The sequence below is a fragment of the Balaenoptera ricei genome, chromosome 8 (assembly GCF_028023285.1).
Source record: "Balaenoptera ricei isolate mBalRic1 chromosome 8, mBalRic1.hap2, whole genome shotgun sequence".
NCBI lineage: Eukaryota > Metazoa > Chordata > Mammalia > Artiodactyla > Balaenopteridae > Balaenoptera > Balaenoptera ricei.
In genome coordinates this window covers 42794077-42938255 of record NC_082646.1, presented here as the reverse complement: position 1 = coordinate 42938255, position 144179 = coordinate 42794077, and the positions used below count along the sequence as shown (strand labels likewise).

General features: G+C 39.0%; 3 protein-coding genes and 11 non-coding genes across 25 annotated transcripts; 5 read left to right on the top strand and 9 right to left on the bottom strand.

Annotated features, from left to right (window-relative positions):
• The first annotated feature begins 49265 nt into the window (after positions 1-49265).
• CEP295 (centrosomal protein 295) lies at positions 49266-97693 on the top strand. Of its 8 annotated transcripts, none has more exons than XM_059930577.1 (30): positions 49266-49401; positions 53648-53787; positions 54868-55068; positions 56205-56329; positions 57041-57134; positions 59422-59517; positions 68180-68320; positions 70751-70934; positions 71150-71317; positions 72830-73051; positions 75322-75414; positions 75568-75671; positions 77796-77933; positions 78350-78447; positions 78706-82177; positions 83248-83416; positions 83553-83696; positions 87885-88037; positions 91219-91322; positions 91822-91918; positions 92295-92543; positions 93311-93450; positions 94101-94275; positions 94857-95464; positions 96329-96469; positions 96739-96835; positions 96973-97137; positions 97211-97310; positions 97391-97490; positions 97572-97693. In XM_059930577.1, the coding sequence occupies exons 1-30, from the start codon at positions 49266-49268 to the stop codon at positions 97608-97610; spliced, it is 7893 nt and encodes a 2630-aa protein (XP_059786560.1). In that variant the 3' UTR covers positions 97611-97693. The 8 variants fall into 8 exon arrangements, with proteins under 8 accessions (XP_059786560.1, XP_059786564.1, XP_059786563.1 ...); XM_059930581.1 differs by having other exon boundaries at positions 49317-49401; positions 93329-93450; positions 94125-94275; XM_059930580.1 differs by lacking the exon at positions 97572-97693 and having other exon boundaries at positions 49317-49401; positions 93329-93450; positions 94125-94275; positions 97391-97565.
• Positions 86954-87035, top strand: TRNAS-AGA (transfer RNA serine (anticodon AGA)). Its single transcript has one exon. It is a non-coding gene; the product is annotated as a tRNA-Ser (tRNA).
• Positions 91446-91525, top strand: LOC132371165 (small nucleolar RNA U2-19). The gene has a single exon (XR_009504788.1). It is a non-coding gene; the product is annotated as a small nucleolar RNA U2-19 (small nucleolar RNA).
• Positions 91665-91734, top strand: LOC132371164 (small nucleolar RNA U2-30). The gene has a single exon (XR_009504787.1). It is a non-coding gene; the product is annotated as a small nucleolar RNA U2-30 (small nucleolar RNA).
• Positions 97352-108648, bottom strand: TAF1D (TATA-box binding protein associated factor, RNA polymerase I subunit D). The gene is given in 9 exon segments (XM_059930590.1): positions 97352-97764; positions 98009-98040; positions 103724-103781; positions 103784-103900; positions 104290-104347; positions 104697-104872; positions 105705-106083; positions 106847-107010; positions 108504-108648. Coding segments are annotated over 7 exon segments (876 nt in total). The 5' UTR covers positions 106906-107010; positions 108504-108648; the 3' UTR covers positions 97352-97764; positions 98009-98011.
• On the bottom strand, positions 97852-97978 carry LOC132371155 (small nucleolar RNA SNORA25). The gene has a single exon (XR_009504779.1). It is a non-coding gene; the product is annotated as a small nucleolar RNA SNORA25 (small nucleolar RNA).
• On the bottom strand, positions 98320-98440 carry LOC132371159 (small nucleolar RNA SNORA32). Its single transcript, XR_009504783.1, has one exon. It is a non-coding gene; the product is annotated as a small nucleolar RNA SNORA32 (small nucleolar RNA).
• LOC132371147 (small nucleolar RNA Z40) lies at positions 98706-98778 on the bottom strand. Its single transcript, XR_009504772.1, has one exon. It is a non-coding gene; the product is annotated as a small nucleolar RNA Z40 (small nucleolar RNA).
• Positions 99036-99170, bottom strand: LOC132371156 (small nucleolar RNA SNORA1). Its single transcript, XR_009504780.1, has one exon. It is a non-coding gene; the product is annotated as a small nucleolar RNA SNORA1 (small nucleolar RNA).
• LOC132371148 (small nucleolar RNA SNORA8) lies at positions 99405-99542 on the bottom strand. Its single transcript, XR_009504773.1, has one exon. It is a non-coding gene; the product is annotated as a small nucleolar RNA SNORA8 (small nucleolar RNA).
• Positions 100132-100203, bottom strand: LOC132371173 (small nucleolar RNA SNORD5). The gene has a single exon (XR_009504796.1). It is a non-coding gene; the product is annotated as a small nucleolar RNA SNORD5 (small nucleolar RNA).
• LOC132371160 (small nucleolar RNA SNORA18) lies at positions 100362-100492 on the bottom strand. The gene has a single exon (XR_009504784.1). It is a non-coding gene; the product is annotated as a small nucleolar RNA SNORA18 (small nucleolar RNA).
• Positions 103038-103164, bottom strand: LOC132371167 (small nucleolar RNA SNORA40). The gene has a single exon (XR_009504790.1). It is a non-coding gene; the product is annotated as a small nucleolar RNA SNORA40 (small nucleolar RNA).
• A 182-nt stretch (positions 108649-108830) lies between the features above and the next one.
• C8H11orf54 (chromosome 8 C11orf54 homolog) lies at positions 108831-139065 on the top strand. 5 transcript variants are annotated; one of them, XM_059930586.1, is made up of 10 exons: positions 108855-108909; positions 114603-114746; positions 115072-115133; positions 125325-125423; positions 129705-129778; positions 129959-130060; positions 131179-131355; positions 133429-133578; positions 136883-136999; positions 137947-139065. In XM_059930586.1, the coding sequence occupies exons 3-10, from the start codon at positions 115079-115081 to the stop codon at positions 138118-138120; spliced, it is 948 nt and encodes a 315-aa protein (XP_059786569.1). In that variant the 5' UTR covers positions 108855-108909; positions 114603-114746; positions 115072-115078; the 3' UTR covers positions 138121-139065. The 5 variants fall into 5 exon arrangements, with proteins under 5 accessions (XP_059786572.1, XP_059786569.1, XP_059786570.1 ...); XM_059930587.1 differs by lacking the exon at positions 114603-114746 and having other exon boundaries at positions 108857-108909; positions 115044-115133; XM_059930589.1 differs by lacking the exons at positions 114603-114746; positions 133429-133578 and having other exon boundaries at positions 108831-108909.
• The last annotated feature ends 5114 nt before the right edge of the window (positions 139066-144179 follow it).

The following is a 144179-nucleotide window of genomic DNA, read 5'->3' as shown; positions in this document are numbered from 1 at the left end:
ACCTCCTGTCACCTCGACATCCACTGAAGAGTTTTCCATGTGACGTGGTATTTGTAGCCTCCCCTTACCTCACCTTCATCCTGGAGCGAGGGAAGGAAGCTAGGAAGGACAGGTAGGGAAGGTTAGAAGGCCACTCCAGGTGGGGGCAGGGAGGCAGAATTTAAACCACCGGGGAAAAAATAAGCATCAGGAAAATCCTCCCCCCAACACACACACACACACACACACACACACACACACACACTCATAAACACAGACACTAATGCTCTGACAGCTATAGATCCCACTGTTGAGAAGTTTGCTTCTTTTCTTCCTAGGGCCTGAGGTTTCAGCTTTTTATTTCATCTTTTTTTTTTTTTAATTTAATTTATTTATTTTTGGCTTTGTTGGGTCTTCGTTGCTGTGCGTGGGCTTTCTCTAGTTGCGGCGAGTGGGGGCTACTCTTTGTTGCGGTGAGCAGGCTTCTCATTGTGGTGGCTTCTCTTGTTGCAGAGCACGGGCTCTAGGCACGCGGGCTTCAGTAGCTGTGGCTTGCAGGCTTAATAGTTGTGGCTCACGGGCTCTAGAGCGCAGGCTCAGTAGTTGTGGCACACGGGCTTCGTTGCTCCGCGGCATGTGGGATCTTCCCGGACCAGGGCTCGAACCCCTGTCCCCTGCATTGGCAGGCAGATTCTTAACCACCGCGCCACCAGGGAAGGCCTTATTTCATCTTTTGTCAGGAGTATCACTAAAAGACTCCCTGAAAAGGATGTTAGAAAGACCTGCCTGGTGGTGCCCGCTGAGTCGACAGAAAAGACGGCTTCGTCCTGGGGGGAGGCACAATTCCTAGTGGAACAGGGCATGGACTTGGGACACAAAGGCCAGCCACCCATAGGCAGAAAGCAGAAAAAGGAGAAGAGCGGGATCCCGGGAGTTCAGGAGGATAGAGAGGACAAAGGACAATGTTTTTTCTTTCTTCAAAATTCCAAAGCAATCAGAGAAATAAGAAAGTGAATCATCTCCCTTCCCTCGCCCCCTGGCTGATCAATGGCCTGAAAATAAATAGCTGAATTACTGTCCTCTGTACCATCCACTAAGCCATCACAGTGAAAAAACAAACTACAAGCAGAGCCCGTGTTTCGGGAAAAGAAGAGAGAATTCATCGTTTTGGTTTTCAAACACAGAAGTGGTTGCCATAGCCCTACTAAGGGACAGACAGACAGACAGACAGATAGACACACACACCCTAAATAGGAAAAGAATCTAGGTAGGTGTCTTTGTGTCTTTTCAGTTTCCTACAGCTTGTATCCCAGGCAGAAGAGATGTTGTTTCAAGTTCTGACAGGGGACTAGCTTGAAAGAGAAACTCTGAAGGATTTAAACTGCTTTCTGAATCAGGCAAAACTCAAACTGTCAACAAGATTTATATTATTTTTTTTCTTATTTTCCCTCACCCTTCTATTTTTTTCTTTTGCTTTTCTCCCTTGATGCACCCCTGATCTTTCCCTTTTTTCTACCCTCCCTCCCTTTTTTCCCTTCTTCACAAAAACTATAAAGACAGAACAGCCAATAAGAGTGCTTTCATGGTATCACAGTGTTTGGGGAATTAGGAAGAATAAATGTCATGTCTCTTTAGAAGATTGACAGCCCAGAAAAAAAACTCAAATAAGAGAACCGGAGTAGAATGCCGGGAGCTACCAGAGAACAGTTCATAACCAGTGGGAGGAGAAGAGATGCATCTTTGGGGCTGGTTTTACAAAATCAGCTGCACTGATGGTAACTTTGACTAAGGTTAGCACCATAAGCACAAGGCCAAGGCTGACGCAGTTCTCAATAAATGTTACTTCATTAGGATATTTTGATGGAACATTATGCCACTGTTTTGCAAGCCAGTATGACCCTTGTGTCAGAGACACGGTGGCAAAAAGGACCTGGGTAATTGCAGAGATGTCATTTCTATATGTTTGAGCATCCACGTGGAAACCTCAGGGGGTCAGTAAAGAACCTTGCATTAGGAATCAGGTAAAGCCAATAACACCTACTGTGTGCCAAACCTATGTAAGCAAGTTTGCAGCCCCTGCCCTGGAAGCCTCAAAGTCTGCTGGGGAAGTAACATTTATATATATAAATACATATATATACATACACACATAAATCCAACAATAAGGCTAAGAATATATGTGGAAGGATTAATTCTGCTTTAATGAATAGAAACAGCTTCCTAAGAACCTATAGCCTCTCCTTTCCTCTGCCCGAACCAGCTACCTTCCTTTCTCACCTCTCAGCTCCCATCTGTGCACATATACCCACCCAAACGTTGACCTTACTCCTGCCAAGATTCCTCACCTCTCAGAACTCCTAGTCTGACCTTGACCTTGACAGCTAGGAGTGCCTTGGCCCTTAGTGATTCCCTAGCCCTCTCGCTTTTAGCCTATTTCTGACCAGAAAATTCACCCATTCACTCCTTGGTTCTTGCCTAGACTTTTGAGTCACCTGACTTCCGTCTGTTCCTGTCCACTGATATCCCACTCTCATGGGTCTTTGGCTCACCCCCAACTAGTGATCTGGTTAATGCCCAGACCCCAAATGTTTCCTACTTTACCCTCCCTTTGGCCTGAGAGAGTCCTACTCTGTGTCTCGTTGAGTGGAAGGTCAAGACCCAGCATTCTAGCCCCAGTTAAGTGAGTTACATTATAATGAAGGAAAAAAGGGAAAGTGGTAGATTTCCTCTTGCTATAATCTACTGTCCTCATCTAGGTGAAATGACCCAACCAGTGCCTGTAAGGCTTAGGATCCATAAAAAGGTCTCTGTGGCTTTAAGAGACCAAATAAGGGGTCCTTATATCAGAGTGAGCCTCTTCTCCTTCCTCGTTAAGAAGTGAAATAAGTCAGAAAGAGAAAAACAAATATCATATATTAACACATATCTGTGGAATCTGAAAAAATATACAAAGCAGAAAGAGAGACACAGACGTAGAGAACAAACCTATGGATACCAAGGGGGAAAGGGGAGGGGGGGTGAATTGGGAGATTGGGATTGACATATAAACACTATTGATACTATGTATAAAAGAGATAACTAAGAGATAACTACTGTATAGCACAGGGAACTCTACTCAATGCTCTGTGGTGACCTAAATGGGAAGAAAATCCAAAAAAGAGGGGATATATGTATACATATAGCTGATTCACTTTGCTGTACAGCAGAAACTAACACAACATTGTAAAGCAACTACACGCCAACAAAAATTAAAAAAAAAAAAAAAGTGAACTGCAGAACTCCACAGAAGAAGTCGGCAAGTATTATCACTACCTTCAAGAGCTCCAAACAGGGCTGTGGCTAAACCCTCTCATTGTCAGGAGGTACCCATATGCTGGGTTTATTACAGTCTGCTTCCTTGTGTGTCTTGGGTCTGCAGGAAGAGGGAGCAGTGGAGAGCTAACAAAGGGGACAGCCCATGCCAGTTGCCTTTCTTCTTTTTCTCTTGATCTGTACGCCGGTTGTGGAAATACTGCTACTACTTTTCTGGCGAAGCTGAGGAAATATTGTGGGCCTCTTGGATGGAGGCAGCAGCTTACTTATCTTCATACCCCGATGTTTAGGCCAGAACCGGGCACATATTAACAGCTTGATTAATGTTTGATGAACACATGGTGAGGACTCTGCTTTACTACACTTGGAATCTTCTAGTTCAATATTCCTTCAATTAACACTTCTTGGATTCAATTCAAACATCATTAACAGAGGTTACGGGACCTTCCTGAAATGTTGGCTTAGGAGACTCAAAATGTTTAACTGAAGCAATGATTCACCTTCTGCTTAAGCAGCATATAATCTTTGGCCCAAAACAAATTCATCTGGACCCAGTCTAATCTGGATCTTAAGGTTTCCTTTCTCCAGGTTGGCGTCACTCAGCTGCGACCCTCAGTCTGTTATTGAAAGGCTGGAGTCTCAGGTTCAAGGAAGGTTGAGATCAACCAGTTGAAGGCAATTGACTAAGAATTTTGCCTTTGGGGACTTCCCTGGTGGCGCAGTGGTTAAGAATCCGCCTGTCAATGCAGGGGACACAGTTTCGATCCCTGGTCTGGGAAGATCCCACGTGCCGCGGAGCAGCTAAGCCCGTGCGCCACAACTGCTAAGCCTGCGCTCTAGAACCCGCGAGCCACAACTACTGAGCCCGTGTGCCACAACTACTGAAGCCCACGTGCCTAGAGCCTGTGCTCCGCAACAAGAGAAGCCACTGCAATGAGAAGCCCGCGCACCGCAAAGAAGAGTAGCCCCCGCTTGCCGCAACTAGAGAAAGCCTGCGCGCAGCAACGAAGACCCAACGCAACCAAAAACAAAATAAATAAAAAGAATTTTGCCTTTGGACAAATTTCAAACATTGATGTAGAAACTTATACTGTGTTTTCTTCTAACATGGTCGGAATACTAGCGGAGAGATGCAAGTCTCTCCCACCCCACCCCGCACTGGGGTAATTCTGAAGCACTTAATTGTAAGCTTAAATAACAATGATGACTTGGCTATGGCTTTTGGAAGCAGTGGCAGCGCCTGAGAATCACTCTCCCTGAGACTGAAACCCATGCAGTGTTGCTTGTGCACGTGGGGCTCACTGAGGGTTAGTGGAGCCAGCACCCAATCCAAGGGGAAAATCTGCTATATTTCCCTCAATATCCAAATCCATTCTCCCAGAGATCATGCCAGGATTCAGGGAGTTAATAAGGTGTTTCCTAAACCCCTTAATGATCTCCCAGTCACAGGGCTATTCCTTATACAGTTTGGTCTAAATTATCACATCTGCTTGGCAAGACTTGGCTGCTTCCTAGTGTAGGCTGACTCCAGGTAAAACTGTAAAGATGTCCAAGTTTGTCTTTGTGACCCCCAGCTTAATTTTCTGCACTTTCCCCTACCCCCTCTGTGCCACCTCCCTCTGCCCAGCCACCCTTGAGATACCCAGGCCCTCGGGCACAAATTCTCAAGAAAGGCTTGACAATTAATGTGACTAGATTTCCTATTCTATTTCCTATTCTAAAAAGTGTTCTCGGGCTTCCCTGGTGGCGCAGTGGTTGAGAATCTGCCTGCCAATGCAGGGGACACGGGTTCGAGCCCTGGTCTGGGAAGATCCCACATGCCGTGGAGCAACTAGGCCCGTGAGCCACAACTACTGAGCCTGCACGTCTGGAGCCTGTGCTCCACAACAAGAGAGGCCGCGATAGTGAGAGGCCCGCGCACCGCGATGAAGAGTGGCCCCCGCTTGCCGCAACTAGAGAAAGCCCTCGCACAGAAACGAAGACCCAACACAGCCAAGGATAAATAAATAAATAAATAAATAAATAAATAAATAAATAAATAAATAAATAAATAAAAAGTGTTCTCTGTGGAATGAAAGTCTTTATCCCTCCTAACTTGGGGTGGAGGGATGGGGATTGACGTAGCCCTTCCGCAATACCTTTCAAGTTCAACAAATGTATTCTAAGCACTTTGCAAAGGCCGAATAGTGTGGGGCAGTGATTCTCAGCCTTGACTACCCATTAGGGTCGCCTGGGAGGCTTTTGAAATATACCAATATCTTGCCCTTACTCCAGTCCAGGTAATCAGACTCTCAGCAGGGGTTTTTTTGTTTGTGTGTTTGTTTCATATTCTTTTCCTTTATGGTTTATTACAGGATATTGAATATAGTTCCCTATGCCATACAGTAGGACCTTGTTGCTTATCTATTTTGTAGACAGTAGTTTGTTTTTGCTAATCTCAAACTCCTAATTTATCCCTCCCTCCCCCTTTCCCATTTGGAAACCATAAGTTTGTTTTCTATGTCTGTAAGTCTGTTTCTGTTTCATAAATAAGTTCATTTGTGTCGTATTTTAGATTCCACGTATAAGTGATATCATGTGATATTTGTCTTTCTTTGTCTGACTTGCTTCACATAGTATGATAATCGCTGAGTCCATCCATGTTGCTGCAAATGTCAGCCAGGGTTTAGAACTGCTGGCATGGTGGGACACACTTAGGCTTTGGCATTGACAGATGTAGGTTAAATCCCAACCCTGATACTTACAAGTGGCATGATTTTGAAAGAATTACTTAACTTTGGTATGTCTCAGTGCCCCCCCTCTGTCAAATGAGGTAGTAATACCAATCTCACTGAGGTGTAGGGCAGTGAAATGACCAACAGAGCACCTGACCCATAATAGGGATGCTGGAACTTTGGTTTCTTTCCCCCACTCTGCCAGACCTTGAGAGAGGTGCCAGAAATCACACATACAAAGAACCAAGTACTATGTAACAATCTAGCCCTATGTAAACAGATACCTCCTTTTTGACCAAAAAAAAAAAAAAAAATTTCCTCTAGCAGTTCCCACAACGTCTTCCTGAGAAGTGATTTCTCACTTTTGGAGGCACATTAGAATCACTCTCAGAATTTTTTTTTAATGCAGATGAATTTTGTCTCCATCCCAAAGATTCTGATTTAATTGATCTGGGATAGGACCTGGGCATCAGTATTTTTTAAAAGCTTCTAATGTGAGCCCAGGATTGAAAAGATACCTTTCTAGAACAAGGTCAGTTATATTTTTGTGGAAAGAGCAATAAATAACTGGTCAAAAGATGGTTTTGCCTTCGAGCTCTACCGCTTTCAGTATGACCCTGGACACATCACATAAATTCTCCAAAACTGATAATGGAGATAATATTATCTGGCTTAAAGGAGAGTCATAAGGATCAAATAAGATAATATAAGTGGAAGTGCCTTTTAAGCCATAAAGCACTGTGCAATTTTAGCTTATCATTCTGAAGATGACAAAGTCTGGGGTTGGCAGCATTCTTGGTCTACAGCCCTTCCCAAGATCGTCCAGTGCCTGGGGGTGGGATGGAGAATTTGGACATGGCAATACAAAGGAATATGGTGTTGACTATAGCAAGATTTTGCCCACTTTCTCCAAATGAGAAAAGAGAAAGTTTTTCTCTAGGTCAAAAATCCGTCAAACTTTAAGGCAAATTGAAACAGCAAATTTCTCACCATCCCAAACAACAATTTATCTGATATGTAAACAGTTGGTAGGACTTATTTTTGAAATACAGTTTCTGCTTCCCAAATTTGTCTTCTTCCCGCTCCTAAAATACTCCCCCCACTGACAGGTCTTCGAGGTAGATCGAAATAGTTCATTATTCTTATCACACAGGTCTTGGGTATTGAGTTTAATTTAGCTGTTTGTGCAGTAGGATGCTGGGATATTATCAAACCTTTGGCCCCTGGCACTGTAAATCAGTGTGAATGTCAGCCAAGGAAAGTGTTAGGATGTGAGTTAGCCTTTTTTCCACAAATACCACTCATTATTTCTGTAATAAGAAAATATAAAAAATAAATGTTGCATTTAAACACTACTTTGCAGCAGGTCTTAAATATGAATTGGGGAAGTTTTTCAAATGCTGCTCTGATTCCCTCTCCCTTCAGTGTTCAGACACTCGTGGGTGGCTGTGGCCACGTGCTGTTCCAACATTTCTTTAGACGGTGGTTCTCAACCTTGGTCCCATCATTGGAGAGTTTGGTAGAAATCAGATTCTCAGGCCCCACTTCAGACTTAATGATTCAGAATCTGCACTTTAATCTGTATTTCCCACAGGTGATTCCTATGCACATTAAAGTCTGAGAAGCCCCATCTGACAAATCATCTCATCGAATCCTCCCAAATCAAAGCAGCCGTTATTATGTCCCCGTCTCAGGGATGAAGCAGCTGAGACTCAGATGGGAGCAATTATGTGACTAGATCAGGATCACACAGCTAATTATCGTCAGAGACCCATCCACGCTCTGCTGATTCCAAGAGAAGAGCACTACCCGCCCCCCTCAAGACATTGGCCTTGCTGTAGAGGTTCTTGGGTTTCTTTTAACTGTCACTGAGGACACAGGGTCTGTTAATTTATTCTACAACCTCTTCTGCACCAAGCAGCTTCTCAAGGATTATTCTTTTTTTATATTTATTCAAACAGAAAGTCACAAAAATTATAATCATCCTCATCAGTTCTCAAGGATTATTCTTAACAAATTAACTGCAAGAAGAAATAAAACAGAAAAGTTGTGAGAGACACAGCATCCAGAAAACAAAGGTGGAGGAAAGTAAGATTTCCACTGATAAGGACTTTGACAAGAAAGCCAGAGAAAGGCTTCAATCTATGGATTTCTGGTAACCCTGGAAACCTGCACCTCTACGGAACAGGGATAAAAATCCTCAAAGGGCTGGGATGAAGATTAGTGACATAATTAGATAAAAGGCAGATGGAACCCTTTGAGAAGGAAATCAATACCTGCACAGATGCAGAATACCAATATAGAAAACAAGGCCCTGACCCTGTTCCCCCCATCCCTCTCCCCCTGCCCCCATTGCTGAGGTGATGCCCAGCTGCAAAGCACTGGCCTGACGGGGGTGGGGCTGAATATCCAGGGCTTTGACTGATGACATTGCCCCCTACCAACTTGTACTTTTGCCCTGCCTGATCCAAACCCCAAGTGCCCACTGTCCAGGCAGTTCCAGAGGATGAAGCAGCAGCACTACGTGAAGGAAATGTACTGGAATAGGTATGGGGAGACTAACTAGCTGTGTGACTTAGATAAGTCACTTAACGTCTCTGAATCTCAGTTCCCGCATCCATAAAATGGGGGTAACAAACCTGGCCTGCCCCCATCATGGACTTTTTAAGGATTAACTCTGTTAATCCATATGAAAGTGCTTAGGAGCTCATGATTTTCTCGTCGTGAAGCCTGATGATATGTATGGTGTTATAATTACTAGCTTCTTCCTGGCCATGCTGGCATAGGCACTTGAAATTCACACTATCTGGCTGAAAGTAGCCCAGTACTATGCAGAAGCCATCAGCTTCCCAGCTGCTTGAATTGTGTGTCAAGCTGGGTGCCAGCAAATACTGGAGGGTATGATAAATACAGGTTGTTTAGAAGGGACTGGGAATAATCCAGAAAAGTCCCCCTAACAAAAGAGCTCCCCCACTGGCAAGCCACACTGCCTCATATTCCACTATTATGGCAGTATGTGCTTAGTCGAAGCATTGTCCTGGGAAAGCTTCTTTGAAATGCAAATATTCCTAGAAAAGGTTAACATATTGACTGGTTACCAGTCTCTTACACTTTTGTCTGAATTAGTCTATCTACAGATTCCTCGGGTGTTGCTGTTAAGCTAAGTCCCCAACCAAGGGAATTGAATGGAAATTTTGATAGTGGAGAAGAGAGAATTTTGAAGACTGAGACTCTAACTTGAGTGGCAGAGCTGGGTAGGGTGCTGCAGGAAGATGCAAGAGGACACTGCCGGGGGCGGGGGTGGGGGGGACGGTGTGTTGTGGGGAGAGGTAAAAGTCCCAAACTAGTGAGATGAACACTAAATAAAGGAATGGTAGAAAGTGCTGACTGTAGAGCACAGGGAACTCTGCTCAATATTATGTAACAACCTAAATGGGAAAAGAATTTGAAAAAGAATAAATACATGTATAAAAGAAATAATGAATTAATTAATTAATTTTTAAAAAAAGAAAGAAAGTGCTGAACCAAATTCACTTTCTACTTTTTCTCAAGGTCTAAAAGGACAAGAATTGGATTCCTTTGCCTGATCTGACTATCTTTTCACCTTTTCTTCTTTGTAGCAGAGTATACCTTGCTATTGCTCCAGGTAATGGGAAAACAAACCAAGCTAACTTAACAATACTGACTATTGCTCATTGTAAATCATTATTTATCCCAGACAAGTTGTTATCTGCAAGGCTCTCCTAACTTCACCAACTTGTTATCAAAAGTCCTTTAAAGTGAGTTGGAAGAGTTTTGTACAATATAAGTTACGTCATTTAAGAAAAAAGCATTCGGGCTTCCCTGGTGGCGCAGTGGTTGAGAATCTGCCTGCTAATGCAGGGGACACGGGTTCGAGCCCTGGTCTGGGAGGAGCCCACATGCCGCGGAGCGGCTAGACCCGTGAGCCACAACTACTGAGCCTGCGCGTCTGGAGCCTGTGCTCCGCCACAGGAGAGGCCGCAATAGTGAGAGGTCCGCGCACGGCGATGAAGAGTGGCCCCCGCTCGCCACAACTGGAGAAAGCCCTCGCACAGAAACGAAGACCCAACACAGCCAAAAATAAATAAATAAATAAATAAATAAATAAATAAATAAATAAATAAATAAAAGAAAAAAGCATTCAAGGGTCCTAAAAAGGATCTTCTAAGGCTGTAAACATGGGAAGTGTTCTAGAACCCATCACTGGTGTAGCAGCCTGCTGCCTCAGTTTCTCCAGGGTGATCAGGCTCTACTGAGCTGAAGACAAGATACTGTGAAGGCAACTTGGATCCAGTCAAACAAAATGGATAACTCACACCACTCTGATGGACCCTAATGAGTTCTGTTCCCCAAGCCTGCACATTCATGAACCTTTAAACCATCCAATTCATCCATGTCCCAGCCAGTCACAGGTCAGTGGATGAAAACCACCCAGGGTGTCCACCCTTGAGCCCACCCTTGCTCTGAATCCCTGCATTCCTTCAGTTCTGGTAGATTCTAGCCTCACTGATCTTCCCTTCCAATTCAGCCTCCGCTTTCATCCATTGTACTTGACTTCTGAATTTAGATCCCAAATTCATTCCTCAGAACCCTTGACTCATCGTAGTAGATTGATTTACTCATCACCAAATGTTCTGATCCTCCGCCCTGTGAGAGGATTATAAAAACCTGCACTGGGGCTTCCCTGGTGGCGCAGTGGTTGAGAATCTGCCTGCCAATGCAGGGGACACAGGTTCGAGTCCTGGTCTGGGAAGATCCCACATGACGCGGAGCAAATAGGCCCGTGAGCCACAACTACTGAGCCTGCGCGTCTGGAGCCTGTGCTCCGCAACAAGAGAGGCCGCGACAGTGAGAGGCCCGCGCACCGCAATGAAGAGTGGCCCCCGCTCACCGCAACTAGAGAAAGCCCTCGCACAGAAACGAAGACCCAACACAGCCAAAAATAAATAAATTAATTAATTAATTAATTTAAAAAAAAAAAAAAAAGATGGGATAACAACTCTTATTTCTAAAAAAAAAAAAAGCCTGCACTGCTGAACTCCAGAGTAGCTATGGGCTCACTTGGCCAATGAAAAGTGGGCAGAAGTGACACTAAGAACATGGTTTCCCATCTTTCTTTCCCTCTGTTTCAATGACAGGAAATGTTCCCAGGAGAGGCTACTCCATCAGCTTGGTTTCAGTATGGAGATATGGAACAGAGTAGCAGCTGAGCCTTTGTGGGACATACGAGTGAGAAATATACCCTTATTATCATAAACATCGAGATTTGGGAGTCTTATTTGTTACTGTAGCATAACTGATTCACACATCCTTGGATTCCTACCACTTCTAGCAACTTCAGACAGACAGACAGACAGACTGTTAAACTTAACTCCAGCCCCAACTTACCATGATGTTCAGAGTGGGAGGATAGACGTACCAGCCAGGGAAAAGCCACATACTCAGTTTTCTACGACAACTCAGCACCTGGATAGAAGTGTGGAATCTTCTGAGTCCCTTGATTACATCTGTGTTTCTGGGTTTAAGGCTCTTAACAAAATCTCATACCAAAATCTAGCATCCTACATGATACCAGGGTCCCCTTTGGGTAAACTAAGCATTAGCATCTGAGAAGGCTGGGGTGGAATCTCATTACAGGGTCTCTTTCAGGCCTTGTAAGAGGAAATCACCCATCTGGCCTTGACCAGGCCATCTACTCATCCTGAAAATCACTAAACTCTATCCGATACCACAGAATTGAATTTCTAAAACCCCAGCAGTAATCATTAGAGGTGTTACTTTCTAAGTTAAATTTTCTTCACATGTGGATTTTCCTTTCTTCTCTTTATCACATTCTCAACTATGGAAATAAGGTGGTAAGTTCAAAAAAGCTCTGCTCTGGGGTCTGACAAACACAGGTCCTGATTATGCCATGTTCCCCCAGTGTAACCTGGGGAATATTCTTACCATCCTGGAGCTTCCCCTCCTTGTCTGTACATCGGAGATAACTATGCAGAGATGGCACTGCTGAGAGGAGTGTCTGACATGAGTAAGTAGCCCTTCCCCAAATCACGGCTTACTCTCTGTTATCACATTTCCCAAGGCCTGGATTTCTTCCTTATTGATAACAGATATATTCCAGGGAGATATATTTGGGGGGAGGCATTTCCTTCATTAAGTTAATGTGATAAAATTGTGTATTTCTGTTTTTCCTCTTATTCTCCCCCCACTCCTCCAGGAGACTGTAGTACCTTGAGGGTGGAAGCCATGATAGAATCAAGTATCTACCAAATGGCCCGGTGTGTGATAAATGTTCAGTACAGGCTGCTAAATAAAATAATGAATGAACGGATTCAAAATGGGGAGTCAGACAAAGACAAATATCATATGACATCACTTATATGTGGAATCTAAAAAAATGATACAAATGAACTTATTTACAAAACAGACACAGATTTCGAAAACAAACTTATGGTTACCAAAGGGGAACGGTGTGGGGGAGGGATAAATTAGGAGTTTGGGATTAATATATACACACTACTGTATATAAAAAAGATAACCAACAAGGACCTACTGGGAAGCACAGGGAACTCTACTCAATATCCTGTAATAACCTATATGGGAAAAGAATCTGAAAAAGCATGGATACATGAATATGTATAACTGAATCACTTTGCTATACACCTGAAACTAACACAACATTTTAAATCAACTACACTCCAATATAAAATAAAAATTAAATTAAAAAAGATTTTTAAATGAGTGTTACAAATAATTCACTACTATTTATTCTTTCCAGTTCCTTCCCCTTAGTTCCCCTTCTGTTCATACATCAATCCTAGGTTCACTTGTAGCAATCATCAAATAAAAGGAATGTGAGTATGCTTGTGTGTATGTGTTACACCCTGAGCTCTTTGGAAGAAGAGTGTATGTCAAAAGCATACATATATTCAAAAATGAACTCTGTTGAAATAAAACGGGAGAGGAGGGCTCCTGCACCTTTGTGGCTAGCTATTGTTCATCGTTCTTTAACTCTGGCATGCCCCAAGGGGTTCAACAATGAACAGACCGATTCTACTGTGCTGGTTGATTTTTATTGTGTTCAGGGTGTACACAATTTATTAGCAGGAGTTACAGCCATCCAGTGATCTAAATTATACATGAAATCATAATAAAAATTTAAAAAGGTAACCAACATCTCTGCCTGCATTCAATTTTGTAGACTGTGAAAAATAACAAGCTTTTGGTTTTGTTCTTAAATGGATCCTGGATCTTTCCTTTACCTGGCCGCAGTGTCTGTCTGGTACTCAATCAACCCTTATTCAGCTGTGGTGGAACTCCTCCACGCTCTCTCTCAAAGCTTGGAATGGTTTCCAGAGGCTGCCAGGGGATCTGGGTCCATCAAGGTGGGGAAAGTCTTTATTACTATCAACCAAGACCTCATTTGGAGGTGCTTTGGAAATGTAGGGTAATTTTCTCCCCCAACAGTACATTCAGAAAGTATAGTAAAGTGCTAGTGCTTTGCAAATTGTAACCACTTGCCTCGAAATCCCCAGGATGGCTGGGTTAAAATGCTGATTTCTGGGCCCTGCCCTAGATGGGTTGGATCAGAATTTCAGGAAGGAAGCACAAGAAACAGTATTTTTAATAAGCTCCTCAGGAAAAATCTTCCACATATGAAACTGTGAGAATCACTAGTATACCCGTTAAGAGCATGGGTTCTAGAGTCAGATGGGATCTAGTTTGAATTCTTACTAGCTGTGTGACCTTAGGCAAGTTACTTCCCTAGACCTCAATACCCACACATCTGAAAAACTAGCCCACAGTGTGTTGGACAGATAAAATGAAATGAGATTATGCATGTAAAGACTGTTTCTCAAACTCCATGTGCATAGAAATCACCTGGAGATCCTGGTAAAATGCAAATTCTGATTCAGTGGATGTGGGTTGGAGCCTGAGATTCTTTTTCTAGCAAGATCCCTGGCAAAGTCAATGCTGTTGTTCCCCTGTCCACACTTAGCAAATTCTGAATGTGTTATCTATTCCATTATAAAAATCGGCTTGACCATACAACTCAACATTAAAAAAAAAAAAACCCCAATTAAAAAGATGGGCAGAGGATCTGAATAGGCATTTTTCCAAAGAAGACATACAGATGGCCAAGAGACACATGAAAAGATGCTCAACACTGCTAATCATTAGGGAAATGCAAATCAAAATCCCAATGAGATATCACTTCACACCTGTCAGAATGGCTATTATCAAAAAGACAACAAATAACGAGTGTTGAAGAGGGTGAGGAGAAAAGGGAGCCCTGGTGCACTGTTGGCAAGAATGTAAATTGGTGCAGGTGCTATGGAAAACAGTATGGAGGTTCCTCAAAAAATTAAAAGTAGAACTACCATACAATCCAACAATTCAACTCCTGGGTACTTACCCAAAGAGAACGAAAATACTAATTCAGAAAGATATATGTACCCCTATGGTCATTGTAGAATTACTTACAATAGCCAAGATATGGAAGCAACCTAAGTGCCCATCAATAGACAAATGGATAAAGAAGATGTGGTATATATATACAATGGAATATTAACCATAAAAAGAATGAAATCTTGCCATTTGCAACAACATGGATGAACCTAGAGAGTATTATGCTAAGTAAAATAAGTCAGACAGGGAAAGACAAATACTGTATGATTTCACTTAAATATGGAATCTAAAAAACAAGACAAATGAACAAACATAACAAAACAGAAACAGAGTCATAAATACAGAGAACAAACAGGTGGTTGCCAGAGGGGAGGGGTGAAGGGGAAGGAAAGAAATAGGTGAGGGAGATTAAGAGGTACAAATTTCCAGTTGCAAAATAAATGAGCCACAGGTATTAAATGTACAGTATGGGAAATATAGTCAATAACCATATAATATCTTTGAATAGTGACAGATTGTAACTAGACTTACCATGGTGATCATTTTGAAATGTATAGAAATATGGAATCACTATGCTGTGTAACAGGAGCTAACACATCATTGTAGGTCAATTATACTTCAAAAGCAAACAGAAGATGGCAGAGTAGGAGGATGTGGGGTTCGTGCCTCCTCGCAGCTGGGGCACCTACTGGGAGCTGGAAGGGGTCCTTGGGTGCCTAGCGGGACGGGAGGAACCCCCACTCAACCAGGTAGGATGTGGGAGGGAAGGAAGAAGAGTGGAGGCAGGATGGGACCAGCGCCCCTTAGGGGAGGCTGGGGGAGAGGAGAGGTTCCCGGGTTCGGAGTGACCCACTGGCGGCGGGCGGCAGGGGATCAGCGGGGACAGAGAGAGACCTTCAAGGGATGGGGGATTGGAGGGAAATGTGGCCAGAGCCTCCCCCAACTGTTCAGGTCCCAGAGAGCCTGCTGGGGACCTGGGCCTGAACCCTCCCACCCCCGCCAGGCCTCTTCTGGCCTCATGGGTCCCCGGGCCTGAGCCGCCACCCCCCACCAGGCCCTCTTCCTGCCAAATGGGTTGCTGGGCGCAAGCCCTGAACCTGCCAAAGCCTCCCCGTGAGTCCTGGCAGCATGAGTGCCACCCCTGACAGGGCCTCCTCTGGCCGAGTGGATCCAGGCAGGCAAGCACTGGTCCCCACTCCAAGGCCTCCTCCTGCTGCACTGGCCCCTGCAGGCACTGGCCTGGGCCTGGGCCCCAGCTGGCCTGCATGGACACGTGTGCTCCGGACCAGTTCCAGGAACAGACACTAGTGAGAGAACACACACAGAGGTGGAGCTGGCACAGCGGGTCTAGAGACCTACCTAGAGGCCTTGGAGACCTACTGGGGAGGCAGGTGGCAGCTGTAGCTCACTGTGAGAGCAAGGACACTGATAGAGGAACACCAGGGAACTCTTATTAATTTTAATTTTTTTAATTGTTTTTATTTTCTCTATTTCATTTTATACTTTTGTTTTTTGCTGTTGTGCTTCTGTTTTGTTTTGTTGTTGCTGATTCATTTTTATTGTTATTTTTTCTAGGATATTTTTTATTTTTTTTAATTAATTTAATTTTATTTTATTTATTTATTTTTTGATTTTACCTTCCTGTTTCATTTTCATTTTTTTTTAACATCTTTATTGGAGTATAATTGCTTTACAATGGTGTGTTAGTTTCTGCTGTATAATAAAGTGAATCAGCTATACATATACATATATCCCCATATCTCCTACCTCTTGCATCTCCCTCCCACCCTCCCTATCCCACCCCTCTAGGTGGTCACAAAGCACTGAGCTGATCTCTCTGTGCTATGTGGCTGCTTCTCACTACCTATTTTACATTTGGTAGTGTATATATGTCCATGGCACTCTCTCACTTTGTCCCAGCTTACCCTTCCCCCTCCCTGTGTCCTCAAGTCCATTCTCTACGTCTGTGTCTTTATTACTGTCCTGCCCCTAGGTCCTTCAGAACCATTTTTTATTTTTAGATTCTGTATATGTGTGTTAGCATACGTTATTTGTTTTTCTCTTTCTGATTTACTTTGCTCTGTATGACAGACTCTAGTTCCATCCACCTCACTACAAATAACTCAATTTCATTTCTTTTTATGGCTGAGTAATATTCCATTGTATATATGTGCCTCATCTTCTTTATCCATTCATCTGTCGATGGACACTTAGGTTGCTTCCACGTCCTGGCTATTGTAAATAGAGCTGCAGTGAACATTGTGGTACATGACTCTTCTTGAATTATGGTTTTCTCAGGGTATATACCACGTAGTGGGATTGCTGGGTCATACGGTAGTTCTACTTATAGTTTTTTAAGGAACCTCCATACTGTTCTCCATAGTGGCTGTATCAATTTGCATTCCCACCAACAGTGCAAGAAGTTTCCCTTTTCTCCACACCCTCTCCAGCATTTACTGTTTCTAGATTTTTTGAGGATGGCCATTCTGACCAGGGTGAAGTGATATCTCATTGTAGTTTTGATTTGCATTTCTCTAATGATTAATGATGTTGAGCATTCTTTCATGTGTCTGTTGGCAATCTGTATATCTTCTTTGGAGAAATGTCTATTTAGGTCTTCTGCCCATTTTTGGATTGGGTTGTTTGTTTTTTTGATTGTTTGTTTTTTAATATTGAGCTGCATGAGCTGTTTATATATTTTGGAGATTAACCCTTTGTCCATTGATTCATTTGCAAGTATTTTCTCCCATTCTGAGGGTTGTCTTTTGATCTTATTTATACTTTCCTTTGCTGTGCTAAAGCTTTTAAGTTTCATTAGGTCTCATTTGTTTATTTTTGTTTTTATTTCCATTTCTCTAGGAGGTGGGTCAAAAAGGATCTTGCTGTGATTTATGTCATAGAGTGTTCTGCCTATGTTTTCCTCTAAGAGTTTTATAGTGTCTGGCCTTACATTTAGGTCTTTAATCCATTTTGAGTTTATTTTTGTGTATGGTGTCAGGGAGTGTTCTAATTTCATACTTTTACATGTACCTGTCCAATTTTCCCAGCACCACTTATTGAAGAGGCTGTCTTTTCTCCATTGTATACTCTTGCCTCCTTTATCAAAGATAAGGTGACCATATGTGCGTGGGTTTATCTCTGGGCTTTCTATCCTGTTCCATTGATGTATATTTCTGTTTTTGTGCCAGTACCATACTGTCTTGATTACTGTAGCTTTGTAGTATAGTATGAAGACCAGGAGCCTGATTCCTCCAGCTCCATTTTTCTTTCTCAATATTGTTTTGGCTATTCGGGGTCTTTTGTGTTTCCATACAAGTTGTGAAATTTTTTGTTCTAGTTCTGTAAAAAATGCCATTGGTACTTTGATAGGGATTGCATTGAATCTGTATATTGCTTTCGGTAGTAAAGTCATTTTCACAATGTTGATTCTTCCAATCCAAGAGTATGGTATATCCCTCCATCCGTTTGTATCCTCTTTAATTTCTTTCAAAAGTGTCTTATAGTTTTCTGCATACAGTCTTTTGTCTCTTTAGGTAGGTTTATTCCTAGATATTTTATTGTTTTTGTTGCAGCAGTGAATGGGAGTGTTTCCTTAATTTCTCTTTCAGATTTTTCATCGTTAGTGTATAGGAATGCAAGAGATTTCTGTGCATTAATTTTGTATCCTGCTACTTTGCCAAATTCATTGATTAGCTCTAGTAGCTTTCTGGTAGCATCTTTAGGCTTCTCTATGTATAGTATCATGTCATCTGCACACAGCAGACAGCTTTACTTCTTCTTTTCCGATTTGGATTCCTTTTGTTTCTTTTTCTTCTCTGATTGCTGTGGCTAAAACTTCCAAAACTATGTTGAATAGTAGTGGTGAGAGTGGGCAACCTTGTCTTGTTCCTGACCTTACTGGAAATGGTTTCAGTTTATCACCATTGAGAATGATGTTGGCTGTGGGTTTGTCATACATGGCCTTTATTTTGTTGAGGTAAGTTCCAGCTATGCCTACATTCTGGAGAGTTTTTATCATAAATGGGTGTTGAGTTTTGTCAAAAGCTTTTTCTGCATCTATTGAGATGATCATATGGTTTTTGTCCTTCAACTTGTTAATATGGTTTATCACACTGATTGAGTTGCGTACATTGAAGAATCCTTGCATTCCTGTTATAAAACCCACTTGATCATGGTGTATGATCTTTTTAATGTGCAGTTGGATTCTGTTTGCTATTATTCTGTTGAGGATTTTTGCATCTATGTTCATCAGTGATATTGGCCTGTAGTTTTCTTTCTTTGTGACATCTTTGTCTGGTTTTGGTATCAGGGTGATGGTGGCCTTGTAGAATGAGTTTGTGAGTGTTCTTCCCTCTGCTATATTTTGGAAGAGTTTGAGAAGGATTGGTGTTAGCTCTTCCCCAAATGTTTGATAGAATTTGCCTGTGAAGCCATCTGGTCCTGGGCTTTTGTTTATTGGAAGATTTTTAATCACAGTTTCAATTTCAGTGCTTGTGATTGGTCTGTTTATATTTTCTATTTCTTCCTGTTTCTGTCTTGGAAGGTTGTGCTTTTCTAAGAATTTGTCCATTTCTTCCAGGTTGTCCATTTTATTGGCATATAGTTGCTTGTACTAATCTCTCATGATCCTTTGTATTTCTGCAGTGTCAGTTGTTACTTCTCCTTTTCCATCGATTTGAGTCTTCTCCCTTTTTTTTTTGAATGTCTGTCTAATGGTTTATCAATTTTGTTTATCTTCTCAAAGAACCAGCTTTTAGTTTTATTGATCTTTGCTATCGTTTCCTTCATTTCTTTTTCATTTATTTCTGATCTGATCTTTATGATTTCTTTCCTTCTGTTAACTTTGGGGTTATTTTGTTCTTCTTTCTCTAATTGCTTTAGGTGTAAAGTTAGGTTGTTTATTTGAGATGTTTCTTGTTTCTTGAGGTAAGATTGTATTGCCATAAACTTCCCGCTTAGAACTGCTTTCACTGCATCCCATAGGTTTGGGGTCATCGTGTTTTCATTGTCATTTGTTTCTAGTTATTTTTTGATTTCCTCTTTGATTTCTTCAGTGATCTCTTGGTTATTTAGTAGTGTACTGTTTAGCCTCCATGTGTTTGTATTTTTTACAGGTTTTCCCCTGTAACTGATATCTAGTCTCATAGTGTTGTGGTCAGAAAAGATACTTGATATGATTTCAATTTTCTTAAATTTACCAAGGCTTGATATATGACCCAGGATATGGTCTATCCTGGAGAATGTTCCATGAGCACTTGAGAAGAAAGTGTGTTCTGTTGTTTTTGGATGGAATGTCCTATAAATATCAATTAAGTCCATCGTGTTTAATGTGTCATTTAAAGCTTGTGTTTCCTTATTTATTTTCATTTTAAATGATCTGTCCATTGGTGAAAGTGGGGTGTTGAAGTCCCCTACTATTATTGTGTTAGTGTCAACTTCCCCTTTTATGGCTGTTAGCATTTGCCTTATGTATTGAGATGCTCCTATGTTGGGTGCATAAATATTGACAACTGTTATATCTTCTTCTGGATTAATCCCTTGATCATTATGTAGTGTCCTTCTTTGTCTCTTGTAATAGTGGTTATTTTAAAGTCTATTTTGTCTGATATGAGAATTGCTACTCCAGCTTTCGATTTCCATTTGCATGGAATATCTTTTACATCCCCTCACTTTCAGTCAGTTTGTGTCCCTAGGCCTGAAGTGGGTCTCTTGTAGACAGCACATGTACGGGTCTGTTTTGGTATCCATTCAGTCAGTCTGTATCTTTTGGTTGGAGCATTTAATCCATTTACATGTAAGGTATTTATCGATATGTATGTTCCTATTACCATTTTCTTAATTGTTTTGGGTTTGTTTTTGTAGGTCTTTTCTTTCTCTTGTGTTTCCTGCCTGGAGAAGTTCCTTAGCATTTGTTGTAAAACTGGTTTGGTGGTGCTGAATTCTCTTAACTTTTGCTTATCTGTAAAGTTTTTAATTTCTCCATCGAATGTGAATGAGATCCTTGCTGAGTAGAGTAATCTTGGTTGTAGACTTTTCCCTTTCATCACTTTAAATATGTCCTGCCACTCCCTTCTGGCTTGCAGAGTTTCTGCTGAAAAATCAGGTGTTAACCTTACGGGGATTCCTGTGTATGTTATTTGTTGCTTTTCCCTTGCTGCTTTTAATATTTTTTCTTTGTTTTTAATTTTTGATAGTTTGTTTAATATGTGTCTTGGCATGTTTCTCTTTGGGTTTTTCCTGTATGGTACTCTCTGTGCTTCCTGGACTTGACTGACTACTTCCTTTCCCATGTTAGGGACGATTTTGACTATAATCTCTTCAAATATTTTCTCAGACACTTTTTTTTTTCTCTTCTTTTTCTGGGACCCCTATAAGTCGAATGTTGGTGCGTTTTATGTTGTCCCAGAGGTCTCTGAGACTGTCCTCCATTCTTTTCATTGTTTTTCCTTTATTCTGCTCCCTGGCAGTTATTTCCACCATTTTATCTTCCATCTCACTTATCCGTTCTTCTGCTGCAGTTATCCTGTTATTGATTCCTTCTAGAGTATTTTTAATTTCAGTAATTTTGCTGTTCATCACTGTTTGTTTGCTCTTTAGTTCTTCTAGATCCTTGTGAAATGTTTCTTGTATTTTCTCCATTCTGTTTCTGAGATTTTGAATCATCTTTACTATCATTACTCTGAATTCTTTTTCAGGTAGGTTGCCTATTTCATCTTCATTTATTTGGTCTTGTAGGTTTTTACCTTGCTCCTTTGTCTGTAACATTTTTTTTGTCATTTCTTTTTTTTTTTTTTTTGATGGGTGGTGCTGTATTCCTGTCTTACTGTTTGTTTGGCCTGAGACGTCCAGCACTGGAGTTTGCAGGCAGTTGAACAGAGCTGGGTCTTGGTGCTGAGATGAGGACCTCTGGGAGGCCTCACTCTGATTGATAGTCCCTGAGGTCTGAGCATCTCTGTTAGTCCAGCAGTTTGGACTCTGAGCTCCCACCACAGGAGCTCGGGTCCGACCTGTGGCCTTGGAACCAAGATCCCGCAAGCTTCATGGTGCAGTTAAAAAAAAAAAAAAAGGAAGAAAGAAAGAAAAAAGGGAGGAGTACAATGTCAAAGAATAAAAAACAAAATAAAATTAGAAAGATAAAAAATATATTAGAAAAAAAAATATTAGGAAAAATAAAACTGTAATTGAAATAACTGCAACAAGGTAAAATAAAGCCACAACAGAAAAAACAAAAAAAAGGTTGGGGGTGGGGAACAAGCCAAAAGGAGAAATCACTAACAAAGTATGAAGAATAAAATAAAATTAGAAAAATAAAAGGTTTCTTAGGAAAAATAAAAATATAAAAGAATCAACAACAATGAATCAACAAGGTAAAACAGAACCCCAATCCCAAAGACTCTGACAAGTACAGGCTTCTGGTAACTGACTGTACTGCTGAACTGAATGAATAAGCATTTTCAGAACTCTAATGAAAAACTGATGAACTCATAAAAGTGCTAACAAAAGATCAAGATGAAAAAAAATTAATTACATGGGACTGAGTGAACTGATGAGGATGATTATAATTTTTGTGATTTTCTGTTTGAATTAAAAAAAAAAAGAAAGTGAAAAAAATAAAAAACAAAAGTGGAAAAAAGAAAAACAAGAAAAAAAAGCCTTGGCTATGGGGGTGGAGTTTGGGGGGGGTGGAACTTAGGCAGGGGTGGGTTTAGGGTGGGGCGTGACCTAGGCGGGTGGGGTGGTGATGTTTGAACGTGGGGCGGGGCCTAGGCTCAGGACCTATATAGCCAGAAAAGACCTTGGGGGTGGGGCCTAGGCTGGGCGGCGTTCAAGCTTGGGGCAGGGCCTCTGCTCAGGACCTGCACAGAGGGGGAGACGCAGCATGTGGAAAGGAGGGCCTCTGGAGGTTGGAGTTCCAGGGTTTGGAGGTAGGGCCCTGAGTGAGGGTGTGTGGGTGGGGCTTAGGCCCAGCTCCTTGGAGGGGGTCTCCAAGTGTAGAGGTAGAGCCCTGGGTGGGGGTATAGGGCTGGGGCTTGGGCTCTGCATGGCAGGAGGGAGGTTCGGAGGGCTGAGGATTAGGCCCGGGAGCCCAACAAGCTTCCTGGTGCCTAAGTGGACAGGGAAAGCACTGGCCCCGCTCCCTTCCATTACTTTGCACCCCTCCCCCACTGTCTCCCCCAGGGTCTCCCCTGTTGCTGCTGGACCCCTAACCATGGGTTGGTCCCACTGGGTGTAGGAACTCCTTCCTTCACCCAGCCACCCCTCTTGGGTGCCAGTCCCAGAGGTCCAGCCTTTACTTTTGCTCCCCCTTCCCTCCCTCCCACTCCCTCAGGACCCACGCAGCTGGAGGGGGCCTCAGTGGGCAGAGGATCAGGCCCTGGATCTCAACTCCTGGGAGTCCACGTGGGCAGGGGAAACCTGGCCACACTCCCTTTTGATCCTCTGCCCTCCCAATGGCTCCCAAATTTCCCCCTTCAGGCGTGGGATCCCTCCCCTTACCCCAGCCGCCCCTCAGGGGCGCCAGTCCCGTCCTGCCTCCACTTCTCCTCCCCCTTCACTCCCTCCACACCCCACGTCCTACCTGGTCACTGGGGGTTCCTCCCGTCCCCTTAGGTGTCCGTGGTCCCCCAGTGGTGCCTGGTAGGTACCCTAGTTGTGAGGAGACGCAAATTCCACATCCTCCTAGTATGTCATCTTGACTCCACCCCCTAATTTTATTTTTTATTCTTTGTTATTGTTCTGCTCTTATCTGTTTGTTTTTGTTTTTTCTGCACAGTGTGGCTTGTGGGGTTTTGGTTCCCGGGCCCAGGGTCAGGCTTGAGCTCCTGTGGTGGGAGTGCTGAGTTCAAGCTGCTGGACTAACAGAGAACTTCAGGTCCCAGGGAATATTAATCAGTGTGCGGTCTCCCAGAAGTCCTCATCTCAGCACCAAGACTGGGTTCCACCCAACTACCAACAAACGCCAGTGCTGGACACCTCAGGCCAAACAACCAGCAAGACAGGAACACAGCCGTACCCATTAAAAAAAATGAGACAACAAAAAAATATGTTACAGATGAAGGAGCAAGGTAAAAACTTACAAGACCAAATAAATGAAGATGAAATAGGCAACCTACCTGAAAAAGAATTCAGAGTAATGATAGTAAATGATCCAGATAGTAAATGATAGTAATGATCAAGAATATCGGAAAAAGAATGGAGGCAGGGATCGAGACAATACAAGAAATTTAACAAGGACCTAGAAGAGCTAAAGAACAAACAAAGATCAATGAAACTAAACACTGGTTCACTGAGACAATAAACAAAATTGTTAAAAGTTTAGCCAGACTCATCAAGAAGAAAAGGGAGAGGACTCAGATCAATAAAATTAGAAATGAAAAAGGAGAAATTACAACTGACACAACAGAAATACAAAGGATCATAAGAGACTACTACCAGCAATGATATTCCAATAAAATGGACAACCTGGAAGAAATGGAAAAATTCTTAGAAAGATACCACCGTCCAAGACTGAACCAGGAAGAAATAGAAAATATAAATAGACCAATCACAAATAATGATATTGAAACTACAATTAAAAACCTTCCAACAAACAAAAGTCCAGGACCAGATGGCTTCACAGGTGAAATCTATCAAACATTTAGAGAAGAGTTACCACCTATCCTTCTCAAACTTCCAAAAAATTGCAGAGGAAGGAACACTCCCAAGCTCATTCTGCAAGGCCACCATCACCCTGATACCAAAACCAGGCAAAGATATCACAAAAAAAGAAAATTACAGACCAATATCACTGATGAACATAGAAGCAAAAATCCTCAAAAAAGTACTAGCAAACAGAGTCCAACCACACATTAAAAGAGCGGTCCCCAACCTTTTTGGCACCAAGGACTGGTTTCATGGAAGACAATTTTTCCATGGACGGGGGTGGGGGGCGGATGGTTCAGGTGGTAATGTGAGTGATGGGGAGCGATGGGGAGCGGCAGATGAAGCTTCGCTTGCTTGCCCGCTGCTCACCTCCTGCTGTGCGGCCTGGTTCTTAACAGGCTGCAGATTGGTATCAGTCTCTGGCCCGGGGGTTGGAGACCCCTTCATTAAAAGGATGAGACACCATGATCAAGTGGGATTTATCCCAGGAATGCAAGGATTCTTCAATATATGCAAATCAATTAATGTGATACACCATATTAACAAATTGAAGGATAAAAACCATATGATCATCTCAGTAGATGCAGAAAAAGCTTTTGACAAAATTCAACACCAATTTATGATAAAAACTCTCCAGAAAGTGGGCATAGAGGGAACCTACTTCAACATAATAAAGGCCATATACAACAAACCCACAGCCAACATCATTCTCAATGGTGAAAAACTGAAAGTATTTCCTCTGAGATCAGAAAAAAGACAAGGATGTCCACTCTTGCCACTATTATTCAACATAGTTTTGGAAGTCCTAGCCATGGCAATCAGTGAAGGAAAAGAAATAAAATGAATCTAACTCGGAAGAGAAGTAAAACTGTCACTGTTTGCAGATGACATGATACTATACATAGAAAATCCAAAAGATGCCACCAGAAAACTACTAGAGCTAATCAATGAATGTGGTAAAGTTGCAGGATACAAAATTAATACACAGAAATCTCTTGCATTCCTATACACTAACAACAAAAGATCAAAAAGAGAAGGAAACAATCCCATTTACCATTGCAATGAAAAGAATAAAATACCTAAGAATAAACCTACCTAAGGAGGTAAAAGACATGTACTCAGAAAACTATAAGACACTGATGAAAGAAGTCAAAGACAACACAAACAGATGGAGAGATATACCATGTTCTTGGATTTTCACAATATTGTGAAATGACTATACTACCCAAAGCAATCTACAGATTCAATGCAATCCCTATCAAATTACCAGTGGCATTTTCCACAGAATTAGAACAAAAAATTTTACAATTTGTATGGAAACACAAAAGACCCAAAAAACCAAAGCAATCTTGAGAAACAAAAATGGAGCAGGAGGAATCAGACTCCCTGACTTCAGACTATACTACAAAGCTACAGTAATCAAGACAGTATGGTACTCACACAAAAACAGAAATATAGATCAATAGAACAGGATAGAAAGCCCAGAGATAAACCCACGCACCTATGGTCACCTAATCTATGACACAGGAGGTGAGAAAATACAATGGAGAAAAGACAGCCTCTTCAGTAAGTGGTGCTGAGAAAACTGGACAGCTACATGTAAAAGAATTAAATTGGAACACTCCCTAACACCATACACAAAAATAAACTCAAAATGGATTAAAGACCTAAATGTAAGACTGGACACTATAAAACTCTTAGAGGAAAACATAGGAAGAACACTCTTTGACATAAATAACAGCAAGATCATTTTTAATCCACCTGCTAGAGTAATGAAAATTAAAATAAAAATAAACAAATGGGACCTAATGAAACTTAAAAGCTTTTGCACAGCAAAGAAAACAATAAATAAGACAAAAAGATAACCCTCAGAATGGGAGAAAATATTTGCAAATGAAGCAACTGACAAGGGGTTAATCTCCAAAATATACAAACAGCTCATGAAGCTCAATATCAAAAGAACAAACAACCCAATCAAAAAATGGCAGAAGACCTAAATAGACATTTCTCCAAAGAAGACATACAGATGGCCAACAAACACATGAAAAGATGCTCAACATCACTAATTATTAGAGAAATGCAAATCAAAACTACAATGAGGTATCACCTCACACTGGTCAGAATGGCCATCATCAAAAAATCTACAAACAATAAATGCTGGAGAGGATGTGGAGAAAAGGGAACCCTCTTGTACTGTTGGTGGAAATGTAAAATTGATATAGCTACTATGGAGAACAGTATGGAGTTTCCTTAAAAAACTAAAAATAGAACTACCATATGACCCAGCAATCCCACTAGTGGGCACATACCCTGAGAAAACCATAATTCAAAAAGAGATATGTACAATGTTCATTGCAGCACTATTTACAATAGCCAGGACTTGGAAGCAACCTAAGTGTCCATCAACAGATGAATGGATTAAGAAGATGTGGTACATATATACAAAGGAATATTACTCAACCATAAAAAGAAATGAAATTGAGTTATTTGTAGTGAGGTGGATGGAACTAGAGTCTGTTATACAGAGTGAAGTAAGTCAGAAAGAGAAAAACAAATACCATATGCTAACACATATATATGGAATCTAAAAAAAAAAAAAGTTCTGAAGAACCTAGGGGCAGGAAAGGAATAAAGACACAGATATAGAGAATGGACTTGAGGACACGGCGAGGGGGAAGGGTAAGCTGGGACGAAGTGAGAGAGTGGTATGAACATATATACACTACCAAATGTAAAATAGATAGCTAGTGGAAAGCAGCGGCATAGCACAGGGAGATCAGCTCGGTGCTTTGTGACCACCTAGAGGGGAGGGATAGGGAGGATGGGGGAGGGAGATGCAAGACGGAGGAGATATGGGGATATATGTATATGTATAGCTGATTCACTTTGTTATAAAACAGAAACTAACACACCATTGTAAAGCAATTATACTCCAATAAAGATGCTAAAAAAAAAAAAGATGTGGTACATATATACAATGGAATAATACTCAGCCATAAAAAAAGAATGAAATTGTGTCATTTGTTAAGACGTGGATGGACTTAGAGTCTGTCATACCGAGTGAAGTAAGTCAGAAAGAGAAAAACAAATATCATATATTAACGCATGTATGTGGAATCTAGAAAAATGGTACAAATGAACCTATTTTCAGGGCAGAAATAGAGACACAGACGTAGGGAATGGATGTGTGAACACAGGGATGGGGGTGAATTGGGAGTTTGGGATTGACGTATGTGCACTGCCATGTTTAAAACAGATAACTAGTGGGAACCTGCTGTATAGTGCAGGGAGCTCAGTTCAGTGCTCTGTGGTGACCTAGATGGATGGGGGTGGGTGGGAGGGAGGTCCAAGAGGGAGGAGATATATGTATACATATGGCTGATTCACTTCGTTTTACAGCAGAAACGAACATAACATTGTAAAGCAAATATACCCCAATAAAAAAACAAACAAACTCATAGAAAAATAGTTCAGATTTGTGGTTACCAGAGATGGGGTGCGGGGGGAGGGGAAACTGGATGGAGGCAGTCAAAAGGTACAAATTTCCAGTTATAAGATAAATAAGTACTAGGGATATAATGTACAACGTGATAAATATAATTAACATTGCTGTATGTTATATATGAAAGTTGTCAAGAGAGCAAATCCTAAGAGTTCTCCTTACAAGGGAGAATATATATTTTCTTCTATTTCTTTAATTTTGTATCTATATGAGGTGATGAATATTTACTAAATTTATTGTGATAATTATTTCGTGATGTATGTAAGTCAAATCATTATGCTGTACACCTTATACAGTGCTTTAACTCACACAGTGCTGTATGTCAATTACACCTAAATAAAAAAAATTGGCTTGACAAGGATGGAAAGATAGAGAGAGTAATCGTTTTTTAAAATCCCAATCATTCATTTTAATCACCTATGGTGCTTCAAAAAATGTAGATGGACTGAACTCCCATGTCCAAAGATTCTGACTTTAGTATCTTTATAGTGGAGCCCAGGAATTTATGTTTTTAAAGTTCCACAAGTGAGGTAGGATTGAGAGCCATTGGATATAAAGTAATTAGTATCTTGGTTGAAGTTTATTTTGTAGCCACTAAGAAATGTCAAAATGGCCCCCTAGTACGAAACTCTTACTTACCATTGCTGGTGAATGAATGTTTGTGTCTCCCCAAAATTCATATGTTGAAATCCTAATCCCCAAGTTATTTGGAAGTGGAATCTTTGGGAGGTGATTGGGTCATGAGGGTGGAGCCCTCATGAATGGGATCAGTGCCTTTATAAGAAGAGGCCCCAAAGAGCTCCTTTGCCCTTTTCACAATGTGAGGACACAGCAGAAAGACAGCCATTTGTGAAGCAGAAGAGGGGCCTCACTGGATACCAAATCTGCTGGCACCTTGATCTTGGACTTCCCAGCCTCCAGAACTGTGACAAGTAAATGTCTATTGTTTATAAGCCTCCTAGTCTATGGTATTTTGTTACAGCATCCTGAACAGACTAAAGTGTACTGCCCAAGTCATCGTCATCAAAAAAGAAAAAGAGAGAGTGAGAGAAAACTCTCGTCTTAGCCCCTAGACTGCTGTAACCATTCATTATGGGGACAGTCTCAACTGCTGTTCTGTATCTTATTGCACAAAGGAAGAAGGGTTTCAAGAGGCAAACACCGCGGGGGACCCAACTCCATCGCTTACTAGCTGTGGGATCTCAGGCATGGTACTGTAACTCCCTGCTTCTCAAAAGCCTCATCTATAAAATGGGGATAACATCTAGCCCACTTACCTTATAAGCCTGTTATGAGAGTCAGATGAACACTCTAAAACCTTGATACTTAAAGTGTGGTCCATGGACCAGCAGTACCAGTACCACCTGAGAGCTTGCTTGAAATGTAGAATCTCAGAGCCACTGAATAAGAATCTGCCTTTTAACGACACCCCCGCTCCGCCACTATCCACTCAGTGATTCCTATGCAAAGTTTGCAAAACACTGCTTTATGGCACTAAAAAAAATTGTAGGGAAGTATTATAAGGGTGAAATAACCCTTGTCATTTAGGATCCTACAGTCTCACTGGAAAGGAGCAAGCCTTGTATTGTACATGAACAATTAGGTATGGGGACAAAGCCAACAAAATCAGGTGCTAAGTAGTGTCCACACTTTTCCATTAAGAAACAACAGCAGCAGCAGCAACATTATTTGACATTCTTTCTAGCTCTGTTTATAATAATCAGTGCTCTCCAAAGGTTTTCACAATCAAAAAACAAATAACAATGTTTACAACAGGACGGGGTTGTTCAAGAACAGATTCCAATGTTATGGGCACTGCTTCTGAAACTTAAATGAGCAGACAATCACCTGGGCATCTTGTGAAAATGCAGATTCTGAGATGAGGAGTAAAATTCTGCATTTCTAACAAGCTCCCAAAAGATGCTGCTTGTCTATGGACAGTAATTTGAGGGATAAGAGTTGGGGATTCAGGCCCCCCAGGCCCTCTACCAGCAGCCCAGAGGGCCAGGGAGGAATACATATCTTAGGACACCTCAACACATCTCTGGCACAATGGATGGGAAGTGCTATCCTCACGCATATTAATTTGAGTGAACTCATCATATATATCGGGACCAGACGGTTTTGTTTCTGGACCTGGGGACGTCTTTAGTGCCTGATGCACATGGTGTCAGGGTGGATGGGAAGACATCTGCCTCCGTGCATAAATATACCACTTTGTGATGAGATATATGTCAGCCAATACCGCTGACAAGGGAAGGGAAATAGCTGGTGATTATATAGTTCGGAAAGCAGGGAAACCTGTCAAGGTAAACATTTCTGATTCTCCAAAACCCTGTAGTTCTGTTCCTTTGTGTGTCTCTCCCTGGAGCAGAACAATGTGAGCACACAGTTTCCAGGAGCTACACAATGTTCTCTCTCTGGCACCTGCTCTATGAATAGGTGTTTAGCAGCTGTAGTCAGCTCACCCTTCTGTGAACTTCCCAGAGAATTGGGTTCATGGCATTTTGCCTTGGTATATAATATTCCTACACCACCACCCCCAGATTCCTGGGACTATACATTTGATGGGTTAGGTAGTACTATACCACTTCCTTCTACCTGGATGCATAATATAATACTTTAGCAGGAAATTTATCCACAAGAAAAGAATATACTTAGTAAACATTTCCAAGAAAGTCTGAGCAAGCTCAATATTCAAGTATTCATTCATATAACTATATTCTTATTGGAGAAATAAACAATCACCAGGGGAAAATGAATAAATTTGACTGCATAATATATTGTTAACTTCTTTTTTGCAAAAACACCAAAAGCAAGGTTGAAAGACAGATGAAAAACTGGAAAAAAAATATTGGCAATTTAAACAAAGATTTAATACACAAAGAACAAATCAATAAGGGAAATAACCATAATAGAGAAGTAGACAAAGAACACAATCTAGGAATTTGCACAAATCATGCATGTACAAACGGTCAATAAATCTATACATAAAAACATGCAAATAATCCCAAAATGCAAATGAAAAGAAAATTTTTTGCCTATAAGATTACTAAAGATGAAAAGTATTGACAAAACCCTTTTTGGTGAGCATTGAGTCAATGACACTGTCATGTACTCTGCTGACAGGAATATAAATTGGTCAAATATGTCTTTAAAATTCATAACCTGGGAGTCAGTAATCCCACTCCTAGAAATCTACGCGAAGGAAATCATTGCAGTAGAAGATGCATATTCATTCGTTCAACAGATATGTATTGAGCCCTTATAGGTGTCAGGCATTAGATTAGGAGTTAGAGGTACTGCCAAGAACAAAACAAGTAAAATGCCTGCCTTCACAAGAGCATACATTATAGTCATGGGAGACAAAAGACAAATATAATGTGTGTGTGTGTGTGTGTGTGCCTGTGTGTGTCTGTGTGTCTGTGTGGTGATAATGGTAAGAAAAATAAAGCAGGGGGGTAAGGGCAATAGAAAATGGAATGTGCTGTTCTTAACAAGGTGATTAGGAAAGCATCTCCGATAAAGACACTGAGCAGGGACTTGAAGGAAGTAGGGAAGCAGGGCCTAGGGATACCTGTGGAAAGATGATTCCAGGCAAAGGGATGAGCAGGTACAAAAGTGGGGTCAGGGAGGAGACCAGTGAGACTGAGCGGAATGAGGGGTGGGGTTAAGTGGTAAAAGCCCAGGGCATGGTGCTCTGAGACCACACGGGGTCTTGTCAATCCATGATAAAGCCACTGGGTTTGACCATCAATGAAACAGGCAGAACTGGAGGGCTTTGAGCAGGGCGGTGATGGTCGATGACTTGAGTTTGTAAAGACTCTCTGACTGCTGGGTGGAGAGTAGGCTGGAAGTGGGCAAGAGCGTGAGCAGGAAGACCACTTAGGGTGAGATTACAATCATCTACATGAGATCTGATGGGGCAGGGGGACAGTGAGGTGGTTGAAAGTGGTTGAGTTCTAGATATGTTTTTTTTTGTTTTTTTTTAACTTTGGGTTTCTTTCTTTCTTTCTTTCTTTCTTTCTTTCTTTCTTTCTCTCTCTCTCTTTCTTTCTTTCTGTGCTGAGTCTTCGTTTCTGTGCAAGGGCTTCCTCTAGCTGCGGCAAGCAGGGGCCGCTCTTCATCGCTGTGCGTGGGTCTCTCACTATCGCGGCCTCTCTTGTTGAGGAGCACAGGCTCCAGACGCACAGGCTCAGTAGTTGTGGCTCACGGGCCTAGTTGCTCCGCGGCATGTGGGATCTTCCCAGACCAGGGCTCGAACCCGTGTCCCCTGCATTGGCAGGCAGATTCTCAACCACTGCGCCACCAGGGAAGCCCTCTAGATATGTTTTGAAGGTAGAGCCAACAGGATTTCCTGACAGAGCAGATGTGAGTTGTAAGAGAAATAAAGAAGTCAAGGATGACTGAGACTTGGGGCTAAGAAGTATGATATTTATTGAAGTGAGGAAATCTGTAGGAAGAGGGTGAGGTGAGGTCAGAGAAATCGAGGCTTTCAACTTGTCACGTTTGAGATGTCTATTAGACATCAAAGTAGAGCTGTCAGGAAGGCACTTGGATATGAATCTGGAGTTCAGGGAGAAGTCTGGGCATATAGGTAGTATTTAGTCCTGAGACCAGATGAGTGTCGATAGAGAAGAGAAGAGGTTTGAGATCTGAATACTGGGATGCTCCAAAATTTGGAGGTCAGGAAGACAAGGAGAAACAAGCAAAGGGGACTGTGGCCAATGAAACAGGAGAAAACCCAAGAAAGTGGTTTCCTGGAAGGCAAGTGAAGAATTCCAAAAAAAGAAAGGAATGGCCAATATGTCAAAGGTTGCAAGAAAGATGAAGATGGAGGATGACCATTGAGTTTGACATCGTGACAGTCACAGTGACCTTGACAAGAACTGTCTATGGAGGACCGTGGATGAAAATCTGATGGAGAGAATGCAGAAGTAGAGAAAGTGAGACTGGCAAGTCTAAACAACTTTTCAAGAATTTTAGGTGTCTGGAGAAACAAAGAAAATGGGCTACAGCTGGAGGTGGAGTGACATCAGGGAAGATTTTTTTTTTAAGATGGGAGCTATTATCTGATATCTGTTGGCTGAAGAAATGATATAGCAGAAAGGAAAAAATAGCAAAGGAATTTAGGAAGATGAGATGGGATCCAGTTAACAAAAGAGGGGGATGATTTGGATAGAAGCAGATACAAAGAATTTGTTACACAATTGTTCTAATGGTAAAAAAAAAGAAACCGGAAATTAATGACAAGTTTATCAACAGAAACTGGATAAATGATTTTAGGGATCTAAGTACAATAGATTAAAACATAATCATTAAAATTGATAGTGAAGATTCTGTATTTACGTACATGGTAACGTATCCATGTAGTGACATGGATCCATAAAAAACAAAACATTCATAAAAAAACAAAGCAAAATAAAAACAGTATCATAGGAACCACACTAAAAATGGTTAAACACGCTTTACCTAGATGATAAGATTTGAAGATAGTTTTTACTTTCTTCTTTAGATATTCTGTGTTGATTTTTGGTTTTTTTTTACAGTGAATATACAAAATTTCCTTAAAGGTATTTTCTCCACTTAGAGCGGCTACCATAAGACAGTGTCCAGCCCAGAAGCCCTCTTGGAGGCTTTGAATGGTAATTTACCACTTAATTTCAGGCCCTTTCAAGACTCCCCCTTTCCTATCAACCCCATCCTTCATAAACATCAACTCAAACCCCACATCCGCCACTTAGTCACTTGCTTTTGAGCAATATATTTAACTTTAACAAGCATGTCTCTTCACCTGTAAAGTAATGATTTTAAAAATTTGCCTCAGAAGGCTGTTGTGAGGATCAGAGAAGATATTGTAGGTAAAATGCCTAGTAAGGTGCCTGGTATATAACAGGCACTAAATACTAAGCTGTTATTACCCGGATGTACTCCCTGTTTGCTTCCCTAGGGCAGGTCTAGCATGTTGTACACACGTAGAGAAGATGAGGAGGACCCGCTCTTATCAACAGCAATGGCACTGCCTTTGCTTTTTCCTATTTCTGGTGACCCTTGTCTCTCTTCTCTTGTCTAATGGTGGGGCAGGGCAGAGGGTGGAGGGGATGTGAAACAAAACACATTCCCACGGCTTCTCAATGGCCAGCAGGCATTCTAAAATTTGACTAATCTGCCCTCTAGTGGTAAACATAATAATTTCCACCACTTTTCCCCCAACTGGAGTTGAAATAGAAAATGCCCATAAAGGTATAAAGGACAGCATCTGAGGTGCTCGCCTCACCTCCCACTACTGGTTCTGCCACCACCATGTAAAGAGAGGAAAGTGCCTAAAACTAGCCCATTGCTCACTTCCTTGTATTAAGGTTTTGACGGTACTTCTGAAAACACACACCTGTGCCTATGCCTATGCCTAGGAGGAGTGGTCTGCCTGAGAATCCTTTAGCTTGAATGTAGCCAGCCTGAGGAATGAGACTCAGTGGGATGAGGTCAGGAAATTCCATGGGAAGTCAGCCAAAAAGTGAGCCATAAAGGGGTCCCCTGGCTATTCCAAATGTAAAGAGCAGAAGACAAGATGTGTAATACCAGGCACACTATTTAGTCTTTCTGAGCATGAGCTTTCCCATCTGTAGCACAGGCATGATGGTGATAATTCTGCTCTCAGTGAAATGCTTGCTAAGCCATAGATCATGTAACAGTTTTGTTATTTTAAGTCTCTCTGAACATGGTATATTGGGACTGGTGTTGAAGGTGAAAAAGGGGGACGTACTTAAAACGGACACCCCTCATCTGAGCTGGGCTTTAGGACATCAGGGAATGGATTATGAAGTCATTAGGCTCTTTAGTAAAAGCTGCGGAGAGAGAGCACAGAATGAGTAGATCCCTACTGGAAGGTTTGAGGGAAATTTCAGTTGTGGAGTTCTAATAGTGAAGTCTTAGGAGCGAAGATGGAAGAGGAGGGAAAGAAAAGGGGGAAAAAAGAGCACAGAAACTTGAAACCTGAGAAGGGCTACTGGAGATAAGAGATTTAACTCACAGAAATAAGACAGGGGATTTTTCTAAAGGAGAAGAGTCAACAGGAGCCCAAATGTGGAACCCACCCTCATGACCTAATCACCTCCCAAAGGCTCCACCTCCAAACACCACCACAGTAGAGGTTAGGACTTAATATATGAATGTGGGGGGGACACAAACATTCAGTCTATAGCTGAATTGTCTGCTTGGTCATCTGACCACAGATGGGGAAGTGATCATCATCCCCACAGAGAGGGCTCTGTGTCTTGTACATCTTTATTTTCATGGTCTAATAAGGAACCTGGTCATAGCAGGTGTTCATTAAATGTTGAATTAATGCATCTATCCAGGTAGGACAATCATCTCATGAAATAATAAACAAATAGTTAACCTGTGTGACATAGTTCTACATATAAGATTTTATAGGCAGGAGAAAACCAAGGGAGAAGACTTCATGGATGAGACAGGACATGAACTAGAACTGGAAGACATGGTAAGGTATGAAAAGCACTTGCTACAACAGTGCCAGGAGGGATGTGACATGCCAAGCACGGTCTAGGGGCTTTACCCCCAGGAACCCATTTAATCCTCACTACAGCCTTGAGAGCAAGTACTGTTATCATCCAGATCCCAGCCAGTCTGGCCTCAGGGTCGGCTCTCTTCCCCACTGTGCTGGGGACTGGTGTGAGCCCCAAATCAGAGACGGGAGTGGTCACAGCACATCGTTGTCCAGCTGAAGAGCAGTGTGAAGGGTGTCGTGAAATAAGGTTGGAGGGATAAGAGCACCATCATAATAATAATCACATTTGCTTAGTAACATTGCGTTGGTGTTTTGCAAAGTGCTGTCAGATGCATCAGTTTGTTCGACTCTAACACATTCCTGTGAGTTTGGCATAGTGGATATTATTATTTCTTTTTTACAAATAAAGAGACTAAGGCTCAAAGCTATTAGTGACAAACTCAAACCCTGAGCTCCGCTCTTTTTAGTGTCATATTTTGGAGGTTCTGGAAAGCTATTAAGAGACACTAGGGGGAGATTAGTTCAAGATGGAGGAGTAGAAGGACGTGCTCTCACTCCCTCCTGTGAGAGCACCGGAATAACAACTAACTGCTGAACAATCATCGACAGGAAGACACTGGAACTCAGCAAAAAAGATACTCCACATCCAAAGACAAAGGAGAAGCCACAATGAGATGGTAGGAGGGGCACAATCACAATAAAATCAAATCCCATAACTGCTGGGTGGGTGACTCACAAACTGGAGAATACTTATACCACAGAAGTCCACCCACTGGAGTGCAGGTTCTGAGCCCCACGTCAGGCTTCCCAACAGGGGGTCCAGCAATGGGAGGAGGAATTCCTAGAGAATCAGACTTCGAAGGCTAGGGGGATTTGATTGCAGGACTTCAACATGACAGGGGGAAACAGAGATTCCACTCTTGGAGGGCACACACAAAGTAGTGTGCACATCGGGACCCAGAGGAAGGAGCAGTGACCCCATAGGAGACTGAACCAGACCTACTTGCTAGTGTTGGAGGGTCTCCTACGGGGGGGGGGGGGTGGCTGTGTCTCACCGTGAGGACAAGGACACTGGCAGCAGAAGTTCTGGGAAGTGCTCCTTGACATGAGCCCTCCCAGAGTCCGCCATTAGCCCCACCAAAGAGCCCGGGTAGGCTCCAGTGTTGGGTTGCCTCAGGCCAAACAATGAACAGGGAGGGAACCCAGGCCCACCCATCAACAGTCAAGTGGATTAAAGTTTTACGGAGCTCTGACCGCCACAGCAACAGTCAGCTCTACCCACCACCAGAGCCTCCCATCAAGCCTCTTAGATAGCCTCATCCACCAGAGGGCAGACAGCAGAAGCAAGAAGAGCTACAATCCTGCAGCCTGTGGAACAAAAACCACATTCACAGAAAGATAGACAAGATGAAAAGGCAGGGCTATGTGCCAGATGAAGGAACAAGATAAAACCCCAGAAAAACAACTAAATGAAGTGGAGATAGGCAACCTTCCAGAAAAAGAATTCAGAAAAATGATAGTGAAGATGATCCAGGACCTCGGAAAAAGAATGGAGGCAAAAATCGAGAAGATGCAAGAAATGTTTAACAAAGACCTAAAAGAATTAAAGAACAAACACCTAGAAGAATTAAAGAACAAACAAACAGAGATGAACAGTACAATAACTGAAATGAAAAATACACTAGAAGGAATCAGTAGCAGAATAATTGAAGCTGAAGAATGGATAAGTGACCTGGAAGACAGAATAGTGGAATTCACTGCCGTGGCACAGAATAAAGATAAAAGAATGAAAGGAAATGAAGATAGCCTAAGAGACCTCTGGGACAACATTAAATGCAACAACATTCACATTATAGGGGTCCCAGAGGGGGAAGAGAGAGAGAAAGGACTAGAGAAAATATTTGAAGAGATTATAGTCGAAAACTTCCCTAACATGGGACAGGAAATAGCCACCCAAGTCCAGGAAGCACAGAGTGTCCCAGGCAGGATAAACCTAAGGAAAAACATGCCGAGACACACAGTAATCAAATTGACAAAAATTAAAGACAAAGAAAAATTATTGAAAGCAACAAGTGAAAAATGATAAATAACATACAAGGGAACTCCCATAAGGTTAACAGCTGATTTCTCAGCAGACACTCTACAAGCCAGAAGGGAGTGGCATGAAATATTTAAAGTGATGAAAAGGAAGGACCTACAACCAAGATTACTCTACCTGGTAAGGATCTCATTCAGATTTGATGGAGAAATCAAAAGCTTTACAGACAAGCAAAAGCTACGAGAATTCAGCACCACCAAACCAGCTCTACAACAAATGCTAAAGGAACTTCTCTAAGTGGGAAACACAAGAGAAGAAAAGGACCTACAAAAACAAACCCAAAACAATTAAGAAAATGGTCATAGGAACATACATATCGATAATTACCTTAAACGTGAATGGATTAAATGCTCCCACCAAAAGACACAGGCTCGCTGAATGGATACAAAAACCAGACCCATATATATGCTGTCTACAAGAGACCCACTTCAGACTTAGGGACACGTACAGACTGAAAGTGAGGGGATGGAAAAAGATATTCCATGCAAATGGAAATCAAAAGAAAGCTGGAGTAACAATATGCATATCACATAAAATAGACTTTAAAATAAAAAATGTTACAAGAGACAAGGAAGGACACTACATAATGATCAAGGGATCAATCCAAGAAGAAGATATAACAATTATAAATATATATGCACCCAACATAGGAGCACCTCAATACATAAGGCAACTGCTAACAGCCATAAAACAGGAAATCGACACTAACACAATAATAGTGGGGGACTTTAACAACACCTCACTTACACCAATGGACAGATCATCCAAGCAGAAAATTAATAAGGAAACACAAGCTTTAAATGACACAATACACCAGATAGATTTAATTGATATTTATAGGACATTCCATCCAAAAACAGCAGATTACACTTTCTTCTCAAGTGCGCATGGAACATTCTCCAGGATAATTGACACTTTGGGTCACAAATCAACCCTCAGTAAATTTAAGAAAATTGAAATCATATCAAGCATCTTTTCTGACCACAACGCTATGAGATTAGAAATCAATTACAGGGAAAAAAACATAAAAAACACAAACACATGGAGGCTAAATGATATGTTACTAAATAACCAAGAGATCACTGAAGAAATCAAAAAGGAAATCAAAAAATACCTAGAGACAAACAACAATGAAAACATAATGATCCAAAACGTGGGGATGCAGCAAAAGCAGTTCTAAGAGGGAAGTTTATAGCAATACGAGCCTATCTCAAGAAACAAGAAAAATCTCAAATAAACAATCTAACCTTACACTTAAAGGAACTAGAGAATGAAGAACAAACCAAACCCAAAGTTAGTAGAAGGAAAGAAATCATAAAGATCAGAGCAGAAATAAATGAAATAGAAATAAAGAAAACAGTAGCAAAGGTCAATAAAACTCAAATCTGGTTCTTTCAGAAGATAAACAAAATTGATAAACCATTAGCCAGACTCATCAAGAAAAAGAGGGAGAGGACTCAAATCAATAAAATCAGAAATGAAAAAGGAGAAGTTACAACAGACACAACAGAAATACAAAGCATCCTAGGAGACTACTACAAGCAAATGTATGCCAATAAAATGGACAACCTGGAAGAAATGGACAAATTCTTAGAAAGGTATAACCTTCCAACACTGAACCAGGAAGAAATAGAAAATATGAACAGACCAATCACAAGTAATGAAATTGAAACTGTGATTAAAAATCTTCCAACAAACAAAAGTCCAGGACCAGATGGCTTCACAGGTGAATTCTATCAAACATTTAGAGAAGAGCTAACACCCATCCTTCTCAAACTCTTCCAAAACTTGCAGAGGAAGGAACACTCCCAAACTCATTCTGTGAGGCCACCATCACCCTGATACCAAAACCAGACAAAGATACTACAAAAAAAGAAAATTACAGACCAATATCACTCATGAATATAGATGCAAAAATGCTCAACAAAATACTAGCAAACAGAATCCAACAACACATTAAAAGGATCATACGCCATGATCAAGAGGGATTTATCCCTGGGATGCAAGGATTATTCAATATACACCAATCAATGTGAAACACCGTATTAACAAAATGAAGACTAAAAACCATATGATCATCTCAATAGATGCAGAAAAAGCATTTGACAAAATTCAATACCCATTTATGATAAAAACTCTCCAGAAAGTGGGCATAGAGGGAACCTACCTCAACATAACAAAGGCCATATACGACAAACCCACAGCAAACATCACTCTCAATGGTGAAAAACTGAAAGCATTTCCTCTAAGATCAGGAACAAGACAAGGATGTCCACTCTCGCCACTGTTATTCAACATAGCTTTGGAAGTCTTATCCATGGCAATCAGAGAAAAAAAAGAAATAAAAGGAATACAGATTGGAAAAGAAGAAGTTAAACTGTCACTGTTTGCAGATGACATGATACTATACATAGAGAATCCTAAAGATGCTACCAGAAAACTACTAGATCTAATCAATGGATTTGGTAATGTTGCAGGATACAAAATAATGCACAGAGATCCCTTGCATTCCTATACACTAATGAAGAAAAATCTGAAAGAGAAATTAAGGAAACACTCCCATTTACCATTGCAACAAAAGAATAAACTACCTAGGAATAAACCTACCAAGGGAGACAAAAGACCTGTATGCAGAAAACTATAAGACACTGAAGAAAGAAATTAGAGATGATATAAACAGATGGAGAGACATACCATGTTCTTGGATTGGAAGAATCAATATTGTGAAAATGGCTGTATTACCCAAAGCAATCTACAGATTCAATGCAATCCCTATCAAATTACTAATGACATTTTTTACAGAATTAGAACAAAAAATTTTTTAATTTGTATGGAGACACAAAAGACCCCGAATAGCCAAAGCAGTCTTGAGGGAAAAAAACAGAGCTGGAGGAATCATGCTGCCTGACTTCAGATTATACTACAAAGCTACAGTAACCAAGAGAGTATGGTACTGGCACAAAAACAGAAATATAGATCAATGGAACAGGATAAAAAGCCCAGAGACAAACCCATGCCCCTATGGTCAACTAATCTATGACAAAGGAGGCAAGGATATACAATGGAGAAAAGACAGTCTCTTCAATAAGTGGTGCTGGGAAAACTGGACAGCTACATGTAAAAGAATGAATTTAGAACACTCCCTAACACCATACACAAAAATAAACTCAAAATGGATGAGACACCTAAATGTAAGACTGGACACTATAAAACTCTTAGAGGAAAACATCAGAAGAACACTCTTTAATAAATCACAGCAAGATCTTTTTTGACCCACCTCCTAGAGAAATGGAAATAAAATCAAAAACAAACAAACAAATGGGACCTAATGAAACTGAAAAGCTTTTGCAAAGCAAAGGAAACTATAAACAAGACGAAAAGATAACCCTCAGAATGGGAGAAAATATTTGCAAACAAATCAACGGACAAAGGATTATTCTCCAAAATATATAAACAGCACATGCAGCTCAATTTAAAAAAAACAAACAACCCAATCCAAAAATGGACAGAAGGCCTAAATAGACATTTCTCCAAAGAAGACATTCAGATGACCAAGAAGCTCATGAAAAGCTGCTCAACATCACTAATTATTAGAGAAATGCAAATCAAAACTACAATGAGGTATCACCTCACACCAGTTAGAATGGGCATCATCAGAAAATCTACAAACAACAAATGCTGGAGAGGGTATGGAGAAAAGGGAACGCTCTTGCACTGTTGGTGGGAATGTAAATTGATACAGCCACTATGGAGAACAGTATGGAGGTTCCTTAAAAAACTAAAAATAGAATTACCATATGACCCAGCAATCCCACTACTGGGCATATACTCAGAGAAAACCATAATTCAAAAAGACACATGCACCCCAATGTTCATTACAGCACTATTTACAAGAGCCAGGTCATGGAAGCAACCTAAATGCCCATCGACAGACGAATGGATAAAGAAGTTGTGGTACATATATACAATGGAATATTACTCAGCCATAAAAAGGAACGAAATTGGGTCATTTGTAGAGACGTGGATGGATCTAGAGACTGTCATACAGAGTGAAGTAAGTCAGAAAGAGAAAAACAAATATTGTATATTAACACATAAATGTGGAACCTAGAAAAACGGTACAGATGAACCAGTTTGCAGGGCAGAAATTGAGACACAGACGTAGAGAACAAACGTATGGACACCAATGGGGGAAAGCAGTGGGGGGGCCAGGGTGGTGGTGGGATGAATTGGGAGATTGGGATTGACATATATACACTAATATGTATAAAATGGATAACTAATAAGAACCTGCTGTATAAAAAAATAAATAAAATTAAATTAAAAAAAAAAGAGACATTAGGTTTGATGTATTATTTAAAAAGAACCACTGTAGGTTTTAAGCAGGGCAGGAATGCTTATAAAGGTCTGTCTGGCTGAAAGATTGTCCCATGTCACCACTTTCTGGAATGCTGAGGAAAAAAACAAGTCTAACCATACAGAGATTGCAACAAGCATAAATTAATTCTCTCAGCCGTGCTTGGCAGTATTATAGAAGTGCAGAATTCCCCTCAATATGCCTGTTTCACCACATTACAAGCGTTTAAATAAATATTTTACCCCATCAACACACAGTGACACCATATGCATTATATTATCAATACTCTGTTCCCTTTAAAATTGCTAGAATATCTTAGATCCCCACCTGTCTTCCTCCTGGTGCCAAAGATTTATAGCTGGAGTTCCTCCTTTCTGGAAAGCATAACGTGTTTACCGTATGTGTTGGATCTCTGGGGTAGCAGACACATCAATCATCTCCTCAATAGTCATTGCTTCCTTCTTTCTGCTAATTTGAGCCCTCAAGAAGCCCACAGACTTCTGATGGCCACCTCACTAGTTCACCACTTATGTGGCAACCACACTTTAGGCTCAAACAGGGCACTAGCTGGGAATAAAAGCGAGCAAGGAATGAGCAGGCTGTTGCACTTAATATGAGGTATTGTGAGAGCCTGTGCACACGTCTGCACTGCCTTTTCGAGGGTAGGATCATGTCTGTCTTGTGCATTTGTTATAGCCTCAATATCTGGTTCATCACTGTATCCTCAGTCAAAGGACTTGGTTGGCACTTAGTAGCTGCTCAATGAATAGTCAATGAATGAATGAATACAACATAGCCAAAATGCTTATAAGTGGATAATTACCATTTTTGGGGGGAAGCATGCATGCAACTTTTGGGATCTTAGTTCCCTAACCAGGGATTGAACTCAGGCCACAGCAATGAAAGCACCAAGTCCTAACCACTGGACTACCAGGGAATTCCCAATTACCATCTTATTAAGATGCCCACTATGTAGACACATTCCCAAGTTTCTGGGTGGCAGCTAATCCATCATAAAGATAACAGCGACCTATCCTATTATTACCCTCCTGGACATGCTCCATCAAGGGAGATGAAAGGAACAATGGTTTCTCAGTTCTGTGCTCAATGCTTCATGTAAATTATAGATATTATAATCCCCATTTTATAGGTAAGGAAATTGAGTCTCAGAGTGACTGATAGTCTAAATTCGTAAGTGGCAGAGCTGGAATAAGAACTCCAAATCCAGTATACTCTTTCAACCACACCATAAACCTATACCACAAAGTGGTCATGGTCTGTATTGGTAAAATGTAGGGCAGTTGTCCCCAACCTTTTTGGCATCAGGGACCAGTTTCGTGGAAGACAATATTTCCATGGACGGGGTGGGGTCTGGTTTAGGCAGTAACATGAGCAATGGGGAGCGGCAGATGTAGCTTCCCTCGCTCGCCCACCACTCACCTCCTGCTGTGCGGCCCAGTTCCTAACAGGCCATGGACCAGCACCAGTCCATGGCCCAGGGGTTGGGAACCCCTGATATAGGGGGTAGTATATTTTTCCCATTCCCTCACTTTTAGCCTGTGTGTGTCCTTAGATCTGAAGTGAGTCTCTTGTAGGCAGCATATATTTGGGTCTGGTTTTGTATCCATTCAGCCAGTCTACATCTTTTGATTGTAGCATTTGGTCCATTTACATTTAAAGTAATTATTGATAGATATCTATGTATTGCCATTTTCTTAATTGCTTTTGGGTTGTTTTTATAATCATTTTTGTTCCTTTTTTCTTCTTTGGCTCTCTTCCCCCATTTTAGATAGTGTCCTGGTCTGCCTCTGTTACTTATTCATATTATGATTCATTTATTTCCCCTTTTCTGTTCCTATTTGGAAATAAATTACTCTGTCCTAAATTTGCCTCACATGGGGCTTTGTGTCAAGCAGTGTTTCTCAAACTTTAATTTGTGTATAAACTGCCTGCAAATCTAGTAAAAATGCAGATTCTGTCTCAGCATACCTGGGATGGAACCTGAGAGTCTGCATTTCTGACAAGCTCCCAGGTGATGCCAATGCTTCTGGTCCTTGGATCACACTTTGTGTGGCAAGGGTGTAGATTATTGTTATATTCATAGGGAAATGGAAATAATTTTGGATGAAGAGCACTCTGACCAAATAATGCTGATTCTTGTTGTATAAAAGCTGGATCAGTTAAAGCAGGTCAAATGGCAGTAACAAACAAACTGCAAAGTGGACATTGCCTGTCCAGAGTCTGCACAGGTGGTCAAATTGTAGTATGATCTTTTATAGTTATGTATATGTTTTTATGTAGGATATTTATAACCTTTCCTAGTTGGTTTTTATAACTTAACTTTTTAAAATGTAGTCTTTACAACTGTTCTATAAGATAGGAAGGGTATTAGCGTCCCTGGCACATGGAGTGCCCAATAAATGTTGGGTATTTTCATCCCCATTTTATAGATAAAGATGGAGCCTCAGAGAGGTTAACTGTTGGTCAGGCAGATGTCCAAACCTACATCTTCTGAATCCAGCTGCAAAGCTCTTCCCCATCCCACCTAATCCTCAACTGCTATGTACATGTCTGGGTTGTAAACAATTTCCTTTTTTCCCCTTTTTCATTCAGACTTCCCTGTCTTTTTTTTAAAGTATGTAACTCATGGTTTACACCCTCATGGCTTAATAAATATTAGCAATATTAATAAAAATCATATTAGCTGAAAAAGATTTAAAAGATGAAACAAAATTAATTTCCCTATTCTTTTCTCTCAATTCTCACTCTTCTTAAATAAATGGCCCAATTCCTCCCCACCTCCGGATCTACCCACACACATTTAAAAAAATATTTATAGCTTTTAAAAGCCTTTCGCAGCCCATCTTTCCTCTCCTGCTGAGCACTCTTAATCTCACTTCTGTTACTGGCTGTAAATTATCCTGAGATACTATCACTTGTTAAACTCTTGTGGTGTTTATGCCAGAGAGAGAGAAAGGCCAGTTGGCAGATGGTCAGATGGAAGTTTGATTACTTCTGTTCTTGCAGTGATTCCCTTTCTTCTGGACTTTATATGTGAGAATTATTGAGGGTCCCCCCCACCTCGACTTTAATGCCAATCTCCCATATTGAATGTGGATAAAGATGAAAGGAACTCAGAAAACAGTGAAACTGTTACCATCAGAGAAACATCTTAAACTGCTCCAATCCTGAACAGCTTCCGTTGCATTTTAAGGGGCAGCATTTCATAGCGACCAGTCACACTAATGTTGTTACTGCCTAGGGGAAACTCTTCCTCTTGATCATTGCTTATTAATGTTCATTCCTAGTGGGGTAACAACACTAGAAGCTAAACCTATATACCTATCCCTAAGCCAATAAAATACAAAAGGACCTAATTAAAAATTAAACCCTGACTATATTCAATATCTTGTAATAACCTAGGAAACAAAAACAGGAACGTGAAAAGATATCTGCACCCATGTTCATTGCAACATTATTTACAACAGCGAAGATATGGAAACAACCGAAGTTGGATAATGCGACTGTAATAAATATATATATGGAAAAAAATTAAACCCCAAACACTAATAAAGACATTTCAAAGGTTTTTTTGTTTGGTTTGGTTTGGTTTTGGTTTTGCCTCCTGCAGTCTGAGATGAATGTATTAAAATAAGAGCCAAGAAAGATAACATTTATGGCATGCTTTGTGCTAAGCATTGTCTTAAGAGCTTTAAACCTCATAACCTTTGGAATACTTTTACTACATCCCTTTTAAAGATGAGAAAACTGACTTCTCAGGAGGTTGAGGAACTAGCTCAAGGTCACAGAGTTGCTAAGCCAGAAATTTAAGCCCAGGCAGTTGGACTGTAGGTCCAATGTCTTAACTTTGATTCTATGTTATTTCCCAAGATGCTCAGATGTTGTTTGCCTGTGAGAATTTAAATGTAAACCTACAGCCTCTTTCAATTTGCAAAAATAAGAGAAACTCCCATTCAAAGCAGCTTAAGTAAAAGGTCAGGGAGAACTTAATGGCCCCTACCAGTAAGCTTTAGAAAGAGCTCACATCAGGGATGGCTGGATCCAGGCACTTGACAACTGTCAGGATTCTCTCTCTGTGTTCCTGGCTGCGTGTCAAACTTATTCTTTCAGACCAGCTTGTGGGTGATCACATGGTGGGAAATCTTGCTGGGGAATCTCCAGCTTCATATCATAACATGAGCTCAGAGAGTTAAATATTCATCCCTGCTGACTCCAGTAAGAAAATTCCTGTGGAAGACTCTGATTAACCCAATTTAGATTATGTTCCTATCCTTGGGTCAATCTCAATGGCAAGGGAGATAGAGAACTGTGATTTGCCCAGTCTGGGTCACATGCCTACCCCTGTGGCCTGGAGGGCTAGGTCTGTATGAGAACAGGAGAGGAAGTTTCCTATATATAAAATAGCTGCTAATGTATCTATCATGGTTTTGGAGTTTATAAGTGCTCTTTTTGATTCATGCCTTTGAGTCTCACAACCAGCCTGTGAAGAGGGCTGGTCAAGTATTACTAAGGAAACGGTGGTGAATTAAAGATGGCCACAGATTTTTTTGTCACTTCATTGAGAGATAGCTTTTGTTTCCCCTTCACTTGAATTTGGGCTGGCCCTATGAAACTTAATACAATGTGGCAGAACTTACTATAACTATATCTCAGTCTTGTCTTTAAAAGGACTCACAGCTTTCACTTTCTTGCCCTGGAAATACTCATTCTTTGGACACCCTCTTGAAACTCAGCTAGGAAGAAGTCCAATCCACATGGAAAGGCCACATGAAGGCACTTCAGTCAATAGTTGCAGCTAAGTTTTCAAATGACAATCAGAATCAACTGCTAGTCATAATGAGTGAGCCATTCTGGACATTCTGGGATGGTTTGGTTGGCAACAATAGAGAACCAAACTAGAAACTAAGGCTCATTGGCTTCGTGTCCTACAGCTGGAAAGTCTCAGAGTTATGATGCTAAACCAAACACTCTGACTCTAGGCCCACTGGGCTTTCTTTGATTCCTCAGTGCCTCCTATTAAAACCATAACAAGTCGTAATTCAAAATCTTCAACTGTAAGATTTCTGCCCAGGATGGAGGTAGAGGAAGTGATGCATATAATTCATTCATTTATTCATTCATTGAACAAACATTTGAGAAGCTCTATGTGGCAGGCAACTGAACAAAATGCACTCCTGGTTCCTGAGGAATTCAGAGTCTAATCAACAGAGTGCCTAATAAACAGGTCATTTCCATAAGAATTGATAAGTGCCATGATGGGGAATGTGCAGGGTGCTCCTGGAAAACATGGTGGGCACTAAAACTAGCCCAAGGCATGAAATAATGAGCACACCCTTTGTTGGGTGTGGGAGAGTATCTATGAATCTGTGTTGAGGATGCTGAAGAGGTATGTTTGGAATAAATACAGCTATTCATTAAGATAAATGTGACAGGAAATGGATAGGGAAGCAGGGAGGAAGAACTCCTGTATTTGGGATAAATACATGAACTCTAGTCTTGGTTGCACCCTTCCCTTAATGTGCTCTTGGCCAGGTCACTGAATTTCTCTGTAACTCAGCTTCCTTGTCTGTAAAACCAAGTTGGATCACACTATTTCTTCTTCATCTTCTTCCTCTTTTTTTTAACATAATGGTTTCTCTTCTTTCTTGATTTAAAAAATATATATTTATTTATTTGGTTGCACCGGTCTTAGTTGTGGCAGGGAGGCTCCTTAGCTGCAGCACATGGAGTCCTTAGTTGTGGCATACAAACTCTTAGTTGCAACATGCGTGTGGGATCTAGTTCCCCGACCAGGGATTGAACCTGGGCCCCCTACATTGGGAGAGCAGAGTCTTATCCACTGTGCCACAAGGGAAGTCCCCACACTATTTCTTCTTTGTGTACTTGACAGTTCCTTTCTCCAATTCCTTTAAGTCTTGGTGTTCCTCAGAGTTTGGTCCTTAGTTCATTACTCTTCTCATTCTGCAAATTCTCCCTAAATGATCTCATCCACTTCTACAGCTTTGGTTATAACTCATATGGAAATGAAACCCGAGTCTATATGCTAGCCCAGTTCTGTGGGCTGTCTACCACTGTATTCCTCTTCTTGCTGCACATCATTCCACAGGCACATGAAGCCGAACATGTCCGGAGCTGAGCTCATCACCTTGCCCACTAAACTGACTCCCACTTCTGACTTCTCCCTTGGTTACTGGCAGCACCATAATAGCGCTCCTCAAGCCAATGACCGTGAAGTTAATTTCAGTCTCCCTTTTCCTTTAACCTCACAAGCAATTGTTTGTCAAGTACTGCTAATTTTGCCACCTAAATATTTCTGGAATTCATTCCTTTGTCAAGATATCCCGCAACGGCTCAAAACTAAAAATATTCAAAACTTAACTCATTATTTTCCCTTCCCAAACCTGATCCTCTTCCTGTGTGTTCTAGGAGAATGTTATCCCATCCACTCAGTTGCTAAATATGGAACTTGGGCATCACCATTGATTTCTCCCTCCTTTTTGCCTTCCATAACCAGATAACCAACAACTCCCAATGTCTGACCTCCTATTTGCCTCTTAAATCTATCCACTTCTCTCCATTCTTATTGTGATCATCTTTCACTTCCTGCAGCAGAATCCTAACTGGCTTCCCTGCCTTGGCTTCAGTCTTAACTTCCTCTGACTTCTCCACAACGAAGCCAGATCTGATCATATCAGCAACTTCCCTCTCCCCAACTCCCCATTTTCTAATTCTTTGATTCCTGGTATGTTTCACCCTCTAGACTACAAAATCTAGGATGGGGTCATAATCCATTCACCCTCATCTCCCCTGCACCTAGCACACTGTACTTGGCACATAATAGGTGCTCAGTAAATATGAACCCACGCTCACCCCCTTTCTGACTCTCTGTTATTTACAGCAGATAAATCCTTGACATGTTCTAGGTGTGGCAGACCTCTGGAGGCACAGAGTATCATGATACGGTACACTGTTGCACGAGTTGAAAGCTATCATTAAATAACTGCAAAATCAACGTATCTACTAAACAAAAACAGACTCACAGACATAGAGAACAGACTAGTGGTTGGGGGGGCAGGGTAGGGGAGGGAATGAATGGGAATCTGGGATTAGCAGAGACAAACTATTATATATAGGCTGGATAAACAACAAGGTCCTACTGTATAGCACAGGGAACTATATTCAATATCCTGTGACAAAGCATAACGGAAAAGAATACGCTAAAGAATATATGTGAATAACCGAGTCACTTTGCTGTACAAAAGAAATTAACACATTGTAAATCAACCATACTTCAATAAAATTTTTAAAAAACAAAAAAATAACTGCACCTTAATAGTACCACATGAATTGCATAGTCAGTACACAAAAGGATGCATATCCCAAGGAATCTTCATGATGGCACTAAAGACTAACGTCACCCTCATGGCTCTGGGTAAACGTGTTCCCCTTTCCGGACCTCTGTTCTCGATCTGCCAAATGAGCACGCTGTGAGAGGTGAGGTTAAGCCCATAAGCCGCCCGCGATGTGAGAAATGACCGGGCCGACGGAGGGCCTGCGCGTGCGCGTGCGCGTGCGCGTGCGCCGGGAACGGGCTTTCCGGCGCGGCAGTCCCGGCGGCCACCGGAGGAGGCGGGACGAGGCGGGTTCCCGCGGTTCCGCCGCGCCATTGGCGGGCGGTTTGAATGACGGAAGTGACGGGGGCTCGGCGATGGCCGCCACACAGGCGCACAAACGGCTGTTGGGAGGCTTCTGTGTGGCGGCCGCCGAGACCTTCTCTGTCTGAGCCGCGGTTCCTGAGTCCGGGGTCCCGTTTCCCGGGTGAGTGACGGCCGCGGGCGTGCACGACTCCCCGAGGCCGGGAACCGGGAGTGTGCTCCGGATGAAGGGGGTGCCGCGGACGCAGCGCGGCCCGCGGTTCTCCAGCCTCGGCGGGCCGCGGGCCCCGGCTGGGGTCGGGCAGGCGGCCGGGAGGAGCGTCGGCGCAGCGGGCACGCGCGTCCCGACCCAGACCTGCCTGCTTCGTGCGAGAGGCCACTCCGGGGCCTTTGGCGCGGGTGGCTTTGCGCGTTCTCCCGGGATCGGGTCTCGCGGGGTCCCTGAGCTTCCAAGTCAGGGCGGCCGGGAGGGCCTTCGCGGTTGCTACTGCGAACGCTTCTGGCTGCGTCCTGCCCACCCTGCCCCCAGGTCACCTGCGGCGTGGCCTCAATCCTGGTAGCCGTTTAAGAGCACTGCCTGGAATTGTTTCATGCAGAGAGCGTACTCTCTCTCGGTGTCTCTCACCTTTATTTTTTTTTTTTTTTTTTTAAAAGTAACTATATTTTTTAATTTTTTTAATTTATTTATTTATTTTTGGCTGTGCTGGGTCTTCGGTTCGTGCGAGGGCTTTCTCCAGTTGCGGCAAGCGGGGGCCACTCTTCATCGCGGTGCGGGGACCGCTCTTCATCGCGATGCGCGGGCCTTTCACTATCGCGGCCCCTCCCGTTGCGGGGCACAGGCTCCAGACGCGCAGGCTCAGTAGCCGTGGCTCACGGGCCCAGCCGCTCCACGGCATGTGGGATCTTCCCAGACCAGGGCTCGAACCCGTGTCCCCTGCATTAGCAGGCAGACTCTCAACCACTGCGCCACCAGGGAAGCCCTCTCACCTTTAATTTCTTAGATGTTAAGCCCTGCCACAAACCCGAGCTTTTACAACAGTGGGGAATTTTGAATCTTTAATATTTAGAAAATATTTGGCAGTGTATATTCGTTAAGTCACGTAATCATCAGAACAACCTGTTGGACACGATACTGTGATTCCCCTTATATAGTTTAAGGAAACGAGACCAAAGTGACTTAAGGGTCTTCCTTCTTTAAAGTGGTAGTGTTGGGCCTTGAACCCAGATCTTCTAAGTCTGGTGTATGTGATTACGATGTGCCCGCTGCCATTTAATCCTCAGGACAAAGTCTTGCAAGATAAGTAGCATCACCTTTACTATTTGTTAGTTACAGTATATACAATTTGAAAATCCATATTGATATGAATAAATACTAAAGTGAGGGAATGGGGGAAACTCTTTCTTACAGTAGGATTCCAGTTGGTAAGTGTAGAAGGAATAATGGAAATAGAGAATACCTTTTGACAAATGCCTTAGTAATTGTTTCAGGCAGTCCACAATGGATACTAAATTTAGTTGGCAGAAGTATGGTGAGGAACATGATATTTATATAGCCTCAACTATCTCTCCACCAAATACTTAAAAAGGAAAAGTAGTATCTACAGTGGATAAACGTGTTAGACACCTCCTTAATCAAGTGATCAAAATTCGCATCATGTTAACATCATTTACCTCCTGGTGTGATGCACTGAGAAGGGTGCCTAGTGACTTCTGCAGTGGTCTTGGCAAAAATGCATAACCTTAGTCCAAACACAAGAAGGGATTAAACACATGCAAATTGAGGGACAGTCTGCAAAATAACTGACTGGCATCTTTTAAAAATGTCAAGATCTTGAGTGGGGAAAAAAAAAAACAGACTGAGGAAGGTCTCAGATTAGAGGAGTTGAAGGAGGCAAAACAACCTTGGCAGCCATTAGAACGTAATTCATAGACCCTCAGCCCCCGTGTTCTGAAATCTGTTTGCACGGATGCCTTCCCTGGACTGCTCCTAGTTAATGACTGAGCCTGGTATGGATGTGAAGGCAGGCCCGTTCCTAAGACACAAGGGATTCTGGCTTAAGGACTCCCCAGAAGACTTGCTGAACCTTCCTTAGACTGCGTGGCAGTCTAAGAGGCATCTATCCAACTTTCCCTCCCTCCTTCACTCAGTGTCTGATTTGCATGGAAGTCTGAAATGCTCCCATCTTTTACCAGCTCCCTCCCCATTTTCCCTCAACACAGAATTTCCCCTAATAAAATCTTTGTGGGTTTCATCCCATCTTGGCATCTTGGAGGACCCAGAGTAACACAACAGTCAAAGGATATGTTTCCCTTGGCTTGGGTCCTGGTCCAGAAAATGGACATTAGTGGGATAATTGACGAAATTTGAATGCTGTCTGTAGGTAAGTTAAAAAGTATTGTGCTAGTGTTAATTTCCTGGTTTTGGTCACTGCACTATGGTTGACATTTAGAGAAGCTGGGAATTCTAAGTCAAATGATTTCCAAATAAGTTTAAAAATTAGGAAAATGATATACAAGAGAAAACAGTTATTCTATCACGTTAGGTAAAAATAACAAGTGTATTATGTTTTCCTGTAATCCTCTAGGAACTGAAATGCATGGATACTCAAAACACTGAAAAGTTAAGTTTTTTTCTTTTTCATTGAGGTTTAACTTAGAATTAAATACACAAACCTAAGTGTACTGTTTGAGGAATCCTTACATACGTATACACCTGTTACACTTGTGTAAAACCATCATACGGATTAAAATATGGACTATTTCTAGTACTCCAGCAGGCTCCTTTGTGTGCCGCCTTCTCAGTAGTCTCCAGAAAGGTGATCGACCCCTATTTTAACCTCTTTTATCATGGATTGGTCTTCCTTGTTTTTGAATTTCATGTAAATGGAATTTTATGTCTCTTTTTTGCTTTTTTCCCCTTGGTACTATGTCTGTGGGACTTATCAGAAATTAGTTTTAATCGTTTGAATATGAGTGATTTTTCAGAGACCTTCAGACAAATGAATAAAGATGCATTGTGAAGACAATTTAATCTTGCTCAATTTTTTCTTCTTTGTTTAGTTCTTACCTGTTTTTCAGTCCCCACTCGCAAAAAATACTGGCTTAAACAAAATTTTCCTCACTCCATATATTTTAGCATTTCAGAAAGTTAGGAGCCATATGGAGTAAGAAAACAGGATTCTTCCCTTGGTTCTGCCAGTAGATATTGTCACTTAGGTCAAGTCCTTTAACTTAAGAGGCCTTTGTTTCTTCTTGTCTAAAGTAAGGAGAACAATTGGCACTTTTCCAAAGTTTTGTGAGTACATTACGAAGGCCTTGTGAGTATCAGCTGAGTGGGATGCACTGGAAAAGATTAATCCTCTTTTGGCATCAGATTGTAACAGTGACCACATATATGTATGTAGCACTTTACATGAATTAACTCATTGAATGAGTCATTCATTCATTCAGTCAACACACTGAAGGACCTGCTTACATGCAAGGCACTGTTTATAGGCTATGCACATAAAACCATGAATAAGATCATTCCTGCCCTCACTGAGCTTACATTTTGGTGGAGAATTCATTGAGAAAGTACTAGTTCCTATTAGATAACCCGAAATTCTTCTGGCTGCTGTTTTTACACCTGAGTGAAAGCAGTATCTATCCGTAGCATGTGAAATAATGCCTGGTAGTTGTTATTCATTGTTATTATTTTAATTTGAATATTAAAACTAAAAAAAAAAACTAGAGCCTCTGTCCTTTAATTGTTAGGAATCTAACTAGAAAGGGCAAGCTGTAATTGATGAAAAATGAGAGGAAGGTGATACCAAGATAGCATAAGGTTAGTCCCCATATGAATGTGAAGGTAATATTCGTTATAGGTGGGCAAGTCAGGAATGGGTGGTAGGTGGGTGGAGCAAGAATCACTGGAGGGCAGCTTCAAGGAGAAGTGGTGCTTAAGTTAGCTTCAGAAAGGGAATTCCCTGGTGGTCCAGTGGTTAGGACTCTGCACTTCCATTGCAGGGGGGCCCAGATTCGATCCCTGGTCGGGGAACTAAGATCCCACATGCCGCGGCGCATCTAAGCCCACGTGCTGCAATTACTGAGCCTGCGCACCACAACTACAGAGCCCTTGCACCACACCTGCTGAGCCCTCACTCTCTGGAGCCTGTGCACTACAACTAGAGATAAGCCCGCACGGCACAACAAAGAGCCCTCGCACTGCAACGAAAGATCCCATGTGCTGCAACTAAGACCTGACGCAGCCAAAAAAAAAATTGCTATTTGTAGATACATTGGACTTAGTTTACCCAAATTATTTTATTTGCAAGTACACAGCCCTTTAAATGGTAAAAAATATTAATATGAATTTTTAAAATTAATCTTTGCTGCCCTATTTTAATAGATATATATTTTTTAAAAATCAGAACCTTCATATTTAAAGTACTACATGAAAATGAAAAGAAAGGTGGTGAATGCCACCGGCAAGCTGAGATTGAGTCCTAACGAGGAAGCCTTCATTTTGAAGGAAGATTATGAAAGAAGACGAAAACTAAGATTGCTACAGGTAAGATTTATTTGGAACATAGTGTCAAATTCTTTGTCTTCCCCAGATTATCAGTATTTTTTACATTAGAGTGTTTTAAATAAAATGTCGCATTTAACAGTCTTTTCTGGCTGTACAAGAGCCCTGGTTCTTGTGTATTAACTAGTTTTGGAACATTTGAAAAGTATGATGAAACAGTAAATAAATTGAAGAAGAGTTTGAGGATAAGGACTGACTCAATAATTATTAGGAAATAGTTCATTTTCTGAGATTATTAAATATTTAGCAATATTTTTCTGTTCTTCTTTATATATATATATATATATATATATATATATATATATAAAACGTATATAGGCAATATTTATTTCCCAAGATCTTCCCCCAAATAAATTTGCAGAATACATCATCTGACATAAAGGCAAAAAAAAAAAACCCAAAAAACAAAAAAAACCCAAACAAAAAAACCTATGAGTCAATACAAAAACATAGGCAAACCCCCCAACACCATTGCTGAAAATAGTTCATTTTAAAAATCATATGTAACTGATGAAGATTTAAGCAAGAATATTAGAATGACTTTGAAGAAGATTTACTGGAAAGATTATTACCTACTGAAATAAATTTATTCAGAAGTTGTCTATTCTTCTCTAGAAGTCTTTTTAGAGTAACGTAGTTAAGTCTTTGTGAAACATTTTAGGTGCCATTCTGTCTAGAATTGGGGATGATGTGTCGCAGATACGGAATTCTCATCTAGATCTTTCTGTACTTGTCTGGGCTATAAATTTTATTGAATCATGCTTACCAGTTTAGCCTCTTGTATGTTATTAGAATGATAATGGCAGTCCGATTAGATCTCTGGGGAAGGAACATAATTGCTAATCAGGGAACTTTAGAAGTAGTCTTGAGATTTTAATTTTTCCTCCATCACTTGGATTTTCTGCTTTAAATAGGCCTTATCTAATATAATGTGAATATTCAGGAGAATTGATGTAGCTAATACCTAAAGAGAATTCATTTAAGTTCCTGTTTCCAAATAGCTTTTCAAAAAAGTTGAAGGAAGCCTCTTTTCATAAAATGTGTTAAATACTCATCCTTCAGGTTCGAGAACAAGAAAGAGATATTGCTTTACAAATAAGAGAAGATATAAAACAGAGGAGAAATCAGCAACTCACTCGTTTGGCAGAAGAACTAAGGACAGAATGGGAGGAATCACAAACTCAGAAAATAAAGAACTTGGAAAAACTGTATTTGGCAAGTTTAAGAAATATGGGAGAGGGGCATCAACAAGCCAAAGAAAATGTAAGTGAGCACTTATTTGACTACCTGCCTGTGGTAGTGACACTTGTTAAAAGCAGATTACAGTTGTTAGACACTTATAAAAATGTTTTCATGTATAGAATTTGCTGTGGGCAGCCCGAACTTTTTTGTAAATTTAATATAATTTAAGAATTCTGCTAGGTTCATTTCCTAGTAAGAGTCCTGTCAAGGATAATCTGTTTCCAATGATGTTTAAGTTAACATTATTCTCTAACAAATTTATGGTTACCAAAGGGGGAAGGTGGGGGGGATAAATTAGGAAGTTGGGATTAATATATACACAGTACTATATATAAAATAGATAACCAACAATGACCTAGTGGATGGCACAGGAAACTATACTCAATATTTTGTAATAACCTATAAAGGAAAAGAATCTGAACAAGAATATATATATGTATATAACTGAATCACTGTGCTGTATACCTGAAACTAACACAACATTGTAAATCAACTATACTTCAATTAAAAAAAACATTATTCTCTTCCAGTCCTTAACTATCTGTGTAAATAAAATAGTAACTATTCATTTCAAGCATTTTGGACAGATTCAGTGGAGTGAATTCAGATTTCTGGTTTCATTTTCATTATCATTCATTATTCCTCATACCTCCAAAACGTGTAGTGGAATGTGTATACACTTGAGTTCATTCACAGACAGTAAAAATTCTTTGATGACTTTCACAAAGGCAAAGTAGAAATTAACTCAGTATTTAAGACTGCTCCCTGACCTTATTTTGTTGTTTATTGTGCTTTATGGTTGGAAAATGCTAGATTGTGGTCCCAGAGGTAGTCACACAAAATAAACAAGCTGGGTTCCAAAGAAGGCACGTCTTTGTTACCAAACTTTTAGGGAATAAGAGAACTCTTTAAAGAATGTGGCAATCAAAATATTCTCGGTCCCTGGTTTTAGTTTGTGTTTTTTAGTAATAGCCATAAGTTCTGACATCAGATTTTTGTAGCTTTATTTATGCCATCATTAATTTTGTGCTTTAGTGCAGTGTTTCATTTGAATATACCTTCATGATTTTTGCCCTTACTGGGTACCACCCATATTATCATATATTTGACATTTTAATCCTGTTTAACATGACATTTTAAGTAATATTTGTTTTTAGGAGCCTGATTTAAATGCTCTGGCACACCGGGCAGCAGAAAGAAAAAAAAAAGCAGAAATGAGGCATAAAGAGGCTCTGAAAGTACAGAAAAATCAAAAAGAAATGTTAATGAAACAAAAAACCTGGTAAAGTAATAGTGATTTTTTACCATATTCTCCACTGAAACTGATATGGCTGGAAGTAAAGGGTACATTGGATACTTAAAGTCAGTATATCCATTGTGTTTGTTAAACTTGGTTTAAAATACTGCAGTGGGGGAGTGGTTGCTTAGATGAACATACTAACAAATGAGCTTTCTTTCTCTTCTAGTCTGACTGTAGTAGCCATTACTAAGTTTCTGGAGAAATGTATTACTAGTTTAGAATGCAAATCAACCAAAATCTGTCTGCTTCTGATATAAAAAGAAAAAAATCAGTGCAATTATGAACATTAAAAGAGGTTGTAGACTCTTTGCAAGTCATTGATGAGATTTTTGCATGTTGTAAAAATGAAAGAGCATGTTACTAGTCAGCAGTGGTCATTTTATACAGTGGCCCATCTTTATCGATAATTTCTAGTTTTTTTTACTCTAAATTATTCTCAACTAAAGAGCATTAGGTGTTTGTTGGGTCACTCCCCATTGTGGAGCTTTATATCTTTAGATATACCTCTTTCACTTGGTAAACATCTTTTTACCTGTCCACTGTGTGTAGACTCTTTATTAAACAGCATATTGAGCCTGTGGGATCAGACTGGAGGATTTCTTGAGATTGTAATGGCTTTTATATTCTTAACCCTAAGAGTTGTACTGTAATATTATCTGAGAGATTAATTTATGACATCTTGTGTTTTTTAAGGCATATAAAAGCTCGAAAAGAGGCACTGCTTGCGGAAAAAGAGAGATCTGCCAAAATTACAAGTCTGCCACCTCCTCCTCCAACTCTTTTTGAGGTGAATTAGTTTGAGGATTGGAGCTAGGTTATAATAATTCTTCTTTACTATTAGAATTCAGTGTAGGTCAAAATACCATTTGTATTAATTTTTAACTGTACAGGTAACACATATCTAGAATATTTAAAAATAATCCTAGATATCATTTTACCTATGAATACTTTAGTATGTATCTCTGATGTATAAGGACTTTTTAAAAAGCAATACAATACTAATATAATATTGTTCTCAATATAATCTAATACCCAGTCTGTGTTCAGTTTTCCTCAGTTGTCTCAAAAATTTCTTTTGTTGTTTGAAAAACTATAATTTTTTTATTTTATTGGGAAAGAAAAGGATTATTTGCCCTAAAGACTTTCCTACATTCAAGATTTGACTATTGTAAATAGTTACCATTTTACAGATAAAGAAATTAGGTTCAGATAAATTAATAAATTTACACAAGATTATGTAAAGTGATAAGAGAGGCCTGTTTCTTTATGGGAGTAATGTGTTTGATTTTGTGATCTGAGCTTATTTTTTTTAAAAAACATTTAACTTATTAAGCAGAAATTAACTTTGAAAGGTCTTGCCTCTTGTTCAGATTATCTTGTTATGGTTATTAAAATGGCTAGTTTGGATGATTATCAAAATTACATAGTTATTTTTATCAAAAAAGTTAAGTAGAAGTAAAAAAAAAAATACACATACAGGGATATCTAATTTAGTTGTATAGACAAGTGTATTTTATGTATGTATGATCAGCCTAAGTACCAGATATTCTTGTCTTAAGCCTCTGGTTTTGTCAGCCTTCCTGCTTTTATGTTGAGCCATCTGCCATGTGACATTGGATCCAACAAGATCCAAATGGAAAAGGCAGATTTCAGCCACTCCCTCAGTACCTTGTTAAAAGGCAGGCAGTATTTTATCCATGTTTTTTTGATTACTTTTGTCATAATTCCTAATGTTCCTAACAAGCCAAGGTCAAAAATTTAAAGCAAGCAAAACATTGTCTGTGTAAGTGATTTGGCAAATATGCATTATATGTAAAAGTGTGGTTGTACTTTTTTCCCCCAACTTTTTATTATGAAATTTTTCAAAATACAGAGAAGTTAAAAGAAGAGTACAAAGGAACAGCTGTTTGCATTGTGTGTAGATTTCAAATGGTTGTGTATACATTTGAATGAATAAATATATACATATGAATGTAGATTGTAGAGATTGCATTTCACCCTGTATACTTCAGCATGCCTTTGCTAGAATAAGGACATTCTCTTATGCAACCACAATATCACACTAAGAAAATTTACCAGGATCCAGTCAAGGTTTACCTGTTGTTTCTGCTTGCTTTGTCTCTTGGTCTCTGTCAATGTGAAACATTATCTCCCCCGACCCTAGCCAACATTTTATTTCAGAATTTTTGAATAGACTAGACTAGTTTCTTATATTCTGTATTTCTCTGATGTGGTTATGTGACTACAAGAGATCTCCATTATAAAGGTATATTGTTCTCTTTTCAATTGCCAAGTAATCTGGGAAATGATACTTTGGCACCAAATAGGTACCTATCACCCTTCTACATTTATTCATTGGCCTACTTCTGTTAGACAGAAGAAGAGAGAACTTTCTCTTATCAGTGATTATGAACCACCATAACCAGATGATCAAACTTAGAATCAATAATAGCAGAGCACCTTGCCATTATGTGCCTCCTAATATCATGTAGTAAACTGTACAGCATCACCTATTCAGTATTCTTGTTTAAATATAATCTGGGGCTTCCCTGGTGGCGCAGTGGTTAAGCATCCGCCTGACAATGCAGGAGACATAGGTTCAAGCCCTGGTCCGGGAAGATCCCACGTGCCACGGAGCAACTAAGCCCGTGCGCCACAACTACTGAGCCTGTGCTCTAGAGCCTGTGAGCCACAACTGCTGAGCCCGTGTGCCACAACTACTGAAGCCCACGTGCCTAGAGCCCTTGCTGCCAATAAGAGAAGCCACCACAGTGAGAAAGCTGCGCACCGCAACGAAGACTAGCCCCTGCTTGCCGCAATTAGAGAAAGTCCACACAGCAAAGACCCAGTGCGGCCAAAAATAAAAATAAATAAAATAAATTTATAAAAAAAAAAAAAAAAAAAAGAAATCTGACTTTTAAACCTAAATTCCAGCTTAATGGAAATACAGTGCATGATCTCATGAAAAAAAAGAATAACTGATTAAAATACAAAATTATTTTTTCACTGGATCCTGCTTTAAATGAAAATTAATACTTTTAACCTAACAGTCTATTTTCTGTTTCATTTTTCAGAACATTGAAGTAAAGAAAACTTCTAATGTGAAAACCAATAGTTCTACCTACCATCATCTTTATACTTTTGTTAATAGAGAGGTGGACACAAAGCAGGTGATTGACTGTTTTTTCGTGACCCTCACTTTATTATTTCTCTGTTCATTGAATTGAGTTATATCTTTGTTCTATGTATATTCTCAGATATCAAAATTTGAACAGCTCTACCAACCATATTAGGGTAATAGTGATAAAAAAAACTTAAATATGCTTTGAATTATGATGTCATGTTTAATATGAATGCTGATTTAACATGAAAGAAAAGAGTTGGCTACTTAAACAGTTATATTTTAAAATAGTTTTTTTTTTTTACCATAAAACTTTTTTTGACATAAAAATAATACATACTCTCTGAAAATTTGAAACTATACACATAGGCGCAAACTAGGAAAAACATCCATGATTCCATCACCAAAAAGTAATGCAGTTAATACATTAATGGATTTGTTATAGTGTTTATGTATAAACATATACACACACTTTTCAAAACATGATTTTTAATAGCTACTTAATATTTCATTATAGAATTTATTTAACCATTCTATTGGTTTTTTTTTTGCTTCATAATTGCAAACATAATCATCTTGCACATTTTGTCTACAGCTCTGTTTAGAATAGATTCCTAGAGAGAAATTATAGGTTCCAAACTGTATAACATTTGATAACAGATATTTAATACATATCATTAAATTGCCTTTTAAATAGCATCAGCAACATATGAAAATGGCCATTTTATCATACCCTTGTCTGTATGAAATGTTGTGGTTTAAAAATTGTCAGTCTTAAGAGTGACAAATGATTATCACTCCTTCTTATAATTGCTATTTCTTTGTAACAGTGGGTTTTCACTTTTTTCGTATTAGATATATCTGTCTACTAGGAATATAAACTTTCATAGTATAGCATTCGTGTGGCGGTTAGAATTCAACAAATTCCGTAATAGCAGGTCAGTATTCAGTCAAGACATGAGATGAGTATTATCATAGAATTAACTTCTTTTTTTTTTTTTCCTGAATTCTTGAATTTTATTTATGTTTTTATACAGCAGGTTCTTATTAGTTATCCATTTTATACGTATTGGTGTATATATGTCAATCCCAATCTCCCAGTTCATCCCACCACCACCACCCCCCCCGCCACTTTCCCCCCTTGTTGTCCATACGTTTGTTCTCTACATCTGTGTCTCAATTTCTGCCCTGCAAACCAGTTCATCTGTACCATTTTTCTAGGTTCCACATATATGCGTTAACATACGATATTTGTTTTTCTCTTTCTGACTTACTTCATTCTGTATGACAGTCTCTAGATCCAACCACGTCTCTACAGATGACCCAATTTCGTTCCTTTTTATATAGCTAAGTAATATTCCATTGTATATATGTATCACATCTTCTTTATCCATTCGTCTGTCGATGGGCATTTAGGTTGCTTCCATGACCTGGCTATTGTAAATAGTGCTGCAATGAACATTGGGGTGCATGTGTCTTTTTGAATTATGGTTTTCTCAGGGTATATGCCCAGTAGTGGGATTGCTGGGTCATATGGTAATTCTATTTTTAGTTTTTTAAGGAACCTCCATACTGTTCTCCATAGTGGCTGTATCAATTTACATTCCCACCAACAGTGCAAGAGGGTTCCCTTTTCTCCACACCCTCTCCCACATTTGTTGTTTGTAGATTTTCTGATGATGCCCATTCTAACTGGTGTGAGGTGATACCTCATTGTAGTTTTGATTTGCATTTCTCTAATAATTAGTGATGGTGAGCTGTTTTTCATGTGCTTCTTGGCCATCTGTATGTCCTCTTTGGAAAAATGTCTATTTAGGTCTTCTGCCCATTTTTGGATTGGGTTGTTTGTTTTTTTAATATTGAGCTGCATGAGCTGTTTATATATTTTGGAGATTAATCCTTTGTCCATTGATTCGTTTGCAAATATTATCTCCCATTCTGAGGGTTATCTTTTCGTCTTGTTTGTAGTCTCCTTTGCTGTGCAAAAGCTTTTAAGTTTCATTAGGGCCCATTTGTTTACTTTTGGTTTTTTTTCCATTATTCTAGGAGGTGTATCACAAAAGACCTTACTGTGATTTATGTCAAAGAGTGTTCTTCCTATGTTTTCCTCTAAGAGTTTTAGAGTGTCCAGAGTCCAGACTTACATTTAGGTCTCTCATCCATTTTGAGTTTATTTTTGCGTATGGTGTTAGGGAGTGATCTAATTTCATTCTTTTACATGTAGCTGTCCAGTTTTCCCAGCACCACTTACTGAAGAGGCTGTCTTTTCTCCATTGTGTATCCTTGCCTCCTTTGTCATAGATTAGTTGACCATAGGTGCGTGAATTTATCTCTGGACTTTCTATCCTGTTCCATTGATCTATATTTCTGTTTTTGTGCCAGTACCATATTGTCTTGATTAGGGTAGCTTTATAGTATAGTCTGAAGTCAGGGAGTCTGATTCCTCCAGCTCTGTTTTTTTTCCTCAAGACTGCTTTGGCTATTCAGGGTCTTTTGTGTCTCCATACAAATTTTAAGATTTTTTGTTCTAGTTCTGTAAAAAATGCCATTGGTAATTTGATAGGGATTGCATTGAATCTGTAGATTGCTTTCAGTAGTACAGTCATTTTCACAATATTGATTCCTCCAATCCAGGAACATGGTATGTCTCTCCATCTGTTTGTATCATCTTTAATTTCTTTCTTCAGTGTCTTACAGTTTTCTGCATACAGGTCTTTTGTCTCCCTAGGTAGGTTTATTCCTAGGTATTTTATTCTTTTTGTTGCAGTGGTAAATGGGAGTGTTTCCTTAATTTCTCTTTCAGATTTTTCATCATTAGTATATAGGAATGCAAGAGATTTCTGTGCATTAATTTTGTATCCTACAACTTTACCAAATTCTTTGATTAGCTCTAGTAGTTTTCTGGTGGCATCTGTAGGATTCTCTATGTATAGTGTCATGTCATCTGCAAACAGTGACAGTTTTACTTCTTCTTTTCCAATTTGTATTCCTTTTATTTTTCTTCTCTGATTGACGTGGCTAGGACTTCCAAAACTATGTTGAATAATAGTGGTGAGAGTATGGTGTTAGGGAGTGTTGTAATCCTTGTCTTGTTCCTGATCTTAGAGGAAATGCTTTCAGTTTTTCACCATTGAGAATGATGTTTGCTGTGGGTTTGTCGTATATGGCCTTTATTATGTTGAGGTAGGTTCCCTCTATGCCCACTTTCTAGAGAGTTTTTATCATAAAGGGGTATTGAGTTTTGTCAAATGCTTTTTCTGCATCTATTGAGATTATCATATGGTTTTCATCCTTCAATTTGTTAATATGGTGTATCACATTGATTGACTTGCGTATATTGAAGAATCCTTGCATCCCTGGGATAAATCCCACTTGATCATGGTGTATGATCCTTTTAATGTGTTGTTGGATTCTGTTTGCTAGTATTTTGTTGAGGATTTTTGCATCTATATTCATCAGTGATATTGGTCTGTAATTTTCTTTTTTTGTAGTATCTTTGTCTGGTTTTGGTATCAGGGTGATGGTGGCCTCAGAGAATGAGTTTGGGAGTGTTCCTTCCTCTGCAAGGTCTTGGAAGAGTTTGAGAAGGGTAGGTGTTAGCTCTTCTCTAAATGTTTGGTAGAATTCACCTGTGAAGCCATCTGGTCCTGGACTTTGTTGGAAGATTTTTAATCACAGTTTCAATTTCATTACTTGTGATTTGTCTGTTCATATTTCCTATTTCTTCCTGGTTCAGTGTTGGAAGGTTATACCTTTCTAAGAATTTGTCCATTTCTTCCAGGTTGTCCATTTTATTGGCATAGAGTTGCTTGTAGTAGTCTCTTAGGAGGCTTTGTATTTCTGTGGTGTCTGTTATAACTTCTCCTTTTTCATTTCTAATTTTATTGATTTGAGTCCTCTCCCCCTTTTTCTTGATGAGTCTGGCTAATGGTTTATCAATTTTGTTTATTTTCTGAAAGAACCAGATTTTAGTTTTATTGATCTTTGCTACTGTTTTCTTTGTTTCTATTTCATTTATTTCTGCTCTGATCTTTATGATTTCTTTCCTTCTACTAACTTTGGGTTTTGTTTGTTCTTCATTCCCTAGTTCCTTTAGGTGTAAGGTTAAATTGTTTATTTGAGATGTTTGTTGTTTCTTGAGGTAGGATTGTATTGCTATAAACTTCCCTCTTAGAACTGCTTTTGGTGCATCCCATAGGTTTTGGATTGCCGTGTTTTCATTGTCATTTGTCTCTAGGTATTTTTTGATTTCCTCTTTGATTTCTTCAGTGATCTCTTGGATATTTAGTAATGTATTGTTTAGCCTCCATGTGTTTGTGTTTTTTAAGTTTTTTTCCCTGTAATTGATTTCTAATCTCATAGCGTTGTGGTCAGAAAAGATGCTTGATATGATTTCAATTTTCTTAAATTTACTGAGGCTTAATTTGTGACCCAAAGTGTCATCTATCCTGGAGAATGTTCCGTGAGCACTTGAGAAGAAAGTGTAATCTTCTGTTTTTGGATGGAATGTCCTATAAATATCAATTAAATCTATCTGGTGTATTGTGTCATTTAAAGCTTGTGTTTCCTTATTAATTTTCTGCTTGGATGATCTGTCCATTGGTGTAAGTGAGGTGTTAAAGTCCCCCAGTCTTGTGTGTTACTGTTGATTTCCTCTTCTATAGCTGTTAGCAGTTGCCTTATGTATTGAGGTGCTCCTATGTTGGGTGCATGTATATTTATAATTGTTATATCTTCTTCTTGGATTGATCCCTTGATCATTATGTAGTGTCCTTCCTTGTCTCTTGTAACATTCTCTATTTTAAAGTCTATTTTATCTGATATGAGTATTGCTACTCCAGCTTTCTTTTGATTTCATTTGCATGGAATATCTTTTTCCATCCCCTCACTTTCAGTCTGTATGTGTCCCTAGGTCTGAAGTGGGTCTCTTGTAGACAGCATATATATGGGTCTGGTTTTTGTATCCATTCAGCGAGCCTGTGTCTTTTGGTGGGAGCATTTAATCCATTCACATTTAAGGTATTATAGATATATATGTTCCTATTACCATTTTCTTAATTGTTTTGGGGTTTTTTTTGTAGGTCCTTTTCTTTTCTTGTGTTTCCCACTTAGAGAAGTTCCTTTAACATTTGTTGTAGAGCTGGTTTGGTGGTGCTGAATTCTCTTAGCTTTTACTTGTCTGTAAAGCTTTTGATTTCTCCATCAAATCTGAATGAGATCTTTGCTGGGTAGAGTAATCTTGGTTGTAGATTCTTCCCTTTCATCACTTTAAATATGTCATGCCACTCCCTTCTGGTTTGTAGAGTTTCTGCTGATAAATCAGCTGTTAACCTTATGGGAGTTCCCTTGTATGTTATTTATCATTTTTCACTTGTTGCTTTCAATAATTTTTTTTTGTCTTTAATTTTTGCCAATTTGATTACTATGTGTCTTGGTGTGTTTCTCCTTGGGTTTATCCTGTATGGGACTCTCTGTGCTTCCTGGACTTGTGGCTATTTCCTTTCCCGTGTTAGGGACGTTTTTGAAAAAAATCTCTTCAAATATTTTCTCGGGTCCTGTCTCTCTCTCTTCTCCTTCTGCGACCCCTATAATGCGAATGTTGTTGCGTTTAATGTTGTCCCAGGGGTCTCTTGGCTGTCTCCATTCATTTTCATTCTTTTTTCTTTATTCTGTTTCACAGCAGTGAATTCCACCATTCTGTCTTCCAGGTCACTTATCTGTTCTTCTGCCTCAGTTATTCTGCTATTTATTCCTTCTAGTGTATTTTTCATTTCATTATTGTATTGTTCATCTCTGTTTGTTTGTTCTTTAATTCTTCTAGGTCTTTGTTAAACATTTCTTGCATCTTCTCGATCTTTGCCTCCATTCTTTTTCTGAGGTCCTGGATCATCTTCACTATCATTATACTGAATTCTTTTTCTGGAAGGTTGCCTATCTCCACTTCATTTAGGTGTTTATCTGGGGTTTTATCTTGTTCCTTCATCCGGTACATAGCCCTCTGCCTTTTCATCTTGTCTGTCTTTCTGTGCATGTCATCATAGAATTAACTTCTAGGAGATAAGAGTAAATATTTAAACTTGTTTAAAATTGTAGAATATTACTACAAGGTCAGTATTTTATAATACAGGAATAATAACTTCCATCTATTGCTAACTTGCTTTTGTCCTATATGTTTGTCCACTTCACTAAAACATTGTTTTTACATATATTTTTACAGTATTAAATAAATGTTTAATACTAAGATTGATGAAGAAAGACATTTTTCTTCTAGCTATAATATAGGGTGCCACTGATGGTATCACAGTAAGTTATTAAACTTTCCTGTTTGACAGTAACTAAAAGACCTACCTTCTCTTCAATTTCTGGACTTGAAGAATATATCAGTAGTTATAATGCAGTTTTATAAAAACAGTCACACAAGCTAAAGCATTCTGGTATTTTCTTTTATTTGCTTCCTCACACCATCACTTAGGAAAAATCAGTCCTTAAACCTTGGGTTTAAAATGGGACAGTGGAGCAATGTGCTTGGTTTTCCATATAACAAATCTCTGCATTTTCATTTGCATCTAAGCTTATTTCACATGCACAATAATTTAGAATCTTTCTTGGAGTAGAATAATAGGATTTTTACAGCAGGTATTATATAAAAAATACTTGCACTCTTGGCGTACATTTTAGTTATTCCTTCAGCTGCTTTCTCCAAATGAGCTACTTTTTGTTCAGTCAGCCTTTTAACATGTAAGAGTTGCTATCATGTTTTGTTTGAATATCTTGATAAACTGGTTCTAAAATTTCTTGTATGTTATAAAATTTGTCTTTGAAGAAGAATGATGAAATTGACCTGCTGTATTCCTACTTAGAGCCAGTTATTCTCTAAATTTTGTTTTATGCTACATTTACGTTCTATACACACAATTAAACAAAACTTCGTATGCTTGAAATTTCTGAATTACTCGTGCCCCTCATCCTGTTTGTTCCTTTGTCAGCAACAGTTAGCACAGCACTTGTTAAAATGGATTTTTCATCCTAGAAATATTTTTCCAATCAGGTCCATTATATTGTTTGTTGTGAGACCCAGAAATGTCAGCAGACAAGCAGAAACACTTAAATTCAATTTACAATGCTGTCATACTTAAGATAAGTCTAATGTAGAAGATGCAGAAGTAGCATATTTAATAATCACATTGTTTTGTGCACTGCAGATTACAGTTCATGGAAAAGATTTTCAGAAACATGTTTTCTAAAAAGAATTTTTTGCTTGGGATTCACGGTTTTTGCAAATTTCACATATCTTTTGAGTTCAACTGCTAAAAATGGAATCTAACTATTATTTCAACCAGATTTTTGTTTAAAGTTTTAATTGTATTGACATAAATTTTTAAGGGATTGTCTTTCTAAAACATTCTTGTAAAATCTTGTTTTGACATTGGGCAGTCAGATTAAAACTTGTTTGGGGTACCTAATTTTTCTCTAACCCTTTATTTACTTGATATTCTTTATATACCTCATTATATCTGGACTGAACATGTTTATTATACACGTTGTATGTTTTGAAGTTCTTCCTTCCCTTCAAAGTTTGGTTTACCAAAATTGACATTCTGCTTTTAGTTCACCCCCACATGATGTGAAGAATTCTCAAATAACTTTTTTCTTGAAAATCTCATGGCCTAAATGAAATGAAATGTTGCTCCTAAAGATTATTTTATTTAATGTTATGCGTTAATGCAATCTGACCTGTGTTTATTTAGATTTGCATAAATATTTATTAGCTCCAAAGGGATTTAATATTTTTCATACACTTGTTTGGCCAGTGCACTCTTTTTTTTTTTTTTTTTGGCCGCACCCAGCAGCATGTGGGGATCTTAATTCCCCGACCAGAGTTCGAACTCACACCCCCTGAAGTGGAAATGTGGAATCTTTAACCACTGGACCACCAGGGAAGTTCCTACTCTTTCTGAATACGTTAACTGTCTCTTTACCTATTTATCTCACTGAGAGTTATAAATAATTTTAGATATATAGTTTACAGCTTTCATGGTCATTATTGTTTCACTTGACTAATTATCAACATATAAAATATATGAGTTTTACTTAAAGTTGTATTTGGAATGGTTACCTATATTTGAAAGTGAATGTTTATGTATAATACACGTTGTGTGTCCTCCCACATTTGATATTATTGTTATGTCAATGAGATGATGGCTCACTGTGCAACCACATAATCATTGATTATGCATAAGTTCTAGGAAGCCAGAAATTATATTAAAGTAAGTGTTTTGGTGATTTGGCTTTCCTGAGGCGGAAGCCTAGCTGCACATTTTGGCTAAAAACCAAAGACAAATCTTAGTGCTTCCCCAAATGGCTTACATGACCTTCAATGTTTGTGGTTTCTTAACTACTAGCTTTGCAGGTGTTTACCTTTCAACACTGTTGTTTTAATAGAATTTCTTAAAAAAATGATGGAAGAATGTATTTGGATGAGCATAGTGTACTCTGCTTTAAAATGAACAACGTGTAAAACTTTACACTAACAATTTGACTTTTTTCATACGTACATGCTGTTGATAATTGTGGGCATTTCAAACTATAGCTTGTTATCATTTAATTCGATATAAGTAGAAAAACATGATTTTAAGGTTGTTTTGTTTTTTAGTTATCACTTTGTTTCACACTTTACTTAATTATCTAAAATGTTACTGATTGACTGCTAGCCAGATCCTCATTTGGCTGCTAAAGAAGAGGCTAAAAGATTGGAAGAACTACAGAAACAAGCAGCAGAAGAGAGACTGGAGCAGTGTGAGAAGGCACATGCACGGGGTTTCCAAGCAATGAAAAAGATCCATTTGGCTCAAGTAAGAATTAAATTCTGGCTGTGACCACTACTGATGGCCTTAGCGATGGCACTGTAAAACTTAACTGATAGTGAACAGGCTTAGAGGACGTAGTTGTGAAGAATGGGAAAATATTCTCTCTGATTCGTGTCATTTCAAGCTTCCCAACTTGCTTTTACCTCCTGTTTCAAATTCAGGTTGGGTGAAGCTGTTCTCATTTCTCTTCTAAAATTTTTACTGATGAATGTATTAAAAGTTTAATATTTTAATCAGTCTATAAATAGCCCAAGAAGAAATTAATCACTTTTCTAATTTAATTATTTGAATTGCATTTGTGCTTTGCAGATTTTAAGATTCGATTCATTAAATATTTATTGAGCAAAGCACTTGTTGGCTTTGCAGAATATTGATTCAAAGGTAGAGTCATGATCCTTGCTGTCAAGGAGCTTTGACTTTGTTGCAGAGCTGTAAAATATGTATCGTGCAAACTGGCTTTGTAGTCACAGCTTTACATCTGTCTTGCTTATTGTTCAGTGTTTATTCTTGAAACAGCATAAAAATGATTGATCTTTTTAGAAATCTGTATTTGACTAATGCATTTAGATGTTTCAAACATTCATCTGAAGAATGAGTTTTTAAGTACTTCTATGGGAATTAAGTGCCTTAAAATTCTTTTGTATGGTTTGAACTGAATTATGACCTTCTCCCTTAAATTTTTAGTTTTTATTAACTAAGGGTAAGTTATGATTATCATAACTTACCCCTAGTTAATAAAAACTAAAAGATGAAAATTATGGGTAATAATTCAGACATTCAGTTATTTTACGTTCAGTTACTTACTGAATGTAAAATAACTGAATGTCTGAATTATTACCCATAATTTTCATCTAAGATTTAAACCTATAGGGAAAAAAAAAAGTATGAAAAAAGCAGTTGGTAAACAGAGCACATTCTTCCATAAATCAGAAGTGTTTAGTGGTTAAGAAAGTGGACTCCGTGGTCAGTCTTCCTGGATTTTCCTCCCTTCTTCACTACGTAGCTATTTGATTACAGGCAAGTTACCTAACCTCTCGAGTTCTGTTTCATCATCTGTTTTATGAGGGTTAAATGAGTTTAGTAAAGCCCTTAGAACTGTGCCTAGAATTTCATAAGCTCACAGTGTCAGTGGTCATAGTAGTTGTTATAAATAATTCAAGTAGAATAATATGCCACACTTTCAGTGAGCCAGAAATAGTATGCTTATTCAAATAACTTTGAAGTTAATTTAATGATATGGTTTGAATCTTAATATGAAAAATGAATTTGTTCATAATTTGATTCTTTTCAAGGTCGGGCAAAAAAAAAACTCATCTCCAAATGACAAAATATTTACAAATAGGTAGTGTGTAATCACTTAACAGAAACTTTGTTATACAGGCTCTCTACCTTTTTCTAGACTGTATCTCTTACACAAGAATGGTCTGCAATACATAGAGAGGATTTCCTTTTCCCTGTTTGAACCTTTTTGCTGCAGACCCTATTGTGCCCTGGGATCTTACTTCCTGCTATATTGTGTTGTATTTGGCCTCTACGTGCCTCTCCAACTTTACCTTTTTTCCTTAACCATCCCTGCCCTCCATACCCTATCTATAATGAACCTTGTACTCTCTCTGACTGCCCATGCCTTCATCTGCATAATTCCGTGCTGGAGTTGTTATTTCTTACTTGTACTCCTCCTCCTTCACCCATTCATATCTGGCTAACTCCTCATCCCGGGGGTGAGAGGTCTTCCCTTATCCCCCCCTCCTTATCCTCCACCACCAAATTTAAGTTAGATAACTTCACTAAAACATTGTGCTTAAACTTTCATATTTGCCAGACTCTTTAAACTTAAAAGAGATACATACAAATCCCCTTTAATCTTGAGGACTCATAAGAGTGTGGAGTAACAAGAAATATCTGTTAAGCCACAGTTACCCTGGCTGGGTCTTGGTGCTCACCTGAGACTGGTGACTGCTGCTGGCTGTGTGGAGGGCTGGAACAAAGTACAGTGCAGGAGCGGTGGCAGCTTAGTTGGAATGTAGCTTCGTGACTGTCCTGAGGAAGACCTGTGCCTGGCAGACACTTTGAAGCTCTGTGGCCTAACCAGAGCCATCTTCTCGTAGTACTTACTAGCATCATACGGTTGACCCTGGCACTGTATGGGTCCACTTATACCCACATATTTTCCCATAGTAAATACCGTGGTATTGCATGGTCCATGGTTGGTTGAATCTGCGGATGTGGAGGAACCGCGGGTGTGGAGGGCCGACGCTTAATTAGTGTCTTTGTGTTTGAACAAATGGTAGAGGAGCGGAGGGTACTAGAGTCCCTGTCTTCATGATTTCTCCACTCTTCCCTCACTATTCATGTTACTATCCACTGTCCAAAGTGTGTTACTCAATTGTTAATTAATTCTCTTTATTCTTGAAGAATCAGGAGAAACTAATGAAAGAACTCAAACAGCTACAACAAGAGGACCTGGCACGCAGGAGACAGATGGTATCACGGATGCCACCACAACTAGTTGAACTTCCATACAAACGCAGTGAAATGAAAGATGATTGGCAGAGAGAGCTAGAATTTGCCTTTGAAGACATGTACAATGCAGACAGGAGTAAGATATTTTCAGTAAACTTTCAACAATGCTTTGAAACATTTTGGTGGGAAAATACATTTGTCTTGAAGCAGTTTTTATTTTGAAATGAGTTCTCAGTTTGAAAGAGGCTCTCATATTTTAGACTTTAAACTATGATGGTCTTTAAAATTTTATGCTCAAGTTCTTCGTAGTCATTTTGGAATGGAAACATGTCTCTGTATTTCTTTATTGAGAGATGAAAGGAAACCTGATTTTGCACCTTGAACCAGAGCCTCTGCCCACTGTGACTGATCAGATCCAAGATGAAGAACTGGACCTTTCAATGGAACAAGAAATTTCGGGGGAGACTGAAAACATTCCAGTGACAGAAGCTGAAACAATATGTTCTAGTGAAGCAGACGGTAAAAACTTCTGAGCTGAATATTGCAGTATTTCATAGGAAAAAAATGCTAATCATTTGCCAACAGTTAGGAAAGTCTGGTCTCATTTAAGTGCAAACAGTGACTAATACTCATGGGAGTGATAGGAGGAGGAAACTTCAGATTTCCATCACTAAAGATCCTTTTCATATACATAGGAGGAATGTTATTTTATTTATATGAATATACAGTCTAAAGATTTTTAGGTTAAGTTAGATGATCAATTTTGAATTCATTTGAAAGGTCAGCATTTTTTTTTTTTTTTTTAAGACTTTGATCAAATCACCAGAAATCCTACCGTATTAATTACTGCTAGGCACTTCATGTATAATGATGATCAGGACAAACTTTGGTCTCTTTTCTAAACTTCATCTCTGTCTCCACCATTGTGAATTTTTTCACTTGGTTGTTGCACAGGTACTTAGAACTTGGTGTCTGACAATAAATTTATCATCTTCTCTTGCCTACTGAAACCTTATCTTCCTGCCTTCCTCATGTTAGTGATGATACCACAGTCTGCAGTAATCCAAACCAGAGACATGAGAGGTACCTCTAAAAAGATAAAGGTGTCTCTTACTCCACATCTTCTTAGAGACCAAGTCCTCTTCCTTTTGACTTCTTTTCTCCCCATACCTATGAGTATTGCCTTTGTTCAAAACCACTCAGGCTTTCTTCTCATCTTCACCCTATACTGTGGATAGGTAGTCCTTGGGGTTCCAATTTTATGTGGGTCTCCTCTTAGACTCCTTGGGTGAGGGCTCTAAGCTTTATCCCTGTCTCCTGTGCCCACACTGCTGTCCAAACAAAGTATAAGCTTCCTGTGGTTTGGCATAAACTTCAGAAGATGGGTTTAGGGCTCAATTGCCATGAATTCCCCTTGAAACTTCATTTCTGGCCTCTGCAGAATCTTTTATTTTCTTGTGAACCTTACAGCACATATTTTGAATGCTAGTCTTACACACAGATTAAGAGATATGCATTCTATCCTCATTTAGCAAGCGGAATAAACATCTTCCTGATACATTTTTACGCTTGAAATTTATGTTGCTGTCTATTGTTGAAAAATACAGTTGACCCATGAACAGCAAGGGGTTAGGGGCGCCGACCCTCCACGCAGTCAAAAAATCTGCATATAACTTAGAGTCGGCCCTCTGTATCCAGTGTTCCACATCTGCAGATTCAACCAACCCTGGATCGTGCAGTCCTGTAGTATGTATTTATTGAAAAAAATCCTCAAATAAGTGGACCTGTGCAGTTCAAGTGCATGTTGTTCAAGGGTGAACTGTAGTTGAATTTTGGTGTCCTTATTTAAATTTAAGTTGAAAGAATTATTCCTGGTTATAAAATTGTGTTAAATTATAAATATTGAGGAAAATAAAGTTGTGTTTTTGTTTTAACCAGTGGTTGTTATAGTGACTAAGTATAAAGATAGAATAATTTACCTGGTTTGTAATAGGTGCTGAATAAGGTTTTTTTTCTTTTCTTTACTTTTAGTTCCCTTGGCAATGAAGACCCACCAGATTCCTTCAAAAATTCTTTTTAAAAAATTATTAAATAAGATCCGAAACCAAAAATCTCTCTGGACAATTAAATCCATGTCTGAGGGTGAAAGCGAAATGATGACAACTGTTAGTGAAACTGAAAGTAAAGCCATGACAGTTGAATCAGGAGCAACTGTGAGTGAAGACAGAACAGTATCTTCTGGGCAGAAACAAGGTAGTTCTCTCCAGTCATCTCATTTTGTAGCACATAAACCCTTTCTAAGCTGTTCAAAAATATGCTCATTTCTGAAAAATCGAAGAATAGAGGTCAAAAGGAAGAAAATATTTTAAAGCCCATAACGCTGCCACTTAAAGGCAATAAATGTTAGAAACCTTAGTGAATCTCCTTCCAGAGCACTTTAAGTGTAGTAGAATTTTATATATATATATATATAATCTTACATATTTCAGTAAGTGGCAAAAAATTCTCTTGCTTAAGCCAAAAAGCTTGTCTTTCTGGTTCTGCTCTTCTATATCCTACATCCAAACCATCATCAAATCCTGTCGGTCCTACCCTCAAAATATATCCAGAGTCCAGCTGTTCCTCACCACCTACTATCCTAGTTTAAGTGATGTTCATTCTCTAGATTCTTGCCTGTATTAGCTGGTGGCCTCCTAACTGGTCTTCCATCCACAGCTTTTGCACCTTCCTGCAATAATCTGTTTCCAGAGACATCCTGTTAAAACACATCAGCTTATCATTCCTCTGGGAGAAGCCCTCCAACAACTACCCATTTCCCTCAGGAAAACCATTTTGCTTACAGTGGCATCAAAGCTTTACAGGATCTGCACACACACCCCTCCCCACTACTTCTCTCTCTGACTTCATTTTCTCCCCAACCGCTGCACCGTAGGCACTGGCTTCCTGGCTATTTTTCCAACACAGCAAATACGAATCATGTGGTCTTTGCAAGTGCTGGTCTTGGTTGGGGGAGGGAGGAATGCTCTTGGATATTTTTATGGTTCACTGTCTCACTTCCTTCAGATATTTGCTCAGATACTGCTTTCTCAGTAATGCCTTCTCAAACCACTCTATATAAAACAACAAACTTCTGTGCCTTCCCCCACCCCCATAATCTTCACTCCCTATCACCTCTACTCCATAGCTCTTAACATCTGATGGACCATAAATTTACCTTCTTGCTTATTTGCTTCTTGTCTTGACACCTGCCCCTCTCCACCTTCCTCACCCTCCAGTCCTGGAATATAGGGCTTGATTTTGTTCATTGCTGTACCCCCAGAGCCTAGACTAGTGCCTTATACATAAAAGGTGCTCAGTTAATATTTGTTGAATTAATTGACTAGCCTAAAGCAAAGAGAGGTAAGTTTGGAAGTCAGATATACATATGATATTCAAGCACATGGGCATGGAAGAATTCTTTAGGGGAAAGAATTCAGTGAGAAAAGGGCTTATAAGACCATCTGAAGGGACTGCATCATTTAGAAGATGGCTAGAGAAGGGGCAAGCAGCAAAGGCAGTAAAAAGGAGTGAGAAGAAGGAGAGAGAGTATGGTGTTGGCATTTAATACAAAGGGACACTTTCATCTTTAATCCATAACCAAGTTATTTTGAAAAAGGCCCTGTGTGAGTAGGCTTTCTCTAGCCTCATCTGGCTTCATTCTTCCCCTTGTCTGAGCCAAGTTTTTCACTCCTCACAGGGTCTTAATACCTGCTGATCTGTCTGGAAAGGTCTCCTGTACATCCCCACACTCTTCACCTGCTTGATTCCTCCTTACCTTTCAAATGTCCACTTAAATGCCATTTCCTAAGAGAAATCTCATCTGAGTTCCTAGTCTAATTCAGATTCCTCTGAAATACTCTATTGTGTAAGCCCCCTTTTTTCTTATATAGTACTTAGCACCGTTTCTAATTTTATAATCTTTTTCTAGGATAATTATGTAATGTTCTGTCCCCCACCTACCTCCTTTGAGGCCTTTTCTTGTTGACCGTGGTAAATGTGCATACAGCACATAAGTAGGTGCTGAACGAATGAGGTGACTGAATGCTCCGTTCAGTTTCTGGCTACCCTGATGTGATCAAAGTATACTGCTTTAACTTCCTTCTCTGCTCTGGATTCATAAATAATAAAAATCCTAATACCTAAGTATGTGAAAGATACATTTAAATTTCTTCTCTTTTTACACGTTGGTGCCTTGCTTACTCTGCTCTTTTTATGCTGTCCCATTGTGTTTGAAACTCTGTCAGCTTACCTTTTAAGTCAGTTCTCCTTCGTTTTTTCTTTTTTGTTTATAATTTTAGTCTTAGGTCTTTTTGTATTAGGCTAGAATTTATTGGATAAAATATGTGGTCTCTGGAAGGTGGCTGGATCTTAACTAAATAAGACATTCAGGTGGACCAGTGTCAATCTGAATGTAGATTTTTGTTACATTTGTCAGATTTAAGTTTGACAGCGATAATATGTTCATAATGATGTATCTATTACAGTTGTTGAAAGTGACACGCTAACAGTTGACTCTGGACCACTTACTAGTGAAGATAAACCACTTTCATTCAATACAGACTCTGAAAAGGAACAAGGTATTTCTTTTTATCATATTCTCAAATTAAACTTGCTTGATTCTTCACATCTTTTTCCTAATAAAATTACATGTAATAAATGAACAAAAGACATTACAGTGGTATCAAATTCTAAATTATTGAAACTAATTATTGCTTTGGGGATTCTCTTAGAAATGAAAGAGACTCAGCCTATCACAGCTGTAGCTCAGAGTTCAGTTCTACTTCATCCTCAGGAAGAAGCAGCCAGAATTAGAATGGCAGCAAGGCAGAAACAGGTAATTTGAAATTTTTATTTTATTTTATTTTTATTTTTTAATTTATTTTGGCTGCACTGGGTCTTCGTTGTGGCGCATGGGCTTCTCTAGTTGTGGCGAGCAGGACCTAGAGTACGCAGGCTCAGTAGTTGCAGTGCTCAGGCTTAGTTGAGGTAAGTGGGATCTTAGTTCCCTAACCAGGGATCGAACTCAGGCCCCCTGCATTGGGAGTGCGGAGTTTTAACCACTGGACCACCAGGGAAGTCCCTGAAATTTTTATTTTTAAAGGTTTCTTTCTTCCCCTATGTACTATAGTTTTATTTGACCAGTAAAATTTGTCTTAACATCTGGCTACTTTTGATACCATTTCTTCTGCCTTGTCTTACACATTCATTTGATAGAAGGTACTTCATCTTTACTTGTACTACTCATTTGACCCTTATTGCATTCTGCTTTGTATTTTATACTCTGGTATGTATCTTATCTTCCCTATAAAGTTTATCAGTTTTTTAAAGGCAGAGACTGTCTTTTTTTTTTTTTTTTTTTTTTTTGCCTCACCATGGGCATGTGGAACTTCCCCGGCCAGGGATCAACCCGTGCCCCCTGTAGTGGAAGCATGGAGTCTTAGCCACTGGACCACCAGGGAAGTCCGAGACTGTCTTTTTTAAAAAGTCAATTTATCCTACATAGTTTCTTGTACAATGCTTTATACATAGTAAGTACTCAATAAATATTTGTTGAATAAATGAGTCCCTGTCATAATATTAAACATTGATCTGGGCTTTGTAATCCCAAAAGTTTTTTTGAAAAACTGTATTTCAAAGAAAAATTTTAAATTCAACTTCTGTAACTGTAATATTTGTCCCTTCTACTTTAATGAAAGATTTTCTTAACACAGATTACCTCGAAAGAGGCTAATTGTTACTAAGCCAGTCAGTTTATAGTCATAGTTTTTATAAAAATGCAGCTGAGGGATGACAATTCTATGAGCCAGTATTTCGTCTCAGATAAATGCTTTCTAATCAATATTCTAAAGCAGTATTGTCCAATAGATATTCTACAGTAATGCAAATGTTCCATATCTATGTTCAGTATGGTAACTGCTACCTACATGGGCTGTTGAATACTTGAAGTATGAGTAGTGCAACTGAGAAACTGAATTGTAAATTTTATTTGTTTTGGGTTGATTTAAATTTTAATAGTCACATGTAGCTAGTGACTACTATATTGATAGTGCAGTTCTAGAGTTACTACAAAACTGTAAGTGGTTTAAATTCCGTGGCTCCTATGAGTGAAGGAAAGGAAGGTGAAGACAGGAACTAAGCCATAGCGACTATTGCCTGATTAAGAATAGGTAATATCATATTGAGACATTTTTAATTTTGAAAACAAGATCATTCTTCATTATCTCTAGTAGACGTATTCCTCTTAATAAAACTTCACATACATTCCCTTTTCTGTTTATTCAGTATATGTTTCTTATATATGTTTCAAGGGCTACTAGGTGTTGGATTTAACAGGCAACCAGACAGACTAGTCCCTGTCCTCATGAATCTTACAGTTACTTTAACACATGTTTTTAGTTCTCGGGTTTATGTGTGTGTGTGTGTGTGTTGGTATAATTTTGAGTTTATTTGTCTTCACTCTGCCATTATTTTCCATCTCTTTAATGCCTGACAGTAAAGACTGAATGTTGCTCACTGTACTTTTATTTAGCTTGTAGATAACTGCACCCTTTTATGAGTATGCCTAAGAAATCAAAGTGTTGTGAGCGTTCTCGATATTTAATTTCTTAGGCATTATTCTTACTGAGAACAAGGTAAAATTAAAGATGTGAACACAGAATTTGCTATTTCTCTGGAGGTGGTGCTTCAGTGGTGATCAAGGTTTCCCTGTGCTCCCAGGAAATACAAATAGTTAATATGTTTATTTTTACTTCTCTCCCTTTTCCTCCTTTCCCATTTTCCTGTCTCTTGCTTCCTTCCTCCCTCTGGCAGTGGCAATAACAGATAAAACGTCACCACTTTCTTCTTGGATAATTGGTACTCTTGGTGATGAGACCTGTTTCTTTTCATTGTAATGCATATAAACTTTTCTTTGGCATGAGTTTGTTGTTAATAAATCAATAGTATTTTTGTTATTTAGATAATGGAAATAGAAGAACAGAAGCAAAAACAGTTGGAATTACTTGAACAAATTGAACAACAGAAGTTAAGATTAGAAACTGATTGCTTCAGAGCTCAGCTGGAAGAAGAAAAAAGAAAAAAAACTCAACAGACTGGGGTACGATGCAGGAAATCTCATCCCTACATAGATTGTTGGGGGATAAAGAAGTGTGGGCAATCTTAGCATTCAGAAAAGTAAAGTGCATTTCTAATTTGTATTTGATAATTTTTTAAAAAAATAATGTATATGTAAAAATAACTTTATACAAACCTAATGACTTTCATCTTTCAGTTTCTAGAGGGTGCTAATATATGTGACCATGACTTGTATGTAATGTGTATGTTGAGCTCTTGGGCTTGACACTAAAGGAGAGTGGTAGATTACTTCATTTCTTAACAATGGAAATGGCAGTCTCTTCTATAAAAAATAAAGCTATATGGAAGTTTACAATTATAGAACGTCAGTTTACGTAAAGTACTTTAGTACTTATTTCTGGATTTGCCTTTTTAGTTAGTAGCTTTGTCTTTTATTAGGTTGGCACTGCACCAGCATCATGCACCATAAGTTCTGATGAAGATAATCACAGGCAGATGATTCGTAACTATCAACAACAGCTCCTACAGCAAAACAGGTATTAGCTAGGGTACAATTTATATGTGATAGTGTGTGGCTACATTTTCAGGTTTTATTATTTGGTTTATATGAAGGTCTTACCAGGATTCCCTTTAGAACTATGGCATGTAGATTTCTCAAAGAGCAATGTTAATAACATTGTTCCATTTCTGCCTTGATTATGGCCACCCCTAGATTGAATTTAATGTATAAACACTTAAGAATGTGGGGCATTTTTTTTAATCAAAAAAGAATAATGCTTGTTTGTTTTGGGTAGGCTTCACAAACAGTCTGTTGAAACAGCCAGGAAACGATTACTCGACTATCAGACTATGTTAAAAGGAAAGTACCCATCCATGTCAGCTACACCATTGATACCTGGTTCGGTTACATCAGTACCACCACAGAAATCTGAAAGACCCGCTGTTGCATCAGAACTTGAGGATCAAGGTCAGAGACCCAAGCTGAGTCCTAACAAACAACCTATGCAACCCGTACAGATCTCCAAATTAGAGCAAGATTTTCAGGTTCCAAGACAACATCGCTTTCCACAAAGACAGGTAGAGACAACAGAAACATTAGTTACTTCAGATGTTTTAGCCGAGCAAGCTTTGGAATCACAGGAACAGCCAAAGCAACTCTCACAGACTGAAACACAACAGAGAGACTATAAATTGGTCCCTAAAGACTCTCATACACTTTCAAGGGCTTTGTCACATGATAAGCCACTGATAGTACAGGATGCTAGAGAAAGAGCTGAAACCTCTGGGGCAACAACTTTTCAAACTTTAGACTCCCAGCAAATGTTCTCAGAGAACAATGAAAGTATATCGTCTAAGTTAATTGAGCCTTCTTCATTCCTACCATTGGTAGCTGAGCATTCTTTTAGTTCTCTGCCTACTAAAGTTGAGTCTGGAAAAATCCAGGAACGCTTTTCAACTGGGAGCAAAAGTGTAGTTTCTGTAAGCCATTCTGTAGTTGGCCAAACGCAGGATAAGTCTTTGCCATTCTCAGAGAATATCATAGCCCAGCAAGGTAATTTGAAGGCTCTCCAAAAACAGTTAGACCTACAGAAAGAAGTTCTTCGGTTAAGACAGGAAGCTCAGGAACAATTGCTTTTGTGCAAACAGAAAGAATTGGAAGAGCAAACTGGCCTTTCTGTATTCCTTCCTTTGGTACCTCTGGATTCGTTTGCTTCACTGCCTTCTGCCAAAGCTGAGTCAGGGAGAATCCAGGAATCTTCTCCAACCAAGAAAGAGACTACAGTTTCCTCAGGCCATCCTGGGGTCCCACAACTTCAGGATAGGCTTAATTTTAAATTTCTCCAAGAACAGTTAAATATTCAGAGGGACAGCTTTCAGGCTAGACGGGAAGCCCAGGAAGTATTATGTGCACATAAACAGAGTGAATTGGATGGAAGAGTATGGGCTGAACAGACTGAGCCCCCTTCTGTCCCATCTCAAGAAGCTCAGCATACATTTACTTCACTACCTTCTGCTGGTACTCAATCTGGAAAAATCCAGGACCAGTATTCATCTAAGAGTGAGAAGGAAATTCTCTCAATCCAATCTGAAATCCCAAAATCTCAGGATGGGTCTTCAAGTTTCCTACAGCAGTTCCAACCTTTGCATGATAGTTTGAAGTTGCTCCAAGAACAGCTGACTACACAGAGGGATGCTCTTCAGGCCAGGCATGAAGCCCAGGCAGAATTACTTTTACGTAGACAAAGGAATTTGGAAGACTCTAATAAGTCTGTGCAGATGAGTTCTTCATTCCTGCCAGTCGTCACTCAACGTTCAGTCGCTTCACAAGCTTCTGCTAAAACTGAGCCTAGAAGAATTCAGAACTTTTATTTCTCTGAGAAGGAGAGTGTTATTCCCTCAAGTCATTTGGTAATGCCAGCATTTCAGGATGAGTCTCTTAGTTTTCCACAACGTAGCCTGACACAGCAGGAAAATCTAACAACACTTGAAGGTCAGTCACACATTCAGAGGGTAATACTTGGTGCTAAACAAGAAACTCAGGAATTTGTACACAAACAAAGTGAATTAGAAAAAACAATTCCTTCTGAACAGACTGGCACCTCTTTGTCTCAGGGAGCTGAATCTGAAAAATTCCAGGACTATATGTCATTCAGGAGTGACAGTACAGTTCCCTTAAGCCACTGGAAGATCCCAAGATTTCAGGAAAGACTTCTGGGATTTTCACGACATATACAACCTCTACAAGATAATTTGGAAGGACACCAAGAATGGTTAGACACAGAAGAGGAGACCCTTCAGTTTAGCCAGAAAACCCAAGGGAATGTATCTTCTGAACAAACTGGCCCCTCGTTCACACCCCAGTTAGCACAGCTTTCTTTTCCTTCATTGCCTTCTGCTGAATCTCTTACAACCTGGGAACCTCTTTCAGCAGAGAGTGAGAGTAGAATTCCTTCAAGCCATTTTCAGATCCCAGAATTGCAGGACAGACTTTTGAAGATATCACAGCTTATCCAGCCTCAACAAGATAATTTGAAGGCACTTCAAGAACAGTTAGCTACACAGAGGGAAGCCATCATTCAGTCTAGACAGGAAGCTCAGCAAGAATTACTTCTGCATAAACAGAGTGAGTGGAAGGGAAGAATATCTCCCGAGCAGGTTGGCACCTCTTCCTTCCTACCCCTAGTTGTACAGCGTCCTTTTGCTCCATTACCTCTTAGTGAAGCTGGTAGAATCCAAGAACCTTGTTCAACTAAGGGTGATAATATAGTCTCCCCAAGTCGTTCTGAGATACCAAGGTTGCCTGATAGGCTTTTGGGTTTACCACAGCCTGTTTTACCTCAACAAGATTATCCGATTACATTTCAACAGGAACACGTGTATACACAGACAGGTCCCCTTCCATGTAGTGAGAAAACCCAGAAAGAGTTGGTTTTGCCCAGACAATATAAATTTGAGGAAAAGTCATCTGAGCATTTTATCCAGCCTCTCCATGGTGATTTGAAGGCACTTCAAGAGCAGTTAGACAAACAGAGGAAAGCCACTCAATCTAGACAGGAAGTCCGAGAAGAATTGCTTTTGCAAAGACTAAGTAAATTGGAGAAGGGGGTCTCACCTGAGCAGACCAGCACCTCTTCATCCTTATCCCACATAGCACTGCCTGTTGCTGACTCTGAAAGAATCCAAAAATCTCTTCCAACCAGAAGTGACAGTACTGTTTTCTCAAGTCATCCTGAGATTCCAAGGTCTCAGGATAGGCTTTTGAGTTTATCCCAGGCTTTTCTGCCTCAGCAAGATCATGTGTCAGCACAGTTGGGCTTACAGAGAGAAGTGCTGCGTTTTAATGAAAAAGCTCAGGAAGAAGTGCTTTTAAACAAGCAAGCAGAGCTGATTGAAGGTGACTCTTCTGAGCAGCCTGTTCCCTCTGTGTTTCTACCCAAGGAAGGAGAGCATTCATTGATTCCGCTACCTTTTGCTGAAGTAAAATCTAAAAACATTTGTGAATCGTATTCAGCCAAGAATGAACATGCAGCTCCTTCAAGTGCTTCTATGAGCCCAAGACTTCCGGATCGATTTTTGAGTTTTTCACAACCTCTCTTAGCCCAGCAAGATAATTTGGGACTTCAGAAGCAGATGGAGCTACAAAAAGAAGTTCTGCATTATGGCCAAAAAGCCCAAGAAGAATTGCTTGTACAGAGACAAACAGCATTGCAGCAGCACATTCAGAAACATCAGGAGACCTTGAAGGATTTCTTTAAAGACAGTCAGGTATGTATTCATCTTGAATATCTAAGAATTAAACATCGACAGTAACCCGACTCAGCCAAGCTAAATATTTGTTTTAACCCTAGGTCGAAATAAGTTCTTAGTTATTGAGAATAAGTGGTTTGACCTTAACTGTGCTTTAATTTTCTACCTTAAACAACGTGGAAATTAAAAGGTAAAAATTGATCCACCTTGCATGGCGTTTATGAAGTTAATAGTTATTTGAAGCCCAACTAATTTCAGCCACTGGTTTGATACAACCAAACTCAAACATCATGGAAAATGTAGGTTACCTTTTGAAGTTTTGTTATAAAGGATTTTGAGCTTACCACAAGAAGATTAAATTGTAAAATAACTAGTTAGCAGAATTTCTCTTAGGCAAATGGCAGACTTTGTGCTTTCTGTATAGCACTTTGCTGACATTTGTGTAGAATCAAAATCAGTACCATCTTTTTCCATAAGTGACAATATTAACATCTGTTATAAAAGTGGTGTGATTTTAGGCTGATGGACCACCGGACCGGCTGCTTGTGACTGAATTGTTGTGAGGACTCTGATGTGGTCACTCAGATGACTTTTCATAGTTTCTCTATATGGGAGACAGTATATTCTCCTATATATGAATGTGTCCATTTTATTTTAAAAGGCTACTTCCTAAATTTATGAGTTAGCCTAATAAACAGAATTCTACAATCCTTTGATGCTCAGGAGAAGCTTGAGTTGCGTTCACGAGAACTTGAGTTCTGGGGATTTACTGGTCATTTTCAGGAAAAGGAATGGGAGAAGAAAAGCAGAGAGGGATACTCAAGTATAATCTCCTATTGAAAGGTGCAGTGGAGGCTGTTTGTAAGGTCCGAGGCTGTGACTGGTTGTACTTTTCAATGGAATTATTACCCTTTCAATATTAGAAGTACTTCTCATTTTTTATCTATAGATAAAATTGTAATAATGTGGTTGATGGAGCTGTTCATGTAGTTGAGGTTCTAACTGAAGAAGGGAGATACAAATCTATGACTTCTTCACATGATCTTTCATTTTGTGTCATCCCCACCCTCGTCTGTCTACTTTTTCAGACAAGTAAGCCCACAGTTGAAAATGATTTTGAAACTAAGAAGCTCAGAGAATGCCTTGTTCATCTCCAAGATCTAGCCAAAGACAATCAGGAAAACATTGGTAGTGCAGGCAGGAAAAACTGTGATGATAATCAGCTCCTTTCAGAAGATAGTAATGCCAAGCAAAGTGGTAAGCTAATTGCATTTTATTGTACTGATTATCCTGATGATGATTCTTTATTTTAACCTCCTGCAACTTGCCGGTTGAAGCAGTTTGTTTCGTTAACAGATTTGTATTGTGCCTAACTTTGTCTTTGACTTGATAGGGGAGCATCAGGACAAAGAACTGGGTGGGAAATCCTCAAAACCACCTGTAGCAAAAGTTAAAGGTGGATTGGACTTGAACCAACATGAACTTAGTGCCATACAAGAGGTAGAATCACCAGCAAGTGGCAGAACTTCTATACTAGGTAAACAGATGGTTTGATAAAATATGATTTTTTAATAGTTTGCCAGTTTTCTACAATTTTTTCAGGATGCTAAATATTTTGTTGTTGAGGAAACTTAGACTGTGAGTACTCATGAAGGGGAAAAAATGGTTTGTACAACAGTATTTAAAATGTGGACTTAAAAAAATATGTCATTAGGTAACTAGTTTCTTTATATATGAGGAAAAGCAATTTATTGTAGACAAAAATTCTTTGCTATCCATTATTCTGACACTTTTGCTTCCCTCTGCTTCCTTTCTAAACCAGTTTCTCTAGGATAAAACCCAGTTTTTTCTCTTCTCCCTTGCGCTCTTTCCCTTCAGTACCTTCACTGCTCTTTTCCTGTATCTTTCACAGGATAATCATGGTGCGTAAAACCCTGGCTTTAAGAGCAGTTGTAACACCTATATTTTTTCACTGTACTTCTTCCTAGATTCAATTATCTAGAAAAATTCCTCCCTGCGATCCTTAGTAAATAGCCCTATTTTCATTTTATAATTATTTCTAGATTTCAGACTCAACCAGATAATTCTCTTGATCAAATCTATCAAAGCAAATTCTTTTGTAAGGGGGAAAATAACTTTGTAAATAGAAAGGTACTTAGAAATGTAATGTTAATATTAGATATTTTGGTCTTAAAGCCATAAAACATTGTACCTTTGTTTCCGGCTAAAAGAGTTTAAGAAGGTAAGAGATTCAGAATAACTTTTTTTTTTTTTTTTAGATTTTTTTTTTTTGACTACCTCCTTTCGTTTTACTTGTTTCTTAAGATTCAGTATTACTTTTATAAATTTATTTATTTATTTATCTACTTTTGGCTGTGTTGGGTCTTCGTTTCTGTGCGAGGGCTTTCTCCAGTTGCGGCGAGTGGGGGCCACTCTTCATCGCGGTGTGCGGGCCTCTCACTGTCGCGGCCTCTCCCGTTGCGGAGCACAGGCTCCAGATGCGCAGGCTCAGTAGTTGTGGCTCACGGGCTTAGTTGCTCCGCGGCATGTGGGATCTTCCCAGACCAGGGCTCGAACCCGTGTGCCCTGCATTGGCAGGCAGACTCCTAACTACTGCGCCACCAGGGAAGCCCCAGAATAACTCTTAAGAATCATTCCCCTTTTTACTTTCTTCTTATGTCTTATGGAGATTATAACAAAGTAATGATTCTATTTGTTACTAGGCTTTGGAAGCTTTTCTTCATTTTGCACTATTTGGTAAGCACAACTGTTCAGGAATTGATTGGCGCTTTTCCTAATTCAGAATGAGCATTGGGAAATTCTCACCATTGATTCCTATAATTTAATGAGTTGTGTTTGAGATTGCAGAAATGTCAGCCTTTCTAAAAGGGAAAGCTATATATTCCCTCACCTCCACCTCCTTATCCTTCAGCCTTTTTTCAATGAAAAGAACCCAGATGTAAGTCTTGACTGTTTCCTTTTCTATACCTCTGCCACACCCTACAGAGTACCTGTTCTTCTCAGTTCTAGTTGATCAACTCTGGAATCTGTCCATTTGTTTCCATTCCCACTACCACTCTTTTAATTCAGGCTGTCATTTCTTTCTTGAAGGGCTGCTACAACTCCCCATGTCTCCCTGTTTCCAGTCTGGCATTACTCTCATTTTCCCATGGTGTACTCAGAGTAATCTGCCTCTATTGCTCCATGTTTAAACTCTTCAATCGTTTCCCTTTGACTGGAGGAATAAGTCTAAATTAAGTCTTAAGTCCCTAGCTTCACCCACAAGGCCCTTCATGATCTCACTCCCTCCCTTCAGGGTTGAGGTAAGTGCCACTTGTGTGGCATAAACTTTGCCCGAGCTATCAGGCATCCCTGTCATGTGCTCTTTGGGAGCTTTCATCATAGCCTTCATCACACTTCTTTGGGTAATACTTTTAGTCAAAATATTATAGGCAAATAGTGCTAAAAGGTTACAACATGAAACACCATTTCTTCCTGCCCCTACACACCCCCCACCCCTTGATGCTACTCACCAGACACAGTCACTTTTCAAGTCTCCTAGGTGTTTCTTCTTGTATTTACTTCTGTAGTTGGCAATGGATTTTAGCAAAAATTAAGCCAAATATTAAACACCACTAAAATAATTTGAGATCACATCATTTTCTCTGTTTGTGAGAACATCTTTTAGTGCGATATTGGATGATACATTCTTAACAAGGTTATTGTTGTCCCCAAAGGGGATGAAAATTGGTTCTCAGGGAGATGAAAAAGTCTTACTCTTTATGTACCAAAGCACAAATGTACATAAAAAGATATACAATATATATATAGTTATTAAGTTTCATGGAGTTAGGAGGCAATTAGGAAAAAAGTTTTGAAAGGGCTCCTTAGGTGGGTGATGATAAAGTTAATATTGAGAAACACTGAGCTATAATATTCTTCCAATTTTCTTTTCTTCTCTGTATTCTACTTTATTTTTTTTGGCTTCGCTGGGTCTTAATCTTTTTTTTAGTGGTGGCATGCGGACTCCTTAGTTGCAGCATGCGAACTCTTAGTTGTGGCATGCATGCAGGATCTAGTTCCCCGATCAGGGATCGAACCCGGACCCCCTGCATTGGGAGCATGGAGTCCTACCCACTGGACCACTAGGGAAGTCCCTGTAGTCTATTTCTTTTGGCTTTACTTTCTGGGAGAATTTTCTCAGCTTTTTCTTCTAACATTTCTTAGAAATTTTTATTTTGGCTCTCAAAGTGTAGTTTCTAAAAGCTTGCTCTCCTTTCTGATTTTTTCTTTTCGTAGCATCCTGCTCTTGTTTCATGGATGCACAATACTACCTACTTTGAATATTTATAGGTTTTTGTTTGTTTGGGTTCCTGTATTTTCTCTGTTTGGGTTCTTCCTTTTTTTTTTCTGTCTGAAATTTTAGAGGCTTTTCTCTAATATCTTGCATATTTGAGCAGAACACTGAATGGCTAATTGGAAATTCTATAGGTGGGGACCTTATTTACTTCTGGATTTCATTGGAAAATGTGGCTTTTCCTTGAGGATCCTCAACTTAGTATCTGTGGTTCTTTTCCCTGAGCAATTTACAGTGTAGTTTCTTCAAAGAAAGATCCTCCAAGTTTGATACAAGCCTGGCTGTTGCTGTTATGGAACCAGACCTGTGGGGATCTGAGTCGAGGGTGCAAACTTTCTTTTAATACCTCTGATTTCCTTATGGCATTCTTTTTCTTCCCTCCACCTTTACCCCTTTCAGTGCCTGATCCCCCTAAATTCAGACTGTATTGGATTCATGTAGTTGTGGCCAAGTGGTTAAGACGATAGACTAGAAATCCATTGGTGTTTCCCCACACAGGTTCAAATCCTGTCAACTACTGCACCTTTCCCCTTAGAAAGGTAATCCTTTGACGCTTTACCAGTTTGAGAGTCTGTTATAAATTTGATCACAGAGTGTGTAGGATTCAGTTTCTCTAGAGGATAAACCTTTGGTCTTCTCTGGGGATGATGTTGAGAGATAGGAATCTCAGGTGATCTTTTCCACGTACATGTTTTTAAACATTCTCCCTGTTTTCAGTTCCCTGATTCACACCTTCCTTTTGTAATACCTCTTGCCTTTAATTCCCAAGTTTTTCTGGGGTTCTGCACAGTAAATTAGCTTCTACTTCTGAGTGTCTCCCACTCCTTTGTTTGTTTGTTTGTTTCATGAGTGTTTATTTCAGTCATAAGTGTTTATTTCAGTGATTATTACTTTGATAATCACCCTCAGGTAAACACCATCGAGGTCAGGAACTGGAATGTTAGAGAACTCCATAAACGCTTCCCTTTTACTCTCGCAATTACTCTTTCTCCTCTTCTCCCCAGGGTAAACCCCTATCTTGATCTCTCATACCACAGATTAGCTGTAGCTATTTTTGAACTTTGTATTACGAATGCATATTATTCCTTATAATACTTAATGGTTGATCATTTTTCCAGGCATTTTTCCTGTGATTAGTCAGTACTGAAGCATTTTCTATTATTAGGAAGTAGGAGTATCATTAAAAACTTAGTAAAATTGAAGTGAAATAATTTAAAGGCTGTGTGAAAGTTAAGCAGTTACTATTTTCTTGCTACACTGATTAAGTCTTTAAGAGTTTAGATTTTTACCCATAATTTAAATTGCCATTTTAGTTTTAACTAGAAACGTAAGTGGAAATCCAGTGAGTCAATTTTTTCTCCCTCCCAGGTAAACCAGACTTTTATCAAGACAGAGACCCACTGAGGGTCTCAGTAAGCCGAGAACAAAGTTTTCTTGGAAGCCCCCTGGGCTGTGATCCATTTGGTCATCTTCACCCAGTTGCCCAGGAGAACATCTGTGGTGATGACTCTGATAAAGCAGGTGAGAGAGAAAGAAGTTGAAACTGGAATTGCTGTGCATAAGAATACATGGACAAAAGATAGTTATTGTAGTGTTACTTGTAATGAAAAATAGTAAATAACTTCAGTGAAACTGCAGTTTTGTGAAGGTGTTAAATGAGGGGAGAAAAGTCTGTGTTCATGCATTTGAAAACTGTCTGGAATAAGAATCACCAAAGTTTAGGTACGGGTTAATCTTTGTTGGAGGTTGGGTTTCACACTTCTATTTCATATGTTTACATACTGTGAAATTTTTTTTCCATAAGAAGCCTATATTATTTCTGTACACAGAAAGTTGAATGAGGGAAGTGAAGTTTATTTAGAGAATAATTAATTACACTTTTAAATTGTTTCACTAAGTAAGTAAATGTCGGTAGGAAGTATGTAAGGGTATGAGGTTTTTACAGTTGGCAAACTCTACACATTTTGTGTTTAAGCCTATTTGTAACAATCCACATTTAATTAAATACTAAGTATTATCTTTTAAAAATTCTATCTGTGGCATTCTAAATGAGCTGTTTTATGTTTAGTTTTAAATATTTGGAAAGTATTAAGGAACAAGTTACAAGGAAAAAACTTTAAATCACTTAATTCTGCCACCCAGAGACAACTGATGTTAATTTTCTCGCTTTTGAATTTGTGCATATTTATAACAAGCTATTTTATATGTATAATATTGACCCTGCAAAGCATAGTTCCAGTACTGCTTCATTAGTTCTAAAGCACCTTTTAAGTAGTTGGCTTTTATAACCAGATTTCTTTTTATTTTAGCTGTCACATATACTTGGATAATTGTTATCTTAGTTGTATCTAGGGTTTAATACAATGAGAGATGAGCAAGACCTATTTTCTTTTTGAGGGTTTCTAGAAAAATTGACTTTAGCTTCTCCTTTTTTAATTGGAGATTTAAATAACTACAAAATATAATTTCCAATGAATTATAGTTTTTGACATTTTAAAATAAAAACCATTACCATGTTTTTAGATGTAGCCGGTGAATACTTGCATTCCTTTTTATTCTACCTGTCAATGTCCTCTAGCCAAAGACTACCAAGAGCACACATCTAATCAAAGAAAGCTGGGTGCTCTGACTTGTTGTAGTTAGGGAGAATGCACACCGTGGGGAACCATGAGGCCAATGAATTAGTGAGAGGGTATTAGAAGGGACTTACTGTAAGATTTGGGCTTTATTAGGTGATTTTGAGGAGGGTTTAAGTATTTTGAAATAGGGCTTTGCTTGTTAGTACTGGATATTATCAGGAAGCAAGGGTGATCCTGTTATTGGATACCTACAAAATTCTTCCCTAGGTCCTAGGTAGGAATAATGGAGTTAGGCTAAGTAAAGCTGTACTTGATTAAGCAGCAGTCACTCATGTTAGCCAGGATAAGGAGATGATAGGTCATTTTTGTGGTTTGGACAGTATTCATGGTTTTGTCTATGTTCAGACATGTTCAGACTTTTCTCCCCTCATTTATCACCTTCACAAAACTGCAGTTTCACTGAAGTTTATTTAACTCTGACCTTGCTTCTTTCCCTTATTTTTATTTTTCAATTCTTATCACTACCCAAGTGCTACCCTGGTCACCCTCCTCTGGGGGAATCTTCTTTGGTTTGTTACCGATAATAACAGTTATAGAACTGTGATTATGAAATAGTAAACCCGTAATTTCCCATCTCACAACTAGCTTTTGAAATGAGCTGCTTAAGAAAAAATAACAACTCACTATAAAGTTTCACCATCTCTTACTTTCTTCACTTAAAATTTTAGTGTGTAAAGAAGCAACCAAGTAACAGTTTAATGGTTAAATCAATTGTATCACAATAATATATTTTTAATTGAACTAGGAGAGGGTAAAAAATTGTATTTAAAAACAAATTATATTTAAATATATTTGATATTTGCTGTTTTTACTTTATTATCTGTAATATAGATATTTTATGAATAAATATATGTATCTGCACACATATACAGATACATATGTGTGCATGTGTACGTGTCCTGGGTTAACCTCTTAGAAAACATTTCTTACACAAACATCTAAGAAACATACTTTTTTTTTTTTTTTTTTTTTAGAAACATACTTTTAATGTTCATGATCTCTTTTAATAATATCATGGGGATAATGAGACAGAAATTTTAGTTTATATTTGGCGGAGCAGTTTTAATTATATTCTATTTCAGAGCCACAGATGACCATATTCCTTGGCCGGCTTTCTCACAAATGTTGGCTATTGGGAGTACGAGAAAAACTAACTCAGAATACCCGGATTACTAATAGTGAGACAGAAAGTATAATTTTTATGTATTTTTAATATGTCAAGTGTAATTAGGAATGATAATTCATAATAAAAGCAGTGTATGCTCATTGTGATTTTAGACAGCACTGCAAGTTATAAAGAAGTAAAATTCCTCCTTGTCCTACCATTCTTAAGCAACCACTGGTTGCACTTTGGTGTTTTTGTCTTTTTTATGTGCATTTTTCTCACCTTTGAGATCACACTGTACTTATAATTGAATATTCTTGCTTCTTCACTTAAAATTAATGACAAGCATTTCCCATCACACTGGCTCTTTTCTAAAGGGTTTTATTCATAGAATAATAATGACAACTACAGTTTTCCATGAAGAATTATATTGTGCTGACTATAAATTTTTTTTTTAATTAGTTAATTTATTTTGTTTATTTTTGGCTGCATTGGGTCTTTGTTGCTGCGTGTGGGCTTTCTCTAGTTGTGGCAAGCGGGGGCTACCCTTCGTTGCGGTGCGCGGGCTTCTCATCGCGGTGGCTTCTCTTGTTGTGGAGCACGGGCTCTAGGCACACGGGCTTCAGTAGTTGTGGCTCACGGGCTCTAGAGCGCAGGCTCAGTAGTTGTGGCACACGGGCTTAGTTGCTCCGAGGCATGTGGGATCTTCCCGGACCAGGGTTCGAACCCGTGTCCCTGCATTGGTAGGTGGATTCTTAACCACTGCGCCACCAGGGAAGTCCTAAATGCTTTTAATGAATAATAACATGAATTTTTTTTTTTCTTTTTGGTCTAAGATAAGGCAACTCTACAAAGCAAAATATGAGAGAAAATTGTAGGAAAGCAGGAAATTATGCCCTCTGGTGCTAAATATTTGATTTGTCATAATCCAGACCTTCCCCCTCCTTCCCCATTTTAGTCAAGGTCAGTGAGGCTGTGGTTGAGAATCATGCAGTATTAAGTTACTCTGTGGAGGAAGAAGACCATACATACCTGGGTCCAAATGTGAAGCCAGATGATAAGGTTAGTAATGTCTTGATGTGTGCTGCATTGTTAGAGTTGCTTGGCTTCATATTGTCTTTTTAGTTTACGGAAGTTGTGGAATATTGAAGTCTGTGTTCTCTGAGATCTGCTCTTACTGGAGTGGATCAGTGATGAAAACAGCCAAATCTGAGCATCAGAAGACCTCTTAGTCTACCTGATGTATGATCTCCATAGTTCTGAGAAGCAAAAGAATAATTTAAAACAATAAGTGGGGTGTGTGTGTGTGTGTGTGTGTAAAGGTGACAGTGGATAACTGAGGACTTACTGATGGGGGGGTGAGAGTGGGCTGGGGGTTGTGTGTATGAAAGGCTAATCAGTTCTGAGCAATGATGAAAAGGTTTTACTACGGACCTTTGTAACTATGAAGGTTTCTACACTTGATCTGAGCTCAGAATAAATAACTGCTAATGTTGGTGACTTGGGTTTTTTCTAGATATTACTTCCTACATTGTGGCCTAATGTTCTTCTTAATTTTTAGGCTGAAACACAAGAAATTTATCATGAGCCATTATCTTCAATAACTGTTTCTACTGGGAGCTTTTTAAGTTATGAAAACACAGATTTGAGCCTTACAGGTAAGAATATCAGAATGTTTATAAATAAATTGAAAGAGAAGCACCAGTTGCATTGCAGTACAGCGGTGAGAGCCAACATTGCTTTTCACAAGGTGCTGAGAGGGATTGTTCTTTAAATCTCAAAAGTAATCATGCCTTTAGAATATTGGACAGCATTCTAACCACGATTGAAGTCCCGGGGCTGCAGACGCAGAGGCACTCTGCTCATCTCCAGTAGCACGTTGAGGAGGGTCTGCTAATGTTGGTGGGACTCTACGGAGCACATTTCTTGGCTGCACTGATTCCTTATCGATGTGTACTGCTATGCCTCTCTGCTAAAATATGTCTCAAAGGAAGTACCCAGACACTAAATATTTTCATTAAACCCAATTTTCAGAGTCGTTTTCAGAGCTTGTGGACCAGAGGGAACAAGAATCTCCCAACAGTAAAGAAGAGGAAACAAATGTTTTAAGTTCTGTAGTTCCTTCAACACAAGTTATTTATCAAGGACAGGACCCTCAAGACGCCCATAAACCTCTTTTACCTGCAGTGGAAACATTTACATCTGGTCAGACACACATTCAGCAGATGATAGACAAGTACATAAATGAAGCAAATTTGATGACTGAAAAAACAGACTTGTGGGGTAAAATTATTTGTGAACAAATACTTTCATGTAAACTAAGTGTTTTTAACTTTTAACCTTTCATCCTTTTTAGTTGGAAGTAGTAATTGTTTGAGCTTTGTGTTTTGATGGCTTGCTGTAGCAGTTATAATATGGAAAACGCCGAGGGCACTTAGTGAGAGAGGGGCTCCGGAAACAGACTGACTGAGACAGTGTAGAAGAGATGAGCAGATCTTCCTTCACCTTTGCAAAGTTAACTGCAGTAGCTCAGTATTGCCATACTGAGCACAAGAACTCAGAAATCAGACCTCTTGACCGTTTCCTAACTGTGAGACCACAGGCAGCTTACTCTTGTCTCCTGTGGAAGGAGGGGTGTTGGGGATAATGCACATAAAGTGCAGTGTCTGGCCTGTGGCAACACTTGCTACAGTGCGCTTTTCTTTTTTTCAAATCATTGATCCTGAAATGAGCTGAGAATAGCAAAGATTACTGTAACAAAGCAGTGACAATGATGGCATCTTACTCCTAACTAACCCCATAAAGACCTTGAGGCTATAATAGAAATGGAAACTTGCATTTGTCAAAGGTTCTGGTCAAACCACCGCCACCACCCGCCGCTTTTGTACATGAGAGAGAACGGTAGGACTTAATTTGAAAGCATCTGCTGGTAATGAAAAAAATGCAAGTAATTTTGTTGAATTGGAGCTACCTTATGAATATGTTCTTAGTACTACTTTTCTAGGCTTTATTTTTAAAATAAGTGTCTTTTTTCCTTAAAATTCCAACAGTTGACTTTGACTTTCCAGAACTGGAACAGAGTTTTCCAAATTTGCATCGTCAGCTGTTTAAACCCTTAGAACCACATCCAGATTTTGATTCGTCATCATCTTTCTCTGGGATTTCTCAAGACAGCAAAGACTTTTACCAGGTATAATAAAGTAGATGCTTCTTTGCAGTGAATTTCCAAAAACAGTCTGTCTTTTCTTCTGTTAGAACAGAACAATGCTTCTTAGCCTTGGCTGCCAATTAAAATCATCTGTTAAGCTTTTAGATACCAGTGCCCAGACTGTACCTCAGACCAATTAAATCAGAATCCCTAGGAATGGTCAGATAAAGTGATTATAATGCAGAACCAAGATTGAAAATAGGTGCATTAGAATTTTGTCCCAAAGTTTTATCTCCAGCTATGAGGACCCCTAAAAACTTTTCAGGGTTTTGGGGGGTGGTGTTACTTTAATGGAATTCAGTCTTAAACAGTCAGGTAAACAGAATTTTGCAAAATTTAAAGTCTCTTCCTATACAATAAAGGAGCTAAGATTCAAACCTGGGTCTTTCTATTTCCAGGCAGCTCTGCATAGTTCCTGCTTATCAGAAAATGATTCAGTCATATTCTGAACTCTGTTTTGTTAATTCACAATTTGCTTTCTAAACAAAAAGTCTGTTTCATATTTACTAAAGTGAAAGAATTGGGTTTGAATAAGCAAGTGGTTTATGTGGTAGTAAAGTGGTAATTAAGAATAATATCAAAGAAACATAAAAGATTCAACTGGTAACACATAGTAAATACTAATATTTCAGCGTTTCCCTGTTGTCTTCCATCAGAGGTCAGATTCCTCCTGTGAAAGCCTCCGTTCTAGTCTGCCACCCAAAAGTACAGCTTCTTTTACAGCATTGAGGACCAGCCTGAACCAGCCTGATCCTAACTGGGCTCGTGACGAAGCTCAGAGTTTTGCTACAGAAACTGTTATTGAAGGTATGTAGAAGTTCAAAAAAGTTAAATAAAGCTCAATTGTTTTTCACGGTTGTTCATATCAATTGCTCTTGGTTTGTCTCCACCTCACCAGTTTCTCTGTATATTTATTTAAATAACAAGTAATATATGCTCAGTTTGCATTTTATTTTGATAAAATAAAAAGTGCTGCCTCTTGCTCAACTTCCCTACCTCAACCCTTACAGTTATCAGTTTAAGTATCCTTCTAAAACTTTTTATACAAATTTTATATATATACACACACATCACAACATATATATGAGATGCACATGCATGTTTAAGTCTTTGTTATAAAGTCAGTATTCTGTTATGGGGGAAAAGTCCTCGTGTTTAAGTCATAGTTCCTTTGTTAAATATTATAGGAGAAAATACATGGTGTGAGCAGTAGTTATTCGAAAATCACTGTGACCATCCTTTAACTTTCTACTCATGTCTATGTCAGTTTTCATTCCTAAAATTTTAAGTAACCTATTACTTGCTTGCAATGTCCTCAGCAACTATTAGAGACCATATCTCTATTCAAGTTTTACAACATATAATTATGATCAACTGATTTCTTATAGGGTCTGAACAGTCTTTTCAGCAACTTCTGCCAGAATTTTCTTCACAGGAAGGAAGCCAGCATGCTATTTTTAGCACTGAAGCAAGAGACTCTTCCCAAGGGGCGGAAAATCAAAACTACTCCTCTGAACAGAATGAAACGTTACAAAACAAGCAAGAAAGTGTTCCTTTCCAGCTCTCTGTAGGAAATTTGCAAAGTTCAGTCTTCAGTTCATCTGGTGAGGCTAATGTATTTCATCAATTAAATCTACAGCATAGCACTCCATGTGGTTCTACCTCCAGTGAGTGCTCAATAAAAGACCAACCAGAAGGCAGAAAAGACAGACTGGGCTTTGAAGAACTGTCAGAAAGAGGAGTTGGAACAGTGTTACAAGGTCAAGGGCTCACTGATGATAAAGAAACCTGTGGAGTCTTAAATATAAGTCCACAATTATGTGTAAGAACTTCAATTCAGACACCATATTCAGTCACTGTTCAGAATGAAAAATGTCTTGAGGATTCAACTACCGCAGAAACTCCAACAATCATAGGAAACCAAACTCAACTAGCACCGTCAGAGCTCTTTGTAAGTTCTGGATCGTTTTCATTACAGAACTCTATTCCAATCTGGGTAAGTGAAATGTGTGTTGTATATAATCTTTGATTTCATTTTCAGAAGACTTTTTAAACAAAATTGCAAGAGATGCAACAGAGCTACTATCTTAGTCAATCTCATAATCATTGGAAATCTTCAATGAAATGAGAAAACAAATTTTTTAAATTTGACCTCCCTCTGAATTTTACAGATCTTCCCAATTCACATTTTTCTCCAGCTTTCCTGAAAAATGGTGGCTCAGCCTATGCTTCAGCACTTAACAGTGTTGAACCTCATTGTGCTGCACTGGATTAATCTGCTTGGTTTCAGCTTACCTTCTAGTACTATGTGTTTGTCCCTTCACAGATAAGCAAAAAATAAGGTGATTTACTTGGCAGCTTTTGGATTTTTGTGTTTTTTGTAAATTCTTGTTCAGTTTTGAAAGGTTTTCTCCTTAATAAAGTGTGGTCTAGGGACTTCCCTGGCAGTCCAGTGGTTGGGACTTCGCCTTCCAATGCAGGGGTGTGGGTTCCATCCCTGGTCAGGGAGCTAGGATCCCACAGGCCTTGCAGCCAAAAAACCAAACCATAAAACAGAAGCAATACTGTAACTTAAAAGTGGTCCACATCAAAAAACAAACAAAACAAAACACGGTTGAAGCAATTTGTGGTCTCGCAGCATTCAGCTGCAGCCCAGCGGCCATTCAGATAGGTAGGGGACACATACACTGCAGTTCTGCACAGCCCCCAGTCAGTCAGCAGGCGCTTTTGGCTCTGTAACCCATGGAGTAGTTTGTCTTGAAGAACCTGGTGTTCTTCCTCCGTAATGTACATATTTTTCACATTCTGAGTGTTTTTGAGGCTATGATTTTTGAATATTGTTTCCCTTTTTACTGCACAGGAGACAGAATGTGGCCATGGTATAATGGAAGAACCAGAACTTACATTGATAAGCAATAGTGATATCAGTATTGCTGAAATGGATTTTGCAAACTTAACTCTAGAAGAAAAGAGAGAAAATGAGGCAAAGAGCTGTTTTCAGGTAAATTTCGTAGCTCTCATTTCATACAGCAACCCATAGTTGAGAATTAGGGAATAAAAAAGGATAGTTTTACTTAGCTTTCTATATGGCATTTATTCTTACATTAGAATCGTTGTATGAATGTGCTCACAGTGGACAAGCTAGCTGATAACTGAACTTTCTAGAAAGGCCAAAGGACCTAGGGTTGAGAATGGGTAAAATTTAGAACCTTTGCTGTGAATCTGTACAGTGAGGTCAAGTGGTAAAGTCTATGACTTTCTCACAATTAGGTGAGTGAATTTCTGCCTCTTCTATCAGAAACACAAAACTCAGATTGTCCAGCTGCATCAGAACATTCTGTGGAGAAACCACCAGCTGTGTGTGCAGGTATGTATGCCCTGAGCATCAGATTAGTGAGCCCAGGGGCCAGTGGGGTTCCCCACTCAGGTTCCCCCTACTTGAGCAGAAACCCCGCATGTTCGTATATTGCTGACATATAGCCTCAATTTTTTCCTTTTAAACAGAAACCCTTTCAAAGTTTACAGCTACTCCAGGGAGCTTACAAGAAGCATTTATAAAAAGAAAAAAAGCATTTATGGAGAGATCCTCACAGAGACAAAAAGAAATAAGGAATAAAATTCGTGTCTCTGGAAGTTCTCAAACCAAAATAGTAAAGGAGAAACCTACAGGTATACTCTCCACATCAGTTTTCAAAGAGAATCTGGCATTACATATATATTAAATGACTTGTTCTCTGCTCAGGTTCATTTGTCAGTCACCTGAAGGGTGTGAACAAGGTTAGAGTGTCTCTTCCTGAAGACAGAAAGACTGCACAAGTCCATATGCACCAAAGGGCTCTAAGGTATGTATGTGGATATACGAAGATATATGAATTCACATAGCTGAAGTGTCTGTCTTTAATTCCATATAAATTTCTTACAGATTATACCATCAGTTACCTGAAGTGAAAAAGCAAAAGGAAGAGAAAGCAAAGCAAGCCGCATATGCCCAAAACAGAGCAAGGGCAAAAGAATTCCATAAGGTGAGCAGCCCCCGCCCCCAATTTTTCATGTCCAAGGCACATCAGAACTGTAACTGATAAATGTTACTATTCCCTCCACAGAAAACATTAGAGAAACTTCGAGCCAAAAATATATGCTGACTTTCTGCACAAAGTGTAAAGGGTTTTTTTTAATTATGTGTAACACAAAGTTATTTAAGTCAATAAATTTTTAAGGAATTTCACATGTTCTGATTCTTTCCACTGCCAATCACCTTAGTTCCTCCAAACTCATAATCTTCAAGATAAAGTAGCCCTAAAGAAGAGAGTAGACATTGGTTAAAGTTGGAAGATATTTACATTTATTTTTACTTTCCCACATCACCAGTCATGGGTATGAGTGGCTTGTATCTCCATCCGGAAAACATAGCACTATCAAGTTACTATTATATCCAGTGGAGAACTCAATCTTTGGTCACAGCGTAAAGAGCTCCTGGATTTGGTCCCATCAGCCCTCTTTGAAATGACCTATAAAATTATTTTCTTTAATGTGTACATACCTTTCAAAAAGAAGTTATCGTGTGAGTCAGCCCTGTATAACAAATATAAAGGTTAAGGGTCCATTTTCAGAGATGCTCATGTAAAATTCTGAAGCCAGCCTCCCCTCCTTTAGTAACCAGGCAACCTGTAATGTAATAAACTAAAAGCCCAGGATTAAACAAAGAACTCCAGCAACCTAGGCACATACTGTTCAATATAATAGTCACTACCCATGTATCGGTATTGTAAAATCTAATTAGAAAAAATGGCTTGTGTTCTATTTATACTGGAACAGTGCTGACCTAGGCAATGGAAATACAAGTAAACAATAAAATGTTCCCAACAGGCTGACTGCTACAAAGTAGCAGAAATAAAACCTAGTGGGAAACTTTTTTTATGGTCATGTCCACAGCAAATGAGAAACTGCATTCTAAAAGCCTTGGTAATGACCATTAAAACCTGACAAATAATTTGGTGTGGTAAAATAAAAAAAATTACTTGCCACAATTCTTTTAGTTAGGCTTCTTTGATCTCCAATGAAATATGGACACACTTCAAAATTCCCCACCTACAGAAAAAGATTGTAATGGCAACTGGGACTGATTAGGTTCCATTTTCATTCATACCTAAATTTAGCTGATTGCTTCCAAACATGCATGTTTCAGGCAACTTTTATCTTAGAGCTTTCTTGTTTTAAAATATACCTTTATGTAAGATGGATGTTCAGAAAGGCTATTTTCATTCAGCCCATTCAGAGCAGTTGAACATTTTGCCCATCATCATGACATCATACATCACTGGTAAATAGTAAAACTACTAATGGCCTTTTTAACATCATTATAGTCTTTTTCATTAAATACAAGGGGAAAAAAATGAAATGAAAATCATACCTGTAATCTTTGGGATCCAATTTCCTCAAGCGATTTACTTTAGGACCCTAGAAATTAAACATAGCAAGTACGTTGCTATTTATCCCTTCATCTTTTCTAATACTGAAAAGCCTTGTTATATCCAGTTTTTACTCATGAGCCTAGCAAAAAAAAAAAAAAATGTTGCAGGTCTCATTGTCACCACTGCAATAAAATTACAGTGATGGAAGCAAAACCTGTGTTCTCAATGTAGCCACATTAACAATTTACGGACACCATGAACAACAGTGCCCATTTTCAACAGTATGAGGCTTTATAAACATTTCTCTCAAGCTTATATATACACTGTGCAAAAGGCTTCTGCACTTGTATAGAAGTTCAACAATGCTATCAATAAAGGAAAGCTACTAGAAGCAACAAATAGAAAGCCTTACATGCTTAGGGTCAGGCGATGGATCTGCCTGGTTCTGAATTTGACACCCTAGAAAAATAGTATTAGTTAACTATTGAATACTGTCAAACTGAACAGTATGAGAAACTATAGGAATACTGTATCAGTAGAAATACCAGGTCTAACATGCACAAAGCCAAGAAAACCAACGATGCCAAATACTGAATTTATATTGCACTGTCCTTTGAACACCCAGCAGGAACAAACTGCTGAATGCAGATACCATGCAGTGCAATTATGACTGAACCAGAAAAACCCCTCAACCTCAAGTTTGTAACGTTACTATCTGAGAAATACTATCTTCACACATCTCTAAAAATTTACGTTCTTGTAACATGTTAATTTGAGTTTTATATCTGTCATTCCAATGAGAACTACATTAACTCCATTTTAAACTATAAACCTAGCCATTGCTACCTTTACCCTCTCTATACCTATATAGAACTTACATAGGAAACTATCCGATTATACATGATATTTACATGTCAGTGCTGTCTCTTCATTTTTTTCCAATTCTGTAAACACAAATATTACAGCAGTATTTTTGGCCAAAATCCTGGTAATTGTTTTATAACCTAATTAACTAGCAGTCACAACAGTAATGGAATGCTATACTCAAAATTTAACATTCTTTTCAGAACTTCTGAATCCTTAATTTGAATAGAAATTAAATATTCCACTTACCTCTAAAAATGTATTAGGTTCAAATCATATTCACTCCTGCAGATAAAATAGCAAATAAAAGATGGATACCATACTCATGTGATTAAAAATTAAAACCTCAATATATAACTTAAAATATTTAGATATTAAGCATACTCAGCTCTATCAGAATTAAGTTTTAGTTCATGTCTGTATCATTCAGCAGTTGAACGGTTAAATTCATCATCTGAACTGGGAATGGTACCCCCCCGCCCCCCCCCCCCGAACAAATGACACTGTCACTGATTAAAACTTACCTAAGCCATCACACCCTAGAACAGTACAGATCATTGGGATATGCCAATACCTAAGATAAAAAGTTTGTTAGGTTTTTCATAGTTTACTTGGCAGCTCTGTCTTGTAGTTCTTTCCCACAGATCTAACAGGTAGTTCTATGAGTAAAGGAAACCACACAGTTAATCTATGAGGCGTTTCCAACGATGTAGGTTTACAGAAAAAGCCCCATCGGGATAGACCTCAACCACTGCTTCCTTTTTAAAAAATATAAACAAGTCCACAAGAGAACAATTATTTGAAAGAGCTCCAGTCTCTTAGATGAGTTCAAAACTGTGCAGTAACAGTCAGACATCACAAAGGATGTTTAAGAAATTTAAAGAAATCATCCCATTAATTAATCACATGGTAGGTATTTTAACAATGCTTAGAAAAGACAGCATTATACTAACAGATAAAAATATGCAAAGTACTTATTAGCTATTATACATGAACCAGAGTTCCACATATAAATTTAAGCTTGATTTTAAGAACTTCATTACTGCAATGTGTTTTGCCTATGCAATTCCCTGATTACTGCAAAATTTTTACTTTAACTGAATTTTTCCCTTAATTTAAGAACTATATAAAGTATTTTCTCATTAGTTGATATCAACTGTAAAAATACAGAAAAATGTTAATGTGGCTGATGTTCTGACCATTGGGGAATCGTTGAAGGCAAATTGGGTGTATTTAATTAAACTTTGTATCATTCAGATTCATGAAATTGTGTGTCCTGTGTAGTCATTTCTAGCATTATACTATTAAATCTTCTACCTCATTTTAGATTATGCATGCATTAAAAACACTGCAGGGACTTCCCTGGCGTACAGTGGTTAGGACTCCACGCTTCCACTGCAGATGGCAGTGGGTTCGATCCCTGATCTAGGAACTAAGATCCTGCAATCCACTTGGTGCAGTCAAAAATAAAAGAATGCACTAGCCAAACAAGTGTATGAAAAATATATTATATCCCTTTTGCAAATCTAAATAACAAAGGTCAGATTAAATCAAAATTATAATCTATAAAATTATTCAGCATATTAACATGCATAACATTAAAATAACCTTTAGGAGCAACATTTCATCTCATTTAGGCCATGAGCTTTTCAAGAAAAAAGTTATTTGGGAATTCTTCACATCATGTGAGGGTGAATTAATAGCAGAACATCAATTTTGGTAAACCAAAATTTGAAGGGAAGGAAGAACTTGAAAACATATGACGTGTTTAGTAAATATGTTCAGTCCAGATGTAATGACATATATAACAAGTAGCAGCATGGCCAGAAAATTTAAATAATAAAACTATTGGATAGTACAATTCAATAACCAAAAAAATACCACCCAATCAAAAAACTGGCAGAAGACCTAAATAGACATTTCTCCAAAGAAGACATACAAATAGGCACATGAAAAGATGCTCATCATTGCTCAGTATCAGAAATGCAAATATACCTCGCACCAGTGAGAATGGCCATCATCAAAAAGTCTGCAAATAATAAATGCTGGAGAGGGTGTGGAGAAAAAGGAACACCCCCCTACACTGTTGGTGGGAATGTAAACTGGTACAGCCAGTATGGAAAACAGTACTGCAGTTCCTCAAACTAAAAATAGAGCTGCCATATGATCTATCAATCCCACTCCTGGGCATATATCCAGAGAAAAACATGGTTTGAGAGGATACGTGCATTGCAACGCTGTTTACAGTAGCCAGGACATGGAAGCAACCTAAATGTCCATCAAGAGATGGATAAAGATGTGGCACACACACACACACACACACACACACACACACACACACGAATATTACTCAGCCATTAAAAAGCATGAAATAATGCCATCTGCAGCAACATGGATGGGCCTAGAGATTATCATACTAAGCAAAGTAAGTCAGAAATAGAAATACAAATACCATAGGATACCACTTCTATGTGGAATCTAAAATACCACACAAATGAACACATCTATGAAACAAACAGCCTCAGACAGAGAGAACAGACTTGTGGTTGCCAAGGAGGGGGATGTGGGGGAAGGATGGACTGGGAGTCTGAGATTAGCAGATGCAAACTACTTACATATATAGTACAGATAAACAAGGTCTTACTACATAGCACAGGGAACTATATTCAATATCCTGTGATAAATCATAATAGAAATATATGTATAACTGAGTCTCTGTTGCACAGCAGGAACTAATATTGTAGATCAACTATACTTCAATAAAATTTTAAAAAATATTGTATAGGGGTGCGGGGAGGTTAAAAATACGTTGTGTATGCTTGAAGCAGGAATATCCAGGATTCTGACTATAATTGCCTTATTTATAGTTCTGGGACCCTTTCCTTCAAGCGAAGTGAAACTGGCACAATGTCCCTATAAAGCATGTCAATCCTGAGATTCATTTTCCAAAATTACATTACGAACAGAAATTTAAAATTGGCAAAAATGCCTTTCAATAATGAAACCTATGGAGGTTTTAAATTCTGACAATTTATCACATTTACACAAATTGGACCCAAACTCACTTAAAGCGTAAGACATACCTTTTTAAATTATCCAGACACTGTGTTCAAGATAAAAGCCTAAAAAAAGAAGCCATCTTTGTTTCATGTCAACATTAAAATTAGAGTACTAAATCAATACAGCTGATAATTTAAAAGCTTAAGATATGAGAGAAATTATCAGCCCTATAGTCCTGGAAGCAATCTTTATGTTTATCAATACACCCCCATCACTTGACTCTCTTTTAGGTATCATGTTCCTTCTTATCTGTATCAAAACTCATACTGAACAATGAGTTCTGGGTTGCAAAAGAGGATTTATTTTTGCACCTGTCTATAAGTCTTTGTCCACAAATTAAACAAAAACAAACACAAGTGCTATGGTAAAATGCAGTATATAGAGTGGCATAATCTGCAACATACAGTGGTGATGAAAATGATAGTTGAAATATTATAGGTAGTTAGGAAAGGAAAATATTAAGTTCTTATTACAGTAATAGGCATTTCACACTAAATTTGTCTGAAAAAAAATAAAAATGGGGTTGCAGGTACTCTAAGGAGGGTGGCTGGCTGTCAATCATTAGTGGTTATTGCAACTAAGATTTTCTTTTCAGGATTACAATCTTATTTCTTTGATTCAAAGCTCAAATGGCACCTTTAAGTTCTCTTACCCAGAAATACACCACCATATGCAAAAACAGTAGGACGTTGTTTATTTTTTTGGGAAGTGATTATCTCTGCTGTAACAGCCTCAATGTTTTTTCTACATAATCTCACTGTTTTAATTATTTTTCTTATAATTACTACTTCAGGAGTTTTATAAATTTGTTTAATCTTTTTATTTTCTTACAAGGTTCTTTTTTATCATAAGGCTGGCATATGTATTCCCATTTATGGTCTTTTCTTTCTGTAAAGTTCCTTTTTCTCTATTCTGTTTACCTTGTCTGGTAGTCATAATCCTATCTATTTTCAGGCCATTCTGTCCTCTGTCCAGTGTTTTTTGGATTTTGATGCTCTCTTTTTAGGCAGTGCAGCTTCTTCAGTATTTTCCTCTTGTTCCAAATATACATTCTTCTTCTTTGGTAATTCAGAACTTATTATGAAATAATTATCCTCCTGCGTAAGAAATACCAATACTAAGCAATAACTTTAACTTTACCGCGCTAGTAATTACATATAACTAAACTCTAGGTTACTTAAAATAACCTGGATACTACATCTGGATGTTAAAAATCCAAATTAACTTCTGCTGATTTTCTCATCTGATATCCTAGTAGCAACACCACACATGAAAACTTAAATAGTATTGTTTTTACTGATATAGTATTGATAATTCATGTTCTCACCAATTATCCATAAAATTCTTATTTTTATTCTTGCGTTTCCTGCACCAAAGGCATTGAACCTTTCAAAACTTAAATACAGACAATAACACAACAGGATAAAATTTTCCCTTTGTCAAGAGCTGTCCTCCCAAAAGGAAGTGGGATAAAATTGTCACTTACCACCAATTTAATATCACATTCATCATGTTCAAGATTTGTTGCAATCTCCTCCTCTGCTCTGCAATATTAAAAGCATATCACTCAATGTATATGTATAACTGATTCACTTTGTTATAAAGCAGAAACTAACACACCATTGTAAAGCAATTATACTCCAATAGTTAAAAAAAAAAAAGCGTATCACTCAGACGACAAGTCTTTTATAACCCAATGAGTAGTATACTGTCATGACATACAACTGAAATAGCAATACCAGTCAAGTCTATTAATATTTTATCTGTGCTCACATCACTATTAAATCTAAGTATAAACAAATTGATAGCATATGGAGCAACATTAAAATTTAAAAGCACTTAATCTCATAAAAACCTATGTCCAAAATTATTCCAATCCATGATAGAACTTACGCTGACTCTTCAATAGGAGAGATAGATCCATCATCATCCAAGTATCTGTATCTACGACTATCAAAGTCTTCTTTTTCTAAATCTTCACCAACATTCATTTGTTTCAAGGATTCCTTGAGATGGTATTCATACTTCAGTTTTTCAAGGTAGTTAAAAAATCCTCTTGCCACTGCTTGCTATGTACCAAAAACACCATATTTTAAGTCAAGGACTTAAAAATAAAAAAATTTTCTTCCACTCAGCAAATGCCTACGTTCCAAAATTACAAGGATCCCCATAACAAGAAGGTCCTTAGTGATCTTGATTTAACTACTCTGCCATATGGAGATCATGTGTATCAATTCACTGTTCTACCTAGCAAGTTATCAAAGTTAGTACCAAGAAAAACAAGCATAAATCTTGTTATCATTTGGGCATTACTTAAGACATTTTTTAATGCAGAGAACTGTCTATTTTAATCACCTTAAAACATAAAGAGGTTAATGAGTATTAATCCTTTCCTATAAATCAGATTCTAGAACAAGTGACTACAAATTATGCAATCACTTATCTCAAATATTTCAGAGTCTACTGCTAAGTACTGGCATATTTGTCTGGTAATTCTGTCAGAAATTGAAATAGCTGAACAAAATGAAATCTACTAAAGCCACTGAACATGAAAGGCAGGTGTGGGTTTCACTTCGGTTACTATAAAACAACTGGGCATTTGAGTTTTAGGAATGATGTTTAAAGCCCTGACAGGATAAGATCAAGGTATAAAATCAGCCTTAGAGCACTTCATATACAGGTACATTCACCCAGTGTTACCAGTGCAAGATTCCACCCAGAAGTCCAAGTGAACTTTGAGCTGAAGGATGGGGGTGGCATTTAAGCAGCAGTATAGTCAGTATAGAGAAGTATTATAAAAGGTGAAGACTGTATGTTCCAGGTACATCTAAATTCTAAAAGCAACCAACAACTCATTTCAGACATTTTAAGCTATGTGTACCAGCATATATAAAGACTCACCTCAAAGGTTAAAATTTTTCTCCAAGGTAATGGTTTTCTTCCATTTCCTGATTCTAAAAATGGGAAACCAGGTCCTTTGTCTTTAAATTGTTTCTTATTTATTTGTGAGCTTCTAGTGTTTCTCCTTCCTTTTGGTCTTCCCCTTGATCTTCCCGTTGGCTTGTATTTCCTCTTTTTACGTTTCTTTTTTTTGAATCTTTCAAAAATAGCTTTTAAAGTCAATGGTCTTGGCTCTATAGATGAGTCACTAGACGAATCTCTTGCTTGAGTACTTTCAGGTTTGTGAACAAATTTTCTAATAGGGTTTCTTTGCCTCCTTTTAGGTGGGATAGGAACACACTGAGTTTTAAATAAGCTGCTACCAGAGGAAGAGTTATCACTAGAAAACAGGGAAAGATTAATTGTACCCTCTTATATTACTGAATGTTCATTACCAGTAATATACTTTTTTTTTTTACAAATCAAAGCAGAAAAACATGCTCAAATTTTTTAAAAGATGGGCTCAGTACTAGCCAATCACTTAGCTCTGACCACTCTACCACAAGTGGTCCATAATGCCATGTGCCATAGCACTTAGCCAAAAAATCATCTTCCTTTATGTAAGTTCCACAAAGACAGCCTTGTTCACTGCTAGAGGCTAAACTAAGACAAAGCCTCCTCTAAATAAAACAAGAGTATCCTAGTGGAGAGATGTAGTGAGTATACTAGAAATGCTCATTTGTTTTCCCAGTGAGATAAACAACGATTAGGACTAGATACCTCTCATCATATACATAAGCCAGCATCCCTGATAATGTGGAATAGAACAAGTTGATTTTAAAACAAGATTCCCTACTGATATCCATTTTCTTATAAAATGAGGATGATTTAATCAGGAAGATACCAATTTGGCCTGGAGAATATACTCCCGTTTCCCTGAGTTAACAATGTGTCCCACGATTATAAGTAGTTAAAACTTTAAAGGCCTGTGCAAACCAGGTTTTCCTTTTCTGTTCTAATGCATGAAAATTACCATTACCACCACTCATTATCTACAATGATTTATGCTTTCCCGGTAATTCAAATACAGTAAAATTACCACCTAGTCTCTTTTCCAGAAAAATCTGGTGATAGTTATTTAAAAAAAAAAAAAAAGCACTTACCTTTGATTCTCAATTTCCACAGCTGAATCAGATACCGTTGCATAGTTGAGAGAATCCATTCCTGGTATGTGTTCTCCAAGCCCCTCTCAAATTTGTTGTCAATTGTCCTTTGATTTAAACAGATTTCTGACCATATAAAATTCAGTAAATGTGATGTTGTTTCCCTGAATAAATGCAAACAGCTAGTGTCAGAGTAATGAAAATGTTGATGTAGTCGTGACAATTACGTAAATTAATTACACATAAGTTAAGGCAAAATCACATACAAGGAAGGCCTTTAATACTTTCACGTAGGAACTGTCATTTCAGGTCAATCCTAAAATCTAGAGATTTTATTCACAGGTTCTATCTTTCAGTTTTGCCTCCTTAATCTATCCAATGGAAGATTCCAGAAGAGTACTGTAATTTCCAACGAAAGTATCAAACAGCTTTCTGCAACAGTAAAAAAATGTAATTTTACCCTTAGCCATATAGTAATGTACAATGAAGAGTATCAATGTTCAACTAACGGCCAAAAAGCCATTTTTCAACAGCAGTTGGGAACTAGTACGAAAATCTTTTGCATACAAAGCCAGAAGGCGGAGTATGGCCTCAGTATACCTGGGAAAATAATCAGCAGGACTTAACTACCTCTATCCAAACTCCTGGTCTGGAATTTGCTGTTATGGGTATTAATTTAAAAGTTCTGAATTCTCAAACTTTTCGATGAAAGGCTTACAGATTAAAAAAAAAAAAGACAAAGGGCACTGTTGTAATCTCCTTAGATACATTACAACAGTTTGGACAAAATTTTAAAAAAAGATAATGTGTAATTTTACTTTTCCATCTCCCTTATCGGGGATGCCATCATTCTTCCTATTTGTATATTGGTCTTAGTCTTTAGCATTCTTGGTAATGACAAATGAGCAACGATGAAAGAAATCCTACAAGAACAATATATTTCAAACATAGGTAACCAATAAGGTCACAGAGATCTCAGATTCGCAAAATATCCAAGGGACTCCTGGTAATTTCATGGTATGTTTTACCGTAGTTTTCTAAAATGCAAAATCTAAGAAATAAGTCACGAAATAACTGCCCCAAAAGAAATTCAACAAGTGGATCCAGTGGCACTGATGGTATACCTGAGATTTAAAAGAAAAAAAATCAGAGCGTATTATCAAAATTAAAGTTGCCTCAAAACCTCTTCTTCGGAAACTAGAAAGCATTCCTACGGAAGCGTGGCTTCCTATTCCGAGATTCTGCGAGGAGGAGCACATGGCGATAGTGCCCTTCACTGGCTCTAACAATTCCCCTTCAGCATTTTGTGCGGTTTTGGGGCGAGCGTCTCCAGGAAGCGCCTAACCTCGTGCAAGGAGAACGGCGTCAGCAATGGTTACCTCGCACTTAACCCCTATTAATTCAGAAAATGTGTATTGTCTATACCACCTTTTAACATCTACATGCCAGACAACGGACCACGCCCACGCCATTAATCGTGTACTGTGGGCCGCAGTAAAGCCACTAGGCCGAAGTCCACAAAAACCACGAGCCCTCCGCCCTCGGGGACTGACTTCCGCGGCTGGACCCCGCCACGCCACGCAGGGGCCTGGGAAAAGCTACAAGAGGAAACCCTCACCCGCCCACAAGGCCCGGAAGCCCCCGTCCTCTTTCCTACCCGTCGAGAGGGCAGACAGCTTGCACCAACCAGCGCCGGCTCGGCATGGGCCTCAGCTGCGTACCAGATACCCGCCACCCCTCCCTAGGAAGTCCGCATTCAGCAACCTCCGGACCCCCCACAACACTCCAACAAACTAAGAACCACCAACCTCCACCACCGCGCTGGAGAAAAGAAGGCCCGGGCCGCGCGCCCCAGCTAATAGTGAGGCCGAAGTCTCGCGATAACAATTTGACTCCAGGAAGAAAGTGAGAGGTGGGAAGTGGCGACTCGCGGGGCGCCATTTTGATCTCCGTGAGGGGAGGAGCGATTTCGAGAGGGCGGGGTCTGATCTCCCGGATCCAGAGGAGGCGGAGTTGACTGAGGCAAGATCGGGTTTCAGGTTTAGGCTTCCCTCACCGATTAGGTAAGTGCAGTAGACAAGAATGTTTCGGCAAACGACAAGAAATAAATTGTGGGGTCAGGTGAACGGAATGACTGTAAACTGCAAGGAAACAGACACTCCACCTGCTTTGCTTCCAGTGGTCTCGCCTTTGCTGAGCTGTCCTCTGACTTCTGATCTCGAGTGTGTGGGGGGTGTGCGTGTGTGTACGGTGCCAGGTGTGTTTTGTCATATTATGCCTACTTGTGCCTTCAGAAATCTCCTCTGCGTTAAATTGTGAGACGATCATGCTTTGACCGAGACTCAAAATGTGTAACCTTTGTACTGGAAGCCAGTGTTACCCCGTAGCACATCCAGGTCCCCTCTCCCCTTCGGACTTTTGTTAACTACTCTTTCACTCAGGGCTAAGTGTCAGCCTCCCAGGGGTTGGTTAACATATCACAAGAGATACCAGCGGCGAACTTTTTTGTTTGTTTTCTCCCTTAGTTCCCTGAATGATTAATGATTGTTAAGATAAAAGTTTAAACTAGTTTAGTTTTGGTATTTTGGGGGGTTTTTTTCCCCAAAGTAGTTACAAAAAGGAATGAGCTGGCTTGATTTGTCCACTTTCAGACCTCTTGTATCATATGATAAAACCAGGAAAGCCGTCTAGTCTTAATAATCTGTGGTTAGTGTCATCTTCGGATTGGACAGACCTGGAAGGTAATCTAGCCTCTCTACTCAATTTTGCTCTAAATGTTGAGCAATTCCAGGCACAGACAGTCTAGTCTTCTAGGCATTATGAAGTACCGTAAGCTCCAGAACCGGGATCGCATGTCTTATTCACTGCCATGTTCCATAACATGCCTGCCTATGTAATTTGTGAGGCTCAGTACGAAATGAAAATGCAGGGCCCCTTGTTCAAAACGCAGGGGGAAAGTGCCATTAAAGGTACTAAAATATAAGCTGTCTCCTTTCTTCTGTAGTATCTCTTTCCACTTGTCATGATGTTTTAATTAATAGCATTAATTTGCTATTATTAATTATATTTATTTTTATTTATTTATTTTTGGCTGCATTGGGTCCCCGCCGCTGCGCTCCGGCTCTCTCCAGTTGCGGCGAGCGGGGGCTACTCCTCGTTGCGGCGCACGAGCCTCTCGCTGCGGTGGCCTCTCCTGTTGCGGAGCACGGGCTCTAGACGCACAGGCTTCAACATTTGTGGCTCACAGGTTCTAGAGCACAGGCTCAGTAGTTGTGGCGCATGGGCTTAGTTGCTCCGCGGCATGTGGGATCTTCCCGGAACAGGGCTCGAACTCGTGTCCCCTGCATTGGCAGGCGGGTTCTTAACCACTGCGCCACCAGGGAAGCCCTGCTATTATTAATTATTAATGACATTAATCATTCTATTTTATTGATTCATTAATCACTAATTATACAGTTATTAATTAATAGCATTAATTTGCTATTTATTGTCACTCTAAGTAAAGAAAAATTGAGTTTAACTCATTAGCATGAGATTTACCACTCTATATTCTGCAATGCCAGTTTTAAATACAAACATAAGAACATTTAGCTTGTACGCAGAATTACTGAAATTTCACAATTCGTACTATGTAGGCATATGTATTTTGTTCTTACTAGAACACTGGATACTGCACAAAACTAGCACCCCTGTATTTATTTTACTTCTCCATGCGTGCGCATTCTACGGACACTATGGAATCCAGGGAATTTGAGTCTCGATGAACTCCCTTGGACTGTGCATCCACCAGCATTCTATGCTCACAGGACTTAAAACGCTTTTTGTGAATGGGAAGCAAGGAGTGGTGGTGGACATGCACATAGACCCTCTCTCCTCTGATCCCAAGCATGTTCCATTGTCCTATCCATCTTAAAAGTTCAAATATAAACTTAAGAATTTTTAAAAATATTTATTTTATTTATTTATTTGGCTGCGCCAGGTCTTAGTTGCGGCACACGGGGTCTTCATTGTGGCATGCAGGCTCTTAGTTATGGCATGCGGGATCTAGTTCCCTGACCAGGGATTGAACCTGGGCCCCCTGCATTGGGAGCTTAACCACTGGACCACCAGGGAAGTCCCTAAAGTTAAGAATTTAAAGATGGTGGCAATGGAGCATAAACCAAGTGCTATTCTGAGCACATGGTCCTGTGTAACTTCACTAGTTGCACATCCATGAAGCCAGCCGTGTCCCAGAGCCTTATGAGTCTGGAATATCGTAAATGTTCAATAAAAAAAAACTAAGGCTGAACTGGTATCCATTGTATGCTAGGTACTTGGAAGACAAATATGAGAAATACAGTCCTATCTTCAAAGAGATCACAGTCTAAGGGACAGAAACAAAGCAAACAGATGACCACAGCTATACTGAGTGCTATAAGGTTGCTCTATACAAACTTTCCCTTATTGTGAGCTGAATTGTATCATTCCCTCACCAGTTAATGGCAAGGTATAATGTGATGAGTTCTGGGTTTACAGTGGGCTAGATTTGGTTTTGAATTCTGTTTCTGCCACTTAATAGCTGAGTGATCTGGAGTAAATAATATATTCTCTCTGGCCTATTTCCTCTTGTAAAATGAGAAGGATAATATGTTGTTGTGTGAGGTTTTGAAGGAATGTCTGTAAAGCGTCTAACATACTGTCTGGTTTACAGAATGCAGTTTGTCAGTAGTTACCGGCCATAGTTGGTCTACCCCTTTAGGCATTGCCTCTGCAGCTCCATTTATCCTGCTGCCTCCTATCTTCCATTCTTCCCTTCTCTAGACCCTACTTCTGGGCCACTGACTCCCAGCAGTGGAATCTGGAGAGTAAATGTTGTTTGCCCCCATGTGGCCCAAAGCTGTCCTCCTAGAGCCACTCTGGATTTGTATTAGAACTTTTCTAACCCTTTTCTCTCATCACTCCAACTCCAACCTCCTCTTCCCTATCTCTCACCCACACAGAAACACACTTATACACACTACCACGCTGCCTTCTGGGCTCTTGGCTTGCATTTCTAAACCAGTTATTCAGGCTGTAGCCTCCTAGGGTTGGAATTTGTTTCTGTTTTGGTGGGGAAAGAAAACAAAAACCTGACCTTTGAAAGATAGTAAAGGGTGTAAAGTTAGTGTTGCAGGAGATATAGATGGGCCCCAGGCTGAGCAGCTGAAATCTGTCCTGTGTGAGCAGCTACTCCAAGATAAGATAATGCCAGGAGCTGGGAGGAGCTGAGTCCCGCCCAGAAAAAAGATAAAGAGACCACATATTTCTCATTCTCAAGGTCAAGGAGACCTTCCCAACTATACAGGTGCAGAAAGGCTGGGGGTGTGGGGAAGGGAGGGGGGCACCACCCCATAGTAGGTGATGTCAACCTTCCTGTAGGTCTCTGCATTAAGAGATGTGCGCACATACAGGGGAGAACCCTGAGTTATACCAAATACGTGCTCAGAGCCAGGCAAAGCAAGACATTGGCCAGAGGAAACCCGCAAGAAATGCCCCATATAAGTGATTTAAACTACCACGAAGACGCAACTCTCTCTCTTAGTCCACCCATGTGTGTCTATTCACAGGTACTTTTTCCCCTCCTAATAAACACTTTACTTGTTTCATTACTTTCCATCTCTTTGTTGAAATTAATTTTTACAAATAAGACAACCCAGGGGCGTTGTCACTAGCCACTGGCCCTCGTGGTCTAGTGGCTAGGATTCAGTGCTCTCACTGCCATGGCCTGACTTCGCTGGAGAACGAGATCTTGCTTCAAGCCACTGCAGGCCGAGGCCACCTGAGATCATTAGGATTGTATTTAATTTAAACTTGAGTCTTTATTATTCCTACTGTAAGTAGAAATATCTAGAGTGCTTTTATTATCTTCGTTTTAAATAAACATGGTATTCACTGAGCAGATTTTTACATGTTCTTAATTAGTGCTTGCTGGTTTCTAATAAAGAAAATATAAGACGATGGGCCTTCCCTGGTGGTCCGGTGGTTAAGACTCCACGCTTCCACTGCGGGGGGGCACGGGTTCCACCCCTGGTCTGGGAACTAGGATTCTGCATGCCTCGCAGAGCAGCCAAAAAAAAAGAAAAAGAAAAAGAAAGAAAGAAAATATAAGATGTCAACATTTGGAAAATCTAGGTGAAGCATATATGAGATTATTTGTATGTATTTTCTGTCCATCTGAAACTATTTCAATAAAGTTAAAATGGCTCATTCCTAAACAATTATAGCTTATTCAATTCGAAAATATATTTTCAGGAATTCCCTGGCCGTCCAATGGTTAGGACTCCGTGCTTCGCTTTCACTGCTGAGAGCCAGGGTTTGATTCCTGGTCAGGGAACTAATATTCTGCAAGCCGCAATGCATGGCCAAAACGAAAGAAAATATTTTTGAGATCATCTAAATATGATTATATAGGGTTTGGGGCCCATTATCAACACTTTACATTTTCTTTGGGAGACCAAATTATGCATATTAAGTAAATAAAGGGTAATAAAGTATTATCTGATAAAGTACTAAAGAAATGTTAGGTCTTAAATGTATGTTTGTGAAGGATGTGTTATTTGATATTATCACCAAAATTAGAAATCCAGTTTCTAAGAAAACTGTGAATCTTTGGAAAAGTAAAAAAAAATTTTTTTTGGAAGAGTATTTCAAGTGATGTTGAAGGACCATCTTTCACTTACTAATGGTATATCAGAGATTATTCACATTAATGAGGTATTTCATTAACAATTTTAATGAGAACTCCAACAGTGTTCTTAGAAACAGCCTTAAGAGTTTTGTCTTTATTCCTTGTTGTGATTGGCCTCCAGTGGGATTCCCCGCCCACCTCATATTACTTTCGTTTGTTTGGGTTTTTTTGCCTGCATTTTATTTAACTCTCTCTGCTTGCACACCTCATCACCTGTACACTTGAGGCAAGATACTAATCTCTGTGCATACATGTCTACTTATTGTAAAATATATTTAGCATATATTTTTTAAAAATCAAATTATAATTGGTTAGGTTATCAGAATAATTGAACATTGAAACTGTTTACCAAGAAAATATGTTTATTTGTAAATGAAATAATTTGAATTTCAAAAGCTAATAATTTGTAGAAGTTTCCATTTCTCTCAGTAATTTAAATTTTCTCTTGTAAAAGTGATAGTCTAAGAAACTTGTTTAACTTTTAGCCTAAATGTAAAATATAGAATAGAAAACACAAGTAAATGATCTATTATAGAAGTACCTGAACATCCTGTACTGTTATCTACAACCATTTAAACATTTATTCATAAACCTTAATAACTACCTTTGCTTCAGGATCTATATTCCTTAAATCAACCATTAGAAAGCTGCATGTTCAATCCAGATACATGACTGAAGAAAATGAATCATGTGCCCTCTTGGTTTGGTATTCCTCTTGTCTATTTTAACTGTCAGCTATTTAAGGTATTAGTATTAAAAGAGGTTACTTGGACATTTCTCACTTGGAATATTAAATACAAGAACTTATGGTTGCCTTTCTGTGAGGACACCTAAATTCCCTTTTGCCCTCTTTATATAACTGAACTCTTTCATTTCCAGAGCAGCAGCTGTTCATGCTTGGTGCACTGCGATAATTAGCCTACAATTGCTTTATTTTGTACATCCTCGTGAAACCTCAAAACTCAGATTGGGACTTGAACACACTGTCCTTTAATTGAGATCACACACTCAGGACTTAACGAAGCTCAGGTTCTTTATGTCTCATCACAGAAAGAATTCAGTGAGAGACAAAGTGATATGTAAGAAGTGGATTTTTAAAGAGAGACACACTCCATAGACAGAATGCGGTCCATCTCAGAAGGTGAGATGGCCTTGGGAGAAACACACTCCACAGAGTGTGGAACATCTCAGAAGGTGAGAGGCTGTGAAATATGGGGTAGTTAGTTTTTATGGACTGGGTAATTTCATAGGCTAACAAGTGGGAGGATTATTCCAGCTATTTGGGGGAAGGGGTGAAGAATTCCAGGAATTGGGACACTGCCCACTTTTGGCCTTTTATGGTCATGGCACCTGTGGGTGTGTCATTTAGGTGCTAATGCATTACAATGAGCATATAATGAGGCTCAAGTTCTACTGGAAGTCTGCCATCTTGGACCTACTTGGTTCTAACCAGTTTTTGTGTCCCCCAATGGCTATGTCGTTCTTTTAAAGGTTGTGTCCTGCCCCCTTCCTGTTTCAGAAAGAAGATGTCTTGTGCTGAGTATTCTTTTCATGTGCCAAGTCTAGAGGAGCTTGTTGAAGGTAAATGCAATACTGAGTTTTTAAAATTATCCTAAGGAAAAAAATTTAAAAATAAAAACATTCTAAGGTTTATGCAATAGTACTTTCGATACAGAACTAATTTTCCTTTTCAGTATCTGTAATGTTTTTATTGAGAGAGTCCAAAACTCTGCCCCTCAAAAAAAATCTAAATTCACGATTCAAATATTCTTGATGAGATACGAACGTTACAGAATGAAAATGAATATGGTAGTCCACGATTTAAATATGTGTGGTGCCCAAAGAGCTGTACAATATTGCTTTATTAACTTTTTTTTTAACATCTTTATTGGAGTATAATTGCTTTACAGTGTTGTGTTAGTTTCTGCTGTATACCAACTGAATCAGCTATATGCAAACGTATATCCCCATATCCCCTCCCTCTTGCATCTCCCTCCCACCCTCCTTATCCTACCCCTCTAGGTGGTCGCAAAGCACCGAGCTAATCTCCCTGTGCCATGCAGCTGCTTCCCACTAGCTATCTATTTTACATCTGATAGTGTATATATATCAATGCTGCTGTTTTACTTCGTCCCAGCTTACCGTTCCCCCTCCCCATGTCCTCAAGTCCATTCTCTACATCTGCGACTTTATTCCTGTCCTGCCCCTAGGTTCTTCAGAACCATTTTTTTTTTTTAGATTCCATATATATGTGTTAGCATATGGTATTTGTTTTTCTCTTTCTGACTTCCTTCACTCTGTATGACAGACTCTAGGACCATCCACCTCACTACAAATACTCAATTTCGTTTCTATTTATGGCTGAGTAATATTCCATTGTATATATGTGCCACATCTTCTTTATCCATTCATCTGTCGATGGACACTTAGGTTGCCTCCATGTCCTGGTTATTGTAAATAGTGCTGCAGTGAACATTGTGGTACATGACTCTTTTTGAATTATGGTTTTCTCAGGGTATATGCTCAGTAGTGGGATTGCTGGGTTATATGGTAGTTCTATTTTTAGTTTTTTAAGGAACCTCCATACTGTTCTCCATAGTGGCTGTACCAATTTACATTCCCACCAATAGTGCAGGAGGGTTCCCTTTTCTCCACAACCTCTCCAGCATTTGTTGTTTGTAGATTTTTTGATGATGGCTATTCTGACCTTTGTGAGGTGATACCTCATTGTAGTTTTGATTTGCATTTCTCTAATGATTAGTGATGTTGAGCATCCTTTCATGTGTTTGTTGGCAATCTGTATATCTTCTTTGGAGAAATGTCTATTTAGGTCTTCTGCCCATTTTTGGATTGGGTTGTTTGTTTTTTTGATACTAAGCTGCATGAGCTGCTTGTATATTTTGGAGATTAATCTTTTGTCACTTGCTTCGTTTGCACATACTCTCTCCGATTCTGAGGGTTGTCTTTTCGTCTTTTTTTATTGTTTCCTTTGCTGTGCAAAAGCTTTTAACTTTCATTAGGTCCCATTTGTTTGTTTCTGTTTTTATTTCCATTTCTTTAGGAGGTGGGTCAAAAGGGATCTTGCTGTAATTTATGTCATAGAGTGTTCTCCCTATGTTTTCCTCTAAGAGTTTTATGCTGTCTGGCCTTACATTTAGGTCTTTAATCCATTTTGAGTTTATTTTTGTGTATGGTGTTAGGGAGTGTTCTAATTTCATACTTTTACATGTACCTGTCCAATTTTCCCAGCACCACTTATTGAAGAGACTGTCTTTTCTCCATTGTATACTCTTGCCTCCTTTATCAAAGATAAGGTGACCATATGTGCGTGGGTTTATCTCTGGGCTTTCTATCCTGTTCCATTGATCTATATTTCTGTTTTTGTGTCTGTACCATACTGTCTTGAATACTGTAGCTTTGTAGTATAATATGAAGACCAGGAGCCTGATTCCTCCAGCTCCGTTTTTCTTTCTCAATATTGTTTTGGCTATTCGGGGTCTTTTATATTTCCATACAAATTGTGAAATTTTTTGTTCTAGTTCTGTAAAAAGTGCCATTGGTACTTTGATAGGGGTTGCATTGAATCTGTATATTGCTTTGGGTAGTAGAGTCATTTTCACAATGTTGATTCTTCCAATCCAGGAACATGGTATATCCCTCCATCTGTTTGTATCCTCTTTAATTTCTTTCATAAGTGTCTTATAGTTTTCTGCATACAGTCTTTTGTCTCCTTAGGTAGGTTTATTCCTAGATATTTTATTGTTTTTGTTGCAGCGGTAAACGGAAGTGTTTCCTTAATTTCTCTTTCAGATTTTTCATCATTAGTGTATAGGAATGCAAGAGATTTCTGTGCATTAATTTTGTATCCTGCTACTTTGCCAAATTCATTGATTAGCTCTAGTAGCTTTCTGGTAGCATCTTTAGGCTTCTCTATGTATAGTATCATGTCATCTGCACACAGCAGACAGCTTTACTTCTTCTCTTCTGATTTGGATTCCTTTTGTTTCTTTTTCTTCTCTGATTGCTGTGGCTAAAACTTCCAAAACTATGTTGAATAGTAGTGGTGAGAGTGGGCAACCTTGTCTTGTTCCTGATCTTAGTGGAAATGGTTTCAGTTTTTCACCATTGAGAATGATGTTGGCTGTGGGTTTGTCATACATGGCCTTTATTTTGTTGAGGTAAGTTCCAGCTATGCCTACTTTCTGGAGTGTTTTTATCATAAATGGGTGTTGAGTTTTGTCAAAAGGTTTTTCTGCATCTACGGAGATGATCATATGGTTTTTGTCCTTCAACTTGTTAATATGGTTTATCACACTGATTGAGTTGCGTACTTTGAAGAATCCTTGCATTCCTGGGATAAAACCCACTTGATCATGGTGTATGATCTTTTTAATGTGCTGTTGGATTCTGTTTGCTATTATTCTGTTGAGGATTTTTGCATCTATGTTCATCAGTGATATTGGCCTGTAGTTTTCTTTCTTTGTGACATCTTTGTCTGGTTTTGGTATCAGGGTGATGGTGGCCTCGTATAATGAGTTTGGGAGTGTTCCTCCCTCTGCTATATTTTGGAGGAGTTTGAGAAGGATTGGTGTTAGCTCTTCCCCAAATGTTTGATAGAATTTGCCTGTGAAGCCATCTGGTCCTGGGCTTTTGTTTATTGGAAGATTTTTAATCACAGTTTCAATTTCAGTGCTTGTGATTGGTCTGTTTATATTTTCTATTTCTTCCTGTTTCAGTCTTGGAAGGTTGTGCTTTTCTAAGAATTTGTCCATTTCTTCCAGGTTGTCCATTTTATTGGCATAGAGTTGCATGTACTAATCTCTCATGATCCTTTGTATTTCTGCAGTGTCAGTTGTTACTTCTCCTTTTTCCATTGATTTGAGTCTTCTCCCTTTTTTTTTGAATGTCTGTCTAATGGTTTATCAATTTTGTTTATCTTCTCAAAGAACCAGCTTTTAGTTTTATTGATCTTTGCTATCGTTTCCTTCATTTCTTTTTCATTTATTTTTGATCTGATCTTTATGATTTCTTTCCTTCTGTTAACTTTGAGGTTATTTTGTTCTTCTTTCTCTAATTGCTTTAGGTGTAAGGTTAAGTTGTTTATTTGAGATGTTTCTTATTTCTTGAGGTAAGATTGTATTGCTATAAACTTCCTGCTTAGAACTGCTTTCGCTGCATACCATAGGTTTGGGGTCATCATGTTTTCATTGTCATTTGTTTCTAGGTATTTTTTGATTTCCTCTTTGATTTCTTCAGTGATCTCTTGGTTATTTAGTAGTGTACTGTTTAGCCTCCATGTGTTTGTATTTTTTACAGATTTTTCCCTGTAACTGATATCTAGTCTCATAGTGTTGTGGTCAGAAAAGATACTTGATACGATTTCAATTTTCTTAAATTTACCAAGCTTGATATGTGACCCAGGATATGGAATGTTCCATGAGCACTTGAGAAGAAAGTGTATTCTGTTGGTTTTGGATGGAATGTCCTATAAATATCAATTAAGTCCATCATGTTTAATGTGTCATTTAAAGCTTGTGTTTCCTTATTTATTTTCATTTTAAATGATCTGTCCATTGGTGAAAGTGGGGTGTTAAAGTCCCCTACTATGATTGTGTTACTGTCGACAGCTGTTAGCATTTGCCTTATGTATTGAGGTGCTCCTATGTTGGGTGCATAAATATTTACAATTGTTATATCTCCTTCTTGGATTGATCCCTTGATCGTTATGTAGTGTCCTTCTTTGTCTCTTGTAATAGTGTTATTTTTAAAGTCTATTTTGTCTGATATGAGAATTGCTACTCCAGCTTTCTTTTGATTTCCATTTGCATTGAATATCTTTTTCCATCCCCTCACTTTCAGTCTGTATGTGTCCCTAGGTCTGAAGTGGGTCTCTTGTAGACAGCATATGTACAGGTCTTGTTTTTGTGTCCATTCAGCCAGTCTATGTCTTTTGGTTGCAGCATTTAATCCATTTACATTTAAGGTAATTATTGATATGTATGTTCCTGTTACCAGTTTCTTAATTGTTTGGGGTTTGTTATTATAGGTCTTCTCCTTCTCTTGTGTTTCCTGCCTAGAGAAGTTCCTTTTGCATTTGTTGTAAACCTGGTTTGGTGGTGCTGAATTCTCTTAACTTTTACTCATCTGTAAAGGTTTTAATTTCTCTGTCGAATCTGAATGAGATCCTTGCTGGGTAGAGTAATCTTGGTTGTAGTTTTTCCCTTTCATCACTTTAAATATGTCCTGCCACTCCCGGCTGGCTTGCAGTTTCTGCTGAAAAATCAGCTGTTAACCTTATGGGGATTCCCGTGTATGTTATCTGTTGCTTCTCCCTTGCTGCTTTTAATATTTTTTCTTTGTATTTAATTTTTGGTAGTTTGATAAATATGTGTCTCGGAGTGTTTCTCTTTGGGTTTATCCTGTATGGTACCCTCTGTTCTTCCTAGACTTGATTGACTATTTCCTTTCCCATGTTAGGGAAGTTTTTTTTTTTTTTTTAATTCATTCATTCATTCATTCATTTATTTATTTATGGCTGTGTTGGGTCTTCATTTCTGTGCGAGGGCTTTCTCCAGCTGCGGCAAGCGGGGGCCACTCTTCTTCGCGGTGCATGGGCCTCTCACTATCGCGGCCTCTCTTGTTGCGGAGCACAGGCTCCAGATGCGCAGGCTCAGTAGTTGTGGCTCACGGGCCCAGTCGCTCCGCGGCACGTGGGATCCTCCCAGACCAGGGCTCGAACCCATGTCCCCCGCATTGGCAGGCAGACTCTCAACCACTGCGCCACCAGGGAAGCCCTAGGGAAGTTTTTGATGATAATCTCTTCAAATATTTTCTCATACCCTTTCTTTTTCTCTTCTTCTTCTGGAACCCCTATAATTAGAATGTTGGTGCATTTAATGTTGTCCAGAGGTCTCTGAGACTGTCCTCAATTATTTTCATTCTTTTTTCTTTGTTCTGCTCCCTGGTTATTATTTCCACCATTTTATCTTCCAGCTCACTTATCCGTTCTTCTGCCCCAGTTATTCTGCTATTGATTCCTTCAAGAGTATTTTAAATTTCAGTTATTGTGTTGTTCATCACTGTTTGTTTGCTCTTTAGTTCTTCTAGATCCTTGTGAAATGTTGCTTGTATTTTCTCCATTCTGTTTCCAAGATTTTGGATCATCTTTACTATCATTACTTTGAATTCTTTTTCAGGTAGGTTGCCTACTTCGTCTTCATTTATTTGGTCTTGTTGGTTTTTACCTTGCTCCTTCGTCTGTAACAAATTTTTTTGTCGTTTCATTTTTTTTTTTTTTGAGGGTGATGCTGTATTCCTGTGTTACTGGTTGTTTGGCCTGAGACGTCCAGCACTGGAGTTTGCAGGCAGTTGGATAGAGCTGGGTCTTGATGCTGATATGAGGATTTCTGGGAGGTGTCACTCCAATTGATATTCTGTGGGGTCTGAGGTTCTCTGTTAGTCCAGAGGTTTGGACTCAGAGCTGCCACCACAGGAGTTCGGGCCCGACCTCCGGCCTGGGAACCAAGATCCCGCAAGCTTTGTGGCATGGTAAAAAAAAAAAAAAAAAAGGGAAGAAAGAAAGAGAAAAAGGAGCAGTACAATATCAAAGAATAAAAAAGATAATAAAATTAGAAAGATAAAAAATATATTAGAAAAGTAAAACTATAATTGAAACAACTGCAACAAGGTAAAATAAAACAACAGAAAAAAGAAAAAAAAATAAAGGTGCGGGGGAACAAGCCAAAAGGAGAGATCACTAACAAAGTATAAAGAATAAAATAAAATTAGAAAAATAAAAGATTAGGAAAAAATAAAAATATAAAAGAATCAACAACAATGAATCAATGAGGTAAAACAGAACCCCAATCTAAAAGAGGAAAAAAGAAAAGAAAAGAAAAAGTCTTGGCTCTAGGGGCAGAGTTTAGCCATGGGGTGGAACTTAGGCAGAGGTGGGGTTTTGGGTGGGGCAGGGCCTAGGCGGGTGGGGGTGTGACACTTGAGCATGAGGCGGGGCCTAGGCAGGGTGATGTTTGAGCGTGGGGCGGGGCCTCTGCTTAGGACCTGCACAGAAGGGGAGAGGCAGCACGTCGAAAGGAGGGCCTCTGGAGTGTGGAGTTCCGGAGTTTGGAGATAGGGCCCTGAGTGAGGGTGTGTGGGTAGGGTTTAGGCCCAGCTCATTGGAGGAGGTCTCCACGTGTAGAGGTAGGGCCCTGGGTGGGGGTGTAGGGGCGGGGCTTTGGCTCTGCACAGCAGGAGGGAGGCTCCAAGGGCAGAGGATTAGGCCCTGGAGCCCAACAGGCTCCCTGGTGCCTAAGAGGACAGGGAAAGCACTGGCCCCATTCCCTTCCGTTCCTTTGTGCCCCTCCCCCACTGTCTCCCCCAGGGTCTCCCCCGTCACTGCTGGACCCCTAACCATGGGTGGGTCCCGCTGGGTGTAGGAACTGCTTCCCTCCCCTGGCTGGCCCTCAAGGGTGCCGGTCCCATAGGTCCAGCCTTTACTTTTGCTCCCCCTTCCCTCCCTCCCACTCACTCAGGACCTGCAGGGCTGGAGGGGGCCTAGGTGGGCAGAGGATCAGGCCCAGGATCTCAACAGGTTCCTGGGGGTCCACGTGGGCAGGGGAAACCTGGCCATGCTCCCTTTTGATCCTCTGCCCTCCCAATGGTTCCCCGATTTCCCCCTTCATGTGTGGGATCCCTTCCCCTCCCCCAGCCGCCCCTCAGGGGCTCCAGTCCCATCCCACCTCCACTTCTCCTCCCCCCAAGCCCCATGGCCTACCCGGTTACTGGGGGTTCCTCTCATCCCCTTAGGTGTCTGTGGTCCCCCTGGTGCCTGATAGGTGCCCTAGTTGTGAGGAGACATGAATTCCATGTCCTCCTAGTATGCCATCTTGACTCCACCCCTGCTTTATTAACTTTTTACCAGTTGTAATATTCTTGAAATATATAATCTACTGTGGTGTATTAATCATGTTCCCAATCTACTACTTTTTCCTCCCTCTCCTGATATGACAGACTGCCAGTGAACTTGCTTAGATTTCTCTGTCTGCATATGTTTTTAGGTATTTCATCTTATTTGAACAAGAACTTAAGGCAGCTTCCCAAGATTAATTCAAAGGAGGGGATATAGATAAGAAAAAGAAAATAAAAATAGGAATATGAAACAAAGCCAGGAATAGTACTAATCCAAAACTGTATAGCCTGTCAGAATGCTAGCATTTGTCTGACAGCCTTTGGATTCTATTCTGAGGGTAAGTGTAAAACCTACCCTTATCTCAAAGTGTATCTGTCCTGGTAGCTCTTCTGTCCTCCTGATAAGGTTGAAGTCAAGAAGTATATTCACCCTATTCCCCAGTTAACGGGGCACAGTTCTTGAGGTGCTAGCCTGTGTTCCCTCTTTGCCTGGCAAAGAAATAAAGCCACTCTTTCTTTCTTATTTAAAAAAAAAAAAAAGAGGTATATTCACGTTTTGCTTGGTTGTGGCTCTCCTCTTAAAACCTTCCTATTTTTCCCTAAATTGAAGGGGAGTTAGTAAACAAACTGGATTACTAGTATTCTTTGTCTGTATTTCTTTTCTGTCAGTCTGTCTTTCCTGACATAACAGGACAGTTAGGAATCAGACGAGTGCCTTCCTACAACCTATCTTCTCTTGTGTCTTTACGTTTCTGTTTTCTATCTGTAGAAGATATATTCTATACAAAACAGAGATGAAATCTAAATTTTTTGGCTTAAAATTTGTTTTCAGTTTTTACAGAAAATCTTATAGCCAGAACTTGGTCCCTTTGTGATTGGTAAAAAATAGATTTTACTATATTTCCATACATTGAATCTTTATATATTCATAAATATGCAGTCATTAGTCTAGGTAGGGGGATTTTCCAGTCAATTTGGTTTCTGTTCTCATGAACATAAAAGATCTGGTATGGAATATCTATTTAGGATATTTAGGGCTAAATTTAGGATGACTTCATGATTTTAGAAAGTCTGATTCTACAAGACTAAACTAATAGCCGACACTATTGTCAGAGAAGGTTTTTTTGGCTGCACCGAGTGGCACGTGGGATCTTAGTTCCCCGACCAGGGATTGAACCTGTGCCCCCTGCAGTGGGAGTGCAGAGTCTTAACCACTGGACCACCCAGGGAAGTCCCTTTAGAGAAGTTTTGTATAAGAACCTTTCATCCTTAAAAGTACATTGCTCCTGGGCTTCCCTGGTGGCGCAGTGGTTGAGAATCTGCCTGCCAATGCAGGGGACATGGGTTCGAGCCCTGGTCTGGGAAGATCCCACATGCTGCGGAGCAACTGGGCCCGTGAGCCACAACTACTGAGCCTGCGCATCTGGAGCCTGTGCTCCGCAACAAGAGAGGCCGCGATAGTGAGAGGCCCACGCACCGCAATGAAGAGTGGCCCCCGCTCACCGCAACTAGAGAAAGCTCTCACACAGAAACGAAGCCCCAACACAGCTAAAAATGAATAAATTTATTTTTTAAAAAAAGTACATTGCTCCTAGATTTATAACTTTGAGACATCTGTTTGCTTTTTTACCTTTTTGATTGAGTTATGACATATCTACAGTAAAGTACACTAATCTTTTTTAAATTTATTATATTTACTTAAAAAAATTTTTTTTTGCTGCGTTGGATCTTCATTGCTGAGCGAGGGCTTTCTCTAGTTGAGGCGAGCAGGAGCTACTCTTCGTTGCAGTGCACGGGCTTCTCATTGCGGTGCCTTCTCTTGTTGCAGAGCATGGGCTTGAGGCGCGCGGGCTTCAGTAGTTGTGGCACATGGGCTCAGCTGCTATTAGACATGTGGGATCTTCCCAGCCCAGGGCTCGAACCTGTGTCCCCTGCATTTGTCAGGTGGATTCTTAATCACTGTGCCACCAGGGAAGCCCAAGTACACTGATCTTAGGTGTATAGCTTGATGAATTTTAACATGTTTACACCCATAACACACGCAGATTAAGATATTAAATATTTCCAGCATCCCAGAAGACTCCTTGCACTTTCTCAGTCAATATCTCTACCCCAAGAGGTGACCACTGTTCTGACCTGTTAGAACCTTAGATTAGCTGCCTGTCTTTGAAATACGTATGAGTCATATAACACATACTTCCATGTCTTACTTCTTTTGCTCAACATTTTGTCTGTAAGCATTAATGAAGGTGTTGCATGTAATTGCTTACTTTCTAGCAGTTTAAATATTTACATTTCAATACTTGGAATCCTCTCCCTAAAAGAAACATAGTCCTCACCTGAGTGCAGTGTTTATCTTCAGTGGTTTCTAATCACTACAGTTTACAGTGTTAGTTATGGAAGTATTTATGTATCTTAATATACATATCTTGTGATTGTGTCCAGTGTCTGATTATATTCATTAATAAGACCTTTTCCCTCTCCTTTTGTTTGTTTGTTTGTTTGGCTGTACTGTGCAGCATGTGGGGAGCACCCCCTGCAGTGGAAGTACTGAGTCTTAACTGCTGGACCACCAAGGAAGTCCCTTATCCCCCTCCTTTTAAGTTACACAAGTTTAGGGACTTCCCTGGCAGTCCAGCAATTAAGACTCCATGCTTCCACTGCAGGGGGCACCGGTTCTGTCCCTGGTCAGGGAACTAAGATGCCACATGCCATGTGGCACATCCAAAAAATAAAAATAAAAAAATAATACATTACACAAGTTTAGGTTGGAAGTTTGACACACAAAACAGTTGAGGGAAGACTTGATATGTGATGGCAAATTTCTACCTAATGTTTAACCCTTTTCCTTGTCTTTATTAGTTCTGCAGAAGGGGCTAACGGATAACTTTGCTGATGTCCAGGTCTCTGTAGTTGATTGCCCTAATTTGACCAAGGAGCCGTTTACCTTTCCCGTAAAAGGTAAGCAATATCTCCAAAGGATATTGCCCCAACTTTTAAATTGTGCTTAATTTCTGTGTTTTCTAATATTGGTCAAATTTCATTTTATACCCTTGTAGAAAAATACGGTGTTTTATGTACTTTTGTAACTTTCACAAATATATATATAATATATATATATAATAGATATAATTATATAATAGATATTCAATAGGCTAGAATCCTGAATATCACATGAGAGTTTTGTTTTTAATCATTCAAATCACTGTTATGGAAACTTACTGTAATTTTTATTTATTTATCTATTCATTCATTCATTCATTCATTCAAGACCAGAAGGGATCTTAAAAGCCTTGTATTTATTTGAATCATCTATTAAATACTAATATCCCTTCAACAAATTTGTCAAGTGATTATCCAGCCAGTGTTTAAAGTGAGAAGGGAAATTAATATTGATGCTGAAACTCAGCCTCTGTGCAGCAGTGCCGAATTGAATCTCAGAGACGAGAGTTTTGGGTGAAGTAGAAAAGAATACTTATATTGCTTTGCCAGGCAAAGGGGGCCACAGAGGCCTAACGCCCTCAAAACTGTGTGTCCCAAACTCAGTGGGGGGGTTGTGGGGAGTCTTACGGTCAAGGGGCAGGGCTTCTCATAAGGATCAGGGTGCTTGCAAGGCCTGCATTCCTTCAATCTAAGGATCATCTCAGGTGGTCCCGTGATCTATGGTTCTCTAGGTTACTGAACTGTAACCTTCTCTCTGGAATGAAGAATGTTTCATCAAGGAGTTAACATCTTCCATGTGTCCATGTGGTGGGGGTTTTAGTTCTGCGGAAGAGCTCAAAGATATAGTTATGTATATCCTGTGAGGAGGAACCAGGACCCTGCCCCAAGGCTGCACTACTGTTTCTTGACCGCTCCTCCCTTGTCTCTTCATCCCCTCCCTTCCCTGATTAGCAACTGTTTGAGCCTGCCCTTTGGAACTCAGGGAAGGTCACAGAAGCTGAATGAAGCCTATTTCCTACCAACATAAAAACAGGGGACATGAAAAGACTTTTGTGCCCAGGAGCCCCACAGGGTCCTGCTTGGTTTCTTTTTTGTTTGTTTGTTTTATTTTATTTATTTTTTTATACATCAGGTTCTTATTAGTTATCCATTTTATACATATTAGTGTATATATGTCAATCCCAATCTCCCAATTCATCACACCACCACCACCAACAACAACCCTCCACCACCACTTTCCCCCCTTGGTGTCCATACATTTGTGCTCTACATCTGTGTCTTTATTTCTGCCCTGCAAACCAGTTCATTTGTACCATTCAGTTTCAATATTAAGTGAATATAATTTGTCAGACAGTATGATGGATATCTATATTTGATGTCTTAAATTTTTATAATAACACTGCAAGGTAAGTACTAGCCCCAGTTTATAGATGAGAAAACTGAAGCTCAAGAGAGGCTAACTAATCTCAGTGTGAATCATAATCAGGATTCAAATCCAGATCTGTCTGCTTCCAAAGTCCAACATTCTCTCATTATACCCTACTGTGATGAGGAATTTGGAGAGAAACAGTCACACTTACTCACTTTTTTATTAGGTAATTGACATCTTTGTTAAAAAGCAGTTTTACTGTAGAAATCCTGGACTCTAGTTCTTTCTCTGCCACTTAAGGTTTCATTACCCTGGGTAAGCCAATTAATGTATCTGGGCTTCAGATACATTAAAATGGCGGTGAGGGGTAGTGGGATTTGGGTTAAATGTTCTTTTTGGGTCTTTCTAGTTCAGTCTTTGATTTTAAGTAGACCTGTAAATTCTAGAAGTTTTATGTACCAGATGGCAATTTCTCTTCACACCTTGAAAGCATTTATCATAATACGTTTTTTTTTTTGTTTTATGTTTTGGTTTTTTGGCCCCGAGGCACGTGGGCTCTTAGCTCCCCCACCAGGGATTGAACCTGCACCCCCTGCATTGGAAGGTAAAGTCTTAACCACTAGACTGCCAGGAAAGTCCCTATCATGATACTTTTTTATAGCTCTGTTTCTTCCAATTATAAGGGTAATATATTTTACCCCAAAATAAATAATTGATTAAATAATTAAAATAAAAACCAGAAAACACAGAAGAGTACAAGGAAAAATAGTTAATCTTAATTTTGTCACCCAAAGGGTTGGTTTGAAAAAGAGTTTTCTAGGTTCTTGTCAATAATTTGTGAGTCTTTAAATTACATACTAAGGAAGCCAGATATGTATACATATGTTACATATATGATCTTTCATAAACATATTTAGGTACTTTCTACATGAACTGGTCTTGTCACTAGTGATCTTGGCGTGTTTACTAGTATTATTTCGTCTTTTTACCCGAAAACCAGGTTCACCTCTTGGTGGGTGTCGGGCCAATAGACACAACCAAAACACTAGAGAAGGAAGGATTTATTGTCACTTGCAGCAAGTAAGGAGAACACTGGGGGATCTTTCCCAAAGCAGTGTCTGCCCAACAGCAAAACTGGGAAGTTTTAAGCTAAGAGTACATGCATATTCATGACGGGGCTTGAGCAGAGGAGAATTCAGCATAGAATTGGGGCAAAGGTCTACAGAGTCCAAGCTTTAGTTGACTGAAGTCTGGAGGGTCAACATCATCATTCCATCCTCCACCTGGGTGGGGGCCTTAGTTCCTGCAGAACTCCGAGATTTATTATTATCTATATCCCTTGAGGAGGAACTAGGACTCTGCTTTATCACTGCACTATTGTTTCACTGCCTTTTTTCTGTTCCTGCATTCCTTTGTTCCCTTAAGCTCATTAATTGCTGAGACCTGTTCAAGGGCAAGCATTGTGGCCAGGCTTAGATCACAAAATGGCTTAGGCCAAAATGAGTTCTCTTATGTCAAGAAAACCATTCCTGGTTCTCTTTCTCCAGGGACTCCTACCCTATCTGCTTACAGTCTGTCTACACATTTCATACTGGTTGGCCATTGCTGCCTGATATTATTTCTCCTCTTGGTTCTCCTCTCTCCTTGGTTCTTTGCCTCTTCTTCCTTGGTGCCTTTCCTTCCTCCATGATGTTCTTTCTTCCTCATTTTTACTGGCTCCTTTCTCTTTCTGGCAGGCTCTTAAATTTTGATCTTTCCAGAATTCTTTCCTCATCCTCTTATTCTGTCCAATCTCTCTGGCTTTTCCATCTACTCCTGTGGTTTTAATTCTACTTGGATACAACAACTTTGAAATCTGTATATCTCACCTAGCTTTCTCTTTTTCTTAGCTATAGGTCAATAATTCCAGTTCATTCCTTCACCGTAGTTGCCTATTCTCCTTTCTTTGTTCTTTTTCTTAATTTCCTCATCTGTTTTTAGCTCATTACTTGTCTTTTCCCTAGACTACTAAAATAGTCCTTCTAATGGCTTCTGTAAACTTTAATGTTACTATCATTTATGAGTCTTATAAGTGAGTAATTTCTGCCGATCCCATGGAAAACATTTCCAAAATCCCTAATTATAAATGGAACCTCACAGAATTCTGTACATGTGTCCTCTGCATAGCTGAATTGAGCAATTATATCTACATTTATTATGGAATGATGTTAGTATGAAATTTATAAGACTACTTTTTCTCAGATAAAAGGTAATGATTTTCCACTCTACATTAACAACAACAACAAAAAAATGTGCCTTTTCCCAAAGTGTCTAGCTGTACCTGTGATGTTTAATTAAAAATGTAAGTAGAAAGTTCCCAGCATCTGAAGTTACCTAAAATTACTTGTCATTTTTATAAACAACCTTGGAACAAACAACTCTAACAAGAGGACTTCTCAATATGGATTTTTAAAAGAAGTAATATTTTACCAAAATATTTTAAATTAAAATATAATTTTAGCTAAAACCCTCCCTCCCCCAAAAGAAAGATTTTTAAAGGAATAAGTCATTATAGACCAATTCTAGAAACCTCATCCAATCCAAACATTGGCTGCAGTGCTAGCCCTTGCCCTATCATCAACTTTCTTTTTTTTATATTATTAATTTTTACTGGAGTATAGTTGCTTTACAGTGTTGTGTATCATCAACTTTCGATTGCCTTTATGCTACTAACTATATCAAGTCATGCTTGGTTATGACAGTATTAGAAACACAGGAAGTTAGAATAGGACAGGGATCCTAGCTACTTACATTTTCCAACCCCTGCTATTTGTAAAACTATGAACTGAAAAGTTATATACTCTTAATAAATTAGTGTCTTCTGGCATTTTATACTTAAATTTAGATGTTTGCCTATTTTTAAGATGGCTTTTTTAATTTATTTTTTTTAGGTATCTGTGGGAAAACTAGAATTGCAGAAGTAGGAGGTGTGCCTTACTTATTGCCTCTTGTAAATAAAAAAAAAGTAAGTTTCTTTTACTTTTCACATTCACGTGAAGATTATGAAAATTGGGTTGATTCCTGTTTTTATTAGAAGGTCCATTGACCAATGTGACAAGGAAATGTTAATGGATGCAGTAATAAAAAGTAAACCTGGGAATTTATATAAGTAAGATTTAAATAATATGCGTTTCCTCTTGTATAGGTTTATGATCTAAATAAAATCGCAAAAGAAATCCAGCTTCCTGGAGCTTTCGTTCTTGGAGCAGGAGCAGGCCCATTTCAGACTCTTGGATTCAATTCTGAGGTCAGCATATACATAATTATTTTATTTTATTGATTTGACACTTAGTTTGCCTTTTTCCTTTTACTGCCCTATCAGAAATCTTGTCTTCTGAATGAATTGTAAGTGGTTGATGTCATACCTGTCTACAGATTTGTTGCTGTTTGATACAGATTTGGAGTCTAGCACATGCTCCAATCAGTCCAACTGAAATGGAGCACTCATCTCTAATTTAGATTTTCTTATGGCATTCACTCAGTATTAGAGGAGTCCATCGAAGGTCCTACTGTGATTTGCTGAGGACTCTGGACTGTGAAAGATTTCAATCCTTACACATCAGAGGATTCCTAAGTTCTCTATGATCTTTGCTGGTATAAGGGCAGCTTTCAATCAGAAGATGAATGAAATATTTAATGATCTAATCAACTCCCTCTTTCAGACCAAATTGTGGAGACCTACCCCAGTAGTATGATTATTATTTACAAAAGGTAATATCTATCACTATGTATGTTAACACATTTCCAACATAAAAACATCACTGTTTCTTCACATCTCACAAACAGAAGAATGAATAACCTGCTCAGTCTGCCCATTCTCTCACAGCCTCTTACAGGTGTGACTGTTAGTCAGTAATCATACAAGTCCTTTTACAGAAACATTAATATAATTTGCCTAGTGTTCAAGACAGAAAAAGTTTAAAATTTAACTGAGAAATTTTAGGGACTTCTCTGGGGGTCCAGTGGTTAGGACGTGGCGCAGCACTTTCACTGCCAAGGGCCCGGGTTCAATCCCTGGTCAGGGAACTAAGATCCTGCAAGCCACTCGGCATAAATAAATAAATAAATAAATAAATAAATAAATAAATAATAAAATGAGAAATTTTGATGCAAATGTCACAATCTTATAGAAACACTATAATACTGTAAACATTTTCTAAAATGTTTTTTCAGTTTTTTGATATTTGTAAATCTTTAACATTTTGAATCTAACATTAAATATTTTATTTTTCATGTTTTATTATTAGATCTTGAAATAAAATGTCTTAAAGTCTAGGACAAAATATTTTGTTACATTATTCAAGATCTTCTCTTTGCATAGAGATACTAGGATTGACTAATTACCTTATTTACTTTTCTTTTCAGTTTATGCCAGTTGTTCAAACAGAAAGTGAACACAAACCTTCTGTGAACGGAAGTTACTTTGCTCATGTTAACTCTGCAGATGGAGGGTGCCTACTTGAGAAATACAGTGAGAAATATCATGATTTTGGGTTTGCATTACTGGCTAATCTTTTTGCCAGTGAAGGCCAACCTGGAAAGGTGATTTTGTTCTAAAAATGCAGTATTCTCCAAGAGTTCTCAGATAGCTAAAAATTTGAATGCTTATTCCTACTACTGTAGTTTTCTTAAGAAAATCCAAAGCTACCTAAGTCCCAAACCTCTTTAAATAACCCAGTTACGAAAGGTTCAGAAACTACTACAGGCAGAGTGAAAGTCTCATTTAAAACTAAGGTTAAGAATAATATTTTGGGGGCTTCCCTGGTGGCACAGTGGTTGAGAATCTGCCTGCCAATGCAGGGGACACGGGTTCGAGCCCTGGTCTGGGAAGATCCCACATGCCGCGGAGCAGCTGGGCCCGTGAGCCACAACTACTGAGCCTGCGCGTCTGGAGCCTGTGCTCCGCAACAAGAGAGGCCGTGATAGTGAGAGGCCCGCACACCGCGATGAGGAGTGGCCCCCACTTGCCGCAACTAGAGAAAGCCTTCGCACAGAAACGAAGACCCAACACAGCCATAAATAAATAAATAAATAAATTTATTAAAAAAATAATAATAATAATATTTTGGGCTTCCCTGGTGGCGCAGTGGTTAAGAACCCGCCTGCCAATGCAGGGGACACGGGTTTGAGCCCTGGACTGGGAAGATTCCACATGCCACGGGACAACAAAGCCCATGTGCCACAACTACTGAAGCCAGCGCGCCTAGAGCCCATGCTCTGCAACAAGGAAGCGATCGCAATGAGAAGGCCTAGCACCGCAACGAAGAGTAGCCCCCACTCTGCTCAACTAGAGGAAGCCCGCACACAGCAACAAAGACACATGCAAACAAAAATTTAAAAAATAAAAAAAAAAGAATAATACTTAGTAAGCAATAGCCTTTTTTCCAAGGAACTAAAAGTAATAGGATGTTCCTGTGGGGAGTGAGTTAGTTAAATAGATGAACCATGCAGCTGAAGTAGATAATGTCTACCTATATAGTTAGTATATACATAACTTACTCATTTCTGACTGATCAGACATTGATTGAGATAGACAGAAATGGGAGCAAAAAATTATAGAAGAGGTGAGGAGAATTAATGCCTCACTTCATATTTACTTCCTGTTAGTACAAAAAAAAAAGGATGATTTCATGTTACAAAATTGTAATGATGGTCGCACAACTCTATACATATACTGAAACCCATTGAATTGTATACTTTAAATAGGTGGATTGCATGGTATGTGAATTATATCCCCAATAAAGCTGTTATTTTTTTTTAAAAGATGATTTCAGTTTTAGCTGTTGTGAGAACTCCCAGATCTTGTAGAGATAACTACTTCAGCCACTTTGGGAAATGAGATAGTGAAGCAAAAATACCTAATAAAGTGGAGGTAACAGAAGTCCAGATTTTTAAAGGAAATGAGAAAACATAACCATTTCTCCTCCCTCCAGTTATCAGAAGTTAATCCCTTTAAACCAAAGAATTCTCAGTCTTGGGCTTCCCTGGTGGCGCAGTGGTTGAGAGTCTGCCTGCTAATGCAGGGAATACGGGTTCGAGCCCTGGTCTGGGAAGATCCCACATGCCGCGGAGCAACTGGGCCCGTGAGCCACAATTACTGAGCCTGCGCGTCTGGAGCCTGTGCTCTGCAACAAGAGAGGCCGCGATAGTGAGAGGCCCGCGCACCGCGATGAAGAGTGGCCCCCCCCACTTGCCACAGCTAGAGAAAGCCCTCGCACAGAAACGAAGACCCAACACAGCCATAAATAAATAAATAAATAAATTTAAAAAAAAAAAGAATTCTCAGTCTTTTACCACCTTGACATATAATAAGAATCTCTAGAGTTCAGTGTAGAATTTGGCTATGAATTTATAAAATTTAGCTATAACTCTCTTTCTCAGTCCAAGAAAGCACATTATTAGAGTAAATGATACATAATTCATATATATATATAATACTATATATATTATTAAGACTTAGAGGATTGAGACACTTCTGCTCATATCTGGGTGCTCGAAGCAAACAAGTGAATATTTGCTTGATGGCATTGAATTATATAATGTTTCACTTGGGTAGTTATTTACATAATATTTTGCGGCTTAGAACAATGGTATGTATATTTATGCCCTCTCTAGGTCATTGAGGTGAAAGCCAAAAGAAGAACTGGAAAACTTAACTTTGTGACTTGTATGAGACAGACTCTTGAAAAACATTATGGAGATAAGCCTGTAGGAATGGGAGGTACTTTCGTGATTCAGAAGGGAAAAGTGAAGACTCATATTATGGTAAAGGCGTGTGTGTGTGCATGTGCTTAAGATTGTAGGATTTTTTTAATATACATTGAGAATTTAACCTTTTTAAAAAATATTTATTTATTTATTTTTGGTTGCATTGGGTCTTAGTTGTGGCACGTGGGATCTTCGTTGCATCATGTAGGATCTTTAGTTGCAGCATGCCGGCTTCTTAGTGGACTTCTTAGTTGCGGCATGCGAACTCTTAGTTGCAACATGCATGCAGGATCTAGTTCCCTGACCAGGGATTGAACTTGGGCCTCCTGCATTGGGAGCACTGAGTCTTACCCACTGGACCACCAGGGAAGACCTGAGAATTTAACTTTTAAAGACACCCTGAACAAATCCTTTTACTGTGATCATATTACTTTCAAATTTAAATGACAAACAATACTGTAAAGCAACTTGTATGATAATGTCCAGCTGGAGTCCTTTTTCATATTAATATATTAGAACTTTCTTCTCAATTTGTTTGTATTAAAGATCGAGGTAGATGTGAGTATAAGCCTTAGAAACTGATTATTTTCATTGCTAGAATCCCTATATAGACTTTGCTATTAAGATGGTTGTGGTTTTAGGGAAAGAACTCATGAAAATTATAATCTTATGGGCTAACTATAATAAGTTTATAAGACATTAATGACAGAATACTATATGAAGACAGACCAGGTCATCTAGGACTTTTAAAATAATTTTTGGTAGGTGAGTGAATGAATGAATAAATGAATGAAGTGTAAAAGTGTTATAACTCAATGTTCTTTTTGTTTTAACAATGAAGCCATTAGAAAATGTATTGTTTTGATGTTTTTTATCCTGATAATTTTAAATGGCAAGCCAGCTGATTCTGCATAGAAAGACACAACATTTGTGAAACTACTTACTTTTCCAATTTACAACAAAATTATAGATAAATCTATTTGTAAATACCAAAGGATTATAGGATTTCTTAAAATTCAAGTAAACAATACTTTATTATTAACTATAGTTATCATGATGTGCATTAGCTCTCTAGAACTTATTCATCTTATAACTGGAAGTTTGTACCCTTTGATCAACATTTCCCCATTTCCCCCACCCCCTCATCCTCTGGCAACCACCATTATACTGTTTCTCTAAATTGGACTTCTTTAGATTCCACATATAAGTGATATCATGCAATATTTGACTGTGACTGGCTTATTTCACTTAGTGTTGTATAATGTCCTCCAAGTTCATCTATATTGTTACAAATGGCAGGATTGCCTCCTTTTTTTAAGCCTGAATAATATTTCATATACATATGACAACTAAAAAGATAGACAGATAACAATTTCTTTATCCATTCATCTGTTGATGGACACTTAGGTTGTTTCCCAATCTTGGCTAACGTGAATAATGCCACAGTGAACATAGGAGTGCAGATATCTCTTCAAGGTAGTGATTTCATTTCCTTTGGATATATACCCAGAAGCAGAATTGCTGCATCATATGGTGGTTTTATTTTTAATTTTTTGAGGAACCTCCATAATGGTCGTGCCGGTTTACATTCCCACAAGCGGTGTACAAGTGTTCTCTTTTCTCCACATCCTAACACTTTTCATCTCTTGTCTTTTTGAGAACAGCCATCTGCACTAGAGTGAGTGATATCTCATGGCTTTGATTTGCATTTACCTGATGAATAGTGATGTTGAGTGCTTTTTCATATACCTGTTGGCCATTTCTATGTCTTCTTTGGAAAAATGTCTAATTCAGTCCTTTGATCATTTTTTAATTGGGCTTTTTTTTTTAAAGGAATTCCTTTATTTTAATTAATTAATTATTTATTTATTTATTTTTGGCTGTGTTGGGTCTTCGTTTCTGTGCAAGGGCTTTCTCTAGTTGCGGCAAGCGGGGGCCACTCTTCATCGTGGTGCGCAGGCCTCTCACTATCGCGGCACGCAGGCTTCTCACTATCGCGGCCTCTCGTTGCGGAGCACAAGCTCCAGACGCGCAAGCTCAGTAGTTGTGGCTCATGGGCCCAGTGGCTCCGCGGCATGTGGGATCTTCCCAGACCAGGGCTCGAACCCGTGTCCCCTGCATTGGCAGGCAGATTCTCAACCACTGCGCCACCAGGGAAGCCCTTTTCTTTTTTTTGCTATTGAATTCCTTATATATTTTGGATATTAACCCCTTATCAGATATACGGTTTGCAAATATTTTCTCTCATTCCATAGGCTTTTTCATATTGTTGACTGTTTCCTTTGCTGTGCAGAAGCTTTTTAGTTTGATGTAGTCCCACCTGTTTATTTTTCCTTTTATTACCTGTACTTTTGATGTCATATCCAAAAAGTCAAATCCATGTCATGAAACTTCCCTCCTATGTTTTCTTCTAAGAGTCTTTGCAGTTTTAGCTCTTATATTTAGGTGTTTGATCCATTTTTAGTTAATTTTTGTATATGATATAAAGTAAGGGTCTAACTTTGTTTTTTTACATATGGATATCCAGTTTTCCCAGCACTATTTGTTAAAAAGACAGCCCTTTCTCCATTGAATGGTCATGGCATCCTTGTCAGAAACCATTTGACCATATATGCAAGGGTTTTACTTCTGGGATCTCTATTCTATTCCATTGATCTGTATGCCTGTCGTTATGCTAGTATCACACTATTTCGATTACTATAGCTTTGTAGCAAGCCTGATATCAATAAGTGTGAGACCTCCAACTTTCTTCTTCTTTTTCAAGATTGTTTTGGCTGTTTGGGGTCCCTTGAGATTCCATATGAATTTTAGGGTGGATTTTTCTATTTCTGCAAAAACGTCATTGGGATTTTGACAGGGAATGCAGTGAATCTTTAGATTGCTTTTGATAGTATTGACATGTTAACAATATTAGGTTGTCCAATCCATGAACACAAGATGTCTTTCCACTTACTGGAGTCTTTTAAAATTCGTTTCAGCAATGCTTTGTACTTTTCAGTGTACAAGTCGTTTGCCTCCTTAAGTTTATTCCTAAGTATTTTATTCTCTTTGATGCTTCTACCCCACTTTCAATGCCTTCCTTTTTTTTCATCTACCAGTATCAATAATGACATTTAAGACTGGGATGAGGATATGCTCATAGGAAAACTGAGAGACTCCTTTATTTATTCATTCATATCTTTTAGTGTGTGCACATTGATTGGTGGTCCTTTTGAAAACTAGGGTATATAACTTCTCTTGGTGCCAAAAATAGCTATAGAATGTATAAGAAGACTTAAAGGTTTTAACAATGAAATTATATATAAATTTTTAGCTCAATAATATTCAGTATGTTTACTTGTTTAATGTCCTTTTATTGTAGCCGGCAGAATTTTCTTCCTGCCCATTGAACTCTGATGAAGACGTGAATAAATGGTTACGTTTTTATGAGATGAAGGCTCCTTTGGTTTGTCTGCCAGTTTTTATCTCCAGAGACCCAGTAAGTCTATGTCTGTTTTTTACATTGCAATAATGCTTGATTTTTAGAATATTCTTTTAGAATTAGGCACTTTTTGTGTTCTTATTTAAGAACTAAGATAGTCTGTAGAATTGTCTTGAAAGGTAAGGGAGCAAGTATCTGACCACCTATGATTTAGGCAGAGCAGATTTTACCTTTGGAGAATTGAAGGCACAGGCATTTTAAATAACACCCAAAGCCACATTATTAAATAGTAAAATCAGGACAGGATTCAGGTCTCCTATCATCTTATTTGCTGTTCTATATACTGTTCACTATATTCTAATATTCTACCCTAGAAAAATAATAGACTAATTCAAAGCAAATATCTACCAAAATACTGACTATTTATATCTTTTGATCCAGTGACTACATGTCTAGGAATTTATCATTAAATATATGCTTATGTGCATAAAATGACTAGTTAAAAGGGTTATTCATGACAGCATTGCTGTAATAGCAGAAGAACTGGAAATAATCTAATGTCAGTTGGAAAGTGGTATGCGCATACAATAGAATACCATGTAGATATAAAAGAATTAGGAAGCTCTTTTATGTTCTGATATACAAAGATCTGAAAGCTATATTGTTACATGAAGAAGAGCAACACACAGCACAGTAGGTGCAGAGTACTACCATACAAGTAATACATTTTTAAAAAATCCTTTTGGAAGGATATAGAAGAAACTGCTTACTTTGGTTGCCGTCTAGGAAAGGAAGTGAGTGGTGAGGGCAGGAGATGGAAAGATACATTTTACTGAATATATGCTTTTGCACCCTCTGAATTTTGAATCATGTGACTGTATTACCTACCAAAAAAAATAAAATAAAAATTATTGTAACATAAATTTAAAAAGTCTCCCATCCCCTTAAACAAGTTCTATGCAAAATAATTGGAATACTAACAGATAGCTTCTCTGTTGTCCTAGGGGTTTGATTTGCGGTTGGAGCACACTCATTGTTTTAGTCATCATGGAGAAGGGGGACACTACCATTATGACACCACCCCAGATATAGTGGAATATCTTGGATACTTCTTACCTGCAGAGTTTCTCTATCGCATTGATCAACCAACAGAGACCCATTCATTTGGGCGAGATTAAATCAACTGATACTCGTTTGACTGATTAACTCATTAATTGATACTAATATAAAGCCTAATAGAAATGATCTCACTACTTAATAAGCCCTATTTTTTTCAGCCTTTGAAATGAAAGGTATGTTGACACTGTGCTCTGTATTACTTCACAGATCTATCTGAGAGGGATTATTGGGAACAAAGACACATGATGGAGATGTTCTTCATTCTTTTTATTCTAAAAATCAGTCTTATGTTTATAATTAAATATAAACAGGATTAAGAATCAAGTGATGATTCCTACTAGCTAATGGCAATAATTTACATTTGTATATTCAGTTTTTCAAGTTAGTCTTACAACTGCTAAGTGGATGTTTCTGGGTATTAGAAAAATCAGTGCTGGAAATGTTGACAGTTGTTAAATCTTTCTACTGAATTTTTAAAATCCATTTTAGAAGTCAAAGTACACTTTTTTCATGGAATAAGGTGGTCAGAGGGAGCAACTTTACTCCTTTTGGTGATGTTGAACCATACTCCGAAGTTTGCAATTTGCCTTTAACAAATATTAGCAACCGGACGGTTAGCCATGATTCCTCCTTTGTTTGGACTGTCAATTGGAAGCAGTTTGTGCCTTGTTATTTGCAAGAAGAGAAGTGAAAAGAAACAGCATCAAAATACAACCTCGAAGTGAGTATACTTTAATTTATAAATGAGGCTATTGCTAAATATGACTACTATCCTTCATGCAATATAAAATTATACCTTTACCAACTGTAATGATTGAAATTTTCCTCAGTGTTTTTCTATAATAATCATGAGCCAAAAACAACTCTCTAATCTTGTAATGCCAACACTGATTTAGGAGCTTTTTAGTGCTAAGCATATAATAAATTGTCAAGAAATATTTTTTGTCTTTGGATGTTAACTATAACATGTGCTGTGAGTATAAATTCCTAAATATTATTTTTTAATAAACACTAGTTTGTACCAAAAGAAATGAATAAAAATTTTACATTCATAATATGATATTGTGTTTCTTTTTAATATCCTACCTCCAGACAAAAATAATATTAGTATTCATTCATTTAACAAATACATACTGAATGAACACCTCCTACCCTGCCCTCTGGAATGTAAGCTCCATGGCAAGGGCTTTGATCACCACTATAGCATTATTGCCTTTAAGAGAACCTGGCCAAAGTGGGCACTCAAATATTTGTTGAATGAATGATTATGACAGATACTTCACTAGATGCTGGGATCTATCGTTCAGTCATTTATATAGTAGGGGAAGGCAAATACATATTATGTCAGGTGGTACCAGTGCTATGAAGAAAAATAAAGCAGAAGATGGACTGTGAAGGAGGATGTTATTTTGTTGTGGGCATCCACACTGAGAAAAGGTGGGCTCCCCACCCAAAATTCAGCTCAGGTGTTGAGACTGATGAAGTCACACACATACCAAGGGTGTATGAAAGACTTTATTATTCCCATAATGAGGCTTTCTGGGGAAAGCAGGGCAGCTCCCAAGCAAGTCCAAAAATGGCCTGAGAGAACAGAGAGAGGAGACTGGCTTGGGGGTTTTATGGTGGTTAGCGGGTAGGGCCAGGGTGATGGTTCTGCATGCAGTTTGAATTTCCCACAGGTGGCAAAGCAAGAAACAGCCAGGCTTTATTGCACAAATGTGGGGCAGAAGGGGAGGAAGGAGTGGGGTAAGGCTTAACAGCTGTCAGCAGTCAAACATCAAACGTGGAATCAGACTCTGTATGACACATTTTATAGAGAGAGATCGGAGAAAGCCTCTGATAAAGAGACATTTGAACAAAGGCCTGAAAAAACTGAGCGAGTGAGCCATGAAGTTATTTGGAGAAACATCCTTTCCAGCAGACTTAAAGGCTCAGAGGCAGAAGAGGACTTGGTATTTTCAAAATATGGCAAAGAAGCCACTGTAAACAAAATAGGATCACCTGAACTCCATGAAGCTAACATCTAGCGCATATTGCGAGAAGCAATTTTTAAAATGCTAGCTAGCTAGCTAGCTAGATATTTGCAAAATTATGTTAATACCATATTCACTTTAGGAATGTGACAAGGATGCCCAATATCATTAACTATTGGAGTTTCAACCAGGAAAAAAAGACAAAGACAGAATAGGTGTAACAACTGAAAAGGAAGGAAAAAATAATTTTTTCAGCAGAAAACATGATTGACTTCTTGGAAAACCCAAGAGACTCTATAGTTAAATTATCAGACTGAGTTCGAAGAGGTTCCTAAATATAAATATTACTCAGCCATAAAAAAACAATGAAATACTGCCATTTACAGCAACATGGATAGACCTAGAGAATATCATACTAAGTGTAGTTAGACAAAAACAAATGTATGATTTCACTTAAATGTGGAATCTAAAAAATAATACAAATGAATCTATATACAAAACAGAAACAGGCTCACAGACACAGAAAACAAACTTACGGTTACCAAAGGGGAAGCGGGTGGGGGAGAGATAAATTAGGAGTGTGGAATTAACAGGTACACACTACTATACATAAAATAGATAAGAAACAAGGATTTACTGTATAACACAGGGAACTATATTCAATATCTTGTAATAATCTATAATGGAAAATAATCTGAGAAAAAATATATATGTAACTGAATCACTTTGCTGTACACCTGAAACTAACACAATATTGTAACTATACATCAAGAAGGGAAAAAAAAAGTTGCTAAATGTAAAATCAGTATACAATAATGAGTTGTATTTCTGCATACCAACAAAAAATAGGTTAAAAATGTAAATCTGGCAGGAATTCCCTGGCGGTCCAGTGGTTAGGACTCCGTGCTCTCAGGGCCAAGGACCTGGATTAGATCCCTAACTGGGGAACTACGATCCTGCAAGCCTCGGTGGCATGGCCAAAACCAAAAAAAAGGAAATTTGAAAAGGATACCAATTACAGTGTTACCAAAAGTACACAGCAGTATTTTTATTTAACAAAAGTTATATATAACCTTTATGGAGAAAATTATAAAACTGTTGAAAACTCAAAGAAATCAAAATAAACAGTTACATCCAGGAAGATGCAATCTCATAGAAGTATCAATTCTCAAATCTATAAATTCAATTCAACGTCAGTCTAATCCCAGTAGGGCTTTTATAGAACCTCACCAGTTCATTTTAAAATATATGGGATAGGGGGACTTCCTTGGTGGTCCAGTGGTTAAGACTCCACACTCCCAATGCAGGGGGCCCAGGTTTGATCCCTGGTCAGGGAACTAGATCCCGTGTGCTGCAACTAAGACCCGGCGCAGCCAAATAAATAAATAAATATTTAAAAAACTAAAAGCAGACTCTCATTTGCTTTTGGTTTTAAAAGCCCAGCTTCCTTTTAGGTTCTCTGTGATGCCTCCGTGTGGCTTGTTCTACCATTCATTCCAGGACAATTTACTGAACACCATCAATGTGCCAAGCACTGTACCAGGCCCACCCCAGTCAGCTGGGGACACTGACTGACATACGAACAAATAATTAAAATAAAAAAGGATAAGTCCTATCAGTATTACCCTGTAAGGTACTGTACATTAGAGGACACTTCATATCACAAACACAAAAATAAATTTACTAAAGAACACATGAATTTCTGGTACTGGCCAAGATGGAATAAGCCCACAACAGGCTATTTCTTCCACAATTCCAAAATACAAAATTTTGGATAAAATACAAAAAGCAACTCCCAGAACACTGTTGAAAATTAAACCATTTTGACTGAATGGTTGAAGAGGGAAGTCAAAACTTGAATGAATAATACTGATGATGAGTTTCCTGATTTTTCTTTCCTCTTTTATCCAAGGCAGTCTGGGTCACAGAACTACGCAATGGGCATGGACAGCAAAAACTCCGAAGAGACAGTTCTTTTTGGCCCGAGAACCAGGAAAGGGAGCCTCAGCAGGCCACAGTGTGAAAGTCTCCATTTTTTTCTTGTTTCTTTTTTATCTCTTGGCTCTGCCCGGAGGCTAGTCCCAGTGCAGTCAGAGCTGCACTGCTGTACCAGTGGTATCAGGGGAGCTGTTACCTAAAACACCAAGAGAAAAATGATTCCAGAGGAATCAGGAAATGGGTTTCTTATGGTCCCATTTTTCTCTCTCTTTTCTCTTGGTGCTTCCTCTGGAGGGTGGCCCCAGCTGTGAAGAACTACATTACAGTCTGGGGTGTAGGGCACTAAAAGTAAGAAAAACTGGTATTTGTGGCCAGAGGAAGCAGGGAAAGGGGTGATATTCACAGTATTCCCTTATTAGCCTATTAATGTCTGTAAGAATTTTGAATGTGTATCCCAAATTATCTTATACTCCGTTCTGTGTTTTGGACTTTTCCATTGTCCAACCTTTGAGTTCACTAATCCTTTTCTGTGCTGTGTCAAATCTCTTAGTAAACCCTGGGTTATTAATTGCAGCTAGTTTTTAGTCTAGAATGTATATATGATCTTTTTTTTTTTTATAGATTGAAATTTTTCTGTTGAAACTCCCCATCTTTTCATCCATTTTGTCCATTTTCCGTTTTTTTTTGGCCATGCAGCATGCAGAACTTCCCTGACCAGGGATTGAACCCATGCCCCCTGCATTAGAAGCACGGGGTCTTAACCACTGGACCACCAGGGAAGTCCTCAATTTTTTTTTAACATACTAATCTGTTAAAGTCCTTGTCTTCCATCACCAATGTTTTGATCATTCATGAATACGTTCCTATTATTTGTTTTTGCTTATGTTTTATCAGTCACTCTTTCCTACCGCTTACTACTGCTAGGTGGTATCTTTCACCAGTGAGGATTTCCACCTTTCTTTTGTTAGGCAGATGAAGTGAGAGACTGATTAGCTCCTTGTAATCAGAGAATGAGCTGGGTTGGGGCTCGGTTGCATTTTAAATAAAACTCAGGCCACCTCTGCCTAGAGTCTGTTACTCTGTGTTACTTCTGGGATTTTAATTCAGAGCCTGGCAGATCTCTGCCTCCTCAATCCTGAAAGACGGTGTGGGGTTCAGTTCTTCCCTTTCGTAGATTTGAGCTCCATGAACACTCAAAATCTGACAAATATTTTTTATAGAACACTTTCCTCTAAGCAGGACTTAGGTAGGTATATACCTTATGTGTATCTTAGTCTGCAGACGACTTCACTGTTTTTTACACTTAGATCTTTACTCCATTTGGAATTTATTTTTATTTAGGATGTGAGATAAGGGAATGCAACTGGATTATTTTCCATATGTGACTAATGGTTGGCCCTGCTCCTCCCATTATCCACACCCCTTTCTATGTAACTCTGCAGTTTCTGCAACGGAAAAAGCTGAGTGTAACCCCTCTCCCACCCTTGACTTTTGGGTTTGGCCATGGGACTTGTGGATTTTAGACATGTAATGCAGGCAAGGCTTACATCTTGTACCTCTAGTATCTCCATGAGAAGGACATAGCCTGACCAGCCTGCTAGTACAAGAAGAATGAGAGACACATGGCACAGAGTCTTCTAAATGGCCTGTAGACCTATAACTTGAAGTAGAACCAACCAGCTGAGCCCAGCCTAGATCAGCTGACCCTCAGGTCAAGCCCAGCTGAGACAGCAGACGCCCCAGCCAAACTGTGTAAGTATGAGCACCTTATAAAGATTAAAGGAGAAATATGTTTAAAACACTTAGCACAGTGACTGGCACAAATAGAGCCCAAGATAAATATTAATCAAATTTTGAAATAAGGTATTAAAATCTTTTACAAACTTATGCATAAAAAGTACAGTAGTTCTCAAACATGACTGTCCAGCAGAATCTGTTGAGCTTGCCAACGTTGAGCTTCCTCCCTCGAAAATTCACACACACACCCCCCCCCCCGCAACAAACACCCCACATGTATTGTTTAGGTAGAGACTGACACCATGACAACCGTATTTTCCTAAATACCTTAGAAAAGGAGTTGGAAAACTTAAATATACCTTAGCACAAAACTTGGAGAGGCTCATGATAAATGATATACATAATTCCTTAAATTAAGTAGAGTTTTGTAACATAAAAGAATTCCTCTTCCCCTGTGGAATTACGACTGA

Bases quoted from the DNA above. Each gene is read 5' to 3' on its own strand.
- C8H11orf54 (XM_059930586.1), top strand. From the start codon at position 115,079: ATGTCTTGTGCTGAGTATTCTTTTCATGTGCCAAGTCTAGAGGAGCTT. The intron at 115,134-125,324 runs GTAAATGCAATA...TGTCTTTATTAG, and splicing joins TCTAGAGGAGCTTGTTGAAG to TTCTGCAGAAGGGGCTAACG. The intron at 131,356-133,428 runs GTGATTTTGTTC...TGCCCTCTCTAG, and splicing joins GTGAAGGCCAACCTGGAAAG to GTCATTGAGGTGAAAGCCAA.
- CEP295 (XM_059930577.1), top strand. From the start codon at position 49,266: ATGACGGAAGTGACGGGGGCTCGGCGATGGCCGCCACACAGGCGCACA. The intron at 93,451-94,100 runs GTATAATAAAGT...CTAATATTTCAG, and splicing joins ACAGCAAAGACTTTTACCAG to CGTTTCCCTGTTGTCTTCCA. The intron at 97,138-97,210 runs GTATACTCTCCA...TTCTCTGCTCAG, and splicing joins AGTAAAGGAGAAACCTACAG to GTTCATTTGTCAGTCACCTG.